The 144,179-nt window shown below is 46.6% G+C and overlaps 1 protein-coding gene across 4 annotated transcripts; it reads left to right on the forward strand.

Annotated features, from left to right (window-relative positions):
• The first annotated feature begins 28,117 nt into the window (after positions 1–28,117).
• CCDC66 (coiled-coil domain containing 66) lies at positions 28,118–100,249 on the forward strand. Of its 4 annotated transcripts, none has more exons than XM_056524392.1 (19): positions 28,119–28,220; positions 44,428–44,492; positions 50,948–50,973; positions 51,057–51,453; positions 52,381–52,504; positions 60,677–60,777; positions 61,561–61,688; positions 67,633–67,791; positions 69,985–70,116; positions 70,393–70,610; positions 74,205–74,289; positions 74,645–74,806; positions 75,657–75,801; positions 85,336–85,470; positions 95,230–95,735; positions 96,965–97,005; positions 97,343–97,608; positions 99,234–99,361; positions 99,977–100,246. In XM_056524392.1, the coding sequence occupies exons 2-19, from the start codon at positions 44,438–44,440 to the stop codon at positions 100,028–100,030; spliced, it is 2,862 nt and encodes a 953-aa protein (XP_056380367.1). In that variant the 5' UTR covers positions 28,119–28,220; positions 44,428–44,437; the 3' UTR covers positions 100,031–100,246. The 4 variants fall into 4 exon arrangements, with proteins under 4 accessions (XP_056380369.1, XP_056380367.1, XP_056380368.1 ...); XM_056524391.1 differs by lacking the exon at positions 28,119–28,220 and adding an exon at positions 28,745–28,994 and having other exon boundaries at positions 99,977–100,244; XM_056524394.1 differs by lacking the exon at positions 50,948–50,973 and having other exon boundaries at positions 28,118–28,220; positions 99,977–100,249.
• The last annotated feature ends 43,930 nt before the right edge of the window (positions 100,250–144,179 follow it).

The following is a 144,179-nucleotide window of genomic DNA, read 5'->3' on the forward strand; positions in this document are numbered from 1 at the left end:
CAATAGAAACGAGAGATGAGTTGCACGGATTTCTTGATGCCCGCATGACCTGCGAGATGGGAGGAGTGACCCCATTTGAGGATTCCGAGGCGTTGGCGTGGAGAGACGAAGGTCTTCCCTGGAGGAGTTTGCCTGATGGAGGCTGGAGAAGTGGAGATCAGGCAGTCAGGAGGAATGATGTGTTGCGGAGAGAGCTCTGCTTCCGAGGCATCCGAGGAACGAGAGAGAGCATCGGCCCTAATGTTCTTATCGGCAGGCCGAAAGTGAATTTCAAAATTAAATCGGGCAAAGAACAGAGACCACCTGGCCTGGCGAGGATTCAGCCGTTGGGCAGACTGGAGATAGGAGAGGTTCTTGTGATCGGTGTAAATAATAACTGGAAATCTTGATCCCTCCAGCAGATGCCTCCATTCCTCAAGTGCTAATTTAATGGCTAGAAGCTCTCGATCCCCGATGGAGTAGTTCCTCTCCGCCGGAGAGAAGGTCCTAGAAAAAAAACCACAAGTAACAGCATGCCCGGAAGAATTTTTTTGTAGAAGGACCGCTCCAGCTCCTACTGAGGAGGCATCAACCTCCAATAGGAAGGGTTTAGATGGGTCAGGTCTGGAGAGCACGGGAGCCGAAGAAAAGGCAGACTTGAGCTGTTTAAAGGCGTCTTCCGCTTGAGGAGGGCATGACTTAGGATTGGCATTCTTTTTGGTTAAAGCCACGATAGGAGCCACAATGGTAGAAAAATGTGGAATAAATTGTCTGTAATAATTGGCGAACCCCAAAAAACGTTGGATAGCACGGAGTCCGGAGGGGCGTGGCCAATCTAAGACGGCAGAGAGTTTGTCTGGATCCATTTGTAGTCCCTGGCCAGAGACCAAGTATCCTAGGAAAGGAAGAGATTGGCATTCAAACAGACATTTCTCCATCTTGGCATAAAGTTGATTGTCACGAAGTCTCTGAAGAACCATACGGACATGCTGGCGGTGTTCTTCTAGATTGGCAGAAAAAATCAGGATATCGTCCAGATATACAACAACACAGGAGTATAAGAGGTCACGAAAAATTTCATTAACAAAGTCTTGGAAGACGGCAAGGGCGTTGCACAGGCCAAAGGGCATGACCAGATACTCAAAGTGTCCATCTCTAGTGTTAAATGCCGTTTTCCATTCATCCCCCTCTCTGATGCGGATGAGATTATAAGCACCTCTTAAGTCCAGTTTGGTAAAGATGTGGGCACCTTGGAGGCGATCAAAGAGTTCAGAGATGAGAGGTAGGGGGTAGCGGTTCTTTACCGTGATTTTATTAAGACCGCGGTAGTCAATGCAAGGACGTAGGGAGCCATCTTTTTTGGACACAAAGAAAAATCCGGCTCCGGCAGGAGAGGAGGATTTGCGGATAAAGCCCTTTTTTAAATTTTCCTGGATGTACTCAGACATAGCAAGAGTCTCTGGGGCAGAGAGAGGATAAATTCTGCCCCGGGGTGGAGTAGTGCCCGGGAGGAGGTCAATAGGACAGTCATAAGGCCTGTGAGGAGGTAGAGTCTCAGCTTGTTTTTTGCAAAAAACATCCGCAAAGTCCATATAGGCCTTAGGGAGACCGGTTACAGGGGGAACCACAGAGTCATGGCAAGGAGTACTGGGAACCGGTTTAAGGCAGTCCTTGAAACAAGAGGGGCCCCAACTCTTGATCTCTCCAGTGGACCAATCCAGGGTTGGGGAATGGTGTTGAAGCCAGGGTAGTCCAAGGAGAATTTCGGAAGTGCAATTGGGGAGGACCAAAAACTCAATTTTCTCGTGATGAGGTCCGATGCACATTAGGAGGGGCTCCGTGCGGAGACGTATGGTACAGTCCAATCTTTCATTGTTAACACAATTGATGTAGAGGGGTCTGGCGAGACTGGTCACCGGGATGTTGAACCTGTTGATGAGAGAGGCCAGAATAAAATTTCCTGCAGATCCGGAATCCAAGAAGGCCATAGTAGAGAAGGAGAAGGTAGAGGCAGATATCCGCACAGGCACAGTAAGACGTGGAGAAGCAGAGTTGACATCAAGGACTGTCTCATCTTTGTGCGGAGTCAGCGTACGTCTTTCCAGGCGGGGAGGACGGATAGGACAATCCTTCAGGAAGTGTTCGGTACCGGCACAGTACAGGCAGAGATTCTCCATGCGGCGTCGTGTCCTCTCTTGAGGTGTCAGGCGAGACCGGTCGACCTGCATAGCCTCCACGGCGGAAGGCACAGGAATGGATTGCAGGGGACCAGAGGAGAGAGGAGCCGGGGAGAGAAAACGCCTCGTGCGAACAAAGTCCATATCCTGGCGGAGCTCCTGACGCCTTTCGGAAAAACGCATGTCAATGCGAGTGGCTAGATGAATGAGTTCATGTAGGTTAGCAGGGATTTCTCGTGCGGCCAGAACATCTTTAATGTTGCTGGATAGGCCTTTTTTAAAGGTCGCGCAGAGGGCCTCATTATTCCAGGATAGTTCTGAAGCAAGAGTACGGAATTGTACGGCGTACTCGCCAACGGAAGAATTACCCTGGACCAGGTTCAACAGGGCAGTCTCAGCAGAAGAGGCTCGGGCAGGTTCCTCAAAGACACTTCGAATTTCTGAGAAGAAGGAGTGTACAGAGGCAGTGACGGGGTCATTGCGGTCCCAGAGCGGCGTGGCCCATGACAGAGCTTTTCCAGACAGAAGGCTGACTACGAAAGCCACCTTAGACCTTTCAGTAGGAAACTGGTCCGACATCATCTCCAAGTGCAGGGAACATTGGGAAAGAAAGCCACGGCAAAATTTAGAGTCCCCATCAAATTTATCCGGCAAGGATAGTCGTAGGCCTGGAGCGGCTACTCGCTGCGGAGGAGGTGCAGGAGCTGGCGGAGGAGATGATTGCTGAAGCTGTGGTAGTAGCTGCTGTAGCATCACGGTCAGTTGAGACAGCTGGTGGCCTTGTTGCGCTATCTGTTGTGACTGCTGGGCGACCACCGTGGTGAGGTCGGCGACAACTGGCAGAGGAACTTCAGCGGGATCCATGGCCGGATCTACTGTCACGATGCCGGCTGGCAGGAGGTGGATCCTCTGTGCCAGAGAGGGATTGGCGTGGACCGTGCTAGTGGACCGGTTCTAAGTCACTACTGGTATTCACCAGAGCCCGCCGCAAAGCGGGATGGTCTTGCTGCGGCGGTAGTGACCAGGTCGTATCCACTAGCAACGGCTCAACCTCTCTGACTGCTGAAGATAGGCGCGGTACAAGGGAGTAGACAGAAGAAAGGTCGGACGTAGCAGAAGGTCGGGGCAGGCAGCAAGGATCGTAGTCAGGGGCAACGGCAGGAGGTCAGGAACACAGGCTAGGAACACACAAGGAAACGCTTTCACTGGCACAATGGCAACAAGATCCGGCGAGGGAGTGCAGGGGAAGTGAGGTATAAATAGGGAGTGCACAGTTGAACACACTAATTAGAACCACTGCGCCAATCAGCGGCGCAGTGGCCCTTTAAATCGCAGAGACCCGGCGCGCGCGCGCCCTAGGGAGCGGGGCCGCGCGCGCCGAGACAGGACCGACGGAGAGCGAGTCAGGTACGGGAGCCGGGGTGCGCATCGCGAGCGGGCGCCACCCGCATCGCGAATCGCATCCCGGCTGGAGGCGGTATCGCAGCGCACCGGGTCAGAGGATCTGACCGGAGCGCTGCAGTAGCGAGAGTGTAGTGAGCGCTCCGGGGAGGAGCGAGGACCCGGAGCGCTCGGCGTAACACCTACAATATAGGTTTAGTCAGCGTATAATAGGACAATATCTCAAAACACTTAACCTAATTGTGACATGCTGACAGCCTCCCAGTGATAGTCCTGCGACCTCGACACGTGTTTCGGATGATTCCTTTCTCAAGAGGCGCTGCTTGAGGTGAGAACTACTGGCTCTTTATAATGGTCGCCCTCCAATGGCGCATGTAGCGGAACCAGATGCCTGCCGACTTCCGGGAAGAGATATCCTGCTCAGCTTTTTGTTGTTTTTTTTTAAGGGTGGGTCATTTTATGGGTGTTTTTTCTACCTGTTTTGTATACATAATAAAGATTAAATTTTTGAACATAATTTTGGGCTAATTTTGTAGGTTGTCACATGTACAGTATCCTGCGCAGATTTGATGTGCAGATTTTATGCGCAGGATTTGAAGCTGTGTTCAGTCCTTTAGTTTACATTGAAATCTGCAGCAGAAAATCCTGCACATTAAATCTATGCATCAAATCTGCATAGAATATTGTATGAGAGAATAAACCCTTAAGGTGAATTTGTACTAAAATTTACCACAGAAAACCTACTCACTTTATTGTATGCTGCAGTCATGTCTGATTTCCATACAGAAAAGCTCTAATACTTAAATGGCAGGTGTCTCTAAAAAGTGTCCTTTCAGTCTATCTATACCCTAGCTACGATTCATTGCCATTGTTCACAAAACATTTAAAGGGGCTTTCCGAGACTGAAATATTGATGATCTATCCCCAGCTATCAAATCAGCAAAATGAAGGGTCACATCTTCATTGTTGATACTAGAAAAGAACTATACCTACAGCTGTTGCCAGGACTCCCTTTATCCTGCCAGTGGGGTTTCCTGGGGTCTACCAAGCATCGATATTGGCATAGTGAAAACATTTGACGTAACATTGCAGCAATCTACAGAATATTTCTCTTTTCTTTTAACAAAGAATGGAATCCTAAGCCTATAAAGAAGTTGCCTGCTGTGGACAGTATCTTCTTGTAAGAATGTTTCCTTCATGCTATTGTTGGAGTCTAGTCTATAGAGATTACCTGTATTATATAGAACCAAGCAAGTAGCAAGTAAGGCAATGTAGACTTGTGATAAGGACCCTATGTTCTGGGTATATGTTGCCATACGAGCAGATTGGTATGGCGACATATACTGTGGCATACCTGTGCCGGGTCTATTCAGTTAAACAGACTGAACATTAGTCTACTAGTAAATATGTTCAATCTTTTTCAAAGCATATACTGTTAAATGTACAGTTTTCACTAGCAAAAGTAAAGAATGCAGCACTCATCAATCTGGTAGTTATCTTTGCCTTTTTATTTGCCAAGGACTATGGGCAGGAAAAAAAGCAGGACAACGAGTAGTAGGTATATGCAGGGGTGCCTTCCAACAACCATCGTTTCATGCCACTAGGGAGATTCCTCTGGTCCGGTCTCAAGACTAGAGGAATTGGCCTTAGTGGTGTGGAACGATAGTCATCTGTCAGCACCCCTGCACGTACCTACTAATTGATGTCCTCCTTTAGCCCCACCTGTTGTCTTTGTGAAATAAAAAGGCAAAGATAATTATAAGACTGGTGAGTGCTGCATACTTTACTTCTGCTAGTAAAAATTGTACTAAAGACTTTTTTTTTATATAATTCTGTGCGCCACTGAAGTAGTATAGTTGGACTTTTTAACACAGAGAATATTCACACAGCGGACATTACGTCTTCAGCAGGCTTCGACAGAAAAAGCCGGCACTAGACCACTTGAAAATGCAAAATCGGAATTATTGCCATGGAAATTCCACCAAGTGCATAATGCAGCAGAATTCCATTGAAAACAAATGGAGGCTACTGCAACAGAATTTCTGAGCAGAATTTTTCTGCCAGATTCCGTTCGGAAATTTAGCTGTGTGAATGAAGCCTAAGAGTCCTGAACTAGGAGAAGGAGTGTCTGGAGTTGTTCTTGTTGTTCACATTTGTTAATAGTAATCAGCCTGTGCTTTGGAGTCAGGCAAAATGACAGAACATGCTGGGAAATGGGCCATACTGTGAAAGACTTTGTTTGGTCCATTGAATAGACCCAGCACTAGTACCCCATGGTATACTGTTCCATCTGTACGCCCCAAATATGGGGTTCTTATCAGCCTAACTGCTGCATATTCCTGAAAGTGAAAATCCAGAATATTTGTTGTATTCTCACCTTGAACACTGTTTGAATGAGGATCACATGTTACCTTGAGTTCTTTTATTAATCATAAAGCCTCTTCATTATATGATCATTCATTATAAATGGCTTAGCACACAATTAAATCAAATTTTTTTTTCATTTTTTCATTTCATCAACTTAGATTAAGTATGTGATGTTATATACAGATGAGACATGTGCTACAATGCAATACCTAGTGTTATTATGAATGGTTTTTATATTTAGCCTTGCAGCGAATTACCATTTCACCAAGACATAGGGTAAATATGTGCTACTATGCTGCCCCCTGCTGATGAATCTGTATATTTCCAGGGTTGAATTCCTGAATTTGTTTTTGACAAAAAAAAAAAAAAAAAATTAGATATTTATATACAGTTTTATATGTACAGTTTTCGATACAGTTTATTGTGTTAATAGTTGCATCTAGGATGAGGAAGAACTATGGATCAAACTATAACCTAAAACACATTAATTGGCCACTTTTGTAGATACGCTTGTTCAATTGCTTGTTAACACAAATAACTAATCAGCCAATCATATACTTAATGCATTTAGGCATGTAGATGTGGTCAAGACAACTTGCTAAAGTTAACCCCTTAACCCTCAGCTTTTTCCATTTTTGCATTTTCATTTTTTACTCATCACCTTCTAAAAATCATAACACTTTCAATTTTGCACATAAAATTCCATATAATGGCTTATTCTTTGCGCCACCAATTCTACTTTGCAGTGACATTAGTAATTTTAATTTTAAAAAAATCCACGGCGAAACGGAAAAAATATTAATTAGGCAACAAAATTGAAGAAAAAATGTCATTTTGTAACTTTTGGGGGCTTCCGTTTCTACATAGTGCCTTTTTTGGTAAAAATGATACCTTATCTTTATTCTGAAGGTCCATACAGTTTTTTTATTTAACTTTTTTTATATTTCTATATTTTTCCTTTTACAATACAACAGACTTAATCCATTCATTTCAGATACAAAATTCATTTCAAATACAAAATTATACCTTATTTACATCCCCTGTTTCCCCCCCCCCTCCCGCTTTCGCCTCCCCCCCCCCCACCAGCCGTTTCCCCTTAACCCTTCCACTCCTTCCACTCTAGACATACTGTTTCCTTTTTTTGTTCTATTCTTATTATATATTGTGTCATGGATCTTCATTTTTTCCACAGCACTGCTCCATTCTTTTAAATTCGTTCCTACAGGGGCAAACCATTTCCTGAGTATACAGATTTTAGTGATACCTAATAATTTATTAATTATCGTTTTGTTTTTTTGTTTACTCAACCCTATTCCAAGGATAGCTGTTCTAATATCCCTAGGAAGTTTGATCCTAAAATTTTGGTCCATTTTGTTACAAATTTCTTCCCACAGTTTTTGTACGTGAGGGCAGCGCCAAAGCATGTGGATTAAGTCTGCATCGAATGTTTGACATTTCGGGCAGTTGGAGTTACTTCTTTTTGCAATACTCTGTAGAAATTTCGGTGTGTACGGCAGTCTGTGAATTATTTTTATTAAAGATATTTTATGATTTTCATTTACTGATGCTTGGTTGATATTATGAAAAATGTCTCCCCATTCATCCTCTGATATCATTCCTACTTCTCCCATCCATTTATCTTTCTTTCTTGGAGTCTTACGGCTAGACACTGCTTCTACAATTCCTTTGTACATTTTACCCATTTTTTTTTTGTGTTATCCCGTAGACTAAAAATGGTATCCATCATTATGTGTTTCTCCACTTCCCACCTCGGATTGTGCCTATCTTTCTCCCACGCGTTTCTCACTTGTGCATATTCAAAAAAAAATGCCATACAGTTAAAATGATACCCTACTTATATAGGTTTGATTTTGCCGTACTTCTGAAAAAAATCATAACAACATGCAGGAAAATCTACACGTTAAAAATTCTCATCTTCTGACCCCTATAACTTTTTTATTTTTCCGTGTACAGGCCAGTATTAGCACTCATTTTTTGCGCCGTGTTCTGAAGTTTTTATCGGTACCATTTTTATATTGATAGGACTTTTTGATCGCTTTTTATTCATTTTTTCATTATATAAAAAGTTACCAAAAATACTCTATTTTGGACTTTGGAGTTTTGTTGCGCGTACGCCATTGACCGTGTGGTTTAATTAACAAAATATTTTTATAGTTCAGACATTTCCGCACGTGGCGATTTTACATATGTTTATTTTTATTTACACAGTTTTCTTTTTATGGGAAAAGGGAGGGGGTGATTCAAACTTTTATTAGGGAAGGGGTTAAATGACCTTTATTAACTTCTTTTTTTTTTTTTTGCAGTGTTATAGCTCCCATAGGGGGCTATAACACTGCACACACTGATCTTTTACACTGATCCCTGCAAAGCCATAGCTTTGCATGGATCAGCGTTATAGGGGGTCGATTGCTCAAGCATGTAGCTCACAGCGTGACCCCGTTTTAAATACCGGGACTGGGCGCAGGACATACAGGTATGCCCTGCATCCTTAAGAGGTTAAACTAAGCACCAGACTACGCAAAATAGGGGATTTAAGTGACTTTGAACGTGTCATGGCTGTTGGTGCAAAACGGCTGGTTTCAGTATTTCAGAAACTGCTCATCAAGTGGGATATTCCTGCACAACCATCTATAGGACAGAAAATGGTCAGAAAAAGGAAATATCCAGTGACTGGCACAAAATGTATGCACAAAAATGCCTTGTTGATGTCAGAGGTCAGAGAATAATGGGCAGACTGGTTTAAGATGACAGAAAGGCAACAGTAACTTAAAAAAAACTACTTCTTACAACCAAGGTATGTACAACATCTCTGAAGGTACAACACATTAAACCTTGAAACAGATCGGCTACAACAGCTAAAGACCACACTAGTTGCCACTTTCGTCAGCACTTTCATAACACAATTTCTCCTGAGTACGGAGATACCCCATATGTGACCCTAAACCAGGGGTACTCAAACTTTTTAAACGGGGGGCCAGTTCACGGTCCCTCAGACCGTTGGAGGGCCGTACTATAGATAACAAAACATGAACAAATTCCTATGCACACTTATATATCTTATTAGTGGACTACCACTTTAAGTACGCAGCACAGTTCCCCCCACATTAGGTTGGCAGTATAGATCCCCCCACCTTAGGTTGTAGTTCCCACACATAAGGGTTGGCAGTACAGTTCCCCCACATAAGGGTTGGCAGTACAGTTCCCCCACATAAGGGTTGGCAGTACAGTTCCCCCACATAAGGGTTGGCAGTACAGTTCCCCCACATTAGGGTTGGCAGAACAATTCCCCCACATTAGGTTCAGTACAATTCCCCCCACATTAGGTGCAGTACAATTCCCCCCACATTAGGTGCAGTACAATTCCCCCACATTAGGTGCAGTACAATTCCCCCACATTATGTGCAGTACAGATCCCCCACATTAGGTGCAGTATAATTCCCCCACATTAGGTGCAGTACAGTTCCCCCACAATAGGTGCAGTACAGTTCCCCAACATTAGGTGAAGTACAGTTCCCCAACATTAGGTGAAGTACAGTTCCCCAACATTAGGTGAAATACAGTTCCCCAACATTAGGTGCAGTACAATTCCCCCACATTAGGTGCAGTACAATTCCCCCACATTAGGTGCAGTACAATTCCCCCCACATTAGGTGCAGTACAATTCCCCCACATTAGGTGCAGTACAATTCCCCCACATTAGGTGCAGTACAGTTCCCCCACATTAGGTGCAGTACAGTTCCCCCACATTAGGTGCAGTACAGTTCCCCCACATTAGGTGCAGTACAGTTCCCCCACATTAGGTGCAGTACAGTTCCCCCACATTAGGTGCAGTACAGTTCCCCCACATTAGGTGAAGTATAATGTTTCCCTACATTAGGTGCAGTATAATGTTCCCCAACATTAGGTGCAGTATAATGTTCCCCCACATTAGGTGCAGTATAGCTCCCCACATTAGGTGCAGTATAGATCCCCCAAATTAGGTGCAGTATAGATCCCCCAAATTAGGTGCAGTATAGCTCCCCCACATTAGGTGCAGTATAGATCTCCCACATTAGGTGCAGTATAGCACCCCACATTAGGTGCAGCATGTTCCCCCACATTAGGTGCAGTATAGATCCCCCTCATTAGGTGCATTATAGATCCCCCAAATTAGGTGCAGTATAGCTCCCCCACATTAGGTGCAGTATAGATGTCCCACATTAGGTGCAGTATAGATGTCCCACATTAGGTGCAGTATAGCTCCCCCACATTAGGTGCAGTATAGCTCCCCCACATTAGGTGCAGTATAGTTCTCCCCACATTAGGTGCAGTATAGTTCTCCCCACATTAGGTGCAGTATAGCTCCCCCACATTAGGTGCAGTATAGATCTCCCACATTAGGTGCAGTATAGATCCCCCAAATTAGGTGCAGTATAGATCCCCCAAATTAGGTGCAGTATAGCTCCCCACATTAGGTGCAGTATAGCTCCCCACATTAGGTGCAGTATAGCACCCCACATTAGGTGCAGCATGTTCCCCCACATTAGGTGCGGTATAGATCCCCCGCATTAGGTGCAGTATAGATCCCCCAAATTAGGTGCAGTGTTCCCCCACATTAGGTGCAGTATGTTCCCCCACAGACATTCAGCCTCCAGCCATACAGTGTATGGCTGGAGGCTGTATGCCTGTGTTCTGCCCCACTACAGAGCTCCGACCACCGCTCCTCCGGTCCAGACATAGCAGTAAGTGCCGGTACCGAAGGAGTGGTGGTCGGAGCACCGAAGCTGACGTGCCGCTGGTAACACTTAACTAGCTGGCCAGCGCACGTCCTCGTCGCTGCCCCGCGCTCCGTTGCTATGGGCGCACGCACGGCGTCAGTGACGTCCCTGCGTGCGCCACCTTCCTGGCAGCCCCTGCGTTTTTAAAGTAAACGCGGGGTCTCCGAGAGCGCATCCCTGTGTCCCGAAAACATCTTTCGGGACACAGGGATGTCTCAGGCAGCCGCGGGCCGGATAAATGTCCTCGGCGGGCCGCATGTGGCCCGTGGGTCGTAGTTTGAGGACCCCTGCCCTAAACTGTTGCCTTGAAATACGACAGGGCTCCAAAGTGAGAGCGCCATGCCCATTTGAGGCCTAAATTAGGGACTTGCATAGGGGTGGACATAGGGGTATTTTACGCCAGTGATTCCCAAACAGGGTGCCTCCAGCTGTTGTAAAACTCCCAGCATGCCTGGACAGTCAGTGGCTGTCTGGTAATACTGGGAGTAGTTGTTTTGCAACAGCTGGAGGCTCCGTTTTGGAAACAGTGGCATACCAGACGTTTTTCATTTTTATTGGGGAGGGGAGGGGGGCTGTGTAGGGGTATGTGTATATGTAGTGTTTTTTACTTTTTATTTTATTTTGTGTTAGTGTAGTGTAGTGTAGTGTTTTTAGGGTACAGTCACACGGGCGGGGGTTCACAGTAGTTTCTCGCTGGCAGTTTGAGCTGCGGCAGAAAATTTGCCGCAGCTCAAACTTGCAGCCGGATACTTACTGTAAACCTCTGCCCATGTGAGTGTACCCTGTATGTTCACATTGGGGAGGGGGGGGGGGGAACATCCAGTTGTTGCAAAACTACAACTCCCAGCATACACTGACAGACTGTACATGCTGAGAGTTTTAGTTTTGCAACAGCTGTAGGCACACTAGTTATGTATCACTGAGTTTGTGACCTAACTCAGTGTTTCACAACCAGTGTGCCTCCAGCTGTTGCAAAACTACAACTCCCAGCATATGCGGTGCATGCTGGGAGTTGTAGTTTGCAACAGATGGAGGCACACCGGTCGTGAAACACTGAGTTAGGTAAAAAAGACTCTGAATTTCACAACCAGTGTGCCTTCAGCTGTTGCAAAACTACAAAATGTCTCCCCATTCATCCTCTGATATCATTCCTACTTCTCCCATCCATTTATCTTTCTTTCTTGGAGTCTTACGGCTAGACACTGCTTCTACAATTCCTTTGTACATTTTACCCATTTTTTTTTTGTGTTATCCCTTAGACTAAAAATGGTATCCATCATTATGTGTTTCTCCACTTCCCACCTCGGATTGTGCCTATCTTTCTCCCACGCGTTTCTCACTTGTGCATATTCAAAAAAAAATGCCATACAGTTAAAATGATACCCTACTTATATAGGTTTGATTTTGCCGTACTTCTGAAAAAAATCATAACAACATGCAGGAAAATCTACACGTTAAAAATTCTCATCTTCTGACCCCTATAACTTTTTTATTTTTCCGTGTACAGGCCAGTATTAGCACTCATTTTTTGCGCCGTGTTCTGAAGTTTTTATCGGTACCATTTTTATATTGATAGGACTTTTTGATCGCTTTTTATTCATTTTTTCATTATATAAAAAGTTACCAAAAATACTCTATTTTGGACTTTGGAGTTTTGTTGCGCGTACGCCATTGACCGTGTGGTTTAATTAACAAAATATTTTTATAGTTCAGACATTTCCGCACGTGGCGATTTTACATATGTTTATTTTTATTTACACAGTTTTCTTTTTATGGGAAAAGGGAGGGGGTGATTCAAACTTTTATTAGGGAAGGGGTTAAATGACCTTTATTAACTTCTTTTTTTTTTTTTTGCAGTGTTATAGCTCCCATAGGGGGCTATAACACTGCACACACTGATCTTTTACACTGATCCCTGCAAAGCCATAGCTTTGCATGGATCAGCGTTATAGGGGGGTCGATTGCTCAAGCATGTAGCTCACAGCGTGACCCCGTTTTAAATACCGGGACCGGGCGCAGGACATACAGGTATGCCCTGCATCCTTAAGAGGTTAAACTAAGCACCAGACTACGCAAAATAGGGGATTTAAGTGACTTTGAACGTGTCATGGCTGTTGGTGCAAAACGGCTGGTTTCAGTATTTCAGAAACTGCTCATCAAGTGGGATATTCATGCACAACCATCTATAGGACAGAAAATGGTCAGAAAAAGGAAATATCCAGTGACTGGCACAAAATGTATGCACAAAAATGCCTTGTTGATGTCAGAGGTCAGAGAATAATGGGCAGACTGGTTTAAGATGACAGAAAGGCAACAGTAACTTAAAAAAAACTACTTCTTACAACCAAGGTATGTACAACATCTCTGAAGGTACAACACATTAAACCTTGAAACAGATCGGCTACAACAGCTAAAGACCACACTAGTTGCCACTTTCGTCAGCACTTTCATAACACAATTTCTCCTGAGTACGGAGATACCCCATATGTGACCCTAAACCAGGGGTCCTCAAACTTTTTAAACGGGGGGCCAGTTCACGGTCCCTCAGACCGTTGGAGGGCCGTACTATAGATAACAAAACATGAACAAATTCCTATGCACACTTATATATCTTATTAGTGGACTACCACTTTAAGTACGCAGCACAGTTCCCCCCACATTAGGTTGGCAGTATAGATCCCCCCACCTTAGGTTGTAGTTCCCACACATAAGGGTTGGCAGTACAGTTCCCCCACATAAGGGTTGGCAGTACAGTTCCCCCACATAAGGGTTGGCAGTACAGTTCCCCCACATAAGGGTTGGCAGTACAGTTCTCCCACATTAGGGTTGGCAGTACAATTCCCCCACATTAGGTTCAGTACAATTCCCCCCACATTAGGTGCAGTACAATTCCCCCCACATTAGGTGCAGTACTATTCCCCCACATTAGGTGCAGTACAATTCCCCCACATTATGTGCAGTACAGATCCCCCACATTAGGTGCAGTATAATTCCCCCACATTAGGTGCAGTACAGTTCCCCCACAATAGGTGCAGTACAGTTCCCCAACATTAGGTGAAGTACAGTTCCCCAACATTAGGTGAAGTACAGTTCCCCAACATTAGGTGAAGTACAGTTCCCCAACATTAGGTGCAGTACAATTCCCCCACATTAGGTGCAGTACAATTCCCCCACATTAGGTGCAGTACAATTCCCCCCACATTAGGTGCAGTACAATTCCCCCACATTAGGTGCAGTACAATTCCCCCACATTAGGTGCAGTACAGTTCCCCCACATTAGGTGCAGTACAGTTCCCCCACATTAGGTGCAGTACAGTTCCCCCACATTAGGTGCAGTACAGTTCCCCCACATTAGGTGCAGTACAGTTCCCCCACATTAGGTGCAGTACAGTTCCCCCACATTAGGTGCAGTACAGTTCCCCCACATTAGGTGAAGTATAATGTTTCCCTACATTAGGTGCAGTATAATGTTCCCCAACATTAGGTGCAGTATAATGTTCCCCCACATTAGGTGCAGTATAGCTCCCCACATTAGGTGCAGTATAGATCCCCCAAATTAGGTGCAGTATAGATCTCCCACATTAGGTGCAGTATAGCTCCCCCACATTAGGTGCAGTATAGATCTCCCACATTAGGTGCAGTATAGCACCCCACATTAGGTGCAGCATGTTCCCCCACATTAGGTGCAGTATAGATCCCCCAAATTAGGTGCAGTATAGCTCCCCCACATTAGGTGCAGTATAGATGTCCCACATTAGGTGCAGTATAGATGTCCCACATTAGGTGCAGTATAGCTCCCCCACATTAGGTGCAGTATAGCTCCCCCACATTAGGTGCAGTATAGTTCTCCCCACATTAGGTGCAGTATAGTTCTCCCCACATTAGGTGCAGTATAGCTCCCCCACATTAGGTGCAGTATAGATCTCCCACATTAGGTGCAGTATAGATCCCCCAAATTAGGTGCAGTATAGATCCCCCAAATTAGGTGCAGTATAGCTCCCCACATTAGGTGCAGTATAGCTCCCCACATTAGGTGCAGTATAGCACCCCACATTAGGTGCAGCATGTTCCCCCACATTAGGTGCGGTATAGATCCCCCGCATTAGGTGCAGTATAGATCCCCCAAATTAGGTGCAGTGTTCCCCCACATTAGGTGCAGTATGTTCCCCCACAGACATTCAGCCTCCAGCCATACAGTGTATGGCTGGAGGCTGTATGCCTGTGTTCTGCCCCACTACAGAGCTCCGACCACCGCTCCTCCGGTCCAGACATAGCAGTAAGTGCCGGTACCGAAGGAGTGGTGGTCGGAGCACCGAAGCTGACGTGCCGCTGGTAACACTTAACTAGCTGGCCAGCGCACGTCCTCGTCGCTGCCCCGCGCTCCGTTGCTATGGGCGCACGCACGGCGTCAGTGACGTCCCTGCGTGCGCCACCTTCCTGGCAGCCCCTGCGTTTTTAAAGTAAACGCGGGGTCTCCGAGAGCGCATCCCTGTGTCCCGAAAACATCTTTCGGGACACAGGGATGTCTCAGGCAGCCGCGGGCCGGATAAATGTCCTCGGCGGGCCGCATGTGGCCCGCGGGTCGTAGTTTGAGGACCCCTGCCCTAAACTGTTGCCTTGAAATACGACAGGGCTCCAAAGTGAGAGCGCCATGCCCATTTGAGGCCTAAATTAGGGACTTGCATAGGGGTGGACATAGGGGTATTTTACGCCAGTGATTCCCAAACAGGGTGCCTCCAGCTGTTGTAAAACTCCCAGCATGCCTGGACAGTCAGTGGCTGTCTGGTAATACTGGGAGTAGTTGTTTTGCAACAGCTGGAGGCTCCGTTTTGGAAACAGTGGCATACCAGACGTTTTTCATTTTTATTGGGGAGGGGAGGGGGGCTGTGTAGGGGTATGTGTATATGTAGTGTTTTTTACTTTTTATTTTATTTTGTGTTAGTGTAGTGTAGTGTAGTGTTTTTAGGGTACAGTCACACGGGCGGGGGTTCACAGTAGTTTCTCGCTGGCAGTTTGAGCTGCGGCAGAAAATTTGCCGCAGCTCAAACTTGCAGCCGGATACTTACTGTAAACCTCTGCCCATGTGAGTGTACCCTGTACGTTCACATTGGGGAGGGGGGGGGGAACATCCAGTTGTTGCAAAACTACAACTCCCAGCATACACTGACAGACTGTACATGCTGAGAGTTTTAGTTTTGCAACAGCTGTAGGCACACTAGTTATGTATCACTGAGTTTGTGACCTAACTCAGTGTTTCACAACCAGTGTGCCTCCAGCTGTTGCAAAACTACAACTCCCAGCATATGCGGTGCATGCTGGGAGTTGTAGTTTGCAACAGATGGAGGCACACCGGTCGTGAAACACTGAGTTAGGTAAAAAAAGACTCTGAATTTCACAACCAGTGTGCCTTCAGCTGTTGCAAAACTACAACTCTCAGCAGTCACCGACAGCCAACGGGCATGCTGGGAGTTGTAGTTATGCAACCAGCAGATGCACCACTACAACTCCCAGCATGCACTTTAGTTGTTTGTGCAAGCTGGGAGTTGTAGTTATACAACAGCTGAAGGTACACTTTTCCATAGAAAAAATGTGCCTCCAGCTGTTGCAAAACTAGAAGTCCCAGCATGCCCATAAGGGAATGCTGGGAGTTGTGGTGGTCTGCCTCCTGCTGTTGCATAACTACAGCTCCCAGCATGTCCTTTTTGCATGCTAGGAGCTGTTGCTAAGCAACAGCAGGAGGCTGTCAATCACCTCCAACTGCTGCTCCCCAGGTCAGTCCCTCGCCGCCGCCGCCGCTCCTGGGGCCCCGATCCCAACAGGGTACAGACATGACGGAGAGCAGCGTTCCATGTGGCATGCGCACGAAGATGGCACCAGAACAAAGGAAAGTTGCGGCGGTCGCAATCCAGCTGTTCCACGATCTTGCCGACGGTCTGCAGCGGTTGTCATTGGATGAAGAGGGGGCCTGCAATCTTCCCCCACTGCCCGATGACGACGACTGGCAGGATACCCTTCCTGGGGACACCGTAGGCACTTGGAACTCCATCACCAGTGAGATTGTCCCCTCACCACCGCACCTGGGGTTCAGGGGCTGAGATCCCGACGCAGGAATCCTCAGTAAGTACACCATCTGAGGCTGCCTTCTCTTCCTCCACCAGCCCTGAGCCAGAGATACCCTTATCTGCCCTGCAGAGTGCACGACCGTGCTCACCAAAATTGCCCCAATGAGCCTTTGGGGATGAACCTGACTTTATTCAATACATGCATGATGTGCTTCAACCCCTGCCTGGGAAACCTCTACCAACGGTTCCTAAGGCACAGCAAGAAAGGGCCCACCAGAAGGCCGAAATAGCTGACCTGATGGAAAAATTAAAGGCCCGTCACAGAGAACTTTACGCCCCAAGCATGTACATCTGCCTCTTGAGGTGAGGATCCGCTATCAGGTGAACACCAAGGAGATGGAGGCACTCTTTATTCGCAGATGGGATCATCCTAGAAGGGGGGGGGGGGAGGAACCCTTGGAACGTCGCAGGGCAACAGTGGCCAAGTTCGACAAGGTCAGAGGTTATGGTACCCTCATTGATTGCCACACCGGCTATACCATCCTTGTAAACCAGCGAGCCGTACATAGGTCATATCTGCACAAGAAGTTCCATTCCCTGGAGGTGGGTGAGATAGTGGAATACACCCCTGTCCGGGGCCTGCCAGGAGAGTGGGCAGCCGCAGTCACCAGGCAAGCAGCTCCAACCCAGTTGCCCTTCAAGTATTTTCCTTCAAATGATTGGGAAGCGGACCCCTTCCAGCTGAGAACGAAGTGGCCTGCTCCTGATGCCTCCACCAACGTACCCAAGGAGGAGGAGCCTCCGCAACAGCAACCAATTCCTACTGTCTACAATAAAGTACCCTGGCCTACTCCTGTCCAGGAGGTTTGGCCTCGACCACGGGGACCAACGGAAGTACCTGGGCCTACTCCCGACAAGGAGCTTTGGTCTACCCCCCGGGTACCAACAAGTGTGCTGCGGCCCACGCCTGATGAGAAGGTGGGGCCGAACCAACCAGCACCAAATGTTAACCTCAATCCTTCAGTGTCACATTCTACCCTGACCAATGTGGTGGGGAGAGCCACATTAACTCTTTGCCTGCTCGTGATCCTGAGAGGGGTAGAGGCTCAAGGCGAGGAGCAGGACGACATCGCCAGAGTTTTATTTGAAGCTGACACTTATTCTGCTTTGAAAGTTTGTTTTGTCTTCACTGTCTGTTTTGCAACAAGTTCAAGAAATGTGCCTAGCAGGACTATGCTAAGACTGTTCAAGTTGTAATGTAACCATCAAGCTTTTGTGCCTGTTCTTTAGACCAAGAGACTCCTAGAGGTAGGAGATTTGTAAGTGTGTGCCTGGCTAAACTGTGCTAGCCGTGAAAGTTTAGACTCTTGGTGCAGGTGGACTGCTGATCCTTTCACGCACGTTGACATGTATATACCTCAATTGTAACGTGACATTCTTCGTGAAAGTTGCACTTATCAGGTGAATGCACCTGAACACTGTTGGAGTGTTTAATAAATATTCATGCTAGAGTAACTAAATGTAAATGGTTATTGTACACCTGTACAGTACAATGTAGGTGGTGTAGTAGTTGCTAGTAGGTGGCTTCCTCAGCTCCTCTGAGGAATAACAATTTTGTCACCCATCACTAACACCTTCTGAAAGGTCCACTCAAGGGAAACTACCCTTAAAGGAGTTCTCTAAGCTAAAACTTTTAACCCCCGCTGTGCCCGGGCTGTAAAACTATACATAATAAACTTTCACTTACCTGCCTACGATCCCCTGTTGTTCCGATATCGCCGTCCCGTTCTCCGGTCCCGGTCTCTTCCACTTCCTGCGGGTCGGTGACTTCACTCTGCGTTCAGCCTATCAGCGGCCGCAGCAATGTCCCGTCGTGGCCGCTGATAGGCTGAGCGCAGAGTGAAGTCACCAACCCGCAGGAAGTGGAAGAGACCGGGACAGGAGAACTGGATGGCGATATCGCAACAACGGGGGATCATAGGCAGGTAAGTGAAAGTTTATTATATATAGTTTTACAGCCCGGGCACAGCGGGGGATAAAAGATTTCAGTTGGAGAAATCCTTTAACCCCTTAAGGACCAAGCCCATTTTCACCTTAAGGACCAGAGCGTTTTTTGCACATCTGACCACTATCACTTTAAGCATTAATAACTCTGGGATGCTTTTACTTATGAATTTGATTCCGAGATTATTTTTTCGTGACATATTCTACTTTAACATAGCAGTAAAATTTCGACGATACTTGCATCATTTCTTGGTGAAAAATTCCAAAATTTCATAAAAAATTTGAAAATTTTGCAATTTTCGAACTTTGAAACTCTCTGCTTGTAAGGAACATAGACATGCCAAATAAATTATATACTGATTCACATATACAACATGTCTACTTTTATAGTTGCATCATAAAGTTGACATGTTTTTACTTTTGGAAGACATGAGAGGGCTTCAAAATTCAGCGGCAATTTTCTAATTTTTCACAAAATTTTCTAAATCTGAATTTTTCAGGGACCAATTCAGGTTTGAAGTGGATTTGAAGGGCCTTCTTATTAGAAATACCACACAAATGACCCCATTATAAAAACTGCACCCCTCAACGTATTCAAAATGACATTCAGTAAGTGTGTTTACCCTTTAGGTGTTTCACAGGAATAGTAGGAAAGTGAAGGAGAAAATTCAAAATCTGCATTTTTTAGACCCAGTTTTTGTATTTTTATAAGGGGTAAAAGGATAGAAATCCCCCAAAATTTGTAACCCAATTTCTCTCGAGTAAGGAAATACCTCATATGTGTATGTCAAGTGTTCGGCAGATGCAGTAGAGGGCTCAGAAGGGAAGGAGCGACAATGGGATTTTGTAGAGTGAATTTTTCTGAAATGGTTTTTGGTCACATTTAGGAAGCCCCTATGGTGCCAAAACAGCAAAAAAAAAAATCCACATGGCATACTATTATGGAAACTACACTCCTCAAGGAAGGTAACAAGGGGTACAGTGAGCCTTAACACCCCACAGGTTTTTGACGACTTTTCCTTAAAGTCGGATGTGTAAATGATTTATTTATTTTTTTCACTAAAATGCTGGTTTTCCCCCAAATTTTACATTTTTACAAGGAGTAATTGGAGAAAAAGCCCCCCAAAATTTGTTAGGCAATTTCTCCTGAGTACGAAAGTACCCCATATGTGGCCCTAAACTGTTGCCTTGAAATACGACAGGGCTCAGAAGTGAGAGACCGCCATGCGCATTTGGGGACTGAATAAGGGATTTGCATAAGGACGGAACCTGATGCAAGAATGACACTTGCCTCCGATACCAAAAATACCCTATGGCAGTGTTTCCCAAACAGGGTGCCTCCAGCTGTTGCAAAACTTCCTGCATGCCTGGAAAGTCAATCGCTGTCCGGCAATACTGGGAGTTGTCTTGCAACAGCTGGAGGCTCCATTTTGAAAACCGTGTCATATGAGAAATGTTTTATTTGGGGGAGGGGGGTCTGTGTAGTGGTATGTGTATGTAGCGTTTTACTTTTTATTTTGTGTAATGTAGTATAGTGTGGTGTTTTTAGGGTACATTCACACGGCCGGGGTCTACAGCGAGCTTCCCGCTGGGAGTTTGAGCTGCGGCGGAAAACTTGCTGCATCTCAAACTTGTAGCAAGAAGCTCGCGGTAGACCCCCGCCCATGTGAATCTACCCTGTACATTCACATGGGGGGGAGGGGCGCAAACCTCCAGCTGTTGCAAAACTACCACTACCAGCATGCCCTTTGGCTGTCCGTACATGCTGGGGTTTGAAGTTATGCAACAGCTGGAGGCACACTGGTTGCAAAACACAGAGTTTGTTACTTAACTCAGTGTTTCGCAACCAGTGTGCCTCCAGCTGTAGCAAAACTACAACTCCCTGCATGTACGGTCTATCAGTGCATGCTGGGAGTTGTAGTTTGCAACAGCTGGAGGCGCACTGGTTGCGAAACACTGTGTTAGGTAACAAACTTCACAACCAGTGTGCCTTCAGCCGTTGCAAAAACTACAACTCTCAGCATGCAGTGACAACTGAGGGCATGCTGGGACTTGTAGTTATGCAACAGCTGGAGGCATACTACTAACACTCCCAGCATGCCCTTTGGCTGTCCGTGCATGCTGGGGGTTGTAGTTATGCAACAGCTGGAGGCACACTGGTTGCAAAACACCGAGTTTGTTACTTAACTCAGTGTTTCCCAAAAAGGGTGCCTCCAGCTGTTGAAAAACTACAACTCCCTGCATGCCCAGACCGCCGAAAGACGTATTGGGAGTTAGTTTTGCAATATCTGGAGGGTCACAGTTTGGTGACCACTGTGCAGTGGTGTCCAAGCTGTAGTCCTCCAGATGTTGCAAAACTTCAACTCCAAGCATGCCCAGACTGTCCAGGCATGCTTAGAGTTGTAGTTCTGCAACATCTGAAGGGCCACATGTTACAGAACTACAACTCCCAGCATGCCTGGACTGTCTGGGCATGCTGGGAATTGTAGTTTTGCAACATCTGTAAGAGCACAGTTTGGAGACCACTACACAATGGTCTCCAAACTGCGGGCCTCCAGATGTTGCAAAACTACAACTCCCAGCATGGCCAGAAAGCCTTTGGCTGTCTGGGCTTGCTGGGAGTTGTAGTTTGGCAACTCCTGGAACGCAGCAGTGAAGATCACTTACCGCTGATCTTTACTGCTGCGTCCGCCGCTGCCTCCGCCGGTCCCGCGCTGTCGGTCCGGATACATCCGTGGGTCCCGACACGATCGCCGGTCCCGGTACATGATCGCTGGTCCTGGGACCATCCGCCATCTTCCCCCCCGCTCTGCCCCGACATCCAAGGGCGGGGCAGAGCGGGGATTTCACCTCTAACCTCCCGCCCCCCTCCTGCCATTGGTCGCTAGTCCTAAAGACCAATGGCAGGGGTTTAGGAGCGAGGTGGCAGCTGCTATCACTCAGGATGGATCGGAGCGGTCTCTGACTGCTCCGATCATCCCTATTTTCCGGGCGATCGGGTTACCAGAGACCCGATCAGCCCGGAACCTCCCAAGTCATTGTCATTAGTCAGTGACTAACTGACTGACTAATGACAACGATCTGCAGCAGGGGACCAGTCTGATTGGTCCCCTGCTGCATAGTGTCATCGGTCAGCTGAGATGACGTTTCTATCACCATGTCAACAGACATGGTGATAGAAAATGTATTGGACGTGTATACACGACCATTTGCGTTAAGTCACAGAAAAAATGGATGTGTATACACGTCCATTTGCGGGAAGGGGTTAAGGTATCAAGACTGACCTTACACATAGTACTAAACACATAGTACTTCACTAAAACAATCACTTAAGTGTACTTACCTCACTTAAACTTAGTACACTAAACAAACAAAAATGTATCTCACACTAAAGAAAATGCCTTGGGAATTGTAGCTAATTACATTTTTCCAATTCCTGCCACTGTCATGTACACTAATTCTCTGTTCTTATACGTGTGCGAGATGTTTTGCCTGGCCAGTAGATACTCTTGCGAGCTTAAAAATAATGCACATAATTAAAGGTAACCTAGGTAAGGTTTATCTGTTTTGTTCTAGGGATAGGAGCGTGTAGCCAATAGACCCTAGTAGCCACCCTTATTGGTAGAAAGCCTCGGGCAAGACAATATACTTCCAGTGTACTAAAAAGGTAGCTAATATGGCACAAATGTATAGTGAGATTTCAAATGTCTAGTTAATCTAAAGAAAAATGTATAATGAGATTTAACTTGTCTCGTGAGCTAGAGAAAAAAAGAAAATGCTAAGTAGGATGTATTTCATGTGAATAAATTCATGAACTAACCAACCCTGTTCATGAGTTTACCCAAACCAATGTTTGTACACCAAAAAATTAAATGTTAAGTAGTGTTATAGGTTGTACCCGACCTTCATTTCATCCCTCTGTCTTAGGAGACTGACGTCGAGGCTGACTTATCTTAAGTAAGGGGGTTTGTGGTGTCCCGGTACCGTATTGCATCCAGTACCTAGTGTGGAGGTCCCCAAAGTCAGAGTAACTACGTTCAGGTATTAGTCGCCTCTCCTTAAGTCTAACTGTAATGTTAATGAATGTATATATTAATAATTATGTCTATATTTTATAGAAATGTATAGTACTTACCTTGTTCAGCGTCGACGGACCTTTGGTCATGTGACCATGCTAGTAAACTCTATGGTATGTTGCAGGACCTTAGGAGTTCCTTGGGTCACATGTTACCCATAAATCTCTGCAATGGTGATTGACATCAGTATGGACCAATTAGCATTAGTCCAGCCCCTGCCCATATAAGGGAACTGCGTCCAATGATCGCTCTCTTGGGTTGCTGCTCTCGTGGATGCCGGACTAATAGGACGGTGTGCTACGCAATCTTCAAAGACACGCTAGGCGTCAAAACCTACGGCCCCAGCAGAACCAAAAATCATGAGTTTTACTCTAATTCCTGCTAATGCTAGCGTGAATGCTGGATCGCAACTAATTCCCCTAAATCCAGTGGAACAGTGCAATATCTTAAAAGACTCTTAATGCTAAAGTCCCAACCATTGTCTATCTCCAAAAGAAGCGGTTGTTATGCTAAGAGACTGTTATGTTAATGAAGTGTACAAAAAATCTTCAGTAAAAGTTAACGCTGTTTACAGAAGCTCACCGGTTATGGACAATCCATTATTATTATCTACCTCAAACCCATTATCATCTACCTCCCTATCGTTCCTGGGAAGGGCGGCGGTAGGAAAAGCTTTATAGAGGACCCCTCACCCTGGTGTCACAAATAGCAAGGGTTAACAAGCACCCTTTGATAACCACACAGCTACACTCCCCATACCCTACACCCCCCAGGATATCACAGTAGATTTTCGTCATGAATGGGCAGCCGACAAATCTGCAGCAGCTGTGTGATGCCATAATGTCCATAGGGAACAAAATATTTAAAGGGGTACTCTGCCCCTGAACATCTTATGTCCTATCCAAAGGATAGGGGATAAGATGTCTGATCACGAGGGTCTGGCCACTGGGACCCCCACGATCTCCCCGGTGTTCTGATCATTAATGTCGTGACGTCACACCACACCCCCTCCATTCATGTCTATGGGAGGGGGCGTGACGAGCAATTACAGCCGTCGTGCCTCCTCCCATAGACCTGAATGGTGGGGCGTGGATAGGGGATAAGGTGGTCAGAGGTGGAGTACCCCTTTAAGGAATGTTTTCACATCTAGTAGAAAGTATGTCAGGAAGAATGAAGGCGAAAGGGTGTCCAACCCAGAACTAGCAAGGTGTACCTAATAAAGCGGCCAGTGAATGAATGTGTTTTCAAATACCCAATAAGTGAAATAGGGAGTTTGTGGTGACCCAGTACAGAATCATGTGTTCTTCTGTACTCCTGCCCATCCTGTGTGGCAGATGCTGCTTCAGAGTCCATCTAGTGCCCACTCTCCTCAGGACTCTCCATATTTCACAATATAATAAAAAGCTATGCAATGGTTTATGTATTGGTATTTTCTATGCACTTGTTACTTTAACAAATCTGTTGCTATTAACCTTGTTCTTAGTGGAGCAGGGGCGGACTGACCGACCGGTCCGATCGGAGGTTGTCCGAGGGCCCGGCCGTGTACAGGGCCCGCCGTTGCTCCTGAGGATCCAGGACACTTGTACCAGATCCACAGTGGACAGCGATGCCTTCTCTGTGTGAGCGGCATCTGCGCTTACACAGAGAAGACGTGACCTCAGCCCCCACGCAGCGCAGGTGCCGATGACATCATTTATTTTTTTTCAACCTGGGATTGGGGAGGGGGAATATCTCTGCCGCCGACACCTACTGTGGGGGGATCCTGCTGCTTACACCTACTGTGGGGGGACCCTGCTGCTTACACCTACTGTGTAGGGGACCCTGCTGCCTACACCCAGGGCCGGATTATCATTGGAGCTTTTGGAGCTCCTGCTCCGGGCCTCGCATGGCCAGGAAAGAAATGGGGCCCCGCTCCCTCTGCATCATGCAGGTCCTGGTCGGCAATCACTAAAAAACAGGGATCTCCACACAGAACATAATGGCAGTGACTGCTCAATCAGGACCTGCTTTGTACCTTCTAAATGCTGGAGGGGGTGATGTCTTTGAGGACCTTTGGTGATGTCTTGATCATGTGACAAGTTCCCAGAGCAGCCAGGAGAGTAGTGTGGTGAGTTCTTCCTGCAATCTGTTGGTGAGAAGTCACTGTATACAGCAGCGTTTCCTAACCAGTGTGCCTCCAGCTGTTGCAAAACTACAACACCCAGCATGCTAGAGGCACCCTGGTTTGAATACACTAATATACAGTATATACATGTGAGCTTCAGAGCTGCAATCACTATTCTGCTGGTGGGGTCACTGTGTACATCAGTGTTTCCCAACCAGGGTCCCTCCAAGTGTTGCAAACTACAACTCCCAGCATGCCTGGACAGCCAAAGCCTGTCAGTGGCTATTTAGGCATAATGGGAGTTGTAGTTTTGCAACATCTGCAGGCTGGTGAGGTCACTGGGTACATACATTACTTACCATGTACTAGTAGATCCTGAGTTATATCCTGTATTATACTCCAGAACTGCACTCACTATTTTGCTAGTGGTGTCACTGTGTTCATACATTACTTATCCTGTACTGATCCTGAGTTACAGTGGGGATCAAAAGTTTGGGCACCCCAGGTAAAAATTTGTATTAATGTGTATATAGAAGCCAAGGAAAGATGGAAAAATCTCCAAAATGCATCAAATTACAGATTAGACATTCTTATAATATGTCAACAAAAGTTAGATTTTATTTCCATAATTTACACTTTCAAAATAATAGAAAACCAAAAAATGGTGTCTGCAAAAGTTTAGGCACCCTGCAGAATTCTTAGCATGCACAGCCCCCTTTGCAAAGCTGGGACCTGCCAGTGTCATGGAATGTTCTCAATCATCATCTGGGAAGACCAGGTGATGTCAATCTTAAAGGTTTTAAATGCCCAGACTCATCTGACCTTGCCCCAACAATCAGCACCATGGGTTCTTCTAAGCAGTTGTCTAGAAATCTGAAACTGAAAATAGTTGACGCTCACAAAGCTGGAGAAGGCTATAAGAAGATAGCAAAATGTTTTCAGCTGTCAATATCCTCTGTTCGGAATGTAATTAAGAAATTGCAGTCATCAGGAACAGTGAAAGTTAAAGCAAGATCTGGAAGACCAAGAAAAGATCGTATCCTCAGTAGAGGCAGGGAGGAGGAGATTCTCGGCACCAGAGTGTAAATATGTGGGATACTGTGGGAGTGATATATTAAAGGATGTCCATACGTGGCAGGAATAGGGGGTGCAGTCTTCAAAAAACAAGATCCAAACACAATGTGCAGAGAAATGAGAAGAGACGCACTCACCCTTGGATCAGCAAACGTGGAGGGACTTTATTGGAACGTCACAGTGCAGTTACATCACATGGGAGAAATTAAGAAATGCAGCTCCGGAAGCTGCGGGAGGAGCGGCAATGGCCCTGTTTCGTGGTCAAAACACACCGCCTATCCCCGCTGTTGCACACGGCACCATGTTAAGTAGAAGTGGTCACCGCAGGAGGGCAACATCTGACAGGTCCGGAGTCATGGCAACATGTACACAAACAAAAAGCTCTTAGCGCAACAGCTGGCCGGTGGCCGGGGAGCATGCGCAAACAAACTGGAGCTGGACCGATGTCCTGTTTGATACTAGCAAGGCTGATGGGGGAACAGAAGATACCTATATAAACACAGAAGGTAAGTGAACAATAGTCAATGATCAGTACAGGTCTATGGAGTGGGGACAAGAAATGTGGAAAAGAAAAAAGATGAACAGAAAAAAAAGAGTACAGATTAAATAAATGCATTGAATTCATTTCTTTCATTAAGTCCGAGAGTACCGGTAGCTCTGCTTCTGGATATGATCTTTGCTTCTCTTTGCAGAAAAAGCGTGTGTAGGTTCTGGCCAGGAATAGTATTCTTTACTGTTTCTATTCCAAAAAATCGAAGGCAAGTCGTGGATCCGCCATGCACGTCTCAATTAAATGCCCATGTCTGGAGATGGATCTTCCAATGTCTGGTGCCAAATTGTTATATTTGAAGGAGAAACTTTCTCCTTCAAATATAACAATTTGGCACCAGACATTCGAAGATCCACCTCCAGACATTGGCATTTAACTAAGGACGACCCTGCACTACGTGAAGTAGCCACAAGGAAGCCACTAGTCACTTACAGGAGGAGCACAGCCATAAAAAATTAATTGGTCAGAAGTAAGTTCAGTATGGAATCCAACGACCCCAAAAAGAAGACTTGGCTCGATTTACCTGCTTTGAAAGGGAATCACAAATGTGGATGATGCTCCTTCTGTCAGTAAATGCTAACAGGCAGAAACTTTAAGATTGGTGGATTGGATATATGTGTCAATGACCTAGTCACATGTAGGACCCCCTACGTGGTTTACTGCATTATCTGCCCCTGAGGACAGTTCCACGTAGGATCGACAATAAGACCCCTTTTTATGAGGGTACGTGAGCACCTGCGACTAGCAGGACAAGGACTTGGAGTCACGGTGGATCCATGACTTGCCTTCGATTTTTTGGAATAGAGACAGTAAAGAATACTATTCCTGGCCAGAACCTACACATGCTTTTTCTGCAAAGAGAAGCAAGGATCATATCCAGAAGCAGAGCTACCAGTCCTCTCGGACTTAACGAAAGAAATGAATTCAATGCATTTATTTAAAGGAGATCTGTAGTGCTCTGAACTTTATCCCCTATCCGATGGATATGGGATAAGTTTTAGATCGCAGGGGGTCTGAGCACTGGGGCCCCCCCCCCCCCGCGATCTCCTGTATGGGGCCGCGGCAATGTACAGGAAAGGGGGCATTCCGTCCCCACATTACACGTCAGCCGGCACACCCCTCCATGTATCTCTATGGATCGTTGACTATTGTTCACTTACCTTTTGTGTTTATATAGGTATCTCCTGTTCCCCGTCAGCCTTGTTGGTATCAAACAGGACATCGGTCCAGCTCCAGTTTCTTTGCACATGCTCCCCGGCCACCGGCCAGCTGTTGCGCCAAGAGCTTTTTGTTTGTGTACATGTTGCCATGACTCCGGACCCGTCAGCTGTTGCCCTCCTGCGGTGACCATGTCTACTTAACATGGTGCCGTGTGCAATAGTGGGGATAGACGTGACCAAGCGGTGTGTTTGACCACGAAACGGGGACGTCGCCGCTCCTCCCACAGCTCCCGGAGCTGCATTTCTTCGTTTCTCCTGTGTGATGTAACATGTCCCAATAAAGTCCCCTGAACAAAGGGTGAGTGCGTCTCTTCTCATTTCTCTGCACATTGTAATATCGTATCCTGCCTGCCTGCCTGCCAAGCTGCTCATTTTTGTGTTTGAAAAAAGAAGGATAATGGAGGAAGGCAGGGACGCATCGGGGCATGGTAGGGATCAATTTATTCAGTGTCACCCGCACTTCCAGCCATTACAAATGATTAGCGTGGCTGAAACTGGTGGCAGATTTCCTTTAACAACCCATAATTAAAATAATAAACCTATATCCTGCAAGTGTTTATGGGAAAAGCAGCACATCAAAAAATAAAGAAATGTGGTGCAAGCAGCCTTGGAGCTCAGGTCAAAGGCCAAAATCCAGATAAATAAAGATTGCTGCAGCACTACAAAAGATAGCAAAATATAATGTAGCTTTATTTCATATCTAAAATAAACAAGTGCTCATGCAGCTGAAACGTGGTAAAAATGTATTTCACTCCCTTTGGCATCAGGGCATGTTGGGAGTTTTGCAACAGCTGGTGAATCACAAGTTGGAGACCACTAGTAATGCTATTTATTTTTCCTTATATTTCAATAACGAAAATCACAGAAACTATAAAGTGTTTTTTTTTTTCTCTTCTTTTCTTATCAACCCGCCCTTATTAAAGATGGCGCCGCTAAGATAACTGCTGACTGGCAGGCAGCCAACCCAGCACAGGAGCACATAGCTTTTTTTCCAACTGTCACCCGGCAAGTAACGCCAGCGCTGATTGGTCGCTCGACAATCCAATGGCTGCGGGGGTGATTGAGCTGTGCCAGCAACCAACGTACACACTGGGAGTCCGGGAAGTGAGCTTAGGATGCCTGCGGGCTGAGAGTGCGGAGGATCCTGACAGAGCGGTGCTAAGGCCGGGGAGCCGGAGGAGCTGAGGGGCCATGAACCTGGGGTGAGCGCTCAGCAGCCCTGTATATACATCTATGGGGATATATATATATATATATATATATATATATATATATATATATATGGGAGTATATACACATTACGTGGGAAGAGGGGTATACACATGTACAGGGAGTGTATACACATTATGGGGGGTGGGGGGAAGTGGGCTTTACACGTACAAGGAGAAGGTGTATACACATGTATGCAGGGGGCTACATGTTTATAGAGGTATACATATGTATGGGAGAGTCCGTGGGGGAGATTTATCAAAACCTGTCCAGAGCAAATGTTGCTGAGTTGCCCATAGCAACCAATCAGATCGCTTCTTTCAGGTTTTGATAAATCTCCCCCTGTGTGTGTATCCAGGTGTGAGGCCATACACCCGTTTTTCCCAAACTGGGTGCCTCCAGGTGTTGCAAAACTACAACTCCCAGCATGCCCGGACAGCCTTTGGCTGTCCGGGCATGCTGGGAGTTGTAGTTTTGCAACATCTGGAGGCACCCTGGTTGGGAAACACTTCCATACTCACTGGTCACAGTACCCAGGATTTAGTATTAAAAAAATAAATAAAAAATCCCGGCACTCACCAGATCTGCTGAAGTATTTGTAGACATCAGAGGAAGGCTATTGCCGAAACACATCCGGTTATTCTTTTCATTATGTGAAATAAACTACAAATCCTTCAGCAGATCTGGTGAGTGCTATGATCCTTTTATACTATGCTCCAGACCTGGTCCTCCTACACCACCACAGAAGTGCCGACCCATCTACATATCAGGACCCGGAACTTGTGCTGGTTCTGACCTTCTGACAATCATAGTGACTGGGGAAAGCAATATTTCTCCATCTTTCCTGTAACGGCATCATCGTGGTGTTTTGTGTTCATTTTGGGGCAGTCAACAATCACTATTGCATCACCCTGCGCCACTGAGGATAATGATCGTCACGACAAGTGCCATATCTACCGAGTCATATACAGCATAAGATTAAAGGGGTAGTCCAGTGGTGAAAAACGTATCCCCTATCCTAAGGATAGGGGATAAGTTTGAGATTGCGGGGGTCCGACCGCTGGGGCCCCCTGCGATCTCTCTGTACAGGGGCCAGGCTCTCCGGCCAGATAGCGGGTGTCGACCGCCGCACGAAGCGGCGGCCGACACGCCCCCTCAATACATCTCTATGGCAGAGCCGGAGATTGCCGAAGGCAGCGCTTCGGCTCTGCCATAGAGTTGTATTGATGGGGCGTGTCGGCCGCCGCTTCGTGTGGAGGTCGACACGCCCCCTTCCCGCGGGCTGTCGGGGCTCCGTACAGGAGATCGCAGGGGGCCCCAGCGGTCGGACACCCCCCCCCCCGCGATCTCAAACTTATCCCCTATCCTTAGGATAGGGGATAAGTTGTTCACCACTGGGTCATTACTGGACTACTCCTTTAAGGGTGAATCGGCTTTTTTCAGCCTCTACACGGTGGCGTAGCCTATTGAATGTGTGCCATACTGGGGTGTATGCCCCACATCAAGGCACTATGGCGAACTCTGTGCTCCGTAAGCCGTGTATGGCTAACTCGGTGCTCTCTAAGGCTACTTTCACACTATAAAGTTCATCCGTTTTAAAGATCTGTCTGATGTTCCGTTATGAAAACCCGTTTTAATCCGTTATAGTCATTAATAACGGACGTTGTTTTGTGATCGGAAGATAGTAACAGGAGAAATAGTGCATGCACTATTTCTTCCGTTCATTCTCCAGTCACAAAATAACATCCGTTATTAATAACGGACTATAACGGATTAAAATGGATAATGTAAAAATCCCATAGACTATAATGGGATTTTCTAACGGATGTTTAATGGCCGATTTTCAGGGTTTTCATAACGGAACATCAAACGGATCTTTAAAACGGATGAATTTTATAGTGTGAAAGCAGCCTTAGCCGCGTATGGCAAACTCTCTGTGTGCTCTTAGCAGCCGTGTATGGCAAACTGTCTATGTTCCATAAACTCCTAGTATGGTTAACCCTGTAGTAACATATTAGTTTCTATTTACATCTTGGCACACCCCCTGACAGAAGGCTTAGTTCAATGGTTTCCAAACTGTGGACCGCCACATGTTTAAACAGCTTCTGGCTGTCCGGGCATGCTAGGAGTTTTGATTTTTGCAACATATGGTGGCCCACAGGCTTAGATATTTGGCTTTTTATGGGCATACTTGCCCAATAGGCTCTCGTTGTATGAAATAGATACCTTTTAATGGGAGCTTTCTTGTCACATGACTGAATGTAGTTAAAGGGCATTATGGTAATTCACAAGTTATAAAGAGATGGTAATATCAGATACACCATCACTTTATGATCAGTAGAGCACCAACCTCTGGTATCCCCACCAGTCCTGAGAATGAAGGGGTCATTCGATGGGGCCAATAGGCATTCCTGGTTCCATGGAAAACAATGGGGTGTATTTCTTTTTTCAGTCATTTTGCTGTATCATGAAACTCAAAATGAGCGCTGAAATATTAAGTGGACACATGCCCTATGGCGCCATACTATGCTGACGCAGAACTCATACAGAGTTGTAATGTGGCCATGTCCTTGAAGCCTTAGTAAATGTGGCTGCCTGTGCAATCACTCCTTTCAGACTACAAGCTGTATTTGCTGTTCCTGTATTTTGCTGGGGGCATTTGCCACCTTTATTATTTGTGTTGCCCCTCTGTGTAGTAGGGATGACAGTAAATCAGGGCCATAAAATGTAGTTTTCTTTGTGTGGGTTCTTTTTTTCCAACATTTACTAAGGTTTCCCTACATTTCGCGTTTTTTACACCTGCTCTGATCTGTCGGGTTTTCCTCAGCTCAAATCCACCACATTTTCTGTGGAAACCTTAGTCAATGGCCCTCATTTACTATTCTAAACCCGACTTGTTTTGTCTGTTTTTTTTGGCGCGTCTTTGTCTGCGACATGTCGCAGACATCGTGCGCCAGTCTGCGACACGATGCAACATTTTTTCCTGACGGACCCGATGTGTATTTTCCCAAACCCGAAAAAGGGGCGTAACCCGACATTTCAGAGCTTTCCCACGTATTTATAAAGGTTTCCAACTGTTGAATTTTTGTGGATTTTTTCCCGACAACTCAGAGGAGTTGGAAACCAAAACCAACAAAACCCACGTGCGACAAACAGGATGCGACACAATAATAAATACCAGGGAAAAAAAGCAGTCGGGTAAGAAAGCAAGATAGACTTACAACCCGATTTTCTAAGTTAACCCCTTAACGACACAGGACGTATATTTACGTCCTGCGCCGGCTCCCGCGATATGAAGCGGGATCGCGCCACGATCCTGCATCATATCGCGTCGGTCCCGGCGCTCATCAACGGCCGGGACCCGCGGCTAATACCACACATCGCCGATCGTGGAGATGTGCGGTATTAACCCTTTAGAAGCGGCGGTCAAAGCTGACCGCCGCTTCTAAAGTGAAACTGAAAGTGACCCGGCTGCTCAGTCGGGCTGTTCGGGACCGCCGCGGTGAAATCGCGGCGTCCCGAACAGCTGACCGGACACCGGGAGGGCCCTTACCTGCCTCCTCGGTGTCCGATCGACGAATGACTGCTCCGTGCCTGAGATCCAGGCAGGAGCAGTCAAGCGCCGATAATGCTGATCACAGGCGTGTTAATACAGGCGTTAATATAGGAGATCAGTGTGTGCATAGGTCCCCTATGGGACCTATAACACTGCAGAAAAAATGTAAAAAAAAAGTGTTAATAAAGGTCATTTAACCCCTTCCCTAATAAGTTTGAATCGCCCCTCTTTTCCCATAAAAAAAATAAAACAATGTAAAAAAAAAAAAAATAATAAACATATGTGGTATCGCCGCGTGCGTAAATGTCCGAATTATAAAAATATATCATTAATTAAACCGCATGGTCAATGGCGTACGCGCAAAAAAATTCCAAAGTCCAAAAAAGCGTATTTTGGTTACTTTTTATACCATTAAAAAAATGAATAAAAAGTGATCAAAAAGTCCGATCAAAACAAAAATCATACCGATAAAAACTTCAGATCACGGCGCAAAAAATGAGTCCTCATACCACCCTGTACATGGAAAAATAAAAAAGTTATAGGGGTCAGAATATGACATTTTTAAACGTATAAATTTTCCTGCATGTAGTTATGATTTTTTCCAGAAGTGCGACAAAATCAAACCTATATAAGTAGGGTATCATTTTAACCGTATGGACCTACAGAATAATAAGGTGTAATTTTTACCGAAATATGCACTGCGTAGAAACGGAAGCCCCCAAAAGTTACAAAATGGCGTTTTTTTTTTCGATTTTGTTGCACAATGATTTTTTTCCGTTTCGCCGTGCATTTTTGGGTAAAATGACTAATGTCACTGCAAAGTAGAATTGGCGACGCAAAAAATAAGCCATAATATAAATTTTTAGGTGGAAAATTGAAAGGGTTATGATTTTTAAAAGGTAAGGAGGAAAAAACGAAAGTGCAAAAACGGAAAAACCCTGAGTCCTTAAGGGGTTAATGAGGGCCAATATGTTGGGATTTTTGAAAATGTTGGGGACACGCCCCCTTTTTGACAACCATGCCCCCTTTTGGGGTTTTCTCAGTAAAATGGAGGGTTGGTGTTTTTTTTTTTTTTTTTTTTTTCAATTCTGGCACAGACATCAGAATCTGGTGCACAACCTTGCAAAACACGTCAGGTTTACATTAGTAAATCGGGGCCAATAATGTAGTTCCCTAATAAATAATGGGACAACCTTCAGTTTTCTCAGTTGATACTTATCATTGTGACTGTTGTTTCAAATTTCTTGACTATGGCATGAACCATGTGACCAGTAAGCAACTTATCTTACGTCCGGCACAAATGAAAAATCGCCTCAGAACTTGCTGCAGGATGTTACTTTTCTATGGCAGAGGTGTTATGAATTTGTGTTATTTTCAACGTTTGCACATTATTTTTGCACCTTTTTTAAAGAGACGCAGTTAATAAATCTCATCCACTGCATAGTCAAGAATGAAGTTACTGCATTTCACTGTCACTTTTGCAAAAGTTGTCTATTTTAAAATTGCGCAAACGTTTAACAAAAACTGTGCAAAAATGATTGCGCCAAGTTTCAGCCAATAATGTCAGGAAGGCAATAATTAATCTCCCCCCAATATTTCTGTAACTTAGGCTATGTTCACATGAACATTCGCTCATTACACTTAAATGACAGGACTTTAGCAAAGAAAAAAAAAACCTGCATATGTTTTGTTTTTTTTCTCTGCTAAAAACTTTCAAAATAACATCTAACGGAAACCCTGACGCTCCTGTTGGGTTCCATTGATGTCACTTATGACACCCTCCGTCCCAGCCCTATTATTCAGCTGTTGTAACAGAGCTCCACACTGCTGATGTGAACGCCTTGTACTAGGGACAAAACAGGCCCCCTCCGTGTATTTCTGTGAAAGAGCCGGATATTCAGCATTCGGCTATCTCATATAGAGGTAGAGATACATGGAGGGGCCGTGTCGGCCACCCATTCATGCGAGGGGTCGACACTCCGTTCCTGGGGACAACCAGGGTCCCCTGTAGAATAATGTTGTGGGGTCCTAGCGGTTTGTTTTGATCTGATTTTTTGATTGCTTTTTAAAAAAAAATTTTAATGGTATAAAAAGTGACCAAAAATACGCTATTTTGGACTTTGGAATTTTTTTGGCGCATACGCCATTGACCGTGCGGTTTAATTAACTATATGTTTTTATAGTTTGGACACTTATGTACGTGGCGATATATATGTTTATTTTTATTTACAGTTTTTTTTTTGTTTTGTTTTTATGGGAAAAGGGGGGTGAATGAAACTTTTATTAGGGGAGGGGTTAAATCATCTAACTTTTTTTTATTTTTTCACTTTTTTTTTTTGCAATGTTATAGCCCCCATAGGGGACTACAACATGCAACACACTGATCAATGCTATACCATATCATAGCATTGATCAGTGTTATCAATGCTTGACTGCTCCTGCCTGGATCTCAGGCACAGAGCAGTCTTCGGCAACCGGACGCCGAGGAGGCAGGTAAGGGACCCTCCTTGTGCGTCCTAGCTGATCAGTGAAACTTTGGTGGTCCCGATCAGCCCAACTGAGCTGCCAGGAGTGCGTCTTTGTAACTTTAGATGTGGCAATCAAAGTCTAAAGGGTTAATAGCACGTCACTGCGATCGGCGATGTCTGCTATTAACCACGTGACCCTGCGTTATAAAAAAGGGAGTGGGTGCAGGATGTACAGGTATGCCCTGTGTCCTTAAGAGGCTAAATGAAAACGGTCAGCCTGTTCACCCACACTAAACCCAATACACTGGGTTAGTGTTTTGGTGAGCAGCAGTCAAACGAGGGTTCACTTACTTGTATATGTCCAGTAGGTCCGGAGATATGTCCTCCAAAAGATCCTCTACGGAATTCAGTGAATCACGCACAGGGGGAGGGGCTCCACCCACTCAATTTACATTTCATTGTCTGTGACTCCACATCCTAGTGGAGTAACAAAGCCCTGCCCCCACGAAGCCCCACCCTCTGCATGTGATTTACTGAATTCAGCAGAGGATCTCCTGGGGGGCATATCTCGGGACCTACTGGACATATTTAAGTAGATGACCCCTCGTTGGACTCCTGTTCACCCATACTATAACCCTGTGTATTGGGTTTAGTGTGGGTGAACAGGCTGACAGTTTTACTTAAAAGGCGTGCTCCGGGGAAGTTAAGAAAAATAAAAAAACGCCCCCAAAGTTAACACAATACCTGTTCTGTGTCCCCTCTAGTTATCCATATGATTTTGCCAGCTCCTGTGGCCCCTGTTGTCTCTTAAATATTCTTTTTCCTTGCTTGCAGCCCAGAATACAACTCCCAGCAGTCAGTGTGGCTCTGTGTAATGGCTGCCAGACAATTGATTTTACTATCTGTGTGCATGCTACGTTGTGGTAAACACACTTGGGGAGATTTATCAAAACCTGTGCTGAGGAAAAATTGACTAGTTGCCCATAGCAATCAATCAGATCAGTTTTGAAAAGGCCTCTGCAAAATGAAAGAAGCGATCTGATTGGTTGCTATGGGCAACTCAGCAACATTTTCTCTGGACAGATTTTTATAAATCTCCCCCACTGTGTACATGTATTTTCTTTCAAATTGTTCTCACCCCCCCAGCAATAAATCATGCTATTCTCTGAATGGAAAAGAGCAGCATTATGTGCTTAGGAGACTGGGCTTCTCTGCAGGCAAGCTCCTCACACAGGAAGAGGGAGGATCGGTGTGGCTGTGAAGCCAGAAATCATGTGGTGGTTGTCTTCCAGGAGGGTGGGGGGCTAGGTCTCAGTGAGGGGTTTGCAGAAAGACAAGGAGGATCTGAGAATGACTTCTTTCTCTCACTCGCTGCATGTAAGTGACAGCTGAAAGAGGGAAACTGCTCTATATAGCTAATGAATGATATTTAGACAAATAGGTTGGTGAGAGGGAAAGGATGGGCTATGGATTTAGTTCCCCGGAGTACCCATTTAAAGTCCTGACTTTCATGTTCTGCTGATGCTTGACTGGGTTGCCTCCGGGTACACTATACTGAAAGGTTAATAGGTTTCATGTGAAATTGGCCTTTGTATCTGAGTTTTCAGATCAGGAATATACTATCTAGTGGATATTTTATGTATACAGTTCCTATATACGGTTTTGTATTGGAAATCCGTGTACAGCCGTGTCCGTATACATAGACCTCCCATGCAAAAATGAATGCAACAAAAAGTATCGGTTGTGTACGTTTTTGTGCTTTTTTTTTTTTTTTTTTACCGTACACAAAATTGCACTACGGTTTTGTGTCCATTTTAAAAATTGGAATCAAGGATGTAGGTGCAAACCAGCTCACCCCCAGGTGCACGGACCGAACGTGGACATCGGCCCACACGTATGTAGAAAGGAAATGGATGTCCGGCGCCAAAATTCGTGAACAAGAGCTTTATTAGGTTGCCTTCGGAAACATCAAACACACTCTGGTAACGTGATGCATTTCAGCCTCAGGAAGGCCTTAGTCATACACTTGTTACACACATGGACCTTCTTATATATGGAGGAGGGAAGTGACCTCAAGGGTAACACCCAGTCCACGTCACTGCACACCTCCATACATAATTACATGCAGTTCATTAAAGGGTACCTATCATCAAAAAAACTTTTGATGTAGTATAGATCAAGCCTTAATGAATATCTTTCCAATTGGTTTGTATTAAAAAAATTTGCATCCTTTATTGTTTTTTTTTTTACTATTAAAAATGTCACCACTAAGGGTTTCACTAGCAAGCCTATGTACTGATTTCGGACTCATGCCGGCATGAGGCCAAAACCACAGACTGCGGGCAGGACAAAGGCGAGCTCGGCGCATCTCCCCGTCTGTCAAGGAGACAGGCGGGTACGAGCACTGTTCTCCTTCATCAGCAGAGTGTGCATAATGAGCATCACCACTAAATCTCACTAGAGCAAGAGAAAGGTGGATCAGAGAGGAGCTATGAGGAGAGAAATACATACCTAGGTAAAACTCCACATAAAGATGCAATATGATATAATTATAAATCCAGTCAAAAACACTGTAATTAAATGATAAAGGTATATGATCTTCAGAACAAGAATAAATATTGAGACAAAAAAGCCAGAAACAACACCTAGTGTCTGACACTGAAGGTGCCCAGAGAGATCAATAATGTAGTATTGTGTTTAGCCACCTATTCAGACCATGCGGGACTCTTATATTCGGTTTTAGGATCCAATATATCTCGCAATCTAAAACTTTGTTTCATAGAGCCTCCTCTAGGTGGCTTTATCAAGGAATTGTAGCACAAGACATGAGTCTATGTGTGAAACACACCAGTATGTGAAGCCCCAAGGAGTAAAACCAACTACAATGTATGGTTAAGAATATTTTATTAAATAACTTATAGGGTACGCATTAGGTCTGCACGATATATCGCAAAAGCAATCGAATCGCGTTTTTTAATTTTTGCGATATAGTGATACGGCCCCTCCGGCCGGCTCCCGTGTGCTGCTGGGGGCGGGGGCCGGCCAGAGTTGGTACAAACAAATTTAAATACAAAGTCAGTTTTTCCCAACCAGGGTGCCTCCAGTTGTTGCAAAACTACAACTCCCAGCATGCCCGGACCGGAAAAGGCTGTCCGGGCGTGCTGGTAGTTGTAGTTTCACAACAGCTGAAGCCACCCTGGTAGAAAAACACTGAGCTAAATAATAGGGCGCAGAGAGAGAAAAAAAAACCTTCTGCTCACCTACTCCTACATCCTGCAGATGCCATTTCCCTCTGTGCGGTCCGGTGTCTCCTCTCTTCACCATTCAACTAGTAGGACCTTTCCCTTTTCAGCCAATCACTGTCCGCAGCGGTGTCACGTGTCAAGCCAGTTATTGGCTGATGGGGAAGGGTCTTTTTGGCAGCAAGCCCACTAGGTTTCCTGGATCCAGTGGGAGATATGAAAACCACCCGGGAAACCCAATGTATTGCTGCAGTACAAAATGTGACAAGGGGGGAATGTGACATGGAAGGAAGATTGTGAAAGGGGGGGGGGGGGGAGTGTGACAGGGGGAGGGGGAATGTGTTGCCCGTCATTACGCGCAGAGCGAACTCGCTCTGTGCAGTAATGAGAGCGGGGTGCCGCAGCGGCGATCCCGGGGGTCCCCAGCAGCGGGACCCCGGCGATCTGACATCTTATCCCCTATCCTTTGGATATGGGATAAGATGTCTAGGGCGGAGTACCCCTTTAAAGCACATCTGGTTCTTTCATTTCAAATTCATTGTGGTGTATAGAGCCAAAAAGTTAAAATTGTGACGTTGTCCCAAGATTTATGGACAGTACATATAAATGAATTTTTATTTAAATTTTTTTTAATATATATTGATTAAAAGAAGGGGGTTACTGGGGTGAGAAGTCCTGTATGAGTAGGAGAACAGGTAAGTAAATTAGATATTACATAAATATATACTATGGGGGAGATTTATCAAAACCTGTGCAGAGGAAAAGTTGCCCATGGCAACCAATCAGCTTGCTTCTATCATTTTTAACAAGGCCTCTGCAAAATGAAAGAGGCGATCTGATTGGTTGCTATGTGCAACTGGTCAACTTTTCCTCTGCACAGGTATTAATAAATCTCCCCCATAGTGTAGAGACCTGACTCTGCTGTATAAAGTTCTGGTGCTATAGAGGTGCAATTACTATGCAAATAAAACAAAGTGCAAAAAAATTGTGCTAAATCAATCCAAAAATGAGATACTCATGTGGTACATACATAAAATAGAAAAACAAGTGATTGTGCTAATGACAGCTAGTACCATGAAAATAGCAGCAACAGGAGAACAAGTGACTGTGCCAATAGCAGCAATAACAGTGAAAATAGCAGCCAGTATACAGATAGTCAGCTCATGCAAAGGAGACAGGACTCACCACAACTGGGTGTTACTCCTGATGTCACTTCCCTCCTCCATATATAAGAAGGTCCATGTGTGTGTGTAACAAGTGAATGACTAAAGCCTTCCTGAGGCCAAAACACATCACGTTACCAGAGTCTGATGTTTCCGATGGCAACCTAATAAAGATCTTATTCACGAGTTTTGGTGCTGGACATCCATTCCCTTTCTACAGTTTAAAAGCCGTTACGTTTTTCCAACATTGAAGTCAATAAAAAAAAAACGCATGGGTCTACGATGGCATACGGTTTTTGGGATACGTTTTTTGCACCCGTTAAAGCAGTGTATTTAAAAAAAGTTTTTAATAAGTTTAAAAACACCCATTAACCCCTTCCCTATTAAAAGTTCAGATAAAAAAAAAAATATATATATATATATAAAATCTCAAATCACAGAATTGCATTTTTTATGTTTATATCATCATATCCCAGAAAAAAATTAAGTAAAAAAGTGTTCAAAAAGTCTGATCAATACCAAAATGGTACCGATACCAGGGGTGTGGAAATTTTATAAAAAACTAAAATGGAGCAAAATCTACTTGTCCCTCATGACGATCCACTTGTCCGGACCATTTTTCGCTTTTACACTCTCGCTTTTTCCTCCTCACCCTATAATAGCCATAATTACCTACTATAAGGATGCCATTTAATTTTTCAATAACATATTCTCTGAACAAAAAAAATAAAAAAATATACCGTATATACTCGAGTATAAGCCGAGTTTTTCAGCACGATTTTTCGTGCTGAAAACACCCCCCTCGGCTTATACTCGAGTGAACTCCCCCACCCGCAGTGGTCTTCAACCTGCGGACTTCCAGAGGTTTCAAAACTACATCTCCCAGCAAGCCCGGGCAGCCATCGGCTGTCCGGGCTTGCTGGGAGTTGTAGTTTTGAAACCTCCGGAGGTCCGCAGGTTGAAGACCACTGCGGCCTTCAACATCATCCAGCCCCCTCTCACCCCCTTTAGTTCTGAATACTCACCTCCGCTCGGCGCTGGTCCGGTCCTGCAGGGCTGTCCGGAGAGGAGGTGGTCCGGTGAGGAGGTGGTCCGGGCTGCTATCTTCACCGGGGAGGCCTCTTCTAAGCGCTTCGGGCCCGGCCTCAGAATAGTCACGTTGCCGTGACAACGACGCAGAGGTGCGTTCATTGCCAACGTACTTCTGCGTCATTGTCAAGGCAACGCCTCTATTCCGGGCCGGAAGCGCGGAGAAGAGGCGCCCCCGGTGAAGATAGCAGCCCGGACCACCTCCTCACCGGACCACCTCCTCTCCGGACAGCCCTGCAGGACCGGACCAGCGCCGAGCGGAGGTGAGTACTCAGAACTAAAGGGGGTGAGAGGGGGCTGGATGATGATGAAGGCCGCAGTGGTCTTCAACCTGCGGACCTCCGGAGGTTTCAAAACTACAACTCCCAGCAAGCCCGGACAGCCGATGGCTGCCCGGGCTTGCTGGGAGTTGTAGTTTTGAAACCTCTGGAGGTCCGCAGGTTGAAGACCACTGAGGGCGAATGATGAGAAGAGGATGATGAAGGGGGGGGTGTGGGGATGATGAAGGGGGGTGGGGATGATGAAGGGGGGGTGTGGGATGATTACAAGGGGATGATGAAGGGGGGATGTGTGGGATGATAAGGGGATGATGAAGGGGGGATGTGTGGGATGATAAGGGGATGATGAAGGGGGGATGTGTGTGATGATGACAAGGGGATGATGATGAGGATGTTAATGACGGGTCTGGATGATTACATGGGGGGATGAGGTATTTCCCACCCTAGGCTTATACTCGAGTCAATAACTTTTCCTGGGATTTTGGGTTGAAATTAGGGGTCTCGGCTTATACTCGGGTCGGCTTATACTCCAGTATATACGATATATATATATATATATATATATATATATATATATATATATTTGGGGAAGTGAAATTGAAATAGTAAAAAATTATTTTGCAGATTTGGTGGTTTTTCTTTTCTACACCATTTACCTTGTGGTTGAGCAAACATGTTTTGATACTTTAGGCCGGCCTGATTACAGCAATACCAGATTTGTATAATTTGCGTCATGTTTTGCTAATTAAAAAAAAAATTCTGAACTTTTTTGAATTTTTTTTAATTGCCATTTTTTTAATTGCCATTGCTTTTTTTTTTCGCATACCAGGCTGTATGAGGGCTAATTTTTTGCGCCATAATCTGTTTTTTGTATCTGTACCATTTTGGTATTAATCTGACTCTTCAATCGCTTTTAAATTATTATTTTTTCTGGGATATTATAAAAATTGCAATTCTGTGGTTTGGTATTTTTTTTTTACATTTACCGTATGGGATACATAATGTTATATTTTAATAGTTCGTACAATTACGCATGCAGCGATACTAAATATGTTTATTTTTATTATGTTTACATGTTTTTATATAGGAAAAGGGGGTGATTTGAACTTTTAACATGGAAGGGGTTAAGGTGTGTCTTTCAAACTTTGATTAAAACTTTTTTTTTTTTTACACTTTTTATTAGACTTTTAGGAGGAATCATTAGATTCCTCATACAGATCAATAGAGTTCTGTGTGCTCTGCGATCCATTGATAGAGCCTAGTCCAGCAAGGCTCTATCTATGACAGAGCCACGGACACCAGGAAGCAGAGGTAAGCCCACTACCTCTATAGTGGATCGCCCCCCTGCGATCCACCCCACTAGCCCACCAGGGAGCATTCACATGTCCCTTTAGACGGCGCTGTCAGCTTTGACAGTGGCGATCTAAAGGGTTAATAGCCAGCCACGGCGATCGCCGCATGCTGGCTATTAGCGGCAGCCCCCAGCTACTGAGAACAGCCGGGGGTCGCAGAGTATGGAGCGGGCACAAGTCCGGAGCCCGTTCCATACAGACTGCTGATCGCCGCATGCAGTCTCCCCGTGCAGACATGCGACCGCTCCTCCCCTCAGCTCGCTAAAGCTGGGGGAGCGAAGGCAGAGGACACAGGTCTGCACGGGAAGCAACACACGTACACAGCTTCTCATCTCCCCTCCTGCTCTGCATTCGAAGAACGCAAGTTTCCACAGCCGGGGGCTGCAGAGTATGGAGCGTGCACAAGTCGGTAGCCCTCTCCATACAGACCGCTGACCGCCGCAATGCTGGTCAGGTCCGGCCCTGCTTGCCCAAAGCCGGGCTAAGGGCCGGAAAAATTCACCTGCCCGGAATGGCACGTCCCGGGTGTCGGGCGATAGGAGTTCCTCATCCCTGGATACAAACAGCAGATTACGGCCCAAAAAATTAGCCCTTATACAGCACAGTATACGGAAAAATAAAAATGTTATAGGCGGTCAGAATTATTTATTTTTTTTTTATAAAGTTTTTAAAAAAATTATAATTATTAAAACATGATGCAAACGAAACAAATTTGGTATTGGTGTAAACAGGCCGACTGTAAGTATCAAAATAATATGTAAGTTTGACCACGAAGGTGAATGGCGGAAAAAAAAAAATAATAAAATGCATCTTTTTCAATTTCACCTCACAAATATATATATTTTTTTTGTTTCAAAGCATAAGTTATGGAAAATGAAAGGTGTCATTACATAGTATACTTGACCCTGCAAAAAAAAAAACAAGCCTCATATGGGTCTGTAGATGGGGGAAAAATAAGAGTTATGGCTATTATAGGACGAGGAGGAAAAAACGAAAGTGCAGAAACTAATAAAGACCTTATTTACAGACTATTTTGTTTGAAATTATTTTATCTACCAGGGCAAGTGGATTTTCTTGAGGGACCAGCAGATTGTGTTCTGCTTTAGTCCCTTGGTGCGCATGATTTCCTGCTGCAGGTTCAATGTAAACTGAATGACCGAACACAATTTAAAAACCTGTGCAGCAAATCTGCAGAGAATACTGTACGTATGAATAGACCCTTAGGGGGTTGCATTTTATTCTGTAGGTCCATATGATTAAAATTATACCTAATTTATATAGGTTTTGTTTTATTTGTAGTGGGGGAAAAAAAAAACCTTTTTGTTAAGAAAATTAGTAGGCTTAAAATTGTCCTATTCTGACCCTTAACTTTTTATTTTCTGTATACAGGGATGTATGACTGATAATTTTTTGCACCGTGATCAATAGTTTTTAACTGTACTATTTTTGTTTTTATTGGACTCTGATCACTTTTTATGAATTTTTTTTTTCTGTTATATTTATGCCATGTGGTTTAATTAAAATGTATATTTTCATAATTCAGACAGTTATGCATGCGGCAATACACATGTTTGTTTTTACATGGGAGTAGGGAGTGATTCAAACTTTTACTAGGGGGAAGTTATCACCCATAGAAAGCAGTTGGCAACATTGAGTTGCCAGCTTTAGGTCCCGTCATTGGTTTGGTCACGGGATCTAAAGGGTTAATAGCCTTGCAGCATCGATTGCTTGAGGCTATTAGCTGCGGCCCCTGGCTGTTGACTCCAGCCGGGGGCCACACAGTATGGAGTGGGATGACGTCATAATCCAGCTTCCTAGCTTCTCCACCCTTTGCAGGACGTACCCATACATCCTCGGGAGGGAAGGTGTTAACTCCCAAGGAGTGTGTTTACATGGCATCATTTTGGTGGGAAAATTTATCTTTGAAATTCTGCTACATAAAGAGAACATTATGGTAAAAGTTATTACCGCTGTCCCATTCACACGGCAGAAATTTCTTACGACTCCCCTGTTACTCTGGGAAGAAACCCAGAAAAGCACCTTTAGATATATACATTTTTTTTTTTTTTTTTTTTAATGGGGAACACCAGCCAAGTTTGACCAATTGTCAGAAGAGCTGACTGATCCTCTTCACATAACAGTGCTGGTTGTGTTTTTTTTTTTTTTTTTCCGGGAGACATAAAAGCTTTATATGGTGTGGCGATAACATTAAAAGTCCTATAATATGAACCTGTAATAAGTAATTTATCATTCTGTATCAATTTGTTTTCTTATGCAGAGATGGACTGATGCTGGAAACTCAAATTTTAAATGGCAAACCCAAACTCATTTTGGCACCTTATGGTAAGATGTTTATCACAAGACTTTTAAATGTTTCTACTGGTTAGGCTGGGTTTACACTGTTAAAGCAGTGTGGTGCACTGCAGTGGGTCCCACTCACTTCAATGACCTGACAAAGTTGGCTAGTAGCCAAGTTTAGGCCGTATACGCTCAATTACCGGGACACAATAGTTCCAGAAAATAAGCATATAATAGCAAGAAGTGGCCTGAATGTTGTCACTAGCTGACTATGATTGAGTCATTAACGTGAATGGGACCTGCTGCAGTCTACCACAGTATATGTCCGCATTCCTTTCTTGATGGGATGTTGACCTATAGCTAGGGTGCACTTCTTTAACGCAGTCTGAACCTAAGTCTGATATTGGGGGGACACAGACAGTGGTTGTATCTTGCTGTCTCTAGGAGATGTGACACTATGGCAACAAAAACAGTTGGCTCCTCCCAGCAGAATATACCCGCCTTCAGGCTCTGAGCTAATCAGTTTAAGCTTAGTGTCTGAAGGAGATGGACATGGTCTGGTTTGCTCCAGACTTGGTCTTCTGTTTTTTTGTTTTCCTAGTTAGGGACGTGTTAGTTTTTTATTCCTTTTCTTTTCTGTTTTCAGGTGGGGACTCAGGGACTGGGGTTCCCCGTTTCCCCATTGCTAGTGAGGGGGCACAGACATTGCGTATATGCGCTGTTAACCCCCCCCCTCGCCAACGGTCAACGCTTGGGTGGTACCTTTATGGGTCCGGGTCCCCCCATTTACCTGCTCGCCTTGTTCGCGCATAGCAGCCAGGCGTGATGCAGGTAACTAAAGCTGACTGAAGACTTCACTGAAGACTCCTTTAGGTAAGTTCTTCTGACTGAGGTAAGTACTTTCCCCCCTTTTTTCTCCATAGGTACGGACTCGCAACCTCTGGAGACCCCCTGTTTTGACCTACACTTTATGGGCTAGCGTATGCAAGGGCTGTACTTTATTCTGGGAGAGCAGTGGCACCTGAGGGGGCATTTTTTGTGGGGCACTACACTTGTGTGTGTGTGTGTGTGCTTGGTGCACTTCACTTATGTGTGTGCGTGTGTGCTTGTGCTACCATGTCAGCGCCTTTATATGCGACTGTCAGCCGCGGCGCTGTATTGGGCCGGACGCTCTCAGCGCCGGCTTACTTTCTCTTTCACCGGCAGTCTCTGCCGGCGCTTTGTCCGCCCGCTCTCTTCCCCCGGGTGCATAAAAGGCTGTCAGGTGCGCTCGGCACAAGGAGCGGGCGCCATGACAGTTCTTTAAGGCCGTCTATAGCTCCGCCCACAGGGCTAGGAGCTCTCAGAGGCGCGAAGCAGCCTTCAATCAGCGCCGTGGGCGCGATTTGCAGTTAGAAGGGGTCAGTTAGTGAGTGCCTTGCTTCAGGCACGCCCCTCTCATCCTATTGGCTGGCCTGTTCACTCTCTTTCTAGGTGCTCAGAGTGCGTTCTCCTCACTGCAGCTGACAGGGGACACAGACTAGGGTAAGAAAGTTCCTATCTCCTTTTAAACAGAAACCTGGAACGTCCGTGACTTACTATCTCTGTAAGTACTGTAATACCAAGATGTCTGGCTCTGCTGAGCCCACTTGCCCTGCCTGCTTCACTGCTCCCCAGACCCCCTGATGTCCCTTCGGTCCCGGTGGGTTCAGCAGCTCCTCCAGCCTGGGTTTCTTCCCTGTTCCAGTATATGGCTGACTTGACCAAAGTCTCCCGTTCGGTGGCTGAAGCCTCCCGGAAAGTGGTGTCCGCCTTGAAGGGGTCTTCCCTGCGCAGGACCTCGGGAAGGGCCCGTTCCTCTTCTCCACATACTTCACGCTCTCACAAGCGTCCTAGGGGTGCCTCGTCTGACTCTTCCCTTGAGTCTTCAGATAGACGTGAGCGTTCCCCTCGTGGGTCCCCCCCCCCCCCCGGTCATCTGGGCACAAACGTCGTTCCTCTAGAGGACGTTCTCGGAGTCGCCTCTCTGCCACGCCAGGGCCGCGTACTCGGTCAGGGTCGCCCCCTCCAGGACTGCCTCTACTCATTCTCATTCCCCTGGTGGACGAGGCTTCCGAGCCGGCATCTGACTCAGAGGACCACCCGGACTCAATTGCAACGGTGAACTCTTTGGTGACAGCCCTAAGAGACACCTTTCACTTAGAGGACCCAGGATCTTCGGATGTCAATCTAGGAGTATCCTTTCATCGTGCTAAGCAGGCACTTCAAAGGTTCAGCTCTCACGCTGACTTTGACGACATTCTGGAAACCGCATGGAAACATCCAGACAAGAGGTTTACGGGAATCAAGACGATTCAAGAACGTTATCCATTTGACAAGGACCTGGTCACTAAGGTGGTTTCCCCTCCCTCAGTGGATCCACCAATTTCCCGGATCTCTAAGGCGACTACACTGCCTCTGGCAGATGCCGCTGCCTTCAAGGATCCCACGGACAAGAAGGTAGAATCCTTAGCGAAGTTTGCCACTGAAGCAGCTGGCTCTTCTCTTCTTCCCATCTTCGCCTCGACTTGGGTGTCCAAGGGCCTGGCGGAGTGGTGCCAAAAGCTCCATCAGGATATCTTAGCGGGATCCCCCCCGGAGGATCTATCTGCTCTGGCTCTCCAATGCTCTAAAGCTGGGGACTTCCTGTGCACAGCTTCCTGCAGGCAGCCCGTTGTTCTGCTTTTGCTGTGGGTCACCTAGCGGCTCTCCACCGCTCTATGGGGCTTAAAGCTTGGAATGCGGATGCCGCTTCCTAAAGGTCTCTCACTGAGCTTCCCTTTACGGGCGGCCGTCTTTTTGGCAAACGCCTTGATGAAATTATCTCTGAGGCAACGGGAGGTAAGAGTTCCTTGTTACCTCAAAATAAGGCTCGCCCTACTTCCCAAAGGAAGCCCTTTTCCTTTCGGTCCTTTCGGACCTTTGGCTCCAGCAAAGGGTCCGGGCAGGCGCCCTCGCGGGACAGGAAGGCTCCCTCGTTCCGGGCACGCCCGTCTTGGAAGTCTGACTCCAACCGTTCCGGCCACTTTGCGCCCAAATCAGGCAACCGCAAGCCCACTTCTGCATGAAGTGAGGCCCCCACCCGCGATTTCTTCTCGGGTGGGAGGTCATCTCTTGTTTTTTCGAGACATTTGGACCTCTCACATTCAGGACTCTTGGGTCAGGGATGTAGTGTCCAACGGTTACCGGATCGAATTTGCCTCCCTTCCGAGGGATCGCTTTTTTTGCTCCCGGGCCCCCCGGTCTCCTCCTCCTGGCGAAGCAATTTCGAGCAGCTCTCCAGTCTCTGCTTCTTCAGGGGGTTATTGTTCCCGTTCCTCCAGGTGAACGGTTTGGGGGTTTCTATTCAAATCTTTTTGTGGTTCACAAGAAGGACTGTTCTGTGCGTCCACTTTTGGACCTCAAGCGTCTCAACAATCACCTTCTCTTCCGCCACTTCCGAATGGAACCTCTCTGTTTGGTGGTGGCGTCCCTAGAACAAGGGGAGTTCCTTTCATCAGTAGACATCAAGGATGCCTACCTCCATGTGCCAATATTCCCAGGCCATCATCGATACCTCTGCTTTGCGGTTGCGGAGGGGCACTTTCAATTTGTAGCTCTCCCCTTCGGTCTAGCCACGGCTCCTCGGGTCTTTACAAAGATCCTTGCGCCAGTGATGGGCCTGTTACGCTCGAGGGGACTCTCGGTGATGCCCTATCTGGACGACCTTCTCATCAAGGCTCCAACCAGAGCCCAGACTCTGGAGAATCTGGACGTCACTCCCCACACTCTGACTCGCTTCGGGTGGATGGTCAACCGGGGCAAGTCAGTCCTCCGCCCTACCCAGTCTCTAACCTTCCTGGGACTTCAATTTGACACAGCCTCTGCCCGGATTTGTCGTCCGCTGGACAAACGTCTGGCGCACCGGTCGGGGGTCTGCTCCCTTCAGTCCCGGGTATCAGTCTCCATCCGCACTTGTGTGGAAGTCCGGGGTCGGATGGTGGCAACTATGGAGACCTTACCCTTTGCCCAGTTTCATTACCGCCCCCTTCAACTGGCGATTCTTTCTCGATGGAACAGGTCTCCTCTGTCCCTCGATCGTCAGATTGTTCTCCCTCGCAGGGTCAGTCAGTCTCTGCTCTGGTGGCTCCGCTCCCCCCTTCTTCTCCAAGGGCGGTCGTTTCTTCCCCTTCACTGGCAGATTGTTACAATGGATGCCAGCCTGTCGGGCTGGGGTGGCGTGTTCAGGGATTGGATGGTTCAGGTACTCTTGTCTCCCCAGGAGACCCTTCCTCCGATAAACATATTAGAATTACGGGCGATTCTTCTTTGTCTTCTTCATTGGGAGTCCCGTCCCGTCCTGTCTGCGTTCAGTCGGACAACGCCACGGCCGTGGCGTACATAAATCGACAAGGCGGCACTCGCAGCTGGGCAGCCATGGCCGAGGTGACAAATATTCTCACCTGGACGGAGAGCAAGGTTCTGGCCATTTCGGCGATTCACATTCCGGGAGTGCTCAACTGGGAAGCGGACTACCTCATTCGGTCCTCACCCGACCCTGGCGAGTGGTCTCTACATCCAGAGGTCTTCGCACAACTCTGCGACCTCTGGGGCATTCCGGACGTGGACCTCTTCGCGTCCCGGCACAATCGGAAGATCCTTCCTTTTGTGTCCAAGTCCCGGGACCCTCAGGCTCTGGCCGTGGACGCCCTAGTGATTCATTGGGCGGGGTTTGCCCTACCCTAACCGTTCCCTCCTCTTCCGCTCCTTCCCATGGTGCTGAGGAAGCTCAAGGTAGAGGACGTCCCCGCCATTCTGGTAGCTCCAGATTGGCCCCGAAGGTCGTGGTACGCCGACGTAGTCAGGCTCCTGGACGACACTCCACTGCGCCTTCCGCTCCGTCCGGACCTGCTCTCTCAGGGTCCTCTTTGCCACCCCAATTTACAGCCGCTGCATTTGACGGCATGGCGGTTGAGACCGCGGTTTTGAGGGCCCGCGGGTTCTCTTCCCAAGTCATACACACCAAGGTTCGTAAGCCCTCCTCTGCAAGAATTTACCACCGTACTTGGCGGTCTTATTTTCGTTGGTGTGAAGCTCAAGACTTCTCCCCTGTAACCTTCTCGGTTCCCAGTCTTCTCTCCTTTTTGCAGTCGGGGTTGGAACTAGGGTTGTCTCTCAGTTCCCTTAAAGGTCAGGTTTCGGCCCTTACTGTTCTTTTCCAGCGGCCCCTGGCTTCTAATTCTCATGTCCGGACTTTCCTTCAAGGAGTGACGCATGCTGTTCCTCCTTATCGGTCACCCTCTCCCCCTTGGGACTTGAATTTGGCTCTGAGTGCCCTCCAGGGTGAACCCTTTGAGCCCCTTAGAGAGGTGTCTCTCCGCCTCCTTTCTTGGAAAGTGGCATTTCTTGTTGCTATCACCTCAATCCAGAGGGTGTCTGAATTGGCAGCTCTCTACTGCCGTTCTCCGTTTCTGGTGATCCACCAAGACAAGGTTGTTTTCCGGCCAGATCCCTCCTTTTTGCCTAAGGTGGTTTCGGCCTTTCATCTCAATGAGGACTTTGTCCTCCCGTCTTTTTGTCCTGCTCCTTCTCATCATAAGGAGCGCTTACTACACAAGCTGGATGTAGTTCGGGCTGTTCGGTCTTATCTCTCCATCACTTCTTCGCTTTGTCAGTGTCATTCCTTTTTCGTCCTCACGGCAGGTCGACGCAAGGGACAACCTGCTTCCAAGGCCACCATTTCTCGGTGGATTCGGTCTGCCATTTCGGAGGCCTATCGCTGTAAGGGGAAGATTCCTCCTTTCAGGGTTGTGGCTCATTCTACCCGTTCTGTTGGGGCATCCTGGGTTCTCCAGAATAGAGCCTCGGCCTCGCAGATTTGCAGGGCGGCTACCTGGTCGTCTTTGCACACTTTCTCGAGGTTCTACAGAGTTCATACCTTCGCATCGGCTGATGCTAGTCTGGGCCGTAAAGTGTTGCAGGCGGCAGTGGAACGGCCGTCTGTCTGACTGCTTATCTGCCCACCCAAGGGACGGCTTTGGTACGTCCCACGGTCTGTGTCCCCCAATGGAGCCGAGAGAGAGAGATTTTACGGTAAGTGATAAAAAATCTCCTTTTCTCTAACACTTACCGTAAAATCTCTTTCTCGAAGGATCCATTGGGGGACACAGCTCCCACCCTTTTGGGATTTTCCTTGGTTCTCTGTCCGAGGGTGTGTTCAGTTCTGTTTTTTTCTTCTGGTTCTTGGACAGTTTTGGGTTTTTCTTGACCTCTTAGTCTCCTATTGCTCTGGAACTTAAACTGATTAGCTCAGAGCCTGAAGGTGGGTATATTCTGCTGGGAGGAGCCAACTGTTATTGTTGCCATAGTGTCACACACCTCCTAGAGACAGCAGCATACACCCACGGTCTGTGTCCCCCAATGGATCCTTCGAGAAAGAGATTTTACGGTAAGTGTTAAAAAATCTCCTTTTTATTAGCTGTTTTTTCTTTTTTCTTTACTAGGGGTACAAGAAAAGAGTGCTAAACAGGTAATGTACTCTGACTCCCAAAAAATTTAATTCATGTTTCTGTACGGCATTGACTGGATCACTTTATTAACTTTTTTTGACAGGCGGGTAACAAGGGAAGGACGCACAAAACACTGAAAGGAAAGAATCCGGCTCAAGTTCTGCATGTGGTACAGAGCGGCAATTCCAAAACTGAGCAGCCGGTGCTGAAAGGCAGATCTACAGTTGGAGTGGTGCCCCCTGGTAAACCTCCTGCCAATGTACTTAAGGAACTTGAAAACAAACATCATGACCAAAATGTGCAGCAAAGGAGGCTTGATGCTGGGAGGGTAAAACCAGTACCCAAAAAGACATCTAATGGGCCGAAGCAGAGACCACAACAGAAGGCGGCAATCTCTGCAGAGGAACTAAGAGAAAGTCTAGTGTGTCTCACCCAGGAACAATTCCAGCAAATTCTTACCACCATCAATCACAGTAACAAACCAGTAACCTCTGACAAAGGTAAATGAGTTGTTTATCTACATCTAGATGTCACTGCTTGTTAACCTATTGACGACAGTTTTTTTTTTTTTTGTGTGTGCTCACTGTTCTGTGGGCTATATGGTTAGTTCATGTGGACTACCTGTATTGCTAGTGCTTTCTAATGTCTGTGGGCAAAACCCCAAAAAGAATGGGCTTCATACATATCGGTGTTGTCTATAGCAGCCATTTACATCTACATATTTTATTTCCTAACCTGTTCAGAAAACTAAATCCATAATCTATGTATGGGCTACCCACCTCTTCTGAAAGTGTGAATGCAGAGTCTCCCCACAAAGCTTCCTTGTCCTGTTTAAAGGGGTTCTCCGGCCCTAAGACATCCAAAAGGATAGGGGATAAGATGTCTGATTGTGGGAGTCCCGCCAATATCTCATGCAGCACCCACCTATCTCAGCTGCACAAATCGATGATTGCTCCGTGTCTGAAGAATCACGACCACCAGGCCGAAGTATCGTGACTACAAGACTCCGCCCACTCCCATAGGCTTGCATTGAGGGGGTGGGGCGTGACATCACAAGAAGGCGGAGTTGGGACGTCACAATAATCTGGCCCCGTGGTTGTGATTGTTCAGACACAGAGCGATCATCGCTTCGTGCAGCTGAGAGAGGTGGGTGCCCCACAATCAGACATCTTGTCCCCTATCCTTTGGATAGGGGATAAGATGTCTTAAGGCTTGAGTACCTCTTTAACTTTATTGTGGGAGATATTTTAGATTTGATTTTCCCTGCACAGTCTTGTTTCTTGATATGTCCGTATAGTGGTAAAGATACCTTGATCTTTAGATAAAGGCACAGTTAAGTGTTTTACAAATGCCACTCGTTTGTTTTCTTTAATGTCTTTTCAAGTGTTAAGAAAATCCTCATGATCTTTTTATTGTTTTTATTTTAGATGAAAAGAAACAAGATACCAAAGGAGAAAGCATTATAGAAAATCCAGCTACTGAGGAAGAGGTGACCAACAGTGGAGTTACAGAGAAAAATGATCTTTCTACCACTGAGCTGATCAACGATGGGTATATACTGTTTCTTTGCTACTGCTTTTATGGTGCATTTTCTAAAGTTGTTTATGGAGGTTAAGATTATTGCAAATGAAAACAATTATGCGCTCATGTATGTGGGGTAGTCAAAGGCCACGGTAAGGAATTAAACATTGTCTAAATAACTGCACCAGGAACTGTTATAAAAACAAATTAAGAAAAGAATACAAAATAGAGACTTAACAGGCCATTTTAATATTTTTGGATCTACTCCTGGCCTTGGCTAAATTGTGGCAGAAACTTGTGAAAATTCCATGCAGAGTGGTCTTGGATCCTGCTCCAAATACTGTGGACTCAAACTGTGTATTACACCTGACAGCTGCTGGGATCTAAGATTACTTTGATCCTATCTGTTCATCCCCAAGGTGCTGCCATCAATGGCAGTCCTATATTCTAGGTATTTAAGCTGGCTTTAAACCTAAACATTTGATTGGCCACAGCAATGCAAACAAGTCCACACTAAGCTTGCCACAGTAACAAGTGATCATTCGAATTTGGCCAATCATGCTGAAATTGTTTTTTCTCTATCGGCTCCATTGGGGGACACAGACCGTGGGTGTATGTTGCTGTCTCTAGGAGGTGTGACACTATGGTAATAAAAAAAGTCGGCTCCTCCCAGCAGGATATACTCGCCTTCAGGCCCTGAGCTAATCAGTTTAAGCTTAGTGTCTGAAGGAGGTGGACATGGTCTGGAATTCTCCAGACCAGGTCTTCTGATTTTTTGTTTTCCTAGTATAGGGACGTGTTAGTTTTTCATTCCTTTTTCTTTCCTGTTTTCAGGTGGGGACTCAGGGACTCCGGTTCCCTGTTTCCCCATTGCGAGTAAGGGGGCACAGACACTGCGTATATGCGCTGTTCACCTCCCCCTCGCCAGCGATCAGCGCCTGGGTTGGTACCTCATGGGTCTGGGTCCCCCTATTTCCCTGCTCGCCTCGCTCGCGCATAGCAGCCAGGTGTGATGCAGGAAACTAAAGCTGACTGAAGACTCCATTAGGTAAGTTCTTCTGACTGAGGTAAGTACCTTCCTCCTTTTTCTCCTTAGGTGCGGTCTTGCAACCTCTGGAGACCCCCTGTTTTTGGTCCACCTTTTCAGGTTATGGGGCTGGCTTATACAGGGGCTGGACTTTTATTCTGGGGGAGCAGTGGCATCTTAGGGGGCATGTACTCTATGTTTTACATTGTGTACTTCACTGTGTGTGTGTGGTTACTTGTTACTATGACCGCAGCGACTTATATGCGGCTGACAGCCGCAGCGCTGGTACGGGCCGGGCGCTCTCTACGCCGGCTTACTTTCAATTTCTCCGGCAGTCTCTGCCGGCGTATTGGCCGCCCGCTCTATTCCGCCGAGCGCATATGCGGCTGACATGTGCGCTCGGGACAAAGAGCGGGCGCCATTACAGCTTCTTCTCAGCCTGTCTATAGCTCCGCCCACAGGGCTGTCGGAGCTCTTCAGAGGCGCGAAGTAGCCTCCAATCAGCGCCGTGGGTGCGATTTTCAGTTAGAAGGGGGCCAATTAGTTAGTGCCTCTACTTCCCTCTACTATTGGCTGGTCTGTTTCTTACACTCTAGCTGCATGGAGCCAAGTTCTCCTCACTGCAGCTGCCAGGGGACACAGACTAGGGTGAGAAAGTTCCTGTCTCTTTTCTCATTATGTCTGTACCCAGAGCTGTTCCTCCCTCTAAACAGAAACCTTGAACGTCAGTGACTTATTTTGTCTGTAAGCACTGTAGTACCAAGATGCCTGGCTCTACCGAGCCCACTTGCCCTGCCTGCTCCACTGCTCCCCCAGACCCCCTGGTACCCCCTGATGCCCTTTTGGTTCTGGTGAATTCAGCCGCTGCACCAGCCTGGGTTTCTTCCCTGACCCAGTATATGGCTGACTTGACCCAAGTCTCCCGTTCGGTGGCTGAGGCCTCCTGGGAAGTGGTGTCCGTCTTGAAGGGGTCTTCCCTGCGCAGGGCCTCTGAGAGGGCCCACTCCTCGTCTCCACATACTTCACGCTCTCACAAGCGTACTAGGGGTGCCTCGTCTGACTCTTCCATTGAGTCTTCAGATAGACGTGGGCGTTCCCCTCGTGGGTCCCGCCCCCCTGTCATCTGGGCACAAACGTCGCTCCTCCAGAGGACGTTCTCGGAGTCGCCGCTCTGCCACGCCAGAGACGCGTACCTGGTCAGGGTCGCCCCCCCCCAGGACTGCCTCTACTTGTTCACATTCTCCTGGTGAACTGGCGGAAGAGGCTTCCGAGCCGGCATCTGACTCAAAGGACCACTCGGACTCGTTGGTGTACTCATTGGTGACAGCCATAAAAAACACCTTTCACTTAGAGGACCCAGGATCTTCGGATGTCACTCCAGGAGTATCCTTTCATCGTGCTAAGCCAGCACCTCAAAGGTTCAGCTCTCACACTGACTTTGACGACATTCTGGAATCTGCATGGAAACATCCAGACAAGAGGTTCCTGGGAATCAAGACGATTCAAGAACGTTATCCATTTGACAAGGACTTTGTCACTAAGGTGGTTTCCCCTCCCTCAGTGGATCCACCCATCTCCCGGATCTCTAAGGCGACTACACTGCCTCTGGCAGATGCCGCTGCCTTCAAGGATCCCACGGACAAGAAGGTAGAATCCTTAGCGAAGTTTGCCTCTGAAGCAGCTGGCTCTTCTCTTCTTCCCATCTTCGCCTCAACATGGGTGTCCAAGGGCCTGGCGGAGTGGTGCCGAAAGCTCCATCAGGGTATCTTAGCGGGATCCCCCCCAGAGGATCCATCTGCTCTGGCTCTCCAATGCTCTAAAGCTGGGGACTTCCTGTGCGCAGCTTCCATGCAGTCAGCCCGTTGTTCTGCCTTTGCTGTGGGTCACCTAGCGGCTCTCCGCCGCTCTATGTGGCTTATAGCTTGGAATGCGGATGCCGCTTCCAGAAGGTCTCTCACTGAGCCTCCTTTTACGGGTGGCCGTCTTTTTGGCAAGCGCCTTGATGAGATTATCTCTGAAGCGACGGGAGGTAAGAGTTCCTTGTTGCCTCAAAATAAGGCTCGCCCTACTTCCCAAAGGAAGTCCTTTTCCTTTCGGTCCTTTCGGACCTTTGGCTCCAGCAAAGGGTCCGGGCAGGCGCCTTCGCGGGACAAGAAGGCTCCCTCGTTCCGGGCACGCCCGTCTTGGAAGTCGGACTCCAACCGATCCGGCCGTTTTGCGCCCAAATCAGGCAACCGCAAACCCACTTCTGCAAGTGAGGCCCCCACCCGCGTTTTTTTCTGGGGTGGGTGTCTTTTTCGAGACATCTGGACCTCACACATTCAGGACTCTTGGGTCAGGGACGTGGTGTCCAACGGTTACCGAATCAAATTCGCCTCCCTCCCGAGGGATCGCTTTTTTCAATCCCGGGCCCCCTGGTCTCCTTCTCTGGAGAAGCAATTTCGAAAGGCTCTCTAGTCTCTGCTTCTCCAGGGGGTTATCGTTCCCGTTCCTCCAGGGGAATGGTTTCGGGGTTTCTATTCAAATCTTTTTGTGGTTCCCAAGAAGGACAGTTCTGTGCGACCAATCCTTGACCTCAAGCGTCTCAACCGTCATCTTCTTATCCGCCACTTCCGAAGGAATCTCTCCGTTCGGGGGTGGCGTCCCTGGAACAAGGGGAGTTCCTTTCATCGGTGGAAATCAAGGATGCCTACCTCCCATGTGCCAATATTTCCAGGCCATCATCGGTACCTCCGCTTTGCAGTTCCGGAGGGGCATTTTCAATTTGTAGCCCTCCCCTTTGGTCTGGCCATGGCTCCTCGGGGCTTTACCAAGATCCTTGCGCCAGTGATGGGCCTGTTACGGTCGAGGGGAATCTCTGTGATACCCTACCTGGACGACCTTCTCATCAAGGATCCAACCAAAGCCCAGACTCTGGAGAATGTGGACGTCACTCTCCACACTCTGGAGCGCTTTGGGTGGATGGTCAACCGGGACAAGTCAGTCCTCTGTCCTACCCAGTCTGTAACCTTCTTGGGACTTCGCTTCGACACAGCCTCTGCCCGAATTTGCCTCCTGCCGGACAAACGTCTGGCGCTTCTGTCGGGGGTCCGCTCCCTTCGGACCCAGGTCTCAGTCCCCATCCGCACTTGTATGGAAGTCCTGGGTCGGATGGTGGCAACTATGGAGGCCGTACCCTTTGCCCAGTTTCATTACCGCCCCCTTCAACCGCCCCTCTTTCCCTCGATCGTCAGATTGTTCTCCCTCGCAGGGTCAGTCATTCACTGCTCTGGTGGCTCCGCTCCCCCCTTCTTCTTCTCCAAGGGCGATTATTTCTTCCCCTTCACTGGCAGGTAGTTACAACGAATGCCAGCCTGTCGGGCTGGGGCGGCGTGTTTAGGGATTGGATGGTTCAGGGACTCTGGTCTCCCCGAGAGACCCTTCTTCCGATAAGCATATTGGAATTACGGGCGATTCTTCTTTGTCTTCTTCATTAGGAGTCCCGTCTTCAGTCCCGTCCTGTCCGCGTCCAGTCGGACAACGCCACGGCCATGGCGTACATAAGTCGACAAGGCGGCACTCGCAGCTCGGCAGCCATGGCCGAGGTGACCAAGATTCTCACCTGGGTGGAAAGCAAGGTTCCGGCCATTTCGGCGATTCACATTCCGGGAGTGCTCAACTGGGAAGCGGACTACCTCAGTCGGTCCTCACCCGACCCTGGCGAGTGGTCTCTACATCCAGAGGTCTTCGCACAACTCTGCGACCTCTGGGGCATTCCGGATGTGGACCTCTTCGCGTCCCGGCACAATCAGAAGATCCTTCCTTTTGTGTCCAAGTCCCGTGACCCTCAGGCTCTTGCCGTGGACGCCCTAGTGATTCCTTGGGCAGGGTTTGCCCTACCCTATCTGTTCCCTCCCCTTCCGCTCCTTCTCTGGGTGCTGAGGAAGCTCAAAACAGAGGACGTCCCCGCCATTCTGGTAGCTCCAGATTGGCCCCGAAGGTCGTACGTCGACGTAGTCAGGCTCCTGGACGATGCTCCACTGCGCCTTCCGCTCCGTCCGGACCTGCTCTCTTAGGGTAATTTGCCACCCCAATTTACAGTCGCTGCATTTGACGGCGTGGCGGTTGAGACCGCAGTTTTGAGGGCCCGCGGGTTCTCTTCCCAAGTCATTCACACCATGCTCAGGGCTCGTAAGCCCTCCTCCGCAAGAATTCACCACCGTACTTGGCGGTCTTATTTTTGTTGGTGTGAAGCTCAGGATTTCTCCCCGGTAACCTTCTCGGTTCCTCGTCTTCTCTCCTTTTTGCAGTCGGGGTTGGAACTAGGGTTGTCTCTCAGTTCCCTTAAAGGTCAGGTTTCGGCCCTTGCTATTCTTTTCCAGCGGCCCCTGGCTTCTAATTCTCATGTCCGGACTTTCCTTCAAGGAGTGGCGCATGCTGTTCCTCCTTAACGGTCACCCTCTCCCCCTTGGGACTTGAATTTGGTTCTGAGTGCCCTCCAGAGTGAACTCTTTGAGCCCCTTAGAGAGGTGTCTCCCCGCCTCCTCTCTTGGAAAGTGGCGTTTCTTGTTGCTATCACCTCCATCCGGAGGGTGTCTGAATTGGCAGCTCTCTCCTGCCGTTCTCCGTTTCTGGTGACCACCAGGACAAGGTTGTTTTCCGGCCAGATCCTTCCTTTTTGCCTAAGGTGGTTTCGGCCTTTCATCTCAATGAGGACATTGACCTCCCGTCTTTTTGTCCTGCTCCTTCTCATCCTAAGGAGCGCTTACTACACAAGCTGGATGTAGTTCGGGCTGTTCGGTCTTATCTCTCCATCACTTCTTCGTTTCGTCAGTGTGATTCCTTTTTTGTCCTTACGGAACGTCATGGTAAGGGACAACCTGCTTCCAAGGCCACCATTTCTCGGTGGATTCGGTCCGCCATTTCGGAAGCCTATCTCTGTAAGGGGAAGATTCCTCCTTTCAGGGTTGTGGCTCATTCTACCCGTTCTGTTGGGGCATCCTGGGCTCTCCAGAATAGGGCCTCTGCCTCGCAGATTTGCAAGGCGGCTACCTGGTCGTCTTAGCACACTTTCTCGAAGTTTTACTGAGTTCATACCTTTGCATCGGCTGATGCTAGTCTGGGTCGTAAAGTGTTGCAGGCGGCAGTGGATCGGCCGTCTGCCTGACTGCTTATCTGCCCACCCAAGGGACGGCTTTGGTACGTCCCACGGTCTGTGTCCCCCAATGGAGCCGATAGAGAAAAGGAGATTTTTGTTTACTTACCGTAAAATCTCTTTCTCGGAGGATCCATTGGGGGACACAGCTCCGGCCCTTTTTGGGGTTTCCTTTGGTTCGCTGTCCGAGGGTGTGTTCGGATATGTTTTTTTTCTTCTTGTTCTTGGACAGTTTGGGTTTTTTCTTGACCTGTCGGTCTCCTCCTATTGCTCTGGAACTAAAACTGATTAGCTCAGGGCCTGAAGGCGGGTATATCCTGCTGGGAGGAGCCGACTTTTTTTATTACCATAGTGTCACACCTCCTAGAGACAGCAGCATACAACCATGGTCTGTGTCCTCCAATGGATCCTCCGAGAAAGAGATTTTACGGTAAGTAAACAAAAATCTCCTTATTTTTTATTTGGCCAGTCCCTCTTGGCCGAAATAACTCTGCTGCAAGCCATTGTAAGTAATCATTTGGACATAACTTACAGTCCTTTTTGCCAACCATTATCGAATGTGAATGGACAGCTTTAGATAGAGGGGGTGGACCACTATGTACTTGATCAAGATGTAGTCAGAGGCTTAGTGAGGGCACTTGGGCCTGTTGTCCTTGTACTCCCAGTACACCTTTCTGTAAGGCAGTGTTTCTCAATTCCAGTCCTCAGGGCCCCCTAACAGGTCGTGTTTTCAGGATTTCCTTAGTCTTTCACAGGTGATATAATTGTGGTGATGCCTGATTCACTGACCATAATTATGTCACCTGTGAAAGACTTAGGAAATCCTGAAAACACGACCTGTTAGGGGGTCCTGAGGACTGGAATTGAGAAACCCTGCTGTAAGGAGAGCTGTCAAAATGCAATAATTGATTTTAAAGCCACATCTTCCCCCAAATGATACCAATAAAAATGACGAGGGAGACCGCCTTCTGTATCTGTGCCTCCGGATTTCATTTCCAGTGCCTGTTCTTCATAGTGGTGACCTGCGTCACTTCTTTGTTCTTACTCAATAAAAATGACAGCTTGACGGGGGGGAAAAAAGGTTTTCTGAAGGTCTTAATGGTTGCCATGTCAGATCTGCTTTTACAGCCTGCCACAGGCTGTAGATCACTAATCTGAGAGTTCATTGCAATACCATTTTATTGCTATGTACTGTATAGGCAATCCAAAGATTCCCCCCCCCCCCCCCAGGGGGGAGTGGTATATAAAGCATAACAAAAATTAACACACACACACACTAATAAAAATATAAATCACAACCCCTGTTCCAAAGTCGAAACTCGGAAATGCTCAATCTATTAAAATATAATGTTATTTATTCCAAAACGTCAATGGTAAACTTGGAAAAAACAAACAAAAAATCTAATGCCAGAATTCTAGATAAACCATATTACAGACGAATAATTTAAAAGGGAATCTGTCATCAGTATCACCCACACGGCTCTCCTCCACATGTGCAATAGCCACAGCCGTTATGCTGCAGAATGGAGCTCTATTCTGCTGCAAAGTAGGCTCAGCACAGGAGGAGGAGAGTTAAAATGAAGAATCCCGCTAGCACAGATCTTCAGAACACCATACATTGCTGTGCACAGGGGGGTCTGGAATGCCTGTGCACGCGCCTCATTCCTATATCCAGAAGACCAGGAATCGGCAAAGAATGGAGCCATGGACAGAATGTGTCTGTGTCGCCTGCACTATAATCCTGTACAAAAGGTGAGTGCGGGTGATATGATCACCTATTCCCTTTAATTTAGTAAGACATAACAAATAGTAGGTAATATGGATATCGCTGTAGTAGCACTGAGCTTTACAATAAAGAAACCAATTCTGGTTTTGATTTGCAGTATGTTTTATGATTAAATGAAGGGTGCCAATAAAAAGTACATCTTGTCCTGCAAAAAAATGCATTAATTACAAATCCAGCACAAACCTTACAGTATACTTGCCTTCAGGACATCTGATCGTGACGTACATTGTGTGACATATTATTTCTTTCTTCCAGTCAACTCAGGCAAACAGTCAGCTTGTTCAGTACACTAGGAGAACGTGAGAGAGACAAGAATCTACAGGAAGCAAAGAAAGCCCAGTGGAGGAGAGAGCTAGGTACGTGCCCCACCTCCTGCACTGCTGAATGCTGTAGCATCTTTGGTAAACTGTGTAAATGGCAAGACTTGCTGCTAGCATGAATTATCTGCTGCTATATCTCCATTAAGGCTGCACATAGTATTTCACATGAACTCTTTAATTTAGTTTTATGTAAATAAACTCTGACGCTGAATACACTTTACTTCCAGCTGTTGACAAATAAGTCTCGTCAACACATTTTCATAGAGTGTTTTACATTACTGCTGGGAATTTATGATATTTTAATTACCTGTGAGGCCTTGGGATATATTAACCCTCTGCTCAAGTCCCGAGGAACTTATTAAATCTACAGACCCTGATTTCAATTACATAAACAAAATCCTGCGGGGTTCTGTGGCAGGATAATCCCATCTGCTTATACTAGATCATAGTGGCTTCATGAGCTTTACATTGGCAGAATTCAGCAAAAGGATTTTATTTGACAGCCTGTCTAAATATTGGTTATTACCATATGACAGCTTTCAGTACTTAAACGGTGAGCATTAAGAATGAATATACATTTATAGCAATGTTTCCCAACCAGTGTGCCTCCAGCTGTTGCAAAACTACAACTCCCAGCATGCCTGAACAACCGAAAGCTGTCCTGGCATGCTGAGAGTTGTAGTTTTGCAACAGCTGGAGATACATTGGTTGGGAAACACTGTCCTATAGACATTGCTAGCTCTTATACACAAAGTGAAAAAATTAGAAACGTATTATCTAAGTTTTTAGTGTACAGTATTTTGTGCATGTCCAATATAGATGAACAAGTTGCTCTAAAGAAGAAACTGAAGGAGGCTGAAAAGGATGGAATTAATATCAGACATCGGGAAACTTATGGCAGAGACTCTTCTGTTTCAGAGAGGACCGTCTCTTCTGATCTAACAAAGGTAAGAAATGCAACCATACATGCTGTTAAGTGAAGCTTTGTATTTTGGGGAGGTTAAAGAATGTATTGTGGAATTGTTTGAATAGCAGTTACATAAAAGTTAGAGTAGTTAAAGGGGTACTCCAGTGGAAAACATTTTTTTTTTTAAATCAACTGGTACCAGAAAGGTAAACGGATTTGTAAATGACTTCTGTTTAAAAATCTTAAGCCTTCCAGTACTTATCAGCTGTATACTACAGAGGAAGTTGTGTAGGAAAGGGAGTGTAAATTTTTGTGCAAGGCTCACATCATGCTACTGGAACACATACAGCTTAGAGGATAGTTAAAGGGGTACTTCGGTGGAAAACAAATGTTTTCAAATCAACTGGTGCCAGAAAGTTAAACAGGTTTGTAAATTACTTCTATTTAAAACATTTTAATCCTTCATGTAATTATCAGCTGCTGTATACTACAGAGGAAGCTGTGTAGTTCTTTCCAGTCTAACCACCATGCTCTCTGCTGACACCTCTGTCTGTGTCAGTAACTGTCCGAAGCAGGAGAGGTTTGCCATGGGGATTTGCTTCTACTCTAGGCAGCTCCTGACACGGACAGTGGTGTCAGCAGAGAGCACTGTGGTCAGACTGGAAAGAACTACACAGCTTCCTCTGTAGTATACAGCAGCTGCTAATTACATGAAGGATTAAAATGTTTTAAATAGAAGTAATTTACAAACCTGTTTAACTTTCTGGCACCAGTTGATTTGAAAACATTTGTTTTCCACCGAAGTACCCCTTTAACTATCCTCTAAGCTGTATGTGTTCCAGTAGCATGAAGTGAGCCTTGCACAAAAATTTACACTCCCTTTCCTGCTCCCCTCTCTATACACTTCTGTATGCAGCAGTTGTAACCTGACCTTTCAGTGTATGGACATTTGTGTTTACCATTGATTTTAGAGTGAATGAACCGCATAAGAGGCAGAGGAAGAAGGTGACTCCTATATGGAGAAAGAAGATATATTCCAAATTTTTTATTTTTTTTTTGTCTTTACTTGTATTATTGTTTTATGGAGAAAATCTCAATTTCTCTATCGGCTCCATTGGGGGACACAGACCTTGGGTATATGCTGTTTGTTGCTAGGAGACTTGACACTATGGAAACCAAAAAGTCTGCTCCTCCCAGCAGGATATCCCCGCCTACAGAGTCTGAGGTAATCAGTTTAAGCTTAGTGTCGCAGGAGATGGACACTAGTCTGGGGTTCTCCCCAGACTTGGTCTAACTTTTTTTTAATTTTTCAGATAGGGACGTTTAGTTTCTTATTTCCTTTTATTTTCCTGTTTTCAGGTGGGGACTCAGGAACATAGCGTTCACTGTTTCCCCATTTGCGATTGAGGGGCACAGACATCGTGGATGTACTGTCAACCCCCTCTCGCCAACGGCCAGCGCCCTGGGGTTGTACCTCCCGGGTCCCCCACTTTTCCCTGCTCGTCTCGCTTTTCACGCCCGGCATGATGCAGGTGACTAAAAGCTGGCTGAAGGCTTCATCAGGAAGACTTCATTAGGTAAGTTCTTCTGACTAAGGTGAGTATATGTCCCCCCTTTTTTTATTAGGTACTGGACTCTCAACAGCTGGAGGCACCCTTTTTTTTTTAAATAAGGGTTTATGGGGCTGGCCAGGAGGGGTTCTACCCTCCCTTTTTATTCTATGGGGGAAAGTTTTTTATTGTGGTTTGAGCAGTGGCATTTATGTATAGCGGGCATGTGTGTGTTTAGTGCACAGTATGTATGAGGGGGCGGTCCTCTGCAGCCGCGGCGTATCTGTTCGACGGGTGGGCGTTCCTTCAGCCCGGCCGCATAGACGTTTTTTCTTTCGTTTTCGGCAGTGTTCTGCCGACAGCGTTCGCCCGCTCCGTTCCCCCGAGGCGCACATGTGTGCACTTGGGGTCGGGAGCGGGCGCCATCTTTATCTGGGTTATTAGTTCTTTGGCTTTCAGGATGGCGCGAATCCCCTCCAATCAGCGCTGTGCGTGCGCAGCGGGTTTGCAGTGCCAATCAAAGTGTCATTGTAAATGACACGCCCCCTCTGGCCATTGGTCCAGAGTTTTCTCTCTCTCTCCCCCTCTCCCCCTCTCTGCTCCCAGCAGCAGTCTGGGGGACACAAACCAGGGTGAGACTGTTCCTTTTTATTACTATGTCCGTGCCCAGTACTGTTTCTTCCTCTAGACAGATACTAGTTCCTTATTACACCTGTAATAGCTGTAACACAAAAATGTCTGGTTCTGCTGAACCTACTTGTTCTGCCTGCACCGCTGCTCCACCAGACCCCCCCCCCCCCCCCCCCCGGCTATTTCTACCCGGGATGTTCTACCAGACCCGGTGGGTTCAGCCTTTCCTCCAGCCTGGGTTTCTTCCCTCTCACAGTCTATATCCGACTTGGCACTGATCTTCCGTTCTGTGGTGACTGCCTTGGAGAGGTCCTCCCTCCGTCGGCCCTCCGGGGGGACTCGCTCCCCTTCTCCCTATGCTTTTCGCAAGTGTAATAGGGGTGTTTCCTCTGAATCATCCCCGGGGTCTTCGGACAGGTACGGCGTTCCCATCTTAGGTCTCGCCCTGCTACCTCAGCTTATCACAAGCGTCCCTCTTCCAGAGGAAGCTCCCGCAGTCACCGCTCTGGCTCTCCAGAGCTGCGTACCGGGTCAGTCTCTTCCTCATCTAGGGCCGCCTCAACGTGTTCCCATTCACCTGGAGAGCTTGTGGATGAGGTTTCCGAATCGGCACCCGTCTCAGAGGACCGCTCGGATTCTGCCAACACGGTGAACTCATTGGTTTCGGCCATAAGATACACCTTTCATCTAGAGGACCCAGGAACTTCAGACGTGGCTCCAGAAGTTACCTTTCATCGTGACCGACCTCTTCCAGGGCTGCCTCACCTTGTTCTCATTCTCCTGGAGAACTTCAGGATGAGATTTCTGATTCGGCCTCCGACTCAGAGGGCTGCACGGATATGCCTGATGTGGTGTACTCATTGGTTTCGGCCATAAGAGACACCTTCGAGCTAAAGGACCCAGGAACTTCGGACGTGGCTCCAGAGGTCTCCTTTCTTCGTGCCAGACCGGCACCCAAAACTTTGAGCTCTCTCGCTGAATTTGACGCTTTCTGCTGGAATCCGCCTGAAGGCACCCTCTGAAGTTTCAGAAAACAAAGAAGGTTCTAGCGCGGTATCCCTTCGCAAAGGACCTCATTGCTCGGTGGACCTCCTCTCCAACTGTGGATCTACCGGTCTCCCGCCTCTCTAAGGCGACTGTCTTGCTGTTTGCTTTTGCGGCTGCCTTCCAGGATTCAGCAGACAAGAAGGTGGAGACCTTGGAAAAATTTGCCTTTGAGACAGCTGGTTCTTCCTTTTTTCCTGCTTTTGCTTCTGCCTGGGTGTCAGATTCCCTTTCAGTATGGTCTCCCAACTCCGCCGGGGTAGTATTCAGGATCCCTCCAGGGGATTTATCTAGACTAGCTCTCCGAGGCTCCTATGCCGGAGATTTTCTGGGTTCTGCTTCCATGCGCTCCTTCCTGCCGGTCTGTTGGACTGGGGAGGTGTTCTCAAGGACCGACCGGTCTGGGGCCTTGGTCCCCCAGAAGCCCTTCTCCCCATCAACATGCTGGGACTAGGGCAAGTCTATCTTTGCTTGCTTCTTCGGGAAATTCCATTCTGGGCGAAACTCAAGTTTCCGACCATTTCAGCGATCTTCATTCCGGACATACTCAACTGGTAGGTGGTCTGTCTCAGCTGGTCCTCAGCCGTCCAAGGCGAGTGGTTCCCACATCCAGAGGGGTTTGCAGAGACCTGCAACCTCTAGGGTGCTCCAGGCGTGGACCTCTACTTGTCCCGCCACAATTGCAGCGTTCCTCTCTCCTGGTCGGGCTTTGCCCTACCTTATCTGTTTCTTTGTCGGGCCTGGCCCTACCTTATCTGTTTCCTCCCCTTCCTCTCATTCCAGAGTCCTGAGAAAACTCACAGCTGAGGGCGTTCCCGCCATTCTCGTGGCCCAGACTGGCTCCGGCGGGCGTGTTACGTCGTTGCGGTCAGGCTCCTAACAACCTACTGCTGTGCCTTCCCTCTTGCCCAGTCCTCCTATCTTAGGTCCCCTGTGCCACCCCTTTTTACTGTCTCGGCTTTTGACGGCGTGGAGGTTGAGACCGCGGTTTCTCCCCCCAAGTGGTTAGCTCCATACTGAGGGCTCGCAAACCTTTGCGAAGATTTACCACCATACCTGGCAGTCTTATTTTCATTGGTGTGAATCTCGGCCTTTTTTCTCTGGTCGTGGTTTTCCTTCCCCAACCCCTTTTCCCTTTCCAGTCGGAGTTGGCCCAAGGGTTGTCTCTCAGCTCCCTTTAGAGTCAAAATTGGGCCCTTTTTCATTCCTTTTCAAAGTCCTCTGGCGTTCAGTTCTCAGGTCCAGACCTGCCTTAGGGAGTGGCACACACTGCCCCTCCTTCTCGGTCCCCTTCTCCCCCTTGGGGCTTACACTTGGTCTTAGGTGCCCTGTAAGGCGCTCCTTTTGAACCTCTCAGGGACGTTCCTCTTCGCCTCCTTCCCTGGAAGGTGGCTTTCCTTATTAGTATTACCTCTGTTAGGTGGGTGTCAGAGTTGGCAGTTTTCTCCTACCGTTCTGCCTTCCTGGTTGTATACCAGGACAAGTGGTTTTCCATCCAGGTCCGTCCTTTTTACCTGACATGGTTTTGACTTTTTCATCTCAATGAGGACATCGTCCTGCCGTCTTTTTGTCCGGCCCCTTCTCATCCCAGGGAGTTTGCTTCACAAACTGGTTGTGGAGAGGGCTGTTCGGACTTCTCTGTCTCTTCCTTTCGGCAGTGTGACTTCTTTTTTTGTTTTTTCCAGATGGTCGTCTTACAGGACGACCTGCTTCTACGGACACCATTTTTCGGTGGATCCGGTCTGCTTACCGCTGCAAGGGTTTTGGCTCATTCTGCCCGTTTTTTAGAGCATCCTGGGCCTTTCTCTTCGTGGCTTCGGCCTCGCAGTTCTGTACGGCAGCCACGTGGCCGTCTTTGCTCTATTTCACAAGGTTCTACCAGATTCATACTTTTGCATCAGCTGATGCTACTCTGGGCCGTAAGGCGTTGCAGGCGGCGGTGGTCCAGCCGTTCACCTGACTGATTCTTTACCCACCCAAGGGACGGCTTTGGTACGTCCCAAGGTCTGTGTCCCCCAATGGAGCCGATAGAGAAAAAGGGATTTTTGTCTTACCGTAAAATCCTTTTCTTGGAGGATCCATTGGGGGACACAGCTCCTGCCCTTTCTTCTGTGTTCCTGTGTTTGGTTACCTGTCCGAGGATGTGTTCTTCTGGTTGCCTCGGACTAGTCTTGGTTCTCTACCTCTCGGTCATCTTCTACTGCTTGGTGACTAAACTGATTACCTCAGGCTCTGTAGGCGGGTATATCCTGCTGGGAGGTGCCGACTTTCTGGTTTCCATAGTGTCAAGTCTCCTAGCAACAACAGCATATACCCAAGGTCTGTTTCCCCCAATGGATCCTCCGAGAAAAGGATTTTACGGTAAGACAAAAATCCCTTTATTGGCCTCACAATCTTAATTTCAGATTGACTGATCAGTATGTTTTTGGAGTGTAGGAAAAGCCAGCGACCTTGAAAATAAAAAAAACACAAATATAAGGAGGAGCATATAAAAAAAACATGTAGATGTTGCTGTTAGTTGTGTTTGGATCCAAGACCCCAGCACCGCAAGGCAGTAGTGCTAACCACTGAGTCCTTGTCCCCAGTGGGAATCTGAATCTGTGTCTACCATAATGCTCTAACAACTATACATATGTTTGTTACTTTACCAATGCAGAGCATTTTTGGCTCGAAGAGCACATTCTAGATTTGTAAAACTACCTTTAGTTTGTGAACTAAATAAATATTATATAACGTTGCAATAATTGTTTGATTTTCTAGCATACACCTATCAATGACTACAGCACTCCAGACCATGAAGATCCTATGCTGAAGATGTCAGCTGGTACAGAAACCAACGAATCCTCACCATTTGGAAGGGCTTCGAGTTTTAGCTCCCCTGAACTTCCTGCTGCTATCCGTTGTGCATTTGTTTTAGGGGTGAGGCATTGTCTATTAATGGCTTAAGAAATCTATGACTCCCACCAATCAGATTGACAAAATTTTTTACTAGAAACCTTTGTTTGTCTTTGCTACTTTAAAGGGGTACTCCGGTGCTTAGACATCTTATCCCCTATCCAAAGGATAGGGGATAATATGCCTGACCGCGGGAGTCCCGCCGCTGGGGACCCCTGTGATTTTGCACGCGGCACCCCGTTTGTAATCAGTCCCTGGAGCGTGTTCGCTCCGGGTCTGATTACGGGCAACCACAGGGCGGGCGGCGTGTGATGTCACGCCTGCGCCCCCGTGTGACGTCACGCTCCGCCCCTCAATGCATGCCTACGGGAGGGGGCGTGACAGCTAGGCTTGCATTGAGGGGCGGAGCGTGACGTCACACGGGGGCACAGGCGTGACATCACACGCCGCCCGCCCTGTGGTCGTCCGTAATCAGACCCAGAGCGAACACGCTCCGGGGACTGATTACAAACGGGGTGCCGCGTGCAAGATCACGGGAGTCCCCAGTGGTGGGACTCCCGCGGTCAGGCATCTTATCCCCTATATCCTTTGGATAGGGGATAAGATGTCTAAGCACCGGAGTACCCCTTTAATCCAAGAGTGTTATCACTTTGGAAAGTGTTGGTGTTTCTCTAGAATGTGCTGTCACTTTCTTTTTTTAGTCTGGGTCCTTCCACAGGAACCTCCACCATTTTTTACATTGATGGGAGTCTAGCCCAATAAGCTATTTTCCCTGCTATCACAATCTCTGACAACATATGCTATCAAGAGCTGGCACTTTCTCTTTTTATTTTTATTTATTAATATGCCACACTTGATGGAAAATCAATCAATCAGAGCATGGAAAAGAATAAGTGGATGTTACGTAAACTATAGCGTTAACAACCTATGGTGGTTGCTAGCAAAAGATCATGAAAAACTAAACAGTAATAGAACAGGGGAAGGAAAAGAGAGAAGGCAAAACACACAGAACTGGAAAGGTGCACAAGCACAGTCCTAAAAGAAGAGAGCTTACAGCTTCTAAACACTTCATGAACCCACTGTAGATCTCCCCTCACCATAACTGCAATACAGTGGGGAAGAGAGAAACTCCAATTACGGACACCATCAAGCTAAGGCTGGGTTCACACCACGTTTCGTTAAATACAGTTCCCGTATACGACTGGGAGGAGGGGGGCGGGGCTTAATTGCTGCGCCCACACTCAGCCGTATTCGGCAACCGTATTTAATGCATGTCTATGAGCCGACCGGAGTGAACCGCAGCCTCCGGTCGGCTTCATTTTCGTCCGCATGCGGTTTCTTGACCGCAGACATAAACGTGATCGACCGCGTTTTTGCCTACGGTCGGGAAACCGCATACGGCCGAAAACGAAGCCGACCGGAGGCTGCGGTTCACTCCGGTCGGCTCATAGACATGCATTAAATACGGTTGCCGAATACGGCTGAGTGTGGCGCAGCGATTAAGCCCCGCCCCCCTCCTCCCAGCCGTATACGGGAACCGTATTTAACAAAACGTGGTGTGAACCCAGCCTTAAAATGATTCCACTGTGGACTTAAAATTAGCCATGTATTCTTCCATGCTTTGGTTCAGAGGGATTCTCTATATCTAATTTGTTTTTGTTGGAGGAGAGGATGACTTCCATTCCCTAGGGATCATCCTACGGTCTGCTGCTAGAAACATGCATACCAGTCCCTGGTATCATATAATGAAGCAACACAAAGGATCTCTTGAGCAACTGCACACCTGTAATCTGTAATGTAACATCCAGGAACTTAGACCAAAAGAATCCTTTAAAAGGAGGCACTCCATCCAGATCACACTTTTGTTAAAGGGGTGCCCGGAAAATAAGGTCACCACAAGGTGTTCCACTGCTGTGGTCCCATTGTGATCAACTATAATCTGCGGGGGGGAAGGGGGGAACCTGGCAGCAAGTGTACAATATCTCTTTAGTACTACCTTAGGAGATATTAAACATAGCATTAAAATAATTTGCTCTGGTGTGCATGGAAAAGATGGGCATGCAAAGAGCATTATCTTTTGTAGCTGCTTCGGACTTCGCATTGGTAAATCTAATGCTCTTAAAGGTATTTGAAAAGTGATTTTCTAAACCAGACAACCCTTCAAAATAAATATTCTACTCCCCCCCCCATGTTTAACACTGTATATTTAATATTAAGGAAGCAACCCCACTGGACCACCCATTCAGTGCTGAAAAACGTCAACAGCAAAAGAGATGGTTAGATGAACTGAACAAGCAAAGGGAGGAAGCTGCCCTACGTAAAATGGAGGAAAAGCAGAAGTTTCAAGAGGTATCTAAAGATATAAATGTAGTAATTTTTATCATGCGCCTTCCTTGCACGTGGCTATCACATATAGTTACCATACCTATAATCTGTGCCTGCCCTGGTCTTTTCTCTCATGAGCAGCTTTGCCTAATGGTGGTTGATGGCTTTTTTTTCTAGTTTTAATGTTGTCTGCAATTTCCAGAGATGGAATGTTACAGCATTATTTGCAGCATGCAAACTGTAATATGTCCTAATGTGATATTCTAAGTATACTTAATGTCACTTCTTTGTTTCATGCAGAGTGTTCAACAGGATCACTGGGCAATGCATTTTGATTCTTTTAAGAAGCAAACTCCTATCTCTCAGAATACAGCAACATTTCAGCAATTTGAAAATCCTCAAGCAACATCAGATCCAGTGAGGAGTACAACATCTCCTTCTGCAAATCATCACCAACAGGAGCAATTAGAAACTACAAAATCCACTGAGGAACAACATTTTCAAAATCATAAAGCTGGGTAGGCATGCTGATTTCTGGGGTAATAGTGAATTAGTGATGTCGCGAACATAACATTTTCGGTTTGCGAACTTCCGCAAATGTTCGCGAACCGCCATTGACGTCAATGGGCAGGTGAATTTTAAAACCCACAGGGACTCTTTCTGGCCACAATAGTGATTTAAAAGTTGTTTCAAGGGGACTAATACCTGGACGGTGGCGTGCTGGAGGGGGATCCATGGCAAAACTCCCATGGAAAATTACATAGTTGATGCAGAGTCTGGTTTTAATCCATAAAGGGCATAAATCGCCTATTATTCCTAAATTATTTGGAATAACGTGCTTTAGCCCCCTTTAGGCAGCACATAGAGCCCCCCTTTAGGCATCACATAGGTAGATCCCCCTTTAGGCAGCACATAGTTAGATCCCCCCTTTAGGCAGCACATAGATTCCCCCATGTTAGGCAGCACATAGTTAGAGCCCCCCTTTAGGCAGCATATAGATTCCCTCATATTAGGCAGCACATAGTTAGAGCCCCCCTTTAGGCAGCACTGGTTTTATTTCACAGCCAAAAAAGGTATTTTTTTATTTGAACAACTGTCACACCAAATGTGATTTGCACTAGTGTGACAATGAAAAAAGGTTGCCAGCGGAGTTCCCCTTTTAAGCAGAGGTCCCCAACCAGGGTGCCTCCAGCAGTCGCAAGACACACGGACTGAACTTATAGCCCTTTTAATAATGTAGTTAGTTGCTTGAAGGAAATTAAGTTTTACACTGGAGTACCCATTTTAACCAGCGGTTCCCTCCCAACTAGGGTGCCTCCAGCTGTTGCAAGACACACTGACTGATATTTGAGCCCTAAAAAGGGCTTTTTTTTGGGTGCTGTCCTTAAAGCAGATGTTAGACTAGTGCTTTAGGAGTAAACTGGACCCTGAATACACCACCTAGCAGCAACCTAGCTATCTCTTTCCCTATTAAAGCAGGAGCAGCTTCTCTGTCCCTCCACTTTCTAAGCCTGCAGCATGCCGAATGAAGGTAAAATGGCGTCCGTGCAGGAGGGTCTGGAAGGGAGGGACTGCTGCTGATGGGCTGTAATGTGTCTACTGACTCTGACTCACAGGGTCAAAGTTTACCGCAATGTTAAAGTATAGGGGGCGAATCGAACTTCACATATGCTGGGGCTCGGCGATGCGAACATGCTAAGTTTGCCGGCGAACAATTCGCGACATCTCTAATAGTGATATGTAAAGGTATTGATAGTATCAATAAATCATTTAAGGTCTGACTTATATTAATCCCTTAAGGATTCAGCCCATTTGGGCCTTAAAGAAAAACTCTGATGCCCCCTAAAAAAAAATAAACTAATATCAAAATGTAACCCATTCACGTACCTGTCCATAGAGCCTCATATCGTGCAGAATGGTCCAGCCATTCCTGCACTATGCCTGTCCGAATTTTCCGTTACTTCCTGGTTCTGTGCATGGCCAGCGCAGTGTAAAAAACTACACCTCCCAGAATGCCCGCTCATCACATCTGATTGGCCGGCTGCGCTAGATAGGCATTTGCTGAGCTGAGCCTATGCCAGCTCAGCAAACATGAATATATGAATAAATAAGCAAGGGGGGAGTAGCCGACTCTGGGCTAGGAGGCAGGCAGAGTCCGCAATGACTCATGGGAAGTGTGAGTCACCGGGCTAACATGGCAGCGGAGCGCTGAGAATACAGGGTCGAGCGTCATCAAACACGGGAGAACTACAGAGCTTCCGGTCGGCGGCAGAGAGCTGAAGAACACCGGGATCCATTCAATATGCAAAGCGCAAGTATATTACTTAGTTATATAACTTTACTTAATGCATGCTTTGCCCATGAAATGATTTGCATCGGAGTACTCCTTTAAGGACTCAGGACAATTTTATTTTTACGTTTTCGTTTTTTCCTCCTTGCCTTCATAAAATCATAACTCTTTTATATTTTCATCCACAGACTAGTATGAGGGCTTGTTTTTTGCGCGACCAGTTGTCCGTTGCAGTGCCATGACTCATTTTACCATAAAATGTATGGCGCAACCAAAAAATACTATTTGTGTGGTCGAAAGTTAAAAGAAAACCGCAATTTTGCTAATTTTGAAAGGTTTCATTTTCTCGCCTTACAATTTACGGTAATAATGACGTGTTCTTTATTCTTTGGGTCAATAAGATTAAAATGATACCCATTATAACATACTTTTCTATTACTGTTGCACTTAAAAAAAAAAAATCGCAAACTTTTTAACCAAATTAGTACATTTAAAATCCCCCTATTTTGAAGACCTATAACTTTTTCATTTTTCCGTATAAGCGGTGGTATGAGGGCTCATTTTTTGCGCCGTGATCTGTACTTTTAATTGATACCATATTTGCTTATATAAATCTTTTAATCCATTTTTTAATAATTTATTTTTTTGAATAAAATGTTATAAAAAAAAAAAAGCAGCTATTTTGAACTTTTTTTGTTTTGTTACATTCACGCCGTTCACCGTACGGCATCATTAACATTTTACGGTATCATTAACATTTTATTTTAATAGTTCCGATATTTACGCATGCGGCGATACCAAATATGTATATAAAATATTTTTTTTAACACTTTGGGGGTGAAATAGGGAAAATGGGACAATTTTACTTTTTTATTGGGGGAGGGGTTTTTTTAAATTTTTTACTTTTTTTACTTTTACTTTTACACTTTAATAGTCCCCATAGGGAACTATTTATAGCAATCATTCGATTGCTAATGCTGTTCAGTGCTATGTATAGGACACAGCACTGATCAGCATTATCGGTTATCTTCTGCTATGATCTGCGGGAAGACAGATCAGAGCAGAAGACGCCGGGAAGGCAGGTGAGGGGACCTCCGACTGCCATGCTGGATGATCGGATCGCCGCGGCAGCGCTGTGGGCGATCCGATCATCTATTTTAGTGACCGCTATTCTGCAGATGCCATGATCTGTATTGATCACGGCATCTGAGGGGTTAATGGCGGACATCCGCGGGATCGCGGATGTCTGCCATAACGGGGGGGGGGGGGGGCGGACCTGGCTGCGATCCACAGCCGGGACCTGCCGCGCATGATCCAGGTATCGTTCCAATGCTCGCGGTTATGCTTAGGACGTAAATGTACGTCCTGGTGCGTTAAGTACCGGCTCACCAGGACGTACATTTACGTCCTGCGTCCTTAAGGGGTTAAAGAGGCTGAATAGGGTATCCAAGAGCATGTGTATGTTATCAGTAGTTTAACATAAAACACGATTTTTACAAATTGAGTAGAAGGAGAGAACTATCAATGAAGGCTAGCAAGGAGACGGGGGACCATCCGGGGACTACCCTTATGACTGTGGGCAATGCCCAGGTGGTTTATTAATGATGAAATTGTCAAACTGTGTACAGAGAGAGCTACTTTCATGCTGTCACGCATGTGGTTCAGGTAGCATTTAACTGGTTACAGTCTCACTTTTCACTGACATTATAATAGAACTTACAACACAACAACACTGATTTATTTTTTTTTTCAAACGTTTGGGTTGTTTAGCTAAATATAATTTCATAATTAGTCCTTCTTATTTTTCCATTACTTATTTTAGGTTCCTGCGTACTATGACCTCATTGTTAGACCCAGTACAGATTGAAGAAAGGGATCGCAAAAGATTGAAGCAACTAGAACATCAGGTATTTTCAGTTATATTTGCTTTAAAAGGTTTGAGTGACACATCCGTAGGATAGGTGAAGGTTGTCTGTCTGATTGGTGGAGGTCTGACCAATGTAACCTATACCCCAGTCACGAGGGTCCTGTACTTGTGTCTGGTTTATAACCACTTATCTCTAATGTTGTAACTGTGATTTGAACTCCCAGATCAGAATGCTTGCTGGTTACAGGTAACCTGCAAAATCCTGAATTAAGTTTAGGATGTGATTGCAGAAGATCATATGACAAAATCAGATTAACAATTTATATAGATCCCTGCCCAAACCATACTTTCTGCCAGTACAGAAATATCACACTCCTTTCTTATTGACTTGCTAGAGAGCCATAGAAGCTCAGGTTGAAGAAAAACGCAAGAGAAAGCAGCTGGAAGAAGAACAAAGAGAAAAAGAAGAACTGGAGGAGGAGAGGCGACTGGCAAGAGAACGGGAACAGATGCAACAACAGTACGAGGAAGACTCATTTAAACAGAAAAGAAAAGAAGTAAAATTCTATTCCAAGCTATATAAAGCATATATTAATCTTAGAACCTGTTGGCTGTGCCAGTTATCTTGAACATTATTGCTGTTAGCTGATTTATTGTAGAACACCTTGTTTTGCATTTATGCAGGTAAATTACCACATTTATACCTGGTGTGCCATGAGTTTTTACTATAGAAGGTGTCCATTATTCATGTATTAAATGTGGTTTCCACCCAAAGCATATCATCTGGGAATCACAGAAAAGAGGCCACACTTACTGGTTACTGGTACAAGGGCAGTTTAGAAACCTATTCCCATTATGATGCAGGCCAGCCACAATGCTACATGAGGGAAGTCACACAGGTGCAAAATACAAATGAACAACCACTCACACGCCTACTATTCATTGGGGAGGTAACAGCTTAGTATTATAGTTGCACACAGATAAGGCGTACACAGGGTGCCAGTTACATGATGGCATGAAGTGCACCATGCTGGCTTACACCCCACAAAGCACTGGCACAATTGGCTTCCCTAGCATTACAAGGCCAGACTAAATAATATCCTCTTGGACCCTTACATACTGAGAGAACAAGGGTTTTACTAAGTGTCCTGTCTGCTTGAATGAAAGGTGGAAATGGCTCTTTCCATTAAAGTCTTACAAGAATTGCAGAAACTTTCTAAACCTTGATCAGCCATGTCTTCACCTGGATTGTGGTGGCTGCCTCAAAAAGGTCTCTAGGTCCCCACCAATCACACATTTATGGCCCATCTGGTAGATATACCATGAATGTCTATGGTTGGACATGTAATCCTCTCTGATTTAGAAACCAGCTGTTTTTAAACCTTGCTTTTTCCCATTTACCCATAGGAGGTTGTTGACTTAAAGACAAAAGAATTGTACCAAAGTATGCAAAAGGCACAGGAAGAAGCACAGCGGCTGAAGCATGAGCAGCGGATGCGTCACTTACTGCAGAAGGGGCATGATATATCTAACCTACAGAAAAATGTAGCAGGTAAATACATGCCCTTCTAAAAACTCTTGGTTTCCAGTTCTTTTTTTTTTTTTCTGTTTCAGACTATAGGAAGTACCTGATTATAGGACACACCCAAATTAAAACTAGGGGGGAAAAAAATCGATTTCTCTATCGGCTCCATTGGGGGACACAGACCTTGGGGTGTATGCAGGACCGGCCTTAGGTGTTCAGGCGCCCTGTGCAAGCTAACCTTGTGGTGACCCCCCCCCGTGGCCTGCCCCCAATATTATTTTGAGGATAAGTTTTATAGATCGCGGGGGGGTCCGAGCATTGGGCCCCACGCTATCTCCTTCACGGGGTCCCAGCAGTCGGCTGGAAGGGGGGGCATGCCGTACCCCGCACGGAGCACCTCCCGACATGGCCCTCCATGTACCCCATAGAGATACATGGAGGGTGTGTGCCGGACGCTTCCAGCAAACTGCCGGGGCCTGTGCAAGAGAGATCGTGGGGGGGTACTGGTGAGACCCCCACAGATCACCCCGGTTGAAGTGTTTCTCCAGCTGTTGGAAAGCTAAAACTCCCATCATATCTGGCGAGCCTCAGGCAATGGACGTTGTAGTTTTGTAACAGCTGGAGAGACACACAGATTGGACACAGTTTTACCCATCATCACAGCAGAACTTACAAGTGACTACAGCTCTGATAGGACAGTCAGGAGAATACACAATGATATCAGTGACCTGAGTGACGTCTTCTGACTTGAGTGATATCTTCTCTGTTATCTTTTCTTCCTCATCTGGTCCAGAGACCAGGTCTTCCTCCAGCTCCATCTTCTCTGCAGAGTCTGACATCCAGACATCATTGGCTCCTCACTGTCAGCAAATTCTCATCCTCTGCATGAAGACAGTAATCATTATAACCTTGCCAGAAAGTGTACCCTAAATAAAATACTGCCCCACACTGTACCCTGAATATAATACTGCTATTCACTGTACCCACTAAATATAATCCTGCCCCACACTGTACCCACTGTGGGGACTCAGGAAAATGGCGTTCACTGTTTCCCCATTTGCAATTGAGGGGGCACAAGCATCGTGGATGTACTGTCAACCCCCTCTCACCAACTATCCCACTCCTTTTTATTGTTTCTAGTTGGGGTTCCTATTGGGCAAGGGCTCCCTAACGCTATTGGGCGAACCCAGGGGGTTAATATCAGTGGTGTAGGACTGTTCATTTTTATTCACTCGGCAGTCTTTCTTTATTCAGCAGCTGCCTTCTCTATGGGGGCTTTTTCTTCTGTGCTCCGGCCGCATGGTGTGCAGCGCGGCCGGGGCGCAGTTTACTTTGGTTCTCACTGCGGCTCGCTGCGTCGGCACTTCTCCCGCTCCTGTTCCCCGGCACTCACATATGCTTCGGTGATTGGAGCGGGCGCAATTATGAGCCAGCATCTTCTTCCCCGGCGGGATTCGCGCCCTAGGGAGAACGCAAATCTTTTCAGCCAATCAGAGCTGTGCGGGGGACTGGAGGCCAATCAGAGGCGCTCCAGTCTAACCCGGCCCTCTCTTCTGATTGGTCCTGCTGTCCCTGCTTTTTTCACAGCAGCTGCCTGGTGGGGGACATGGATGCTGGTGAGATTACCCTATTTTTTCCACGTCCGAGACCAGAACTGTCCCTCCCTCTAAGCAGGTACCTGGGGCTCTGGTCACCTACTATACTTATAAGGGCTGCAACGTAAAATGCCTGGGTCTGCTGAACCCACTTGTTCCGCCTGCACCACTGCACCCCCTGACCCTCCTGGTATTCCTATTCAGGATGCTCCCCCAGACCCAGTGGGCTCTGCTGCCCCTCCAATGTGGGTGTCTTCCCTCTCTGTCTATTTCTGACTCCCGTTCCGTGGTGACTGCCTTAGAGATGTCCTCCTTACACCGTTCTCCCTCTCCCTATTTTAAACGCTCTCACAAGCATAATAGGGGCCATTTCCCTGACTCCTCTCCGGAGTCTTTGTACAGACGTAGGCATGGGCATCCTCCCTCTGCTACGTCTTCCAGCAAGTGTCTTTCTTCCAGAAGACTCTCCCCGAGTCGCCGTTCTGAATCTCCAGAATGGCGCGCCAGCTGCCTCCACCCGTTCCCACTCCCCTGGTGAACTAGTTGATGAGGCTGCTTCTGTTTCAAGACTCAGAAGACCACGCAGACATGACCGATACGGTGGACTCATTGGTTTCGGCCATAAGAGACACCTTTCACCTAGAGGACCCAGGAACTTCGGACGCTGTCCCAGAAGTTTCCTTTCATCGTGCCCATCTGGCACACAAGATGTTCAGCTCCCATGCTGAATTTGAAGCCTTGCTAGAGTCTGCCTGGAGGCACCCTGACAAGAGGTTTCAAGAAACAAAGAAGGTTCAAGCGCGTTATCCCTTTGTTAAGGACCTCATTGCCCGGTGGTCCTCACCTCCTACGGTGGACCCACCAGTCTTCCGTCTATCTAAAACTACTACCCTACCTTTGCCCGATGCTGCATCTTTAATGGATCCAGCGGACAAAAAGGGGAGACCTTGGCTAAATTTGCCTTGAGGCGGCGGGTTCATCTCTTGTCCCTGCCTTTGCCTCTGCCTGGGTTTCCAGGGCCCTTACGATCTGGGTTTCCCGACTCCGCCAGGGCAATTCTTCTGGAGCTTCCTCAAAAGTGGGAGATTTTCTATGTTCTGCTTCCATGCAGTCGGCCCGCTGTGCTGCTTTTGCCACGGGTAACCTTGTGGCTCTCTGTAGATCCGCGTGGCTCAAAGCCTGGGATGCGGAGGCAGCCTCTAAGAAGTCTCTCACTGAGCTTCCTTTTACTGGTTCTCGGCTTTTTAGTAAGCGCCTAGACGAGATCATCTCTGAAGCCACGGGAGGGAAGAGTTCCTTATTACCTCAAAATAAGGCCTGTAGAACTACCTCCCGCTGTAAATCTACCTCTTTTCGTTCCTTTCGGACCTTCGGGGTCACGAAGGGGACCAGGCAGGCGACTTCTCGAGACAAAAAGGCTCCCTTCTTCCTGACTCGCACATCCTGGAATTCGGATAACCGTTCGGGTTGCTTTGCGCCCAAGGCGGTTACCCGCAAACCCACCTCCACCTGAAGGGACGCCACCACCCGCAGATTTTTCTTGGGTGGGAGGTATTCTGTTACTCTTTCGGGACGTCTGGTCCTCGCATGTGCAGGACTCCTGGGTCAGGGATGTGGTGTCCAACGGTTACCGGACCGAGTTTGCCTCTCTTCAAAATTCCAACCTCTTTGTAGTTCCCAAGAAAAGGGGGTCCAGTACGCCCCATCTTGGATCTAAGGCTCCTCAACCAGCATCAGGGACGCCTACCTCCATGTTCCGAATTTTCCGGAACATCAGCGGTTCCTCCGCTTTGCTGTCCCGGAGGGACATTTTCAGTTTGTGGCTCTCCCCTTTGGCCTAGCCACAGCTCCGAGGGTGTTCACCAAGGTCCTTGCGCCGGTGATCGGTCTGCTATGGACAAGGGGGTCTCAGTGATCCCTTACTTGGACGACCTTCTGATCAAGGCTCCGTCCAACGACCAGAATCTAGAGTCTCGCCCTCACTCTTCAGGCCCTGTCTCGCTTCGGTTGGTTGGTCAATCGGGACAAGTCCAACCTATCCCCCACTCAGTCCCTGGTTTTTCTAGGACTTCGATACGACACCTGGTCCGCCCGGGTTCACCTTCCGCCGGACAAGCGGTTGAACCTTCTGTCGGGGGTTCGTATACTCAGAAACCCCTCCCCAGTATCCATTCGGTTTTGAATGGAAGTCCTGGGTTGGATGGTGGCGGCCATGGAGGCTGTTCCCTTCGCTCAATTTCATTTTCGACTCTTCAACTTGCAATTCTATCCCGGTGGGACAGGTCCCCATTGTCCCTCGATCGCAAGATCTTACTTCCTCGGTCATCTCGTCGCTCCCTTCTGTGGTGGCTCCGCTCCCCCCTGCTTCTTCAGGGGTGCTCCTTCCTGCCCCTCCATTGGCTGGTTGTCACGATGGCCTTTCGGGTTGGAGGGGTGTCTTCTGAGACCGGACAGTCCAGGGCTTTTGGTCTCCCAGCGGGACACTCTTCCCGATCAACATCTTAGAGCTGAGGGCAATCTACCTTTGCCTGTTACATTGGGAGATCCTTCTCCAGGACCGCCCAGTTTGTGTCCAGTCGGACAACTCCACTGCGGTGGCATACATCAATCGCCAGGGTGGCACCCACAGTCTGGCGGCGATGGCCAAAGTTTCCAAGATCCTTCTCTGGGTAGAGCACAGGGTTCCAGCCATCTCGGCAATTCACATCCCAGGCGTAAAGAATTGGGAAGTGGACTTCCTAAGCTGGTCCTCTCCCGACCCCGGCGTCCCTGTATCCGGAGGTATTTGCAGAGATCTGCGGCCTCTGGGGAACTCCAGATGTGGATCTCTTTGCATCCCGCCACAAGCAGAAGGTTCCCCTCTTTGTGTCGAAGTCGCGGGACCCCCGTGCTCTGGCAGCGGATGCACTGGTAATCCCTTGGTCGGAGTTCGCCCTACCTTATCTGTTCCCTCCTCTTCCTCACCCTCCGAGGGTCCTGAGGAAGCTCAAAGCGGAGGGCATTCCCGCCATTCTCGTGGCTCCAGATTGGCCTCGGAGGGCGTGGTACACCGATGTCGTCCGGCTCCTGGACAACGTTCTGCTGTGCCTTCTCCTTCGTCCAGACCTTCTCTCTCAGGGTCCCCTGGGCCACCCCAAATTACCGTCTCTGCATTTGACGGCGTGGCGTTTGAGACCGCGGTACTAAGGGCCCGTGGCTTCTCAACACAGGTGATTCGCACCATGCTCAAGACACGCAAGCCTTCTTTAAAGAGTCAAGTGTCTGCCCTTTCCATTCTTTTTCCAACACTCTCTGGCATTTGATTCTCATGTTCAGACCATCCTTCAAGGAGTGGCCCACGCAATTCCTCCATACAGGTCTCCTACTCCTCCTTGGGATCCTAATTTGGTCCTTGGCGCACTACAGGGCCCGCCCTTTGAACCCCTCAGGGAGGTTTCCCTTCGTCTCCTTTCCTGGAAGGTGGCGTTCCTTATGGCAATTACCTCCATCAGACTGGTTTCGGTGTTGGCGGCTCTTTCTTGCCGCTCTCCCTTTCTAATTGTCCATCAGGACAAAGTTGTTTTTTACTACTTTTTTACCTAAGGTGGTTTCTGCTTTCCACCTTTTAATGAGGATATCATCCTCCCGTCCTTTTGTCCCGCTCCATCTCATTCCGGGGAGCGTTTGCTTCATAAACTTGATGTGGTACGGCAGTGCGTACCTACCTCTCTGTTACGTCTCCCTTTCGTCAATGTGATTCCTTTTTTGTTCTTACGGACGGTTACCGTAAGGGTTTACCTGCTTCCAAGACAACCATTTCGCGTTGGATCAAGTCTGCCATTTCAGAGGCTTACCGTTGCAGGGGGAAGACTCCTGCTTTCAGGGTTTCAGCTCACTCCACGCATTCTGTCGGAGCTTCCTGGGCTCTCCATAACAGGGCTTCAGCCTCTCAAGTCTGTAAGGCAGCTACCTGGTCGTCCTTGCACACTTTTACTAAATTCTACCAGGTTCGTACCTTTGCATCCGCGGATGCTAGTCTGGGCCTAAAGGTGTTGCAGGCGGCGGTGGCCCACCCTAGGGGCGGCTTTGGTACGTCCCAAGGTCTGTGTCCCCAGTGGAGCCGATTGAGAAAAAGATTTTACGGTAAGACAAAAATCCCTTTTTCTCTGAGGATCCATTGGGGGACACAGCTCAAGCCCTTTCTTTGGTCCGGTTTTGGTTACCTGTCCGAGGGTGTGTTCAGTAAACTTTTTGTTCTGGTTACCTCGGACTGGTCTTGGTTTTCTGCCTCTCGGTCCTCTCCTACTGCTTGGAGACTAAACTGATTACCTCAGGCTCTGTAGGCGGGTATATCCTGCTGGGAGGAGCCAACTTTTTGATTTTCTTAGTGTCAAGTCTCCTAGCATCAACAGCATACACCCCAAGGTCTGTGTCCCCCAATGGATCCTCTCAGAAAAAGATTTTACTTTAAGAAAAAAATCCTTTTTTCATACTAAAATATTTCGTAGACAGGAACTTAAGTAAATTTAATATATATTATTTTTTTAATACTTCGTTTTTGTTTTTAACCCATTTTGTTAGATGTTTATAGTTGCATAGTTAAATAAAACCTGTCACATTGAAACTGCAGTCCAATCTGTAGACGTCCTGTTGTAGAGCAGAAAGAGCTGAGCAGATTGACATATAGTTTAATGGGAAAAGTTCCAGAATAACTTGTCATTTATTCTTGACATTTTCTGCTCTATCTGGGCTAAGTAGTCAAGTGGGCGGTCCTACTCAGTGAATGACTGATGCACACGTATACAGAGATAACTGTCAATCACTGAGCAGCACTGCCCACATGACTACTTATCCCAGAATGAACATAAATGCATTAACCTCTTACATGAACATGTAACTAACATGTTGATGGCGTAATCAAAAATTGAAATAAGAAAAAAACCATCCCAGCTGCTCGGTTGGGCTGATCTGGATCACTGCGGTGAAACCCCGGTGTCCCGATCAGATGAGAGGATGGCAGAAGGGCCCTTACCTTCCTCCTTGTCATCCGATCAGTGCTCCAATGCTCCAGTCAGCCATGGCAGGCTGGAGCAATCAAGCACCGAAAATACTGATCAATGCTATGCTATGGCATATCATTGTTCAGTATGTGTAAACTAATGATTGCATGTTATAGTCACTTATGGGGACTAAAAAATAGCATAACAAAAATATGAATTAACCCCTTCCCTAATAAGTTTGAATCACCCCCCTTTTCCCATAAAAAAAATCTTAAACAAAAATAAACATGTGGTATCGCCGTGTGTGCGTAAATGTACTTTAAAAGAATCCAATATGATGTATTTTTGGTCACTTTGTATACCCTAAAAAAAAATTTATAAAAACTATAAAGTCCCATCAAAACAAAATTGGTACCGATAAAAACTATCAGATCACAGTGCAAAAAAATGTGCCCTCATTTAGCCCCATATGTGGAAAATAGAAAAGTTATATGGGCCAGAAGAGGACAATTTAAACAGTTATAATTTTTAAAAGAAGTAAAACAAAATCAAACCTATATAAGTTGGGTATTCTTTTAATCGTAAAGGACCTACAGAATAAATACGGTCATTTATAGATGGTCATATTTAACGGAAGCTCCCAGAAGTTAAAAAACAATGGTGTGTTTTTTTTTTTTGTTTTTTTTTGTCCCACAAATTTTTGGGTTTAGCCATAGATTTTGTGGTGAAATTTCATTACAAATTAAAATTGGTAATCCAAATATCAAGCCCTCATATGGGCTTGTAGGTTGAAAATTAAAAGGGTTATGATTTTTAGAAGGTGAAGAGGAAAAGACGAAAGTGTAAAAAACTGTGTCCTTAAGGGGTTAACCTAAATAATTCTGGAACTTTTCCCACAAAACTATATATCAATCTGCTCAGCTCTTCCTGGTCTATAACATGAAGCCTGCAGATTGGACTGTATTTTCAATATAAAAAGTTGCTTTTAGAAAAAAAGTACCTTTTCAGAAGTCGAAAAGGTATAGAGGATCTGTGTCCTACCAACACAATTTAAGTAAAGTCTGCATTAAAGAGTAGTATTTGACATTGTGTGGTTAGTACTGGGGTTAGCCAACTTTCACTAATGTACAGCAATGCTTGATATAGATGACTTAAGCAATCCTTTTCCAATGCTTATGTCCCCCTACACTCATGCGTCTCTAACATACTTGCTAGTTACAAGTGTGTGAACCTACCCTAAAGGGGGATTCTGGGGTTTTAAAGTAAGTGCTATAGTGCTGGGACTGTAGATAAAAGAAGAGATACTTGCCTATTCCTGGTTCCCTGCAGGTCCCGTTGTAGCTTTAACCCCTTAACGACGCAGGATGTATATTTACGTCCTGCGCCGGCTCCCGCGATATGAAGCGGGATCGTGCCGCGATCCCGCATCATATCGCGTGGGTCCCGGCGCTAATCAACGGCCGGGACCCGCGGCTAATACCACACATCGCCGATCGCGGCGATGTGCGGTATTAACCCTTTAGAAGCGGCGGTCAAAGCTGACCGCCGCTTCTAAAGTGAAACTGAAAGTATCCCGGCTGCTCAGTCGGGCTGTTCGGGACCGCCGCGGTGAAATCGCGGCGTCCCGAACAGCTGATCGGACACCGGGAGGGCTCTTACCTGCCTCCTCGGTGTCCGATCGACGAATGACTGCTCCGTGCCTGAGATCCAGGCAGGAGCAGTCAAGCGCCGATAATGCTGATCACAGGCGTGTTAATACACGCCTGTGATCAGGATGAGAGATCAGTGTGTGCAGTGTTATAGGTCCCTATGGGACCTATAACACTGCAAAAAAAAAGTGTTAATAAAGGTCATTTAACCCCTTCCCTAATAAAAGTTTGAATCACCCCCCTTTTCCCATAAAAAAAATAAAACAGTGTAAAAAAAAAAAAAAAAAAAATATATGTGGTATCGCCGCGTGCGTAAATGTCTGATCTATAAAAATATATTATTAATTAAGCCGTACGGTCAATGGCGTACGCGCAAAAAAATTCCAAAGTCCAAAAAAGCGTATTTTGGTAACTTTTTATAACATTAAAAAATGAATAAAAAGTGATCAAAAAGTCAGATCAAAACAAAAATCACACCAATAAAAACTTCAGATCACGGCGCAAAAAATGAGTCCTCATACCGCCCCGTACGTGGAAAAATAAAAAAGTTATAGGGGTCAGAAGGTGACATTTTTAAACGTATAAATTTTCCTGCATGTAGTTATGATTTTTTCCAGAAGTACGACAAAATCAAACCTATATAAGTAGGGTATCATTTTAACCGTATGGACCTACAGAATAATGATAAGGTGTATTTTTTACCGAAATATGCACTGCGTAGAAACGGAAGCCCCCAAAAGTTACAAAATGGCGTATTTTTTTCGATTTTGTCGCACAATGATTTTTTTTTCCGTTTCGCCGTGCATTTTTGGGTAAAATGACTAATGTCACTGCAAAGTAGAATTGGCGACGCAAAAAATAAGCCATAATATGGATTTTTAGGTGGAAAATTGAAAGGGTTATGATTTTTAAAAGGTAAGGAGGAAAAAACGAAAGTGCAAAAACGGAAAAACCCTGAGTCCTTTAAGGGGTTAATTTCTCCATAGCTCCTGTTTTCTTCTTGCTTTTGAGACGAGAGACCTGTCTGATCAGCCAATCACTGGCCAAGACGCAACACCACTGCAGCCAAAGATTAGCTAAGGGATCAGGTCCTGCTTTAAAAGGTGGACATGAGGGTGTGATTAGGTATAGGTAAGAATTATTTGTGCCAAAATTATCAAGACTAGCCCAGTGCTAAACAAATCTAGTAAAGCAGGTAATATCCTTTTTAAAATACTGTGTTTATAATCTAGAAATCCTTGATTATGTAATGATTCTGTGTGTTTGTCTATATAAATGCCATACTACATTTTAACCTTGTTTTGAAAATGTTGTTTTCTTTCTCTGATGTTTCTATAGGTGATACACCACATCCAGATGTCATCAGGGCTGCAAGCCGCACCACTGACGTCCGATCAGATGACACCAACAGTGTTATGAAACAAAGCACTTTCACAGTTACCTCGCCAAGGAAGGACATTGCTGTACAGACAGGTAATAATAATTAGACTCTCAGAATAGTTACATTAAAAGGAAAACATTTTATAGTAGTAAGTGAGTAAAGCTGAGTCATTCATATGTGTGTGTATCCATTTATATGTGGTATATTGTGTCCATTTTGTTTATCGCTATGTTATATTGTAATGTATCAAAATGGATACATTAAAGGAGATGTCCGTCGCAGACTTTTTCTATTCCGTCCTTCCCGGGCTGCAAAAAAAATACAAAACAAACTTTCACTTACCTCCATATGTTGCCCTGGAGCTCCGCAACAGCTGGTCGGTCGGCCGGGCTGTTAGCTTCCTACTTCCTTTAGCCCGGTACTTCACACAGAGTTCCAGCCTATCAGCGAGGCGGGACATCGCTGCGGCCGGTGGTAGGCTGAAGCGCCGTGTGATGTACCGGGCTAAAGGAAGTAGGAAGCAGCTCCGGGGAAACATATGGAAAGCGGAGCTCCGGGGAAACATATGGAGGTAAGTGAAAGTTTGTTTTCTTTTTTTTGCACCCCGGGCAGGACAGAATAGAAAAAGTCTGCGCCAGATATCTCCTTTAATGCTACGTGGCTAGTAGCGCATGGCGGAGGTCGCGTAGTTCAAGAGCTCCGTATGCTACAGGCCTGTTCAGCGGCCTTAAACTGCTATTTCTCTATCGGCTCCATTGGGGGACACAGACCTTGGGGTATATGCTGTTGTTGCTAGGAGACTTGACACTATGGAAACAAAAAAGTCGGCTCCTCCTGGCAGGATATACCCGCCTACAAAGCCTGAGGTAATCCGTTTTAGCTTATGTGTCTGCAGGAGACAGACGCTGGTCTGAGTTTTCCCAGACCTGGTCAAACATTTTTTATTTTCCAAATTAGGGACGTTTAGTTTCTTATTTCCTTTTACTTTCCTGTTTTTAGGTGGGGACTCGGGAACATAGTGTTCACTGTTTTCTCATTTGCGATTGAGGGGGCACAGGCATCGTGAATGTACTGTCAACCCCTTCTCGCCAATGGTCAGCGCCTGGGGTTGTACCTCATTGGTCCGGGTTCCCCGCCTCTCCCTGCTCGTCTCACTGTTACAGCCTGGCATGATGCAGGTGACAAAAAGCTGACTGAAGACTTCATGAGGTAAGTTCTTCAGTCTAAGATGAGTATTCCCCCCCCCCCCCCCCTTTTTTTTCTAGGTACAGGAATTCTCAACCTCTGGAGACCCCCTTTCTGAAGCCCACTCCTCTTTATTTTTACTAAAGGAATCCCTGATTCCTTTGTTGGGGAGGGCTTATTATTATTATTATTATTAATAATAATTATCAGCAGTGGTGTAGGACTGTTTATTTTCACTTTTCCCCTGGCACTGCCTGTGTGCTACACCGGCACTTATCTGTGAGCTCAGCTTCCTGGCGCTGCCTTATACAATAGCTGAGCTCGGGCTGTCTGACGGCCTCCCTTCTTATCCCGGCGCCGGCCCTCCTGCTCCTGTCGCATAGAAAACGACCGGGGCTCAGGATTCGGCGCTGTCAGCGGGGGGCTCTATTCGCGGCACGATTTGGCTTATATTAATGGCCGTGGGCTCCTCCGCTTAGCTCTGCCCTCTTGCGGCCCGTGGGACCCTTCTTCTTCCTCATGCAGGCACGTGAAATTCGCCGGTTCCCCTGCCAATCAGCGCTCTGCAGCCTGCCCTTAGGACCAATGGGAGGTGTCCTAGCCTCTAAACCGGCCCCCCGGTTCTCATTGGCCACTGAACTCCTTTTCCTCAGCTGTAGACGTTCCCTTCAGCTGCTGCTTTTTTCTGGGGTCACAGATGCGGGTGAGATTGCTTCATCTTGTCTTCTCTGCTATGTCCGAACCCAGAACTGTCCCTCCCTCTACACAGATACCTGGAGCCCTGGTCACATATTATACTTGCAAGGGCTGTAATACCAAAATGTCTGGCTCTGCTGAACCAACGTGTTCCGCCTGCACCACTGCACCTCCCGAACCTCCTAGAATTCCTACACAGGATTCTCCCCCAGACCCTGTGGACTCTGCTATTCCCCCAGTTTGGGTGTCTTCCCTCTCCCAGTCTATCTCCGACTTGGCTCAGGTCTCCCGTTCCATGGTGACTGCCTTGGAGAGGTCCTCCCTACACCGACCCTCCGGAGAGACCTGCTCTGCTAAACGCTCTCGCAAGTGTAATAGCGGTATTTACTCTGACTCCTCTCCAGAGTCTCCTAGCAGACATAGGCGCTCCCCTCACAGGTATCGCCCCTCTGTTCCAGCCTTCCATAAGCGTCCCTCTTCCAGGGGACGCTCCCCTGGTTGCCACTCTGGATCTCCAGACCCGCGTACCAGGTCAGTGTCTCCCTCATCCAGGGCTGCCTCCACTCGTTTCCACTCTCCTGGAGAACTTGTAGATGAGGCTTCTGATTCTGCCTCTGAGGACCGAACTGATACGGCTGACACGGTGGACACATTGGTTTCGGCCATAAGGGACACCTTCCACCTAGAGGACCCAGGAACTCCGGACGTAGCTCCAGAAGTTTCCTTTCACCGTGCCCGACCGGCACCCAAGGTTTCAGCTCTCATGCTGAATTTGAAGCCTTGCTGGAGTCTGCCTGGAGGCATCCGGACTAGAAGTTTCAAGAGACAAAGAAGGTTCAAGCTCAATATTCGTTCGCCAAGGACCTCATTGCTCGATGGACCTCACCTCCGGTTGTAGATCCACCGGTCTCCCGCCTATCAAAGGCAACTACCTTGCCATTGGCTGACGCAGCCTCCTTCGGCGGACAAAAAGGTGGAGCCTCTGGCAAAATTTGCCTTTGAAGCAGCAGGTTCTTCACTTCTTCCTGCGTTTGCTTCTGCCTGGGTGTCAAAAGCCCTTTCGGTCTGGGCCTTCCAACTCCGTCAGGGAATTCTTTCTGGAATTCTTTCTGGGATAGGCTGACTTGGCTTTCCAACTCTCCAAGGCTGGAGACTTTCTGTGTTCTGCTTCCATGCAGTCGGCCCGCTGTGCTGCCTTTGCCACAGGCAACCTAGTGGCCCTCCGTCGTTCCATGTGGCTCAAAGCCTGGGATGTGGACACTGCTTCCAAGAAGTCTCTGACTGAACTTCCCTTTACCGGGTCTCGGCTCTTTGGTAAGCGCCTGGATGAAATTATCTCGGAGGCAACCGGGGGTAAGAGTTCCTTATTATCTCCAGAATAAGGCTTGCAGTACTGTTTCCTGTCGCAAGTCAACCACCTTCCTTCCGGACCTTTGGTACCTCTAAGGGGGCCAGGCAGGTGCCTTCGCGGGACAAGAAGGCCTACTCCTTCCAGACCAGTCAATCCTGGAAGTCGGACAACCGTTCCGGACGTTTTGCGGCCAAAGCGGGCACCCGTAAACCAACTTCTGCATGAAGGGACGCCCCACCCGCAGATTTTTCTCGGGTGGGAGGTCGTCTGTTACTCTTCCGGGACGTCTGGACCGCGCATGTACAGAACTCCTGGGTTAGGGACGTGGTATCCAATGGCTACCGGATCGAGTTTGCCTCCCTTCCAAGGGATCGCTATTTTCTTTCCCAAGAGCCCCCCCCCCGTCCCCCCTCTCTGGCAAAGGCTTTTTGGGGCGCTCTACAGTTCCTATTCATCCAAGGAATCATTGTCCCGGTTCCTACCAGGGAACATTTTCGAGGTTTTTATTCCAACCTCTTCGTTGTCCCCAAGAAAGGGAGTTCTGTACGCCCAATCTTGGATCTGAAGTGCCTCAACCAGCATCTTCTCCTTCGCCATTTCCGCATGGAGTCTCTCTGTTCGGTAGTGGCGACCATGGATCAAGGGGAGTTTCTTTCTTCAGTGGACATCAGGGATGCCTACCTCCACGTTCTGATTTTCCCAGGACACCAGCGGTACCTCCGCTTCGCTGTCCCGGAAGGCCATTTTCAGTTTGTGGCTCTTTCCTTTGGCCTGGCCACTGCTCCGAGGGTCTTCACCAAGATCCTGGCGCCGGACCAGAGGTGTCTCAGTGATTCCTTACTTGGACGACCTCCTGATGAAGGCTCCGACCAGAGCCCAGAATCTAGAGAGTCTCACCCTCACCATTCAGGCCTTGTCTTGTTTCGGCCTGATCAATCAGGATAAGTCCAACCTCTCTCCCACCCAGTCCCTGATATTTCTGGGACTCCAGTTCGACACTACGTCTGCCCGGATTCGGCTCCCGCCGGACAAGCGGCTGACTCTCCTGTCAGGGGTTCGGACACTTTGAAACTCCACTCCAGTTTACATTCGCCTTTGCATGGAAGTCCTGGATCAGATGGTGGCGGCCATGGAGGCTGTTCCTTTTGCTCAGTTTAGTTTTTGGCTATTCTATCCCGGTGGGACAGGTCACCCTTGTCTCTCGATCGCCGGATTGTCCTTCCTCGGACGTCTCGCCAGTCCCTTCTGTGGTGGCTTCACTCCCCCCTACTTCTTCAGGGGCGCTCCTTCCTGCCCCTCCACTGGCAGGTCATTACGACGGATGCCAGCCTTTCGGATTGGGGGGGGGGTTTCCGGGATCGGACAGTCCAGGGCCTTTGGTCCCCCCCCCGGGAAGCCCTTCTCCCAATCAACGTATTGGAGCTGAGGGCAATCTATCTCTGGATGTTACATTGGGAGATCCTTTTCAGGGCCGCCCGGTTCGTGTCCAGTCGGACAACTCCACTGCTGTGGCGTACATCAATCGCCAGGGCGACACTGGCAGCTCTATGGCGATGGCCGAAGTATCCAAAATTCTTCTCTGGGCAGAACTGAGTTCCAGCCATCTCGGCGATTCACATCCCGGGAGTAAACAACTGGGAAGCGGACTTTCTCAGCCCGTCTTCAGCCGACCCCGGCGAGTGGTCCCTTTATCCGGAGGTGTTTGCGGAGATCTGCAACCTCTGGGGGCACTCCTGACGTGGACCTCTTTGCGTCCCACCACAACCAGAAGGTTCCCCTCTAGCCGTGGATGCTCTGGTGATTCCTTGGTCGGGCTTCGCCCTGCCCTATCTGTTCCCTCCTTTTCCTCTCCTTCCCAGGGTCTTGACGAAGCTCAAATCGGAAGGTGTTCCTGCCATTCTCGTGGCCCCAGACTAGCCTCTGAGGGCGTGGTACGCCAAAGTGATCCGTCTTCTGGACGAAGTACCACTGCGCCTCCTGCTTCTTCCAGACCTTCTGTCAAGGTCCCCTGTACCACCCAATTTACCATCACTGCATTTGATGACGTGGCGGTTGAGACCACGGTTCTAAGGGCCCGAGGTTTCTCAACCCAGGTGATTCGCACCATGCTCAGAGCGCGCAAGCCCTCCTCTGTGAAGATTTACCACCGTACCTGGCGGTCTTATTTTTGTTGATATGAATCTCAGTCCTTTTCTCCAGTTGTGTATTCCCTCCCCCGACTCGTTTCCTTTTTGCAGTCGGGGCTGGAACAACGATTAGCTCTCAGCTCCCTGAAGGGTCAGGTTTTGGCCATTTCCATTCTCTTCCAACGCCCTCTAGTGTCCGATTCTCATGTTCGGACTTTTATTCAGGGAGTGGCCCATGCGGCCCCTTCTTACAGGTCCCCTACACCTCCTTGGGATCTGAACATGGTCCTTTGTGCCCTGCAGGGCGCTCCCTTTGAACCCCTCAGGGAGGTTTCCCTTTGTCTCCTTTCCTGGAAGGTGGGGTTCCTTATTGCAATTACCTCCATTAGGCGAGTTTCAGAGCTGGCGGCTCTATCCTGATTAGTCACCAGGACAAGGTTGTTTTTTTGTCCGGTTCTATCCTTTTTACCTAAGGTGGTTTCCGCTTTCCACCTCAATGGGGACATCGTCCTCCCGTCCTTTTGCCCTGCTCCATCTCATCCCAAGGAGCGTTTGCTCCTTTTTTGTCCTTACGGACGGTTGTAAGAAAATAAGCGTGCTTTAAATTGTCCTTCTGACCTGTGTAACTCTATAATTAATCACATACAGGGCTGTATCAAGGCTTATTTTTTGCACTGTGATCTGTGGTTTTTATTAACCCCTTAAGGACAAAGCCCATTTTGACCATAAGGACCTGGACAATTTTCATTTTTGCATTTTCGTTTTTTCCTCCTCTCCTTTTAAAATCCTTAACTATTTTTTCCACCTTACTACCACAGAAAAAGTCCCGCCATATCTATTCCCGCGGAAAGTCAACCTCCTTTCGGTCCTTTGGCCCGGGTCAGACAGCCAGGCCAGTGCCCTCACAGGATAGGAAGGCTCCTTCCTTCCTTTCAGGCCGCTTTACAGCAAAGTCGGGCACCCGTAAGCATCCCTCTGCCAGAAGGGATGCCCCACCCAGGAATTATTTTCGGAATTCCCTGTTCCGGTACGTTTGGCTTGCTCAAGTGCAGGACTCTTGGGTCCGAGATGTAGTTTCCGACAGCTATCTGATCGAGTTTGCTTCCTTTCCAAGGGACCGCTTTTTTTTCGATCCCGACCTCCTCGTTCTCCTTCCATGGCGGCAGTCTTTCGTGGCGCACTTCGGACCCTTCTCGCTCAGGGACTGATCATCCCAGTTCCTCCCGAGGAGCATTTTTCGGGGTTCTACTCAAATCTTTTTGTTGTCCCCAAAAATAGGGGGCTCTGTCTCCCCTATCCTGGATCTGAAGCTCCTCAACCGCCACCTACTCCTGCATCATTTCCGTATGGAGTCTCTCCGTGCGTCCATGGATCAAGGAGAGTTTCTTTCATCGGTGGATATCTGGGACGCGTATCTTCACATCCCAATTTTTTCCAGCTCATCAGTGGTATCTCCGCTTCGACCTTCCAGAGGGCCATTTTCAGTTTGTGGTCCTTCCCTTTGGCCTGGCCATGGCCCCAAGGGTCTTCACCAAGGTCATGGTGGTGGTGATCACCATCCTTCGAGCCCGTTGTGTGTTCGTAATCCCTTACCTGGATGACCTCCTGATCAAGGCTCCAACCAGGGACCAGAATCATGGGAGTCTCCTTCTCACTCTACAGACCTGTTTTGGCTGGGTGATAAACCAGGAAAAGTCCAACCTGACTCCCACCCAGTCCTTGATCTTCTTGGGACTCCAGTTCAATGTGGCGGCAGCCTGGGTTCGGCTCCTGCCGGACAAATGCCGCTCTCCGTCAGCAGGCGTTAGTCTTCTCCGTCGTCCTGTACCAGTTTCCATTCGGATCTTCATGGAAGTCCTGGGTCGGATGGTGGCGGCCATGGAAGCCGTCCCCTTCGCCCAGTTTCATTGTCACACTCTTCAACTGGTCCTTCTGTCCCGGTGGGACAAGTCTCCACTTTCCCTCGATCGCAGGATTCTTCTTTCCCCCAGGATTCGCCAGTCCCTCCTGTGGTGGCTCCAGTCTCCTCTTCTTCGGCAGAGACTGTCCTTCCTGCCTCCTCACTGGCAGGTCATCACGACGGACGCAAGTCTCAGCGGTTGGCGGGGGAGTCTTTCAGGATCGGATGGTCCAGGGCCGTTGGTCCTCTCGGGAAGCTCTTCTCCCCATCAACATCCTGGAACTCCGGGCAATTTACCTTTTGCCTCCTCCATTGAGAGAGACTTCTCCAGGACCGTCCTGTTCGTGTCCAGTCGGACAACTCCACGGCTGTGGCGTATGTCAATCGCCAGGGCGGCACTCGCAGCCCTGCGGCGATGACCGAGGTCTCCAGGATTCGGCTCTGGCTGGAACTCAAGAGTTCCCTCCATTTCAGCGATTCTCATCCTGTGGGTGGACAATTGGGAGGAGGACTTACTCAGCCGCTCTTCTGCCGACCCCGGCGAGTGGTCTCTTCATCTGCCCAGCTCCATCCCAGGGAATGCTTGCTTCATTGTCTTGACGTGGTGCGGGATTTTTCGGATCTACCTTTTCAGTCACTTCATCTTTCCGTCTGTGTGACTCTTTCTTTCTGCTTCTGGAGGGTCGTCGTAAGGGACTTCCTGTTTCGAAGGCGACCATTTCGCGGTGGGTCCGTTCCGCCATGTAGGAAGCCTACTGCTGCAAAGGGAAGACTCCGCCTTTCTGGGTCTCAGCACATTCCACTCGATCCGTCGGGGCCTCCTGGACTCTCCGCAATAGGGATTTGTCATTGCAAGTCTGGAAGTGGCCACTTGGTTGTCCTTGAACACTTTTACAAAATTTTATCAGGTGCACACTTTTGTGTCCGCTGACGCCAAGCCGAGTTGCTTGGGTTCTCTCCCACCCTGGGGACTGCTTTGGTACCTCCCACGGTCTCTGCGTCCCCAATGGAGCCTACCGAGAAAAGTTAGATTTTTTTTATGTTTACCGTAAAATCTTTCTCGGAGGATCCATTGGTGGACACAGCACCCACCCAGTCTGTAGGCGCGGTGTATATTCTGCCAGGAGGGTACAACTTTTTTTTTTTGCCTAGTGTCAGCCTCCGAGTGGCAGCAGCATATACCCATGGTCTGTGTCCCCCAATGGATCCTCCAAGAAAGATCTTACGGTAAGCATAAAAAAATCTACTTTTGTAATGACCTCTTTCATTTTACCATAAATTGTATGGCGCAAGCAAAAAAAAATACTTATTTGCGGATGGAAATTTATAAGAAAACTGCAATTTAGCAACGTTTGGGGAGGGGGTGGGTTGGTTTTTACGCAGTGCACTTCATGGTAAAAATGATATGTTCTCTTCAGTCTGTAGGTTAACCCCTAAAGGACTCAGCCCATTTTGGCCTTAAGGACTCAGACAATTAAATTTTTACGTTTTAATTTTTTCCTCCTCGCCTTCTAAAAATCATAACTCTTTAATATTTTCATCCACAGACTAGTATGAGGGCTTGTTTTTTGCGCGACCAGTTGTCCTTTGTAATGACATCACTCATTATATCATAAAATGTATGGCGCAATCAAAAAACACTATTTTTGTGGGGAAATTAAAAAGAAAAACGCAATTTTCCCATAGGGGACTTAAAATGCTAAACCTATGGTATAGCATTATACAGTGTGATCAGCGATCCACTGATATAGCATGGCTAAGCCAGGCTACTTTATTGAATTGGTGATCAGGAGGCAGGTAAGGGGACCCTCTGCCATTTTGGCTCTACTGAGCTGCTGGCATCTTTCACTTTAGATACCTTGATCAGCATTGATCATGGCGTCTAAAGAGTTAAATGCTGGGCAGCAGCGGGATCACCGCTGCACAGCAGGAGCAGTGAGTGTGAGGCTACTGATAGTAGCCGACACTTACTGCTCTGAAGCGAGTACAGCTCTTGCGCTCGCTTCAAAACAGCTTAAGGATCCAGGGCGTACAGGTACACTCTTGGTCCTTAAGTACCAGGACGCAAGAATGTACCTGTACACCCTTCATGCATAACAGGTTAATACCATATTTGCTTTGATGGGGCTTTTTGATCACCTTTTATTCTTTTTGTATTTGACGTGACCAAAAATCTGCAGTTCTGGACTGTATTTTTTGACATTTATGCCATTCACCATCTGGTTTCACTAACATTTTACTTTAATAATTTGGACACATGACTATACCAAATATATATTTTTGCTTACATTATTTAAAAAAGATAAAGGTGGTGGATTTAAACTTTGAGGGGTATTCACATATACATATATATATATATATATATATATATATATATATATATTTATAATATTATTATTTTTTTTTTTTTTTTTACTATTTTATTTATATATATATATATACATACACACTATGTGATTTGCAATTGAAGAAAACAACTTTATAGTAGTAATCACATATCAACTAACTTTTAAGGACTGCAATTATTAGCATTTGTTTGTTTAATGTTGATATGTGGTCCAGTTTATCGCTAACATTTTTCTTACCTGTATAGATGACTTCAGTGTTGTCATGAAGCCAGAATCCATGTCTTATTGCAAAGAGACAACATGGAGACATGAGCACAATGCCTCTCCTGAAATTCCTATAGAGTTTAAGGACCAACAGCACAAAGCTGAAGTACAAGCAAAAAAGTCACTTCTCCAGAGAGACAGAAATGACTCCAGCAAGGAAAACATTAATACCTACAGTGATGTTTACGATCAGTTCGCAAGAACAGAAAAACAGGGTAAAGAGCACAGTTGCAAACCAGACTGGAATAAAAACAGACCTCAAAAGAAATACATCCCTGCTTCAGAGAGGTACCCCAGAGGACTTCAGAAGCAGAGGGAGGAGAGCAAAGTGCGGAGACAGATGGAGCTGCTACATTTAGTGGAAAAGAATTCTAATAACTGTCACTTAAAGGGAAAAGGGAATTCTCCAGAGAAGTCACCAGTTCCACGCGAAGAAGTTAAGATGTCTACACATAATGAAGACATAACCTTGCAGGAGGCTAAAAAGGTAGTAGTTCTGGTATGGTTCAGCAGACAGCACTACACTATAAGCAGATCTATAAAAAACATAGGATGTTATTACATTTGTTCTCCACAATTTCCTGTTTATACATCTATAAGAAAGCTTTTAATACTCAAAGATATGTCACACATTCTAGAGCTTATCTAGTCCTTACAAAATTATATCTAAGTAATGTATTCTATTGTGTTTTTAAAGTTGTGATAATTTGGTTCCTAATAACTTAACAAGTTGTCAGTACTTTAAGCTGTAAGGAAAAAGTGTCATCATGTTCACCTACACTAACCCCACTGGGTTATAGTGTGGGTGAACAGGAGACCAATGAGGGGTCACTGGCTACAATATGTACCTTCAGTCCAGAGATCCACTTCCATCTTCTCTGAATTGTGTGCTGGACGTGGGCCCGCACCTGGCAGGACCACCTCCATCTTCTCTGAATTGTGTGCTGGACCTGGGCCTGCACCTGGCAGGACCACCTCCATCTTCTCTGAATTGTGTGCTGGACCTGGGCCCGCACCTGGCAGGACCACCTCCAGCGTGCAATTCGGAGAAGATAAAAGTGGATCTTCGGAGGGACATATCTGACATATGTTTCTTAGGGCTCATTCACATCACATTTTGGGGATATGGCAGATGGGCCCTTGCTGCACCCCATTCATTTAAATGAGCCAGACGGAGTCAGCTAGTGACTCAGATCAGTTCATTTTGGTCCATGTCCGGTTTTGTAGCAGGAACTAAAAACCGTGGTCTGCTGCGGTTTCGGTCTGGCAACAAAACCGGATATGGTCCAAAAATGAGCTGACCGGAGTCACTAGCTGACTGTCTGGCTCATTCAAATGAATGGGGTGTGGCTTGAGTCCGGTGTATCCCCAAAACGTCATGTGAATGCACCCTTACTGCAGCATGGCCTGACTCATGTGCTGCATAGAAGTGTCATTTTGGGATGAATACTTGGAAGGGGATGTAGGGCTAAACCAGCTCTTCAGCCCCTTCATTCTCAGCATTTTCAGACACCTACCAATCAAAAAGTCATGACTGCTTCTAAAAAATAAGTAAGTAAATCCAAGAGCACATCAATGTAGTGAAAAACGGTTTGTAAGGTTTATTCTAGCCATGTGCCACCAGTTTTTAAGATGGGAAGAACTATAATTAATTTAAAAAAATAAAAAAAAGGCAAGGTCAGCATTCATTTCTTCTTTATTTTTTTTTATTTTAAGCCGGAAGACAGAGTGCAGAAAGTTGAATCGCATTTCAAAAGGTAAGCTAATGTGTCATGTATTTCTCTTCGAATTCTTACAAATTTAAAGTAATTTACTGGATATTAAGGGAAGACGTCTCAAAACTTGTGTAGAGGAAGAATTGTACAGTTGCCCTTAGCAACCAATCAGATTGCTTCTTTCATTATTAAAAAGGCATGAAAAATTCGTCAGATTGGTTGCTATGGACAACTGCACCACTCTTTCTCTTTACAGGTTTTGCTAAATACCCCCTATTGTGTGTTTACATATTTATTTCCACTCTATAGTTGCCCTTTCTCTGTGTGCAGGGAATACAGTGTGTAACCTTGTTATATAATCAGTGTGGTATTGTTACAGATCAGACTCTCCCCCAGTCCCTGCAGTGAAGAACAGATTACACCAAGCTCAGAAGAGATCCACTGCTTCTCCTGTTCCTTTAGTTTACAATGGAAACTCTGTGTCTATCCAGCGGCATGTCACCCCAGACCTTGAGAAATTAGACTGTGACCGACCGCCATCTTCACAATTTGTTCCATATGTACGGACAAAAGAGATTTACTATCTAGACCCTAATGCCCCTATGTCCAGGCCTTCAACACATGAGCCCCAGCACAATCCGATAGGTAAGGCTCACCACTTATGTGGTCTGTTTCTAATCACATGTGTATGCATCTTTCTTTGCAGAGAAATCATAGTTCTATCCTTGACTAAGGGTGGGTTCACACTACGTTTTGTCCCATACGGGAGCGCATACGGCAGGAGGGAGCTAAAAGCTCGCGCTCCCGTATGTAACCGTATGCGCTCCCGTATGCCATTCACTTCAATGAGCCGACCGGAGTGAAACGTTCGGTCCGGTCGGCTCATTTTTGCGCCGTATGCGCTTTTACAACCGGACCTAAAACCGTGGTTGACCACGGTTTTAGGTCCGGTTGTAAAAGCGCATACGGCGCAAAAATGAGCCGACCGGACCGAACGTTTCACTCCGGTCGGCTCATTGAAGTGAATGGCATACGGGAGCGCATACGGTCACATACGGGAGCGCGAGGTTTTAGCTCCCTCCTGCCGTATGCGCTCCCGTATGGGACAAAACGTAGTGTGAACCCAGCCTAAGACTGACTAACCTTTTTTTAATGGTAAACAGAATAAGGTACATTGTACAATAATCTGATCAATATAACAAATTACATGAATAAAATAACAATAGTCAAAGTTGTTGGAATATTAAATGACCGATAAACAGTACTTTAAAAAGAATTCTATAAAGGTATAGAATTCTGTTCACTATTTTTGTCATAAAACAAATACTCCGTCTGGAGTTGGGTTGTTAAAAGAACTATCAATAACCAGCTCGTACTAATCAGTAAGATATTTGGGGGTTATTTTAAGAGCCTATATCAATCCCAGGTGAGATTTTAATTATAGGGAGAAATCCATGAATCAGGGCTGGTAGCCAGCCTGATGACTGTAAGCCCCATTTCCGGCTGAAGATATAACTACATTAAGGTACGTTCACACGTGCTTATTTTCTGCTGCATCAGATTTTGCTGCCCATTGAAGTCAATGGGTAGCAAAATCTGCTGAAGTAGTTTTGCAGCAAAAATATGCATGTGTGAACGTACCCTTACTCTGAAACAACACAGGTTAACTGTAAAGCAGATTTTGAAAGGAAAGTTTGCCAATGTTTCATGGTGCCTATGGTTCGGGGATTGTGATACTAGCGAGTTTCCCTTTAAAAGTATGTTATTTACTGCAGAATCAAAAGATTTAAGCTTGTATGACTTAAAAATGTCTGAAACTTTTTAACGCCAGATAATGGTTTGTGGATCCCACAATATGCATTAGATTGTTAGCCTTTGCTGACAGAAAACTGTGAATTTTAAGAAAAATAAAATGTGATATTATGGGTGGATTTTGATAATGGAAGGTAAAAAATATTGCTTTAGATGTAGGATTATCACTAGAGATGAGCGAACTTACAGTGATTTGATTCGTCACAAACTTCTCTGCTCGGCGTTTGCTGACTTTATCCTGCATAAATTAGTTCAGCTTTCAGGTGCTCCGGTGGGATGGAAAAGGGGGATACAGTCCTAGGAGAGAGTCTCCAGCCCACCGGAGCACCTGAAATCTGAGCTTATTTATGCAGGATAAAGTCAGCAACTGCCGAGCCGAGAAGTTCGTAACTAATCGAATTACTGTAAGTTTGCTCATCTCTAATTATCACTTCTGATCAAAATACCCTTCTCTTTAGGCAATGACCAGGAATCTCGACAAATATTTAGCTCCAATCATGCAAAAGACCCTTTATTGAACCCTAATGTCGTCAGAAATAAGGACCGACAGCAAGCTATACTGAGGGGATTGTCTGAATTACGGAAGGTTTGTATTGTTCTGGAGTAATCACCACTAGTGGTTGAGTCAGGGTATTTGCGTAGTTCACATTTTCTCCTAACAATAGGTTGAACTGTACAGAACGCCAACATGACTGAGCAGGAAATGAAAGGGGGAGGGACCTAACATTCTGAACAACATTCAGCCAGATGATGCCATAAAGGGGTACTCTGGCGCTAAGACATCTTATCGCCTATCCGAAAGATAGGGGATAAGATGCCTGATCGCTGGGGTCCCGCCGCTGGGGACCCCCGTGATCTTTCACGCAGCACCCTGTTACCATCATGTTCACTCCGGGTCTGATGACTGCCGATCACGGGGCCGGAGTATTTTGACATCACGGCTCTGCCCCGTGTGACGTCACGCTCCGCCCCCTCAATGCAAGCCAATGGGAGGGGGCGTGACGTGTTACAAATTTCAGGGGTGCCAACATTTACGGTCATGACTGTACACACACACACAAATATACACACACACACACACACACATATATATATATATATATATATATATATATATATATATTAAAAAAAAATCTGTGTTTTTTGTCTTTGTTAGAGTGTTGTTTATGTTGCTGATTCAGCTTCTTTTCATTTTCTTTAGGGCTTGCTTCAGAAACAAAGGGAACTGGAGACCGGTTTGATGCCAGATGTTTAATATGATGGCAAAGGCTTTTATCCAGTTGTGTGTGTTATACCATAGGTGTGTGTGTGTGACTTTTATGTTAACTAGATGCTCTGTAACATGATAAATGTGAATGATGTGTTTGCTGTTTTGTGTATTTATCAAACTTCTTATAGGAGTGTTTGTCAATTTTGTAGACTTTTGTTTTTTAATAAAGAATAATTATTTTTGTAATGTTTGTTTTAAAGTTTTTTTAAGGCAAAATTTATGGTGTTAACAGTTAACACATATTAGGAATACATTTTTTTTCATACTTTTTTAGATGCAGTGTTAGCTTCAATGTATTTGTACACTTAAAAGTATTGTTGCATATATCTTTTTTTAAAAACTGCAAGGCTGGGTGGGGATAAATTTAGTATGGTCCTTGGTTACCTCTAGTTGCCAAACTGTATTATTTAAATACCTGCATCAGAAAAATAGAGCCTAAAACACTAAAAGACCTCCTTCACAATCTTTTTTGCTGCAATTTTAACGTGTTTTTTATTTTTTTTTATTTTTTTTTATTACCTTGGACAAAATGACAGTAGTTGCCCACTTCAGATGCCAGGGGAAAACATTCTCTCGAATAGGGTCAAGAGTTCAAAAGATGTTAAAATGGACCAAGTAGTCAGTCCTATCACTTTCAGCCATTCATTTTAAGGTATTAAAAAAAAAAGTTGCCATGTTTTCTGAGCAGGTCCCCAGTAAAACCGGGGGACTGGGAGCTGTACAATTAAGAAATAGCGGTCCCAATCCATAGATCTCAAGCCCACAGGACTAGATGTCCTGTCTAATTACTAGGGAGGAAAAATAGCTATTGCCTCCCCCCCCCCCATTTGTCATCTTACCTTACCTTATCTTTTGGTAGTTTCTTTTCTTCTATTGCAGTTCTTTCAACTTTTAAAGGTATAACAATTGAAGAAATAGAAAGCGGCAACTCACCAGGATTTGCAGGATAAAATGTTCAATACTTTATTTCTTACATGTTAAAATTTGTAACATGGCAGCGTGGAGGGGAGAGGAGGAACAGGTTTACGAGGACGACTGTAGCTACTTCGCGCACGTCATGCGCTTCAGGAACCTCCCGTAGCTCATGATGCGCGCAAAGTAGCTACAGCCGTCCTCGCAAACCTGTTCCTCCTCTCCCCTCCACGCTGCCATGTTACAGATTTTAACATGTAAGAAATAAAGTATTGAACATTTTATCCTGCAAATCCTGGTGAGTTGCTGCTTTATTTCTTCATTTGTTATATGTGTATACCGGATCCTAGGCTTTTTCCAAGGACCCCATGCCTTGCACTCCCACTACCAGAGCACCCCCAGGAAGCACATAACTATTTGCATCTAGACACGAATCGTATTACCTTTGTCTATATTCACAAGTAGTAGCCGACTCCACACCTTCTTCATATTTATCAACTTTTAAAGGGGTTATCCTGGGATAGAAACAGCACCAATTCTGTCCTCCCTTCTACTGAGCTAAATATAGTCAAGTTGTAATACCGCACAACCTGAGGACAGGAGTGGTGCTGTTAGATCGGTTTCTCCCCAGATAAGCATTTTAAATGTTGTCATGGTTTATTTTATTTCTAAAATAGATTTTAGTTTTTTTAAAATATTTCTTAATTGATTGAAATTAGGACTCTTTGATGGCCACTTTAACCCCTTAAGGACATGCGCCGTAAATGTACGTCGCTGCTTAGTGCACATCGCCGTACATTTACGGTGAAGTGTTCCAGGATCGCCACATCACTGGAATGGGTGATCGGGCCGGGATGGCTGCTGTTATCTAACAGCAGCCATCCCGGCATACCGCCCAGGGGGGATTTGAAGTTTTGCAACATCTGGAGGTCCACAGTTTGGAGATCACTGTGCGGTGTTCAGATCTTGCAAAACTACAACTCCCAGCATGCTCAAACAGAAAAAGGTGTCTCACCATGCTGGGAGTTGTAGTAGCATACCTCCAGCTGTTGTATAACTACATCTCACAGCATGCCCTTCGGCGATCAGTACATGCTAGGAGTTGTAGTTTTGCAACAGCTGGAGGCACACTGGTTGGAAAATACTGAGTTAGGTAACAGAACCTAACTGAAGGTTTTCCAACCAGTGTGCCTCCAGCTGTTGCAAAACTACAACTCCCAGCATGCACAGTCCTGCTTCAAGTTTGAGCTGCTGAAAGTTTTCCGCCGCAGCGCAAACTCATACCGGGAAACTCACCGTAAACCCGCCTGTGTGAATGTACCCTAAAAACACTACACTACACTAACACAAAATAAAGGGTATAAACACCCCCTTACACTGTCTCCACCCCCCCCCCCCCCCTCCCCACCCCCCAATAAAAATGAAAAATTATTGTACGGCTGTGTTGCCAAAACGGAGCCTCCAGCTGTTGCAAAACAACTCCCAGCATTTCCGGACAGCCACTGACTGTCCAGGCATGCTGGGAGTTTAGCAACAGCTGGAGGCACCCTGTTAGGGGTATTCTATGCCAGTGATTCCCAATGTCCACCCCTATGCAATCCCTAATTTAGTCCTCAAATGCGCATGGCGCTCTCTCACTTCGGAGCCCTGTCGTATTTCAAGGAAACAGTTTGGGGCCACATATCTGGTATTTCCGTACTCGGGAGCAATTGCACTACAAATTTTGGGGGGCTTTTTCTCCTTTTACCCCTTCTGAAAAGGAAAAGTTGGGGTCTACACCAGCCTGTTAATGTAAAAAAAAAATTTACACTAACATGCTGGTTTTGCCCCATACTTTTTTATTTTCACAAGAGGTAAAAGGAAAAAAAGACCCGCAAAATTTGTAACGCAATTTCTCCTGAGTATGGAAATACCCCATTTGTGGACATAAAATGCTCTGCATACTCACAACAAGGCTCAGGAGTGAGAGCGCACTATGTACATTTGAGGCCTAAATTGGTGATTTGCACAGGGGTGGCTGACTTTACAGCGGTTTTGACACAAACGCAAAAAAATATACCCACATGTGACCCCATTTTGGAAACTACACCCCTCACGGAACGTGACGGGTGTGGGGGGTAGTATAGTGTTTGATGAATTTTCCCTAAAGTTGGATAGGAAAATGAAAGAAAATTTAAAAAAAAATTTCACTAAAATGCTGGTGTTACCTTAAATTTCTCATTTTCACAAGGGAAAATAGGAAAAGAGCCCCGCAAAATTTGTAACCCCATTTCTTCTGAGTAAGAACATACCCCATTTGTGGATGTAAAGTGATCTGCGGGTGCACTACAATGCTCAGAAGAGAACATTTTGAAAACTACACCCCCCCCCACCCCCCCCACGTGACCCCATTTTGAAAACTAAACCCCTTACAGAGTTTAGTAAGGAGTACAGTGATCTTTTACACCCCACTGGCGTCTTTTTGGAACAGTGGTCCGTGAAAATGAAAAATGTAATTTTTCATTTGCACAGCCCACTCTTCCACAGATATGTCAAACGCCAGTGGGGTGTAAATGCTCACTTCATCCCTTATTAAATTCTGTGAGTGTTGTAGTTTCCAAAATGAGGTCACGTGGGGGGGCGACTTCTATTCCAACCGAATTCTCTCTGCAAAAGCTCAATGGCGCTCCTTCTCTTCTGAGTATTGTAGTCCGCCTGCAGAGCACTTTACATGTATTTCCATACTCCTATTTTTCTCCTTCTACCCTTTGTAAAAATGTAAAATTTGGGGGAAAAAACTGCATTTTAGTGACAAAAATGTCATTTACACATCCGGCTTTAACGAAAAGTCGTCAAACACCTGTGGGGTGTTAAGGCTCACTGGACCCCTTGTTACGTTACTTGAGGGGTGTAGTTTCCAAAATAGTATGCCATGTGTTTTTTTTTGTTTTTTTTTTATGTCACCATAGGGGCTTCCTAAATGCAACATGCCCCCCCAAAAACCATTTCAGCAAAATTCACTCCAAAATCCCATTGTCGTTCCTTCCTTTCTGAGCCCTTTAGTGCATCCACACTTAGCATCTACATATGAGGTATTTCCTTACTCAAGACAAATTGGGTAACAAATTTTGGGGGGCTTTTTCTCCTATTACCCCTTGTAATAATTCAAAAACGGTCTTCAAGAACATGCTGCCATTCCTGTGAAACACCTAAAGGGTTAACAAACTTTCTTAATGTCATTTTGGATACTTTAAGGGGTGCAGTTTCTATAATGGGGTCATTTATGGGGTATTTTGAATATGAAGGCCACTCAAATCCACTTCAAAACTGAACTGGTCCCTGAAAAATTCATATTTAGAAAATTATGGGAAAAATTTGAAAATTGCTGCTGAACTTTGAAGCCCTCTGATGTCTGCCAAAAGTAAAAACATGTCAACTTTATGATGCCACCATAAAGCAGACATATTGTATATGTGAATCAATATATGTTTGTATGGTATGTCTATTTCTCCTTACAAGTAGAGAGCTTCAAAGTTAGAAAAATGCAAAATTTTCAAATTTTTCATGAAATGATGCAAGTATCGACGAAAATTCACCACTAACATAAAGTAAAATCCTCCCACTGCCAACTTGTGTCCCGCTACTGTCAGTGAGGACAAGCTGGGAGTTGTAGTTTTGCTAATGCTAGGGGAGATGTGAGCAGACAGCATACTGAGGGAGGGGGCGGAGACCTGCGCAGTGAGGCCACACCCCCTCCCTTTGAGAGGAATTCAGACTAGTGAGCTAAATTAAAAGTGTAATAAAAAAAATAAAGGTGCATGGAAATTAGACACATAGAAATTAGATGTACATGGTCAGGATTAGGTACTGAGTGATATATTAAAGAAAACATTTTTTTGGGATCCGACGGGTACGCTTTAAAGTGACAGTGGTCAGATGTGCAAAAAATGCTCTGGTCCTTAAGGTCATAATGGGCTGTGTCCTTAAGGGGTTGAAGGAAATTTATCATGCCCAAAAACATATACCTTATCTGCAGGATAAGGTAAAAGTTTTAGATTGCTGGGGGTCTGACCGCTAGGACCCCCACGATCTCCTGTACAGGGGCTTCGTCATACACGCCCCCACCATATATCTCTATAAGAGAGCTGTTCGGCTATCTTCGGCTTTCCCATAGAGTTATATGGAGGAGGTGCCGTGTTATTTTTTTTATTATTTTTTTTTTATGGGAAAAGGGGGGTGATTCAAACTTTTATTAGGGAAGGGGTTAAATGATCTTTATTCACTTTTTTATTTTTTCACTTTTTTTGGGCAATGTTATAGCCCCCATAGGGGACAAAAACACCGCACACACTGATCTTTTACATTGATCAATGATTCTGCTGCTTGACTGCTCATGCCTGGATCTCAGGCACTGAGCAGTCATTCCGCGATCGGACAACAGGAGGCAGGTAAGGGACCCTACAGCTGTTCGGGATGCCGCGATTTAACTGCGGCAATCCCGAACATCTCCCTGAGCAAACCGGCATTGGTTTAATTTCACTTTAGAAGTGGGGTTCCACTTTGAACGCCACATCTAAAGGGTTAATAGTGAGCGCCACCGTGATCAGTGCCGCACGCTATCAGCCACGGGTCCCAGCCGTGGCCCTGGGTTATAGAAAGGGAGAGGACCCAGGACGCCACGGGTCCCAGCTGTGGCCCGTGTTATAGAAAGGGAGAGGACCCAGGACATACCGTTACGTCCTTGAGGGGTGAAAGAGTAACTGACAAGCTGTTCACTTGCAGTAAATCCAATAATACTGGGTTATAGTGCCGGAGACTAGCTCTAAAAGAGTTAAGTTGGTACTTTAAATTTTCCACTTACAGACCCATATGAAGGCTTAATTTTTGCACCACCACTACTTTTGTAATGACATTACAAGTTTTACCACAAAATCTATGATGAAATAAAAAATATCTATTTGTAGTGCGAAATTGGAAAAAAATATATGCAATTTCGGGGACTACCATGTGTACTCAGTACCCTTTTTGTTAAAAATGACATTTGGGGAGATTTATTAACACCCGTGCAGAGGAAAAGTTGGCAGTTGCCCATACTAACCATTCAGATTGCTTCTGAAATTAATAAATCTACCCCATTATTATCATATATATATATATATATATAATTGTGATAAGGTGAAAGCCGAAGTGGATGGCCGATGTGTGTCACTAAAGATCCTGGCCTTGGTGAAGTAAGAGCCAGTATTATTCAGTGTATGTGCTGCGATGCAGTCTGACACTGTGGCCTTAGTATGGCTGTAAGGCCAATCCGGGACGGCTCTTACTGGGAATGACCAAGTGCAGAGTGGGGGTCATTCCCCACAGTCCAGGCTGCCTTTTGTTTGCCTTAAAGTGTACCCGTCAGATCCAACTCATTACCTAATCCTGACCATGTACATCTAATTTTTATGTCTAGTACCTTTATTTTTTTAATTACACTTTTAATTTAGCTCACTAGTCTGAATTCCTCTCAAAGGGAGGGGGTGTGGCCTCACTGTGCAGGTCTCCGCCCCCTCTGTATGCTGTCTGCTCACATCTCCCCTAGCATTAGCAAAACTACAACTCCCAGCTTGTCCTCACTGACAGTAGCGGGACACAAGCTGACAGTGGGAGGATTTTTCCTCCAGCTGTGAGCCCTGCGCTCACAGCTGTCAATCAAGGAAGTGTGTCCATAACATAGGTGATGACGCATGGACACAGCGGGACTAGTATGTGTCCAAGCAGGCAGGGAGGCAGTTGTTTGACTTGCTTTTTCAGTATGAAATACTGAAAATTTTCTAATGAAAGCAATTGCAAAACCTATTGGTTTTGCATGCTTTACAACATATCAAAAGTTTTTGTATCTGACAGTGCCCATTTAAAGGCAGCCTGTTTCACCTGCTGAGAGGGATTTGCTAGTTGCAGCTCACATTGCCAGTGAGAGCTGAATGTGGAGTTCTTCCCTGTGTTCTCTCCAAGGTTGGAAGCTGGTGAACAGTCTGCCTGGAAAAGACTTACTTGATGCCGCATGGTATGGACTCAGGTGTGAACAAACACCTAAGGAATACAGGTGGACTTTTGTTACGTTTTCCTTGGTTCTGCATTTAAAGACTGTTTGCTGTGTGTCAAGTGTGAATAAAGCACTGAACTTTGATTTGAAAAGTCCTGTTTCCGTGCCTCTATACTGCAACCGCACCTATTTGCAAGATGAGTCATCACATTTGGTGTAGGTTGCGGACGATGCAGAGAGGTCAGCAGTTGTGTTGCAGCACGCTGTTGCTAAGAGCCGAGCCTGGGATAACCCGTTGGAGTTGTTGCTAGGGGCAACGATCCTGTCGACAAGTGTTCCAGTGACCGGAGTGTTGCCAAAATGGAGGCTGTTATAAAAGGACTCATGGAGGCCAACAAGCACCAGCAGGAAACCAACCAGCTGTTACTGTAGCATGTAATGGAGCTATAAGCGGCAGTGACGGCCCGGAATGCCCCTAATACCCGGAAAGCTGTATGGTTGGCGATCCTCAAGATGACCCCCTCGGATGACGTCGAGACCTACCTGGTGGTCTTCAAGAAAGTGGCCACAAGGGAGAAGTTCCCCCGAGAACAGTGGGCTGAGGTTATCGCTCCGTTTCTGTCATGGGGACCCCAGCAGGCCTACGTTGATTTACCCTACGACCAGGCTGTTGACTACAAGGTTGTCAAAGGTGAGATCTTGGCAAGACTGGGGGTGAATGTGTTGGTCCGGGCCCAGCAAGTTCATCAGTGGGAATACAAGCCGGCTGAGCCTGCCAGGCCACATTATTACAACCTGTTAAATCTCCTGCAAAAATGGCTGCAGGCAGAGGTGGACCGTCTCCTGGCTGATATATTCTGGAGGGCTTTGCCACATTCCCTCCAAAGCTGGATTGGCCAGGTAACCCCTGACAACGCCCTTGAGATGGTGGACCTGGTGGAGAAGTTCGAAGCCACCATGAAACTGCGGGAGGGGGCAGTGAAACCCAGGAGGTCCCCACCCTTACCCAGGCAGCTAGAAAGCCCTAAAAGTCCCCGGGAGTTTCCCAAAGGCCCCGCCCCATTGCTGTGTTGGGGGTGTCAACAACCGAGACATGTTAGGGCTAATTGTCCCCAGCGGGAAGAACTTATGAACACCAACTACGCACCCCGCCTGTCCCTGTATGCCCAGAGACTGCGTGCCACAGGGGTTCCAGGGCAGCAGACTCTGACCATCTCTGCCAGGTGAGGGTGGAAAATACTGTTGTGGTGGCCCTGATTGATTCAGGTAGCATAGTGACTTTAGTTAGGTCAAACCTGGTGCCGCCCATGGAGTACACAGGACTACAGGCTGGAGTACTGTGTATACACGGGGACTTAAAGACTATCCAACTGCCTTTGTCAACAGCAACTGGCTGCTGGACTCATGAGATGGCCGTTGCCACGAAGTTGCCGTATGAGTTAATAGTTGGGAGAGACTTTCCAGGGTTCGTGTCTCTGTGGCCCCAGACAAGAGTTCCCCAGACCTGCAAGGCAGGGGTGTCCCCAATAGACTGGCCCTATTTAGGGGTGACCCCGGAACCATGGGAACCCGAGTCAGAAACAATGGCAGTTGGGGTGACTAGCACTACCAACACATCCTAGTAGTCCTGGACTATGCTACTGGGTATTCCGAGGCGCTGCCTCTGTGACATACCTCGGCCAAACTTATAGCTAAGGAGCTAATGGAGTTGTTTTCCCGAGTGGGCTTACCTAAAGAGGTATTGACTGACCAGGGCACCCCGTTTATGTCAAAGGTAATGAAAGAGCTCATTAAGTTACTGCAGGTAAAACAGCTACGGACCTCCGTCTACCACCTGCAGACAGACAGTCTGGTAGAAAGGTTTAACCAAACGTAAAAAAAAATGTTAAAGCGGGTGGTGGCTAGAGATGGGAAAAATTGGGATCTTTCGCTGCCCTATCTCATGTTCGCAGTTCGAGAAGTGCCCCAGACTTCTACTGTGTTCTCGCCCTTTGAACAGCTATACGGCAGACATCCACGTGGTCTGTTAGACATAGCTAAAGATGCGTGGGAACAACAGCCCACGCCGCACAAAAGTGTAGTTGAATATCACACTCAGTTGCAGGAATGGATGGAAACAGTATTGCCCTTGGTTAGGGAACATATGGAGGCAGCTCAGCGAGCTCAAAGCAGAGTTTATAATCGCCAGGCACGGGTTCGGAATTTTAACCCGGGAGATCACGTTCTGGTTCTGGTACCAACGGTCGATAGTAAATTTCTGGCTAGGTGGCAGGGTCCCTACGAAGTGATCGAAAAGGTAGGGGAGGTGACGTACAGGGTTACACCAGCCAGGGCGAAGGAAGCCAGAGCAAGTGTACCATGTAAACTTGTTGAAACCTTAGAAAGACAGGGAGACTAGTGTGGATGACAGGCCCCCCCCCCCCCCCAGTCAGGTTTGTTAGGGGTGGAGTTTCCTGTCCCTCAGTCTGGTGTGAGGGAAGCAGTTGCCACAGTGAAAATTGCTGGCAGCCTTTCCTCTGCACAGACTCAGGAGGCCAGGGAGTTCGTCAGTAGGAACACCGATGTGTTCTCAGACCTTCCTGGACGTACTTCTGTCATCCGCCATGGCATTGTCACTGAACCAAAGGTAAAAATACGGTTGAAACCATACCGGGTACCTGAGTCGCGGCGAAAAGCCATCTCGGAAGAAGTACAGCAGATGTTAAAACTGGATGTCATTGAGGAATCAAAGAGTGAGTGGGCCAGTCCGATAGTCTTAATACCCAAGCCAGATGGGACATTGCGGTTCTGTAACAATTTCCGCAAATTTTATTAGGTGTCCAAGTTTGATGCATGAGTTGACGAGCTTATTGAAAAGCTAGGACAGGCTCTGTATTTTTCTGTTTTGGACCTCACCAAAGGGTACTGGCAGGTGCCCTTGACGGAGGTTGCCAAAGAGAAAACAGCCTTTGTCACACCAGAAGGTTTGATTCAGTACAAGGTGTTACCCTTTGGTTTACATGGCGCTCCCGCTACATTTCAAAGGCTAATGGATATTGTATTGCGGCCACATCGTCGGTATGCCTCAGCTTATCTGGACGATATCATCATCCACAGTACAGACTGGGAAAGTCACCTTCCTAAAGTACAGGCAGTGGTAGACTCCCTTAGGAAGGCTGGGTTAACTGCTAACCCCAAAAAGTGTGCCACAGGTTTGGAAGAGACCAAATACCTGGGGTACGTCATTGGGCGTAGAGTTGTCAAACCCCAGGAAAACAAAATAGAGGCTATCCGAAATTGGCCCCGACCTGTCACTACCCGACAGGGGAAGTTGTTCCTAGGAATCGTGGGTTACTATATGAGATTCATCCCCCATTTTGCTGCAGTGGCTGCACCCTTAACAGACCTCCTGAAGTCCGTCATGGTCCGTTGGAACGAAAAGGCAGAGCAGGCATTTTTCGCTTTGAAGTTGGCCCTATGTGGGTCTCCAGAGACCAATGCCTCTGAGGTAGGTCTCGGTGCTGTACTCTCCCAGGAAGTCAACTGGGAGCAGAATCCTATTGTCTTTCTTAGCCGCAAACTGACCCTGGCAGAGATCAGGTATAGTATAGTGGAGAGAGAGTGCCTGGCCATTAAGAGGGCACTCGAGTCTCTCTCCGCTATTATCTGTTGGGCAGGAAGTTTTGTCTCGTGACGGATCATTCCCCCCTTAAGTGGATGTGCCAGGCCAAGGACAAAAATGCCAGGGTCACCAGGTAGTTTCTGTCACTACAGAAATTCAAGTTCAAGGTTGAACACAGAGCGGGTCGTTTGCTTGGCAATGCCGATGCCCTATTGCGAGCCCACTGTTGCACAGGTGTTCACCCCCACGGGCTTGAACAAAGAGGGGGGGGGGGTATGTGATAAGGTGAAAGGCATCATGGTGGATGGGCTATATGTGTCACCAAGGCTCCTGGCCTTGGTGAAGAGCCAGGGCTGGACCATCATTGGTGCTCATGGAGCGCCAGCTCCGGGCTCGCAGGGGGCCCCCGTCACATTCGGGACAGCCCTGTGTCCCAAAAAATCTATTCAGGACACAAGGATGCCCCGGTTACCTTTCTGCGGCCCCACGTTAACTTTAAAAATGCAGGGGCTGCCGGGAGGTAGCGCACGCAGGGACGTCACTGACGTCCCGTGTGTGCGTCTATAGAAGAGCTGAGCGGAGCAGTGAGGAGGACTCGCGCGCACGCATGGTAAGTCACCAACGGCACGTCATCTTCAGTGTTCCAACCACCGCTCCTCTCCGGTCCCGGGACCTACTGCTATGGCCCATAGGCCATAGCAGTAGATTGTGACCCCGGACCAGAGAAGTGGTGGTTGGAACACTGAAGTGGGGCAGTAAACAGGCATACATCCTCCAGCCATACACTGTATATGGCTGAAGGTTGTATGTCTGTGGGGAGAACTATACTGCACCTAATGTGGGGAACTATACTGCCAACCTAATGTGGGGGAACTATACTGTACCTAATGTGGGGAACTATACTGTACCTAATGTGGGGAACTATACTGTACCTAATGTGGGGGGAACTGTGCTGCACCTAATGTGGGGGAACTATACTGCACCTAATGTGGGAAACTGTACTGCACCTAATGTGGGAAACTGTACTGCTCCTAATGTGGGGGAACTGTACTGCACCTAATGTGGGGAACTGTACTGCACCTAATGTGGGGAACTGTACTGCACCTAATGTGTGGGGAACTGTACTGCACCTAATGTGGGGGAACTGCACTGCACCTAATGTGTGGGGAACTATACTGCACCTAAAGTGGGTAACTATACAGCCAACCTAATGTGGGGGAACTATATTGCAAACCTAATGTGGGGAACTATATTGCCAACCTAATGTGGGGAACTATACTGCCAAACTAATGTGGAGGAACTGTACTGCATCTAATGTGGGGGAACTGTACTGCACCTAATGTGGGGGAACTGGACTGCACCTAATGTGGGGGAACTATACTGCACCTAATGTGGGGGAACTATACTGCACATAATGTGGAGGAACTATACTGCACGTAATGTGGGGGAACTGTACTGCACCTAATGTGGGGAACTATACTGCACCTAATGTGGGGAACTATACTGCACCTAATGTGGGGAACTATACTGCACCTAATGTAGGGAACTATACTGCACCTAGTGTAGGGAACTGTACTGCACCTAATGTGGGGGAACTGTACTGCACCTAATGTGGGGGAACTATACTGCACCTAATGGGGGGGGGGAACTGTACTGCACCTAATGGGGGGGGACTGTACTGCACCCCTAATGTGCAGGGACTTATATTGCACCTAATGTGGGGAACTATACTGCACCTAATGTGGAGGAACTACAACCTAATTCGGGGGAACTATACTGCACCTAATGTTGGGGAACTGTACTGCACCCCTAAAGGGGGGGCCTGTACTGCACCCCTAATGTGCAGGGACTTATACTGCACCTAATGGGGGGGGGGGGGGAACTGTATTGTACCTTTAATGTGGGGGAACTGTACTGCACCCCTAATGTAGGGGAACTGTACTGCACCCCTAATGTGCGGGGACTTATACTGCACCTAATGTGGGGGAACTATACTGCACCTAATGTGGGGGAACTATACTGCACCTAATGTGGGGAACTATACTGCACCTAATGTGGGGAACTATACTGCACCTAATGTGGGGGACTATACTGCACCTAATGGAGGGGAACTGTACTGCACCTAATGGGGGGGGGGGAAACTGTACTGCACCCCTAATGTGGGGGAACTGTACTGCACCTAATGTGGGGGAACTATACTGCACGTAATGTGGGGGAACTGTACTGCACCTAATGTGGAGAACTATACTGCACCTAATGTGGGGAACTGTACTGCACCCCTAATGTGGGGGGAACTGTACTGCACCCCTAATGTGCGGGGACTTATACTGCACCTAATGAGGGGGGAGGGACTGTACTGCACCCCTAATGTAGGGGAACTGTACTGCACCCCTAATGTGGGGGGAATTGTACTGCACCCCTAATGTGCGGGGACTTATACTGCACCTAATGTGGGGAACTATACTGCATCTAATGTGGGGGAACTGTACTGCACGTAATGTGGGGGAACTATACTGCATCTAATGTGGGGGAACTGTACTGCACGTAATGTGGGGGAACTGTACTGCACCTAATGTGGGGGAACTATACTGCACCTAATGTGGGGAACTATACTGCACCTAATGTGGGGAACTATACTGCACCTAATGTGGGGGAGCTATACTGCACGTAATGTGGGGAACTATACTGCACCTAATGTGGGGGACTATATTGCACCTAATGTGGGGGACTATACTGCACTTAATGTGGGGGAACTATAATGCACCTAATGTGGGGGAACTATAATGCACCTAATGTAGGGAACTGTACTGCACCTAATGTGGGGGAACTGTACTGCACCTAATGGGGGGGGAACTGTACTGCACCCCTAATGTGGGGGAACTGTACTGCACCCCTAATGTGGGGGGAACTGTACTGCACCCCTAATGTGGGGGGAACTGTACTGCACCCCTAATGTGCGGGGACTTATACTGCACCTAATGAGGGGGGGGGACTGTACTGCACCTCTAATGTGGGGGAACTGTACTGCATCCCTAATGTGGGGGGACCTGTACTGCACCCCTAATGTGGGGGGAACTGTACTGCACCCCTAATGTGCGGGGACTTATACTGCACCTAATGTGGGGAACTATACTGCATCTAATGTGGGGGAACTGTACTGCACATAATGTGGGGGAACTGTACTGCACCTAATGTGGGGGAACTATAATGCACCTAATGTGGGGGAACTATACTGCACCTAATGTGGGGGAACTATACTGCACCTAATGTGGGGAAACTATACTACACCTAATGTGGGGGAACTATACTGCACCTAATGTGGGGGAACTATACTGCACCTAATGTGGGGAACTATACTGCACCTAATGTGGGGAACTGTACTGCACCTAATGTGGGGGAACTATATTGCACCTAATGGGGGGGAACTGTACTGCACCCCTAATGGGGGGAACTGTACTGCACCCCTAATGTGCAGGGACTTATACTGCACCTAATGTGGGGAACTATACTGCACCTAATGTGGGGGAACTACAACCTAATGCGGGGGAACTATACTGCACCTAATGTGGGGGAACTTTCGGGGGCCCCCGTCATAATGAAGTGCTCCATCTTCCAGGCAGCCTTAATCTGCCCCTGGCTGGAGCACTGAACACCAATGCTGATCTATGGAGAAGCATTGTTCAATGTTTGCAATCTAAAGATTGCATATAATAGTCCCCGATGGGGACTATAAAATAGTGAAGAATAATAAAAGTGAAAAAAAAACCTTTCCTAATAAAAGTTTGAATCATCTCCTTTTCCCATTTTGCATTTAGTAAAAAAAAAAAATAATAATAATAAAAAAGTGAACATAGGGGGTATTGCCACATGCGTAAATGTCCGGACTATTAAATTATAACTTTAATTTAACTGCACAATCAATAGCGTGTACATGTTTAAAAAAAAAAAAAATATCAGTCTAAAATTGCTAATTTTTGGTCACTTCAAATACCATAAAAAAATTGTGTTAAAAAAAAAATACTAAAAAAAACTAAAAATGTTTCCGATAAATAAAGATCACGGCACAAAAATGAGCCCTCATACATCCCCATATACAAAAAAATAAAACACTTATGGGGGTCTGAAAAGGCCAATATTAGGCATGCTCATTTTTGTACAAGCTATAATTTTTTTAAAGTAGTATAACAAAACCTATAAAGATTAGATTTTATTGTAATTATATGGACCTACAGAATAAAGAAAACTGCCCAGGACTTCCGGTTCTGGCGCCATGCTGTGAGGAGATTCATATCCCTGACTGACAGCACTGTACCGGATCTATTTACCTGCATTTGGTAACCGGTGGGACCAGAGCCGGCACCCTGACACATTAGGGACTGCATGGAACGTTTTCTCTTAAATATGGGCCGTAAGACTAATCAGAAGGACAAGAAGGGAACTACCACAGGCCAGGCCGGCAGATCCAATATGGTGCCTTCTCGAGCCACATTGCCTCCCTGATTCTCTCTGAAATGGAGTCGGTGGATGGAGGGGACAACCATGACCCGGCAGGGATGGACTACCAGATCCTGGCCACGGTGGTGACAAAAAATACCCTGCCTAAAGTGCAGGAGACTCTAAAGTGTGCGGTGCAGGAAACACAACTGCAAGTCACTCAATATGGTGCACACTTGATAGCAGTGAGGGTGAAGGCATTTGTTGCGGAGGAAATGGCAGAAAGCTCGATAGCCCAGGTATCTACACTGGAGATGGAATGCCGTTGTCTCTGGCATAAGGTCGAGGACCTGGAGAACAGGTCCCGCAGGAATAACCTGAGGGTGATCTGGCTGCCAGAATAGAATCCAGCCAAGGACCTTGTTCACTTCTGCGAGACTCAGCTACTGGAGCTTTTAGGGATTTCCAGATCTTGCAAGGTAGAAAGAGCCCACTGGCTTGGGCCAGACCTACCTGCGGCTCCTGAGCAGGGTACTCCTCCAGGAGTAGCCCACTGCAACTGCCTAAGGCAAGTGATTGTCAAGTGTCTTAATTTTACTGACAAGGTGGCCCTGCTTCGGGCATTCAGAAAACGGAGAGAAGAGCTGCTGTTTGAGGGGTCACTGTTACTTTTATTTGGTGACTCTTCAGCGGTGGTCTCCGGAAGCTGCAAGCAAACCGCAGCCATAAGCTAAATAGAAAAGGCATGAGATTCACCCTTATATACCCGGCACCATTACCGTTTACTTTCCAGACGGATTGGCTTTCCTGTACCACTCACCTAATGCGGCCGCCAACAGCCTCAGAGATTACTTACCAATGTAGTCGCCACTGACATTCGAGGACTTTTCTCGTGTGTTGTAATTTTATGTACCATGTTGAAAAAAAAAAAAAAAACAGAGGGGAATTTTGTTATAGTAGACCAGTATTGGAAAACGTATCCCCTATCCCAAGGGCTCCCCGGCCAGATAGCGCGTTTCAACCACTGCACGAAGCGGCGGTCGATATGCCCCCCATACAATGCTCCGGCTCTCCTTAGGATAGGGGATAAGTTGTTCAATTCTGGAGTACTCCTTTAATACAGATATACTCTTGCTGATAAATGTGGCTGAGAAGCATTAGATCATTGTGCATGTTGTGGATGTGCGACCATGCCTGTTTTCTCTATTTGAATTCACATTGTGTTTTCTATCCCCCCCTTTTTTTTGTTGTTTTTGCTTGGTCTGCACTCTGCCCCTCCCCCTCAGCCCAGGCCTTTATAAATTAGCAGGAAGCTGCTCAGGGCCCCTTCCTTTCTTGCAGCCTCCCATTCTGACTGGGAGCACATGGTAATTGAGCTTTTACACCCTGTTCACACTGGTGTGGTGCTGTGTGGCGTCCATTGCTGCACCATGTCTTAGGGAGGTGCGGCCCTGGGACTGGTTTAAGTGGCATTGGGGCTGCTCTGCCAGTGGGTCGTTAGCCCTGTGAGCACTGGTGTTGCTGCAGTGGTGGTCGCTGCCCAGAGCTACGCCATTTTATCCTAGGGACATTAGAGGCCCACTAGTTACAGGTGGCCGTGATGTGGCTAGTGGGATTGCACTTCATGATCATTAAGTACACTAATGACCTGTTAGTTTAATAAATGTTGCTGAGAAGCATTAGATCACTATGCATGTTGTGGATGTGCGACCGTGTCTGTTTTCTCTATTTGAATTCACATTGTGTTTTCTATCCCCCCCCCTTTTTTTTTTTTGTTTACTTGGTCTGCACTCTGCCCCTCCCCCTCAGCCCTACATAAATTAGCAGGAAGCTGCACAAGGCCCCTTCCTTTCTGGCAGCCTCCCAGTCTGACTGGGAGCACATGGTAAGTGAGCTTTTACACCTTGTTCACACTGGTGTGGTGCTGTGCGGCGTCCATTGCTGCCGCTGCACTGTGTCTATGTGGAGGCGCGGCCCTGGGACTGGTTTGAGTGGCATTGGGGCTGCTCTTCCAGTGGGTCGTTCCCTCTGTGGGCACTGGTGTTGCGGCAGTGGTCGCCACCCAGTGCTACGCCATTTTACGCTAGGGACTGTGGGGCCCACTACTTACAGGTGGCCGTGACGTGGCTAGTGGGCTTTCACTTCATGATCATTAAGTACCTGTTATGGTTCCACATCATGCACAATGATCTCATTTATTTATGAAACTGACAGGACATTACAGGTCATGTCTGTTTTCTTTATTTGAATTTACTTACCAATGTAGTCGGCACTGAGATTCGAGGACTCTTCTTCTCGTGTGTTGTAAGTTCATGTACCATGTTTAAAACAAAAACAAAAAAAACGGGAATTTTGTTAGAGTAGCCCAGTATTGGAAAACGTATCCCCTATCCTAAGGGGCCCCGGATTTCTGGCCAGATAGCGCGTGTCGACCACTGCACGAAGCGGTGGTCGACATGCCCCTCAATACAGCGCTCCGGCTCTCCTTAGGATAGAGTATAAGTTGTTCAATACTGGAATATTCCTTTAATACAGATATACTGTTTATTTTTCTAGTACCGATGCTTTCATATGTTCATTCCTGGGAATGTTCTCTGCATTGTTTAGATGGGCAGATGGGAATAGGGGGTGGGTTTGTGGTTCAAAGTAGGGGTTTAGGGTGACAGGCCCACTATTTAGCATACTTTCCTGATAGTACACAGATGGCGACTTTCTTGCAGGGGGATCTTCTTGGTAATGTTTAGGTGTAGATGGCAAACTGTTCAAATTTTTTTTCCCTCTACTATTGGCCTTTGGACTGGCTAGAAGTGAAATGGGCCACAGTTATTTTCTTTGGTTGGGAGGGAACATGGGAGGTGGTTTCTTTAATCAGTACAGCTTTGCAGGTGGAAAAATGGAGGTCCACGGGGTATTATGGATCCTTATCGGTAGGTCGAACCCCAGATATGCTGGACTAAAGAGGTTACGCTTTTTTTCTTTTGTATTTTCTTTTTAGTGTTGGGTTTGTTGTGTTGTGGGGGGGGGGGGGGGGGGGTTTCTAGGGGGAGGAGTGACACGGTAGATGGGAGGGTCTCCATATGTTCTGTGCACGTTTCCCACCTCTGTTCCAGCCCTTTTACACTATACTCCACCATGCGCATAGTATCTTGGAATGTCAAGGAACATCGGTCCCCACACAAAAGGAGCTTAAAGGGGTTCTCCGGTGCTTAAACATCTTATCCCCTATCCAAAGGATAGGGGATAAGATGTCTGATCGCGGGAGTTTCGCAGCTGGGGATCATGCACACGGCACCCCATTTGTAATCAGTGCCTGGAGCGTGTTCGCTCCGGGACTGATTACCGGTGACCGCAGGGCCGGTGGCGTGTGACATCACACCTCCGCCCCCGTGTGACGTCATGCTCCGCCCCTCAATGCAATTTGACAGGAGGGGACGTGCTAGCTATCACGCCCCCTCCCGTAGGCTTGCATTTAGGGGTGGAGCATGACATCACACGGGGGCAGAGGCGTGAAGTCACACGCCGCCCGCCCGCCCTGCGGTGGACCATAATCAGACCCTGATTATAAATCAGGCACTGATTATAAACGGGGTGCCGCGTGCGGGACTCCTGCGATCAGGCATCTTATCCCCTATCCTTTGGATAAGGGATAAGAAGTTTAAGCACCGGAGTACCCCTTTAATCCTTCACCATCTCAAATGCTTGGCACATGACTTGGCACGAGACACATTTGGAGGAGCAAGATTTTACTAGGATAAAGAAATGGTGGGTGGGGAGGGTAGAAGGGTCCCCAGTTGTTGCTTGCAAGGCGGGAGTACTCATTCTATTCCACAAAGCTTTCTCTTGTGAGGTCCTTTTAGTGAAAGGGGATGAGAAGAATAGGCTATGTACAGTTCGTATTAGAACAGCGTCAGAAGAGCTAGAAATCAGCAATATGTATGGTCCCAATGTCTCTGATAACTCCTTTTATGATGTATTTGCTCAGAGGTTATATTCTAACAAGATAATTGCAGGAGACTTAAATGCAGTTATGGAATTATCAGAGGGCAGGAGTACACACAGGCTGCTTTCTCTTCCTCGGTGGCATGATACGGTACTAGCTAAATGGGTGGATGGATCTCAATTGGCAGATGGGTGGAGAATGCCGCACCCGTAGGAGTGGGAATTTAGTCACTTTTCACATGCTCATAAGTCTTGGTCTCACTTAAACTACTGCTTCTTGCCTGAGGTCCTGATTAGAGATGAGCGAACTTACAGTAAATTTTATTCGTCGCAAACTTCTCGGCTCGGAAGTTAATGACTTTTCCTGCATAAATGTGTTCAGCTTTCAGGTGCTCCGGTGGGCTGGAAAAGGTGGATACAGTCCTAGGAAAGAGTCTCCTAGGACTTTATCCACCTTTTCCAGCCCACGGGAGCACCTGAAAGCTGAACTAATTTATGCAGGAAAAGCCATCAACTGCCGAGCCGAGAAGTTTGTGACGAATCGAATTTACTGTAAGTTCGCTCATCTCTAGTCCTGATCCCAAGAGTGCAGCGTTTATAATTTGATGACCTGGTGTTTACAGATCATTTCCCATTAATTCTTAGCCTTTCTGAAGTTATTCCTTGGAAGTCAGATTTTATCTGGAGATTCCTGGGAGGTCTCGCTAGTGACGAGAGTTTTCAGAAATTGCTCAGAGGGTGGTGGCTAGCATTTTTCTCTACAAACAGCGAGCACACTCAGATGCCACAACTGTTCTGGGATACCGCTAAAGCGGTACTGTGGGGTAGGATTTTGGCCTATACCTCTTCCCTGAAAAAGAAAATAGCAGGGCAGATTAAAGCTTTAGGACAGAGTTTGAGGCGAGCATATACAGCTTTTACAGATACTCCTACTGTTGCGACTAAGCAAGCACGGCCCCTGACAAAATCTTCCTACGAAGCTTGGGTGGAGCGCAGAGATAATCTTCACCGATCACAGTTCAAGGCTTAACTTCCGGTTTGGCAAGAAGCCGGGGCGATTGCTAGCTAGATTTCACCCACTCTCAGATTCCAGTACTTAGGGACTCGGGGGGTGTTTTAGGGATCCTAAAAAGACCAGTGACATTCTCCATTTTTACTTTAGCAATTTATACTCCAACTCGATGTAGGGGACTCATTCCTCTAGGGATTGGTTGTCGCTTGGCCAACCTCCTGACACTGACGGGGGAGGAGAGGTCCTATCTGAATGCTCCTATATCCCCAGAGGAGCTGGAGAAGGGAATCAAAAATCTTAAATCCAACAAGGATCTGGGTCCTGACAGATTTACGGGTGACTTTTACGAGATTCTCCGCATGGACTTGGCCCCATCTCTCTTGTCCTTGTATAACTCCTACCTGCAGGGGGCGCCTATTCCAGAACTTATGAACATGGCTTATATAAAGGTATGACCGAAACCGGTCAAGGATACCCAAGGATACCCTTACACCAGATGGCTATAGGCTGATATCTCTAATCAATGTTGATCTCAAATGAATCTCTAAAATCATGGCAGACAGGTTGGCATCTGTGTTGCTGTGCCTGATCTCTCCTTTGCAGGTGGGCTTTGTACAGGGATGACCAGCTGTGGCCAATATTAGGAAGGTTTATAGCAGTTCTTGATTATGTTCAACTGAGCCCGATAAACATAAGTCACCAGCGGTTCTCTGCAGTGATGTCGAAAAAGGTGGGATTGGCTGTGGTCAGTATTGCTCCAAATGGGCTTCCTGGGGACCTTTTTGCAATATTTACTTCCCCTCTATGGGAAACAGGTGGCTAGGATAGCGACCCAGTTATTTTTTTAAATCTGCCCCATTCCACCCTCAGAAGGGTACTAGACAAGGAAGGATGTCCTCTGTCCCCTCTTTTATTTAAAGGGGTACTTCGGTGGAAAACTTTTTTTTTTTAATCAACTGAGGCCAGAATTAAACAGATATGTAAATTACTTCTATAAAAATATGTTTGGCTAGAGTTTCCGGATTGGAGACATGGGATTGTCTGGATAAGGGGGAGTAGTTTCTTCTCTAATACAGAATTGGAGTCGGCTCTGGTTGCTCCATGGTCACTGCCAGCTCTGCTCCATACCAAATTTGGGGCTTTGCCCGTCAAGGTGAAGGGTAGTCTCCTATTGAGAGACACTATCCCCATCAGGAAGGTGGGTAGAGCGGAAATGCAGCTCCCTTATTCAGTTAGCAAACATATGCCTCTTTGGCATCATCCTAAATTTAGGCAGGACAGAACAAACAGTCTTTATGCTCGATGGAGGGAAGCGGGGATCCTACAGGTGCGTCATCTACTGCATAGTTCTAAGCCTAGGTATCTCACCTTTGAAGAGTTGGACTCACAATATACGGTCTAGGTGATGGTCACTATCTGCCTTATGATCAGGTCATGGCTTTTCTGAAGCCCCGCCTAGGTGATCTTTCCAAAGAATCTAAACAGACATCCTTTCACAATTTCATTTCTTCTGAAACGTCTTATCAATCCTTATTTCTACTTTATAGGCACCTAGACAGGAAAGGGAGTGAGGTGGTAGCTTCCTCCTTGTTTGGGAAGCTGGAAAAGGAAACAGGATCCTTGACCTTACCTATTTTGGAAGGGTGGGCTAAAGTAAGGAAAACAGATTGAGTTTAAACTGCATTTACCGCCAATATTCACTATACACCATGCCACATATGGCTTTACATTTCCGAGAACTCTGAGCCGGCCGGATCTCATTGAGGACTGTCCTAACTGTAGTGAGCATAAAACGGATCTCATGCATGGACTAGTTACTTGTCCACAATCTTACAGTTTTTGGACCAACCTCTTTGCACTCCTGCGGTATAAACTTCATGTCACGCTCCCTGTCGATCCTAGCTTGATCATATTACACATAGCACCAGAGGATGTGGAAGTCACTTTATTGATGCAGACAATTCTCTTAGTGGCCAAGAGATGCTTTTGGCTCAATGGCTTCACCCTTTCATACCTTCAGTACAGGAAGTGGCCCAACAGGTAAAACATCATTTGATCCATGATCAATTGGTACAGTGCCACACGAAAGCAAAGTCAGCTAAATCTTTTTTTTTTTTTTTTTTTTTTTTTCAGGAAGTGGAGGACTTTTAGGCTAGGTTCGCACTGCGGAAGCTCCAGGCAGAAAGTTTCCCCCCAGCGATTCAGAGTGCGGCACAAGGGCTAGGACAGGGCTAGGCCGTGCAGACACTACAGCCTCCAATAGACTGCAATGTGTTCTGTGAGTATTTCTCTTCAGGTGGAAATTTCCAAGCGGATTTTCCGTTCACAAATTCCGAAGTGTGAATTTGTGAACGGAAACCCATTCACTATTGTGAACGGAAACCCATTCACTATACAGTACATTTTAGCAATCGGAATTTCTGCCTGCAATTTCAAAGCAGAATTGCAGGCGGAAATTGCGTAGTGTGAACCTGCGGAAATCAAGGAGGTGATGGGTCCGTTTAACCCCTTAAGAACCAGGCCAATTTTCACTGTAGAACCAGAGCGTTTTTTGCACATCTGACCACTGTCACTTTAAGCATTAATAATTCTGGGATGCTTTTACCTTTCATTCTGATTCAGAGATTGTTTTTTTCATTACATATTCTACGTTATGTTAGTGGTAAAATTTTGTCCATACTTGCAAAATTTTTAATTTTTTCATCAAATTTTTAATTTTTCACCAAGAAATCATGCATTTTTCTAACTTTGAATCTCTCTGCTTGTAAGGAAAATAGACATTCCAAATAAATTATATTTTGAATCACAAATACAATATGTCTACTTTATGTTTGCATCATAAAGTTGACATGTTTTTACTTTTGGAAGACATCAGAGGTAGAGATGAGCGAACTTACAGTAAATTCGATTCGTCACAAACTTTTCGGCTCGGCAGTTGATGACTTATCCTGCATAAATTAGTTCAGCTTTCAGGTGCTCCGGTGGGCTGGAAAAGGTGGATACAGTCCTAGGAAAGAGTCTCCTAGGACTGTATCCACCTTTTCCAGCCCATGGGAGCACCTGAAAGCTGAACTAATTTATGCAGGATAAGTCATCAATTACCGAGTCGAGAAGTTCGTGACGAATCGAATTTACTGTAAGTTCGCTCATCTCTAATCAGAGGGCTTCAAAATTCAGCAGCAATTTTCAAATTTTTCCCAAAATTTTCAAAATGAGAATTTTTCATAGAACAGTTCCAGTTTGAAGTGGATTTGAAGGGCTTTCTTATTAGAAATACCCCATAAATGTCCCCATTATAAAAACAACACCCCTCAAAGTATTCAAAACAACATTCAGTAAGTGTGTTAACCCTTTAGGTGTTTCACAGGAATAGCAGCAAAATGAAGGAGAAAATTCTAAATCTTCATTCATTCATTCATTCATTCATTCATACACTCGCATGTTCTTGTAGACCCAGTTTTAGAATTTTTACAAGGGGTAAAAGGAAAAATCCTTTCAAAATTTGTAACCCAATTTCTCTCAAGTAAGGAAATATCTCATATGTGGATGTAAAGTGTTCTGCTGTGGGCGTAGTAGAGGGCTCAGAAGGGAAGGAGCGACAATGGGTTTTTGGAGAGTGTTTTTCTGAAATGGTTTTGGGGGGCATGTCACAATTAGGAAGCCCCTATGGTGCCAGAACAGCATAACCCCCCTCCCCCCATGGTATACTATTTTGGAAATGACACCCCTCAAGGAATGTAACAAGGGGTCCAGTGAGCCTTAACACCTCACAGGTGTTTGGCATCTTTTAGTTAAAGTTGGATGTGTAAATTAAATATTTTCACAAAAATTCTGGATTTTCCCCAAATTTTACATTTTTACAAGGGGTAACAGAAGAAAATTGTGCCCAAAATTTGTAACCCCATGTCTTCTGAGCATGGAAATACCCCATGTGTGGACGTCAATTGCTCTGCTGGCGCCCTACAGAGCTCAGAAGAGCAGGAGCGCCATTGAGCTTTTGGAAAGAGAATTTGTTTGGATTGGAAGTCGGGGGCTTTGTGTGTTAACAAAACCCCTGTGGTGCCAGAGCAATGGACCCCCCCCCCCCCCCACATGTGACCCTATTTTGGAAACTACACCCCTCACAGAATTTAATAAGGGGTGCAGTAGTATTTACACCCCACTGGCATTTGACAGATCTTTGGAACAGTGGGCTGTGCAAATGAAAAATTAAATTTTTCATTTTCACGGACCACTGTTCCAAAATCTGTCAGACACCTGTGGGGTGTAAATGCTCACTGTAGCCCTTATTACATTACATGAGGAGTGTAGTTTCCAAAATGGGGTCACATGTGGGGGGACCATTGTTCTGGAATTATGAGTGCTTTGTAAACACACGTGGCCTTCAAATCCGGACAAATTTTCTCTCCAAAAGCCCACTGGCGCTCCTTCTCTTCTGAGCATTGTAGTGCACCAGCAGAGCACTTTAATTCCACATATGGGGTATGTTCGTACTCTAGGGTAACACCAGCATTTTAGTATTTTTTTACACTAACTTACACTAACAGGCTGGTGTGGCCCCCAATTTTTCCTTTTCATAAGGGGTAAAAGAAGAAAAAGCCCCCCAAAATTTGTAGTGCAATTTCTCCCGAGTACGGAAATACCCCATATGTGGCCTTAAACTGTTTCCTTGAAATACTACACTGCTATAGAATACGTTTTTAATTTTTATTGGGGGAGGGGAGGGGGAACAGTGTAAGGCGGTGTATATGTTGTGTTTTACCCTTTATTATGTGTTAGTGTAGTGCAGTGTGGTGGTTTTAGGGTACATTCGCACTGGCGGCGGTTTACAGTGAGTTTCCCACTAGGAGCTTGCGCTGAGGTAAAAAATTTGCTGCAGCTCAAACTTCGAGCAGGAAACTTGCTGTAAACCCGCCCATGTGAATGTACCCTGTACATTCACATTTGGGGGGGGCAAACCTATTTCAAAACTACAACTCCCAGCATGTACTGACAGACCATGCATGTCGGGAGTTGTACTTTTGCAACAGCTGGAGGCACACTGGTTAGAAAACCTTCAGTTAGGTTGTGTTACCTAACTCAGTATTTTCCAACCAGTGTGCCTCCAGCTGTTTCAAAACTACAACTCCCAGCATGTACTGATCGCCAAAGGGCATTCTGGGAGATGTAGTTATGCAACATCTGGAGATACGCAACTACAACTCCCAGCATGCCGAGACAGCTGTTTGGGCATGCTGGCATTTGCAGTTTTGCAACATCTGGAGGGCTACAGTTTAGAGACCACTGCACAGTGATCTCCAAACTGTGGCCCTCCAGCTGTTGCCAAACTACAAATCCCAGCATGGCCAAACAGCAAACAGCTGTCTGGGCATGCTGGGAGTTGTAGTATTGCAACATCTGGAGGGCTACAGTTCAGAGACTACTGTATAATGGTCTCCAAACTGTAGCCCTCCAGATGTTGCTAGGCATCTCACCAGCTTCCGTAGGATCCAGGGAGCTGAATCACCGCCTGCTGTCGCCACCGATGGGTAAGTGGACTTCCGAGCCGGTCCCCTTCAGTTTCCTTGTTCTGCCCAGCCTATGGTGGGTGGGCAGAACGGGGAAACCGAAAGTTAACCCTCCCGCCCCCGATCTGCTATTGGACATCGCTTCCGAGACCCGTATGACCCAGAATCGCACAAATCGTCGGTCTGAATTCACCAGCGATTTGCGGCGATCGCCGACACGTGGGGGTCTGATGACCCTCCTGGGCCTTTGCACGGGGTGCCTGCTGATCGATATTAGCAGTCACCCCAGTCCAGTCCCCGCCTGGCACGCGACAGGGACCGAAATTCCCACGGACCTACACATACTTCCTTGGTCCTTAACTACCAGGTAGCTACGACGTATGGGTACGTCCTTGGTCCTTAAGGGGTTAAGGCAGTGGTTCTCAACCTTTTTGGCGACTGTACCCCCAAAGGCTTAAAGTATGTCCACGGTACCCCTCACACGTAAATTCACGCGGAACTCACGCACAAGGGATACCCGGAGACAAAAGGAGTGTGCTTAACTTTATACAAATGCGATACTTAATCCCATTGTGCCATTATTATCCGATATGGCAAAAGGGAATCAGAGGGAGGGGGGGAATTATGGCACAAGGGAATAACGATGGAGGGGGGAATTTTGGCAAAGCGGATAAAGATTGGGGGGGGGATAGTGGCAAAAGGGGCTCAGAGGGAGGGGGGATAGTGATAATGGCAAAAGGGGATAAGAGGGAGGGCGGAATAATGGAACAAGGACATAAAGATGGAGGGGGGATAATCATTACCCCCCCCCCCACATCTTAATCCCCCTTTGCCATAATCCCCCCCTCCCTCTGATCCCCTTTTGCCATTATCCGTCTCTTAATGCCCTTGTGCCTTATTTCTTTCCCCCCACCCATCCCCCTGGGCTAATTATATATAACATCCATCCCATACACTTCATTTTTAATTTATTTTACATTACCCGGCTTGTTCGGGTACCGCTCCCAGAGTCCTGTTCGGTGCCACACAGAAGGGTGATGTCCTCCTGCGCTGTGCAGCACCTCCGCACGACGTCAGGGGAAGTCACTCGTCTCCCCACTCCCGTAAAGTAGCTGCCACGGCCAGTCCCCGCAATGCACTGACAAATACTGGCCAATGCACGGCCGGTATTTGTCAGCGCATTGCGTACCACCGGTTGAGAACCCATGGTTTAAGGACATGACTTGGTATCTTACATTGGGAATACTTCAGATATCTAGACGCGCTCAGAGATGGCTGTGTAGGTGCTTACCTTGAGAGGGAAGGTGGAGTCTTAGCTTTTAGATTTTTCTACTGCTTTATGACTGTATGTGACTATTTGAGCAGGTGGAAGAGAGTTTTTGCATTTGTAAAGAGACAGGGTGGAAGGTGGGGTGGGATTGTTCTGTCAGTTATTTTTTGTTATGGGGGAATAATAAAAGTAATTGGACAATCTTTTATGAAACCATGTTATTTCTATGCTACAGGGGAATGCCACTGATATTGATGTACTGTTGTCCATACTTTCAAAATTCAATAAAAATGTAAAAAAAAAAAAAAAAACTGTCCAGAAAAAAAAGTGATTTTCCCACAGCAACTAATCACAGCTCGACTGACGAGCTCCGGTAAAGTGAAAGCTGAGCTGTGATTGGTTGCTGTGGAAAATTCTCTCCATTTTTTCTCTCTCATACAGTTTGATAAATCTGGGCCTACATGACATAATTACCAAAAAGTGCACTGTGTAGAAACTAAAGCCCCCAAAAGTATTTTTTTTGTTTTTTTTCCCACACTTTTTTTTGTTTTGCCACACACTTTATGGTAATACAAGTGATATTGTTACAAAGTATAATTACTGGCGCACAATATAAGCCCTTAAATGGGTCAGCAGGTGAAAAATTTTAAGCAATTATGGCTATTAGAAGAGGAGAGAAAAAAAAAGGGTAGCAAGGCTTGTTGGTGTATTGTCAGAAAAGGCATGGCTTACAAGTTGAGGGTGCTGAAAGGCAGGACAAAATGTCACATAATCTTACTAAGGGTGCATTCACACCACGTTTTTGCAATACAGTTCCTGTATATGTTTTCAATGTGAAAGCCATATACATTGCCTCTCCATTGAAAACCATATGGCAAACGATGCATCCGGTCGCATCTGTTTTGCGTCTTGAACGGTTTTGTCCGCTTTTTCCCGTACCCAAAACCGTAGCCTACCGCGGTTTTTGGTCCGGGAGAAAAACCGTATTAAACCATATACCGTATATACTTGAGTATAAGCCGACCCGAGTATAAGCCGAGACCCCTAATTTCAACCCAAAATCCCAGGAAAAGTTATTGACTCGAGTATAAGCCAAGGGTGGGAAATACATCATCCCCCCCTGTCATCATCCAGACCCGTCATTAACATCCTCATCATCATCACCGCCTGTCATCATCCAGACCCTCATCATCATCACTTGTCATCATCCCCTTGTCATTATCCCACACATCCCCCCTTCATCATCCCCTTGTCATCATCCCACACATCCCCCCTTCATCATCCCCTTGTCATCATCCCCACCCCCCTTCATCATCCCCTTGTCATCACCCCCCCCTTCATCATCCCCTTGTCATCATCCCACACACCCCCCTTCATCATCCCACACCCCCCTTCATCATCCCACACCCCCCCTTCATCATCCTCTTCTCATCATCCGCCCTCAGTGGTCTTCAACCTGCGGACCTCCAGAGGTTTCAAAACTACAACTCCCAGCAAGCCCGGGCAGCCATCGGCTGTCCGGGTTTGCTGGGAGTTGTAGTTTTGAAACCTCCGGAGGTCCGCAGGTTGAAGACCACTGCGGCCTTCGACATCATCCAGCCCCCTCTCGCTCCCCTTTAGTTCTGTACAGTACTCACCTCCGCTCGGCGCTGGTCCGGTCCTGCAGGGCTGTCCGGAGAGGAGGTCGTCCGGTGGGATAGGTGTTCCGGGCTGCTATCTTCACCGGGGGCGCCTCTTCTCCGCGCTTCCGGCCCAGAATAGAGGCGTTGCCTTGACAATGACGCAGAAGTACGTTGGCAATGAACATACCTCTGCGTCGTTGTCAAGGCAACGTGACTATTCTGAGGCCGGGCCCGAAGCGCTTAGAAGAGGCCTCCCCGGTGAAGATAGCAGCCCGGAACCACTATCCCACCGGACCACCTCCTCACCGGACAGTCCTGCAGCACCGGACCAGCACTGAGCGGAGGCGAGTACTGTACAGAACTAAAGGGGGGTGAGAGGGGGCTGGATGATGTCGAAGGCCGCAGTGGTCTTCAACCTGCGGACCTCCGGAGGTTTCAAAACTACAACTCCCAGCAAGCCCGGACAGCCGATGGCTGCCCGGGCTTGCTGGGAGTTGTAGTTTTGAAACCTCTGGAGGTCCGCAGGTTGAAGACCACTGCGGGTGGAGAGTTCACTCGAGTATAAGCCGAGGGGGGTGTTTTCAGCACGAAAAATCGTGCTGAAAAACTCGGCTTATACTCGAGTATATATATATATATATATATATATATATATATATATATATATATATATATATATATATATATATATATATATTTTTTTTTTTATTTTTTTTTACATGGGAGTCAATGGGAACCATAAAGTACCGTGTGTGGGTAAGGTTCCATCCGGTTTGCACCATATGGTTTTTTGACTTTGCACAGTTTTTTTTCTTGAAATTTCAATCAAACAAGTGAAACTTTATTCATAAATTTTCTTTAAAACGTATAGAATTTTCTTTAAAACTTATTTTTTCCTTTGAAAAATGATGTTCGGTTGCATCCATTTTTTAACCGTATACGGTTTTTAACCGTATATGGGTTAAAATTTGTACACGTTTTGATACAGTTTAGTCCGGTTTTGAGGAATCCATTTTTCATCAAAAACCTGATACAGGAACTGTATTGCAAAAACGTGGTGTGAATGCAGCCAAAGTTTGGGAGGATAAAGAGGAGACAAAGTGGACAGAGGATCACAAGTTTTTCTTCACTTCCGGTCTGTCACAGCCTATTCCAAGAGGTAAAACAATCCAGTACAAGTAATAAGCTTTACAGGTGGTCTGTAACATAGTGAGCCAGGCTTTTAACACTATTACACCACCAAAATATAGGAAATGTAAATGATGAAACTGATGGGACCCCCTGCTCTCAGAGAGAGCACACAAGCCATTTATTTTCTATGGGAGTGCCGGAGATGCCCAAGTGTTATACTTGTATCTTCAGTACTCCTATACAAATGAATGGAGCGCGTGCCATCTACAGCACATGCTGCTCTGTAAGATCTGGGGTCCCAATACAGGAATTGCAGGGAGTCCCAGCGGTCAACACTTCCACCAATAGGTTACAGACATTCATTGGTGATGAATGTCTGATAGAGATTAAATACAAGAGCCACTGGGTTATGCATGAGGCCTGGGGGTAAAAGTGGGCATAGTAGCGGTGAGAGCTGTCCCTGGAGAGGAAGAGCCTTGGGAAAGAGCGCCATGCGCCGGAAGCAGTAGAAAATAGGTGGGGCAAATGCTACCTGCAGTCCACAGAGTGTGCAAAGGGAGGGGAGATTAAAGGGGTACTCCCGGTGGGATTTTTTTTTTTTTTTCATATTAACTGTCTCCAGAAAAATTTGTAAATGGCTTCTATTAAAAAAAATGTATCTTAATCCTTGCAGTACTTAGCTGCTGTATGCTGCAGGTGTTGAGTTGTTCTTTCCTGGCTGACCACAGTGCTCTCTGCTGTCTCTTCTGTCCATGTCTGGAACTGTCCAGAGTAGGATCAAATCCCCATAGCAAACCTCTACTGCTCTGGACAGTTCTTTACATGGACAGAGGTGTCAACAGAGAGTACTGTGGTCAGACTGAATGAAAGAACTACTCAACTTTCTCTGATAAGTACTGGAAGGATTAAGATTTTTAATAGAAGTAATTTACAAATCTGTATAACTTTCTGGCACCAGTTGGTTTGAAATTTTTTTTCCCACCGGAGTACCTCTTTAATAATACATGAATACAGGAGCCAGAAGGAGGAGGAAGAGAGGCTGGAGGCCTAGGCTAAAGTGGGACCTAGAAGGATCATAGACTAAAGAAATGTTCCAAAGGCACAAAAAAAAAAAAAAAAAAATTAGGGGACTCTGGAATAGATGACTACACAGGAAGAGGGGGAGCATACAAACCCTCAACATATTCTTTCGGTATATGCCTCACCTGCTATGGGAAGGTAGAGAAAGGGTGGCAGACCTCAGCCTAGAGGCCAACAGACTCCGAAAAAAGGGATCACAAGGTTAGATATCCTGGAGGTAGAGCCCGGCTGGGACCCAAACATGGCCCAGAGTGCGTGTGGCGAGTCATGCCGGATCCAGACCAGAACAACTCGAAGGGAGACCGAGGGTAGTAAGGAAAGGAAGTGACAAAGCTGTTGAGCTCACCAGAAACCCAGCTCCCTCCTTAGTGCAAGAGATCCTCCAGAGACAATATGAATGTAGTCATCAATCATCAACAGAAACAGGCACCCCAAGAGAAGGGGAGGAGGAAAGGTTATAAAGCGAGTAATAAGAGAAAATCGTCCACCATCTGGGACGATAGGGAGTTTCTTATTTGTCCGAACGGCAGCACAGTATGGATATTCAAATCCCCTGACTCCTCATTAGGACCTCCCACCTAAAATATTGAAATAATTGGACAATTAAGTACACAATTACCATAACAATAGGCATAAAAAGAGATTCAGAGAACTGAACCAGAGCTAACTCTCTAGCAGGTGTGTTATACCTTCTGCCCAACTGGATTCAAAGACTGGCCTTGCGTTGTCAGGCCACATTGACCTTGCCAGTGTTATTCCTGGCTTAGACCTGGTTAGAAAGTATTGTGGGTCTTCCTGCCAGTACATTGTACTGATAATGTCTGTAACCTGTGTGATAAAGTCGCAAGGAAAGGGTGTATTTCCTTGGCTCACTCTGGAGAAACCTTCACCTGAGGCCTAATTAATGAGTCAGCAGAGAGGGGAGGTCTTCATAAGGAAGAGAGACAGTGTGATCTAGGCTCTCCTTAGGAAACAGCAGGCTGGCTGTAAGGGGGAGACACGGGCCCTGTTGAGGAAACACACAGTTGGAGCTGTGAGTGGTCCAAGAAGTGGTGTGAACTATGAGTAGCAGGTTGCAGGAGGCAGATGTTTAACTGGCTGAGGGTAGCTCACCAGTTAGTAGTCAGGGCATGCTGATATGTGTAGTCAGTGACCAGACGGTCTAGGATTTTATTTTGATCCTGCGTTGTTTGTTTTTCCTGCAACCTGTCTAAATAAAGCTGGCAAGGTGCAAGACTTGCATGAATAACCATTGTCTGCCGATTTATTGAGAGGAAAGCGTCCCGTGGCAGGGTCCAGGACGATCCCAGAGCTATCCCCAAGGAGGAATCCTTACACATGGTGAAGTCTGTGTTGCTTTCCTGGCAGACATCTGGTATGAGGAGTTTCCAGTACCTACCTCTGGTGCTTTGAAATGCAGACAGACAATGGAGATTGTAATAACCAGTACTGTATCACTGTGGTATGTCACCTTACCACTTCCCCCCTCCTTCCCTGTGCTACTTACAGTCATGGCCGTAAATGTTGGCACTCCTGAAATTAAGTATTTCTCGTAGAAAAGAATTGCAGAACACATGTTTTGCAATACACATGTCTATTCCCTTTGTGTGTATTGGAACTATACAAAAAAAAGGGAGAAAAAAAGCTAAATTGGACATAATGTCACACCAAAACTCAAAAAATAGGCTGGACAAAATTATTGGCACCCTTAACTTAATATTTGGTTGCACACCCTTTGGAAAAAAATAACTGAAATCAGTCGCTTCTTATAACCATCAATAAGCTTCTTACACCTCTCGGCCGGTATGTTGGACCACTCTTCCTTTGCAAATTGCTCCAGGTCTCTCTTATTGGAAGGGCGCCTTTTCCCAACAGCAATTTTAAGATCTCTCCCCAGGTGTTCAATGGGATTTAGATCTGGACTCATTGCTGGCCACTTCAGAATGCTCCAGCCCTTTGTTGCCATCCATTTCTGGGTGTTTTTTTATGTATGTTTGGGGTCATTGTCCTGCTGGAAGACCCAAGATCTCAGACGCAAACCCAGCTTTCTGTCACTAGGCTGTCCAGTGCAACCCAAAATCCATTGGTAATCCTCAGATTTCATGATGCCTTGCACACATTCAAGGCACCCAGTGCAAGAGGCAGCAACTCAACCCCAAAACATCATTGAACCTCCACCAAATTTCACTGTAGGTACTGTGTTCTTTTCTTTGTAGGCATCATTCCGTTTTCGGTAAACAGTAGAATCATGTGCTTTACCAAAAAGCTCTATCTTGGTCTCCTCTGTCCACAAGATGTTTTCCCAGAAGGATTTCGTCTCACTCCAGTTCATTTTGGCAAAATGTAGTCTTGCTTTTTTATGTCTCTGTCAGCAGTGGGGTCCTCCTGGGTCTCCTTTCATAGCGTTTCATTTCATTTAAATGTTGACGGATAGTTTGCACCGACACTGATGCTCCCTGAGCCTGCAGGACAGCTTGAATATCTTTGGAACTTGTTTGGGGCTACTTATCCACCATCCGGACTATCCTGCGTTGACGCCTTTCATAAATTCTTCTCTTCTGTCCACTGCCCGGGAAGATTAGCTACAGTGTCATGGGTTGCAAACTTCTTGATAATGTTGCTCACTGTGGACAAAGGCAAATCTAGATCTCTGGAGATGGACTTGTAACCTTGAGATTGTTGAAATTTTTCCACAATTTTGGTTATCAAGTCTTTAGACAGTTCTCTTCTCCTCTTTCTGTTGTCCATGCTTAGTGGACAACAGAAAGAGGACACACAATGTAAAGGCTAAGTGAACTCTCTTTTTTATCTGCTTTCAGGTGTGATTTTTATATTGCCCATACCTGTTACTTGCCCCAGGTGAGTTTAAAGGAGCATTACATGCTTGAAACAATCTTATTTTTCCAAAATTTTGAAAGGGTGCCAATCATTTTGCCCAGCCCATTTTTGGAGTTTGGTGTGACATTATGTCCAATTAGCTTTTTTCCTCCCTTTTTGGTTTAGTTCCAATACACACAAAGAGAATAAACGTGTATAGAAAAACATGTGTTACTGCAATCCTTTTCTGTGAGGAAATACTTCATTTTCTTGAAAAATTTCCGGGGTTCCAACATTTACGGCCATGACTGTTTCTGCGGGTGCGTGCGTGCGTGGAAGTGTGGTGCAAGAGGATAAAGGACACGCGCATCCCGCCATTCGCTATGTGATGGCAGGCCGAAAGTTCGACATTTAGCGTCTTCTGGTTTGTTCGGTGCATGAGTCAGGAGTTGCAATTTTGGGCTGATGTTCGGTCCAATAATAGGTCTGAGAGGAGGCGTGGCTTGTGTGTATTCGCACCCTTCTGTCTTTTTATTTGTGCGGTCTCCTGCTGCTGCCTGCTGACGTGCTGGGCAGCAGGGTTTTTGGCCTAGAAAGGTATTGGCCATGTTGCTATGTGACTGGTAGACAGAGTGAGAAAATAATTTATCTTCGCGGTTGTTTGCTCTCTTTTAGATGTTGAGCCACAGCACTCCTAGAAAAAAGGAAACAGAAGGTAAAACATCGCTCCTGTGCAGCCTGCAACCTCCTTTTACCGGATGAAAAGCAGGGAGATTATTGTAACATGTCTGGATAAACTCCAGTCTTCATTTTCTCAGCCTGCAGTAAAGTTAATGGGGGGGGGGGGGGGGGGGGTTAATGCCACATCCAATATCTGTGGAAAATGTTCTCCTGAACAAGCAGAGGTAGCTAAGAGTTTTTTTCAAATAGTTTAAAGACCATATGCAGTCTACAACTTTTGAACCCAAGAAAAAGAAAGCAAAACGTCAGCATCTTCAGGAGGATTTTGTGGTTCCTACTTCTGGATCATCGGTTCAGTCGCATTCTGAGGAATCTTCAGATTTGGACTCCATTGTGGAAGATTTCTATCTCCTAAAGAAGAACGTAGCAGATGAATTAAGCTTGTAAAAAAAAAAAAAAAAATAGTTGGAATCAAAAGAAAAACATGAGACTGTTCGGGATAAGGAAAGCTTGTTTTGTTTTATTTCCCTAAAAAGAGATCCAGTGTTCTTCCAGCTTATCCTGTTTTTAATACCATAATTTACATTGACTTGATCTTGGTCCAAGATTCAAGTCTGTGAAAAGATTGGATCCTTCAGCTTCTGAGCAATGGGAGTTACCGGCTAAAGTGGATCCGCATGTTCCGAAATTATCTAAAAGGTGATTTGATCCATCTGATGATTCAGCACTTCTAAAAGATCTGTGAGACTTTCCACTAGACTAAATAAAAATTGCAGCTAAGAACATGGCTTTAGCCAACTTTACTAGGAGAGCTATTTGGCTAATACCCTGGACAGGGGATGCAGCCTCCAAAAACTATTTCTGTTCTCTCCCCTTCAAACCTGGAAGACATATGGGATCCCAACTGGATAAAATCCTAAAAGAAAGCACTTTCTGCAGACCTTCAGAAGTAGGTTTTTCAGGTTTAGCAGTCAAAAGGGGAAAAATACTCAAGTACTCAAGAGAGATCAAGCAGACATTTTTGTATCAGTTTCCAATACAAGGGAAAGAAAAAAATGCCAGACACCACTGTGCAGAAGTCTGAATTCTGACATCAGGCATGCACATGTAGGCGCAAGATTGCAAAACTTTGGCGCAGCCTGGGACGAAGTCACCTTAGACACCTGGATGTTGAAAATTATAAATAGTTATGCCTTGGAATTTCTATATCAACCAAGGGAAAGATTTTTTGTAAACCAAGCACAGGATCCTCGTATTCTCGCTCTGTTAAGAAAATTTCTGCAAAAAGGAGCATTAGAGAGTACTCCCAGAGGAGGAATTTTCAGGGATTCACTCAAAGGTGTTTTCTTTTCCCAAACCAGGGAAAAAGTGGCATTTAATCATAGACCTGAGATTTTTCAACCAGCATTTAAAAAAACACAAGTTCAAGATGGACACTATAAAATCAGTCCCAAGTGTTCGTCAACCGGAAGAAGTGATGGCTTCCATAGATCTTAGGGATGCTTACTTGCACATTCCAATTCATTTCAATTCCAGGAAATTCCTCAGAATAGCCATCCAGACACAACATGAGTTACTGTATTTTCAGTTTGAGCCCTTCCATTTGGCCTTTCTCCAGCACCACGGATCTTTACAAAGGTGGTCAAAGTAATTGGGGCTGCGTTAAGACTTCAGGGTATGAAGATTTTACCGTATAAAAGTCTGCCCCAGAAGGTGGGGTTTATTCTAAAGCTACAAAAAATATAAAAAAAATCAGAATTGACACAGACTACATGTATTCATTTTCTGGGGATTCAGATAGGTTCAAGGTCCATAAAAGTTTTTCCTTGAACCTCACAAGGAAGATCAGATTTTATAGAAAATTCATCAGACCATTTGTGTTCCCAAGATAACTGTCCGCTCGGCCATGAGCATGTTGGGTCTCCTCATAGCCTCAATAGATGCAGTGCTGTGGGCAAAGGCTCACCTCAGAGACTTTCAAGGAGAGATTCTTCACTGCTGGGACAAGCATCCAGCCTTCCTCTCACCATAAATGAGGTTGTCGGAAGAAACCCGCAGGAGGGTGGAAAGACAAAGGAAACCTGTTGAAAGGGAAAGATTTTCAATTTTGCCAGCAGACCGTGATAATGACAGATGCCTCACTCACAGGCTGGGGGCACATATGGGCAATCAGTGGTGGATTCCAGGCTGATGACTCCAGCAATATCAAAAAGATTATCCAATTTTTGCAAATTGAAGGCAATCCAGAGTTAGCTTTGTACCTTTTCAAGCCCTTTCTGTTGCAGAAGTCTGCTCTCGTTTTGACTGGCAATGCAACCTTCACGTTTTAGATCAACAAGCAGGGAGGTACTCGCAGCCGGAGTCCTCAAGCAGTATGCAAACAGATCATGACATGGGAAGAGTCTGTGACCAACAGCAAAGCAACAGTCCACAGCAAAGAAAGAAACAATGTAAAAGCAGATCCACTCAGCTGGAAAACGTTGCTGTCCTGAATGGACCCTGAAACCCAGGTATTTCAAGAGGATTGTGAAGAAGTGGGGTTGTCCGACCTGGGACTTGATGGTGACCAGGGACAACAGGATTTTTCTCAAATTAACCAGTGCCAGAAAGTTAAACAGATTTATAAATGACTTCTATATAAAAATCTTAATCCTTCCAGTTCTTATCAGCTGCTGTATGTTCCACAGGAAGTTCTTTTCTTTTTGAATATTTTTTCTGTCTGACCACAGTGCTCTCTGCTGACACATTTGTTCATGTCAGGAACTGTCCAGAGCAGGAGAGGTCTGCTATGATGATCTGCTCCTGCTCTGGACAGTTCCTGACATGAAATGAAGTGCCAGCAGAGAGCACTGCCGGACCTGCTTTCCGCCATTGTATCAGCTTTCGAGGGGAGAGTTTTGGAGACTCCCCTTGTATTCGGATCTGTTGCTCAAAGAAGAATTATTTCATCCTGGAATAAACAAGCTATAATTAACAGCATGATACCTGAGAGGGAAAGACTAAGAAAGCCAGTAATTACTCATCGGTAATGTTGTTGACCTGAGCCATGACAGCACCACCTGAGAGAGGGACTCAGCCCCTAGGGACAGGGAACTGGAAAATAAGAAGAGCCCTCCTCACCAGCCTGTGAATTTCCGAGACCAGAAGAGCAGTCTTAAATTAGTACAAACAAATAGAAACATAACCAGAAAAAGGTGACCACCAACCCAAGAATAGGAAAAAATAACACCATAAACATTGGGGTGGGAATGCCATTGTGCAGTCATGGCTCGGGGAAACAACACTGCTGGTGAGTAATTACTTGCTTTCCCCTCTACCATGCCAGCACCACCTGAGGGAATATCAGAGATCCAACCTAGGGTGGGATGACAGACTGTAAGACTTAGCATCCAAAAGGTAAGAAAAGAGGAACTACCCAACATTCACCCTGTAGTGACGAAAGAATGTGGAGAAGACCATGTGGCAGCTCTACAGATCTGCTCTATAGAAGCACCCTGCCTCTCAGCCAAAGAGGAGGCCACAGACCTAGTAGAATGGGCTTTAAGCCCAACTGGAGGATCTAATCCTAAAGCTGAATAGGCTAGAGAAATGGATTGTCTGATTCATCTAGCTAAGGTATTTCCACTAGCTTTGCTACCTTTATTTTTTCCTGCGAACTGAACAAACAAAGCTGATGATTTCCTGAAATCTTTAGTTCTGTCTAGATATTGGAGGACACGCCGTCTAACATCTAGGGAATGGAAAGCGCTCTCTTTGTCATTAGATGGTTTATCACAGAAACAGGGCAGAACTATATTTTGAGAAACATGAAAAGTATACTACTTGAGGGAGATGAGCAGGATCTGGCTAAAACACTATACTATCCTCTAAGATTTTAGTGTAAGGTGCTATGCTGGAAAGAGCAGACAGATCCCCTACTCTCCTGGCCGAAGTAACTGCAACCAATAAGACTGTATTTAGAACTACATTTTTTAAAGGAATGGTGTCAATTGGTTCGAAAGTTTCTGACAAAAAAGCTTTCAGAACCAAGGACAAGTCCTAAGAAGGGGCCTTAGGAAAATTATGCAGAGACTTTTAACTGCTTTAAAGAATCTGACTATCCATGGGTGATCTGCAATTTTTTTTTATTATACAGGGCACCTAAAGCTAAAACCTGGACTTTTCAGGTTTAAGCTTTACTCCCTTCTCTAAGCCGGCCTGCAAAAAATCTAATATTCTGGGAATATTGGGAATAGATTTTTCAGAAAAAGATTCTACTAGGAAAGACAAAAAAAACTTTCCAGATTTTAAAATATATTTTGTAGGTATTTGTCATCACTACCCTCCAGGCCAGTAGGAAGCCAGAGTCAGAAACACCCTTACTTTTCAATATCATCCTTTCAAAGGCCATGCCATCAGGTGGAGGCTATTTATATAAGGATGAGAAACTGGGCCTTGTGTCAGAAGGTCTTGTGTCTCTGGAAGGACCCACGGATGAGATTGTACCGGTTCCCTTAGAGAGGAAAGCCAGGCCCTGTGTGGCCAAAAGGGAGCTAGTAGAATTACTCTGGCCTTGTCCATCCTGATCTTCCTTATTACTCTGGGAATTAGCTGTAGTGGGGGAAAGGCATATGCCAAGTCCCAATTCCATGTTTGAGTTAAGGCATCCACTGCCCAGGGATTTTCTGAGGGATTAATGAATAAAACTTTTTTACCTGACTCTTTTCTCTTGTTGCGAAGAGATCTATTTGTGGAGTATCCCAGGTGACATATCTTTCTGAAGATCTGGGGGATCCAAAGTCCATTCTCCCTGGTGAAGCTCATTGTTATGATTCGGCTAGCTGGATGTGGATCCTCTGTGTCAGCGTGGGATTGGCGTGGACCGTGTCGGTGGACCGGTTCTAGGGTTGCTACTGGTATTCACCAGAGCCCGCCGCAAAGCGGGATGGTCTTGCTGCGGCGGTAGCAACCAGGTCGTATCCACCGGCAACGGCTCAACCTCGCTGACTGCTGAGAAGGTGTGGGACAGAAGGACTAGGCAGAGGCAAGGTCAGACGTAGCAGAAGGTCGGGGCAGGCGGCAAGGTTCGTAGTCAATAGTAACAGCAAGAGGTCAGGTACACAGGCAAACACAGTAACGCTTTCTCTGGCACAAAGGCAACAAGATCCGGCAAGGAAGTGAAGGGGAAGTGAGGTAATATACACAGGGAGCAGGTGGAAGCTAATTAAACTGATTGGGCCAGGCACCAATCATTGGTGCACTGGCCCTTTAAATCTTTCAGAGCTGGCGCGCACGCCCTAAGGAGCGGAGGCGCGCGCACCAGGACGTGACAGCCGGGGACCGGGACAGGTGAGTGACTTGGGATGCGATTCACGAGCGGGCGCGTCCCGCTATGCGAATCGCATCCCCGCCGTCAGAGTCAGTGCAGCGCTCCCGGTCGGCGGGTCTGACCGGGGCGCTGCAGAGAGAGGAACGCCGCGAGCGCTCCGGGGAGGAGCAGGGACCCGGAGCGCTCGGCGTAACAGTACCCCCCCCCTTAGGTCTCCCCTTCTTTTTGTCCGGTTGTCGGTCCACCAGGGACGAGGACTTTGGGAGCGATTGTATAGTCTCCTTCTGGAGGACAGAGAAGTCCTGGGTATACAGATCAACGGCAGGCAGTACAGAAGGAGTGGGAATGGGGAGGGGGGGCAGAGGGTGAAGCTTGGTACAGGGCAGAGTGTTACCAGGACGGAGGCTACGAGGAGGCAAAGCATAGTCCTGATAGGCCTTGGGAAGACCAGGTGTAGGAGGAGGCACTGAGGCTTGCCTGACGGGACTGGGAGCAGACGTGAGGCATTTTTTGTGCCAGAAGTTGCTGTAGCATGGCGGTCAACTGCGACAGCTGCTGTCCTTGTTGGGCGAACTGTTGTCCAAGTTGCTCAATCTGTTGGGACTGCTGGGCGACCACCGTGGTAAGGTCAGCGACAACTGGCAGTGGGACCACAGCGAGATCCATGGCCGGATCTACTGTTATGATTCGGCTAGCTGGATGTGGATCCTCTGTGTCAGCGAGGGATTGGCGTGGACCGTGTCGGTGGACCGGTTCTAGGGTTGCTACTGGTATTCACCAGAGCCCGTTGCAAAGCGGGATGGTCTTGCTGCGGCGGTAGCAACCAGGTCGTATCCACCGGCAACGGCTCAACCTCGCTGACTGCTGAGAAGGCGTGGGACAGAAGGACTAGGCAGAGGCAAGGTCAGACGTAGCAGAAGGTCGGGGCAGGCGGCAAGGTTCGTAGTCAATAGCAACAGCAAGAGGTCAGGTACACTGGTAAGGCAAACACAGTAACGCTTTCTCTGGCACAAAGGCAACAAGATCCGGCAAGGAAGTGAAGGGGAAGTGAGGTAATATACACAGGGAGCAGGTGGAAGCTAATTAGACTGATTGAGCCAGGCACCAATCATTGGTGCACTGGCCCTTTAAATCTTAGAGAGCTGGCGCGCCCTAAGGAGCAGAGCCGCGCGCGCGCCAGGACGTGACAGCCGGGGAACGGGACAGGTGAGTGACTCGGGATGCGATTCGCGAGCGAGTCAGTGCAGCGCTCCCAGTCAGCGGGTCTGACCGGGGGCGCTGCAGAGAGAGGAACGCCGCGAGCGCTCCGGGGAGGAGCAGGGACCCGGAGCGCTCGGCGTAACACTCATGTCTGCTGAGAAAATCGGCTTTCTATTTAAGGACCCTTTTAGATGTACTGCGGACAAAGAATGAAGATTTCTGCAAAAGAAAAAAATCTGGGTACAGATATGCATTAGGGATTTGTTTCTTGTTGTTCCCTCTCTATTATATCAAAGCAATGTAAACAACTCTACCACGGTCGTGGTTATAAACAGATGCTGAGCCTGTGATAGGCAGCGGATAGTTCTTTTGCATTTAATGATAGAGATTTTTCTTGAACTTCCCAGGGACCTTAAAGATTTAGATTTTCTATGTGGGCCCCCCAACCCTAGAGGCTGGCATCTGTGGTCAGGATCTTTGGATCTTTTGTTAACCAGTTCAGACCTTTTGTAAGATTTGATTTATTAGCCACCATTGAAGGGAATCGAGACAAAATTATTTTTTTTGGCTAAATAGTTTACCATGCCGTCCCAACAGGCTAGGAGATTCAACTGTAGTGGCCTTGAATGAAAATGAGCCCAGGGTACAGCCTGTATATAAGCCGTAAAGAGGCCTAGGAGAGACATTCCCTTCCTTGGGGAGATGGAGTGAAGGCTTAGAACTTCTTTTATTACTGTCTGAATTTTTCTTATTTTTTCTCTTGGCAAAAACTTTTTTGTAGCTCTGAATCTAGGATGACTCCTAAAAAGGGTTTTTTCTTTGCCGGAATCACGGGATCAGAGAGGACTTTGACCAATTTATTATCCACCCCAACTGTTGCAGTATTTTTAGGGTATGATCTAGAAAATGTTTTACTTCCTCTTCCGTCTGAGCGACTAAGAGGAAGTCGTTCAGATAAGGTACAAATGTACCCCTTCCTTTTCTTATGTGGGCTGCCATCTCCGATATAATTTTTGTAAATACTCTGGGAGCAACTGCTATGCCAAAAGGTAGGGCCTCAAATTGTAGATGAACTAACTTGGAATTTAAGTGGATGGCTATTCTTAGATATTTATGAAATTCTGGGTTTATGTGTACATGTGGTAAGCATCTTTTAGGTCTAAAGAGACCATAAAACAATCTTGTCAGGAGATTTACTGTAGATTTTACTGTCTCCATTTTGAATTTTTGATAAACAAGATAGCAGTTTAGAGGTTTTAAGTTTATGATAGTATGGAAAGAATTGTCTTTTTTTTTGTGGCTAAAAATAGGGTTGAGTAAAAACTAGGGATGCACCGATATATCGGCGGCCGATACATATCGGCCGAAAATAGCTATTTCGGCAAAATGCCGAAACAACAAAAAAAAGTGCCGATAATGAGCGACCTCCCCTGCCCGCCCACAGCACAAGTTACAAACACTCGTGGCACTCGTGGGGGGTGCAGGGGGGGCCGGTCCGGGCATGCTGGGAGTTGTAGTTTCACAACAGCTGGAGGCCCCCTGGTTTTTAGTACACAGTATTAGTTTTTATATGCTCTGGCCGGCCCCCGCCTGCAGCCACACACGGGAGCCAGCCCGGGCACATAAAAAGAAGTATTACTAATCCTATCCCGGACATCCCTGTGTCCCGAAAAATCTTTTCGGGACATAAGGATGTCCGGCGGTCACTCACCATTCCCCGGCGTCCTCCCGCGATCCTCCTTCGGTCCTTCGCTTCTTCGTCTCTATGGTCGTACGCACGGGACGTCACTGACGTCCCGTGCGTACAACCATAAGAGACGCAGGAGGACCGCAGGATCGTCGCGGGAGAACGCACGCTGGCCGGGGCCTGGTAAGTGACCGTGTCATCTTCTTCAGTGTTCCGGTCACTGCTTCCCCGGTCCCGGCACCTACTGCTATGGTCCATAGGCCATAGCAGTAGATGTGACCCCGGGCCGGAGGAGCGGTGACCGGATCACTGTGGGGGCAGCCATACACTGTATATGGCTGGAAGCTGTATGTCTGTGGGGTGGGGGAACTGCTGACCTAATGTGGGGGGAGCTGCCTAATATTGTGGGGGGGGGAGCTGCCTAATATTGTGTGTGTGGGGGGGGGGAGCTGCCTAATATTGTGTGGGGGGGGGGTGGAAGCTGCCTAATATTGTGGGGGGGGGGGAGCTGCCTAATATTGTGTGGGGGGGGGGAGCTGCCTAATATTGTGGGGGGGAGGGAGCTGCCTAATATTGCAGGGGGGAGGGAGCTGCCTAATATTGCAGGGGGGAGGGAGCTGCCTAATATTGTGGGGGGAGGGAGCTGCCTAATATTGTGGGGGGGAGGGAGCTGCCTAATATTGTTGGGGGGGAGGGAGCTGCCTAACATTGTTGGGGGGGAGGGAGCTGCCTAATATTGTTGGGGGGGGAGCTGCCTAATTTAGTTGGGGGGAGCTGCCTAATATTGTGGGGGGGAGCTGCCTAATATTGTGGGGGGGAGCTGCCTAATATTGTGGGGGGGAGCTGCCTAATATTGTGGGGGGGGGCTGCCTAATATTGTGGGGGGAGCTGCCTACTATTGTGGGGAACCTGCCTACTATTGTGGGGAACCTGCCTACTATTGTTGGAGGGAGCTGCCTACTATTGTTGGAGGGAGCTGCCTACTATTGTTGGAGGGAGCTGCCTACTATTGTTGGAGGGAGCTGCCTACTATTGTGGGGGAAATGCTGACCTAATGTGGGGGAGCTGCCTACTATTGTGAGGAACCTGCCTACTATTGTGGGGGAACTGCTGACCTAATGTGGGGGGGGGGGGGAGCTGCCTAAAAATGTGGGGGGAGCTGCCTAATATTGTTGGGGGGAGCTGCCTAATATTGTGTGGGAACTGCCTACTATTGTGTGGGAACCTGCCTACTATTGTGGGGGAAATGCTGACCTAATTTGGGAACCTGCCTACTATTGTGGGGGAAATGCTGACCTAATTTGGGAACCTGACTACTGTTGTGGGGGAGCTGCCTACTGTTGTGGGGGGAGCTGCCTACAAATGTGGGGGGAGCTGCCTAATATTGTTGGGGGGAGCTGCCTAATATTGTGTGGGAACTGCCTACTATTGTTGGGGGGAGCTGCCTAAAAATGTGGGGGGAGCTGCCTAATATTGTTGGGGGGAGCTGCCTAATATTGTGTGGGAACTGCCTACTGTTGTTGGGGGGAGCTGCCTACTATTGTGGGGAACCTGCCTACTATTGTGGGGGAAATGCTGACCTAATTTGGGAACCTGCCTACTGTTGTGGGGGAGCTGCCTACTGTTGTGGGGGAACTCCCGACCTAATGTGGGGGAGCTGGCAATCTAATGTGGGGGAATCTAATCTAATGAGCGGAGCGCTGCATTTTACCAGAAGACGGGGAGAAGTCATTTTCGGTATCGGTATCGGCCGGACATTTTTTTTTATTTCGGTTTCGTTTCTGAAATTTCCATTTCGGTGTACATCTAGTAAAAACCCTGCCCTTCTTTTGGTGGAACTGGAACCAACACATTTTTCTCCATAAGGGATGTTACCTCTTTTTGTAGAGCAAGAAAACCTAAATGACCGGAATGGCTTATGGTGAC

Source organism: Hyla sarda, chromosome 6, assembly GCF_029499605.1.
Source record: "Hyla sarda isolate aHylSar1 chromosome 6, aHylSar1.hap1, whole genome shotgun sequence".
Lineage (NCBI taxonomy): Eukaryota > Metazoa > Chordata > Amphibia > Anura > Hylidae > Hyla > Hyla sarda.

What these genes read in the sequence shown, in the direction of transcription:
- CCDC66 (XM_056524391.1), top strand. An exon ending in AAGAAAAGAGTGCTAAACAG is followed by an intron (nt 50,974 to 51,056) that starts GTAATGTACTCT and finishes TTTTTTTGACAG; the next exon opens with GCGGGTAACAAGGGAAGGAC. An exon ending in TGAAGCAACTAGAACATCAG is followed by an intron (nt 74,290 to 74,644) that starts GTATTTTCAGTT and finishes TTGACTTGCTAG; the next exon opens with AGAGCCATAGAAGCTCAGGT.